General features: G+C 37.0%; 14 protein-coding genes, 2 long non-coding RNA genes, 2 other non-coding genes and 1 pseudogene across 25 annotated transcripts; 13 read left to right on the forward strand and 6 right to left on the reverse strand.

Moving 5' to 3' along the window:
* The first annotated feature begins 7,157 nt into the window (after positions 1-7,157).
* LOC116133451 lies at positions 7,158-10,229 on the forward strand (annotated as a pseudogene).
* A 1,041-nt stretch (positions 10,230-11,270) lies between these two features.
* On the forward strand, positions 11,271-11,354 carry TRNAM-CAU. The gene is given in 2 exon segments: positions 11,271-11,308; positions 11,319-11,354. It is a non-coding gene; the product is annotated as a tRNA-Met (tRNA).
* A 10,472-nt stretch (positions 11,355-21,826) lies between these two features.
* LOC116133420 (probable pectin methyltransferase QUA2) lies at positions 21,827-27,643 on the forward strand. 3 transcript variants are annotated; one of them, XM_031419122.1, is made up of 10 exons: positions 22,240-22,311; positions 22,743-22,899; positions 22,990-23,469; positions 23,552-23,684; positions 24,166-24,406; positions 24,883-25,108; positions 25,276-25,451; positions 25,608-25,911; positions 26,292-26,427; positions 26,862-27,642. In XM_031419122.1, the coding sequence occupies exons 1-10, from the start codon at positions 22,278-22,280 to the stop codon at positions 27,018-27,020; spliced, it is 2,046 nt and encodes a 681-aa protein (XP_031274982.1). In that variant the 5' UTR covers positions 22,240-22,277; the 3' UTR covers positions 27,021-27,642. The 3 variants fall into 3 exon arrangements, with proteins under 3 accessions (XP_031274981.1, XP_031274980.1, XP_031274982.1); XM_031419121.1 differs by lacking the exon at positions 22,240-22,311 and adding an exon at positions 21,827-22,127 and having other exon boundaries at positions 22,743-23,469; positions 26,862-27,643; XM_031419120.1 differs by having other exon boundaries at positions 22,237-22,311; positions 22,743-23,469; positions 26,862-27,643.
* A 907-nt stretch (positions 27,644-28,550) lies between these two features.
* Positions 28,551-28,642, forward strand: TRNAY-GUA. The gene is given in 2 exon segments: positions 28,551-28,587; positions 28,607-28,642. It is a non-coding gene; the product is annotated as a tRNA-Tyr (tRNA).
* A 39-nt stretch (positions 28,643-28,681) lies between these two features.
* Positions 28,682-31,183, forward strand: LOC116133409 (protein WHAT'S THIS FACTOR 1 homolog, chloroplastic). The gene is made up of 2 exons (XM_031419111.1): positions 28,682-30,651; positions 30,801-31,183. The coding sequence occupies exon 1, from the start codon at positions 28,823-28,825 to the stop codon at positions 30,014-30,016; it is 1,194 nt and encodes a 397-aa protein (XP_031274971.1). The 5' UTR covers positions 28,682-28,822; the 3' UTR covers positions 30,017-30,651; positions 30,801-31,183.
* A 789-nt stretch (positions 31,184-31,972) lies between these two features.
* Positions 31,973-34,684, reverse strand: LOC116133408. The gene is made up of 4 exons (XM_031419110.1): positions 34,526-34,684; positions 33,065-34,409; positions 32,828-32,974; positions 31,973-32,695 (listed from the first exon to the last, which is right to left on the reverse strand). Exons 1-4 carry the CDS (start codon positions 34,577-34,579, stop codon positions 32,175-32,177), a joined length of 2,067 nt encoding a protein of 688 aa, XP_031274970.1. The 5' UTR covers positions 34,580-34,684; the 3' UTR covers positions 31,973-32,174.
* A 2,891-nt stretch (positions 34,685-37,575) lies between these two features.
* Positions 37,576-49,047, forward strand: LOC116133452. Its single transcript, XM_031419156.1, has 7 exons — positions 37,576-39,258; positions 41,171-41,312; positions 41,390-43,261; positions 43,759-44,113; positions 45,599-45,897; positions 45,975-47,846; positions 48,344-49,047. The coding sequence occupies exons 1-7, from the start codon at positions 37,652-37,654 to the stop codon at positions 48,716-48,718; spliced, it is 6,522 nt and encodes a 2,173-aa protein (XP_031275016.1). The 5' UTR covers positions 37,576-37,651; the 3' UTR covers positions 48,719-49,047.
* Positions 49,048-49,735: 688 nt separating this feature from the next.
* Positions 49,736-52,423, forward strand: LOC116133431 (5'-adenylylsulfate reductase-like 4). Its single transcript, XM_031419136.1, has 4 exons — positions 49,736-50,235; positions 50,806-50,993; positions 51,083-51,207; positions 51,734-52,423. Exons 1-4 carry the CDS (start codon positions 50,044-50,046, stop codon positions 52,186-52,188), a joined length of 960 nt encoding a protein of 319 aa, XP_031274996.1. The 5' UTR covers positions 49,736-50,043; the 3' UTR covers positions 52,189-52,423.
* A 401-nt stretch (positions 52,424-52,824) lies between these two features.
* LOC116133432 lies at positions 52,825-54,123 on the reverse strand. Its single transcript, XR_004128551.1, has 3 exons — positions 54,028-54,123; positions 53,373-53,446; positions 52,825-53,281 (listed from the first exon to the last, which is right to left on the reverse strand). It is a non-coding gene; the product is annotated as an uncharacterized LOC116133432 (long non-coding RNA).
* Positions 54,124-54,170: 47 nt separating this feature from the next.
* Positions 54,171-57,604, reverse strand: LOC116133453. Its single transcript, XM_031419157.1, is given in 6 exon segments — positions 54,171-54,177; positions 54,249-54,354; positions 54,683-54,853; positions 55,604-55,744; positions 55,747-55,849; positions 57,515-57,604. Coding segments are annotated over 6 exon segments (618 nt in total).
* Positions 57,605-58,616: 1,012 nt separating this feature from the next.
* On the forward strand, positions 58,617-61,269 carry LOC116133417 (14-3-3 protein 7). The gene is made up of 6 exons (XM_031419118.1): positions 58,617-58,955; positions 59,331-59,418; positions 59,515-59,624; positions 59,838-59,986; positions 60,545-60,579; positions 61,034-61,269. The coding sequence occupies exons 1-6, from the start codon at positions 58,651-58,653 to the stop codon at positions 61,046-61,048; spliced, it is 702 nt and encodes a 233-aa protein (XP_031274978.1). The 5' UTR covers positions 58,617-58,650; the 3' UTR covers positions 61,049-61,269.
* A 3,977-nt stretch (positions 61,270-65,246) lies between these two features.
* LOC116133416 (uncharacterized hydrolase YugF) lies at positions 65,247-67,079 on the forward strand. 4 transcript variants are annotated; one of them, XM_031419115.1, is made up of 4 exons: positions 65,247-66,013; positions 66,179-66,271; positions 66,353-66,405; positions 66,503-67,079. In XM_031419115.1, exons 1-4 carry the CDS (start codon positions 65,384-65,386, stop codon positions 66,660-66,662), a joined length of 936 nt encoding a protein of 311 aa, XP_031274975.1. In that variant the 5' UTR covers positions 65,247-65,383; the 3' UTR covers positions 66,663-67,079. The 4 variants fall into 4 exon arrangements, with proteins under 4 accessions (XP_031274975.1, XP_031274977.1, XP_031274976.1 ...); XM_031419117.1 differs by having other exon boundaries at positions 66,618-67,079; XM_031419116.1 differs by having other exon boundaries at positions 66,353-66,420; positions 66,618-67,078.
* Positions 67,080-68,658: 1,579 nt separating this feature from the next.
* Positions 68,659-73,464, reverse strand: LOC116133426 (probable protein phosphatase 2C 10). Of its 2 annotated transcripts, none has more exons than XM_031419129.1 (6): positions 73,143-73,464; positions 72,941-73,056; positions 72,014-72,253; positions 71,632-71,908; positions 69,091-69,245; positions 68,659-68,968 (listed from the first exon to the last, which is right to left on the reverse strand). In XM_031419129.1, the coding sequence occupies exons 2-6, from the start codon at positions 72,977-72,979 to the stop codon at positions 68,828-68,830; spliced, it is 852 nt and encodes a 283-aa protein (XP_031274989.1). In that variant the 5' UTR covers positions 72,980-73,056; positions 73,143-73,464; the 3' UTR covers positions 68,659-68,827. The 2 variants fall into 2 exon arrangements, with proteins under 2 accessions (XP_031274989.1, XP_031274990.1); XM_031419130.1 differs by having other exon boundaries at positions 72,014-72,250; positions 73,143-73,462.
* A 3,685-nt stretch (positions 73,465-77,149) lies between these two features.
* LOC116133425 (nodulin-26-like) lies at positions 77,150-78,471 on the forward strand. Its single transcript, XM_031419128.1, has 5 exons — positions 77,150-77,296; positions 77,397-77,615; positions 77,712-77,918; positions 78,067-78,128; positions 78,252-78,471. Exons 1-5 carry the CDS (start codon positions 77,150-77,152, stop codon positions 78,469-78,471), a joined length of 855 nt encoding a protein of 284 aa, XP_031274988.1.
* A 396-nt stretch (positions 78,472-78,867) lies between these two features.
* On the reverse strand, positions 78,868-84,255 carry LOC116133423 (cryptochrome-1). Of its 2 annotated transcripts, XM_031419126.1 has the most exons (5): positions 83,554-84,248; positions 82,779-82,997; positions 81,015-81,721; positions 79,488-80,296; positions 78,868-79,234 (listed from the first exon to the last, which is right to left on the reverse strand). In XM_031419126.1, the coding sequence occupies exons 1-5, from the start codon at positions 83,864-83,866 to the stop codon at positions 79,231-79,233; spliced, it is 2,052 nt and encodes a 683-aa protein (XP_031274986.1). In that variant the 5' UTR covers positions 83,867-84,248; the 3' UTR covers positions 78,868-79,230. The 2 variants fall into 2 exon arrangements, with proteins under 2 accessions (XP_031274986.1, XP_031274987.1); XM_031419127.1 differs by lacking the exon at positions 78,868-79,234 and having other exon boundaries at positions 79,484-80,296; positions 83,554-84,255.
* An 8,184-nt stretch (positions 84,256-92,439) lies between these two features.
* Positions 92,440-92,986, forward strand: LOC116133418. The gene is made up of 4 exons (XR_004128545.1): positions 92,440-92,485; positions 92,558-92,649; positions 92,741-92,818; positions 92,908-92,986. It is a non-coding gene; the product is annotated as an uncharacterized LOC116133418 (long non-coding RNA).
* An 875-nt stretch (positions 92,987-93,861) lies between these two features.
* Positions 93,862-96,716, forward strand: LOC116133454 (uncharacterized mitochondrial protein AtMg00810-like). Its single transcript, XM_031419159.1, has 2 exons — positions 93,862-94,022; positions 95,600-96,716. Exons 1-2 carry the CDS (start codon positions 93,862-93,864, stop codon positions 96,714-96,716), a joined length of 1,278 nt encoding a protein of 425 aa, XP_031275019.1.
* A 4,506-nt stretch (positions 96,717-101,222) lies between these two features.
* LOC116133445 (transcription factor MYB93) lies at positions 101,223-102,753 on the reverse strand. The gene is made up of 3 exons (XM_031419152.1): positions 102,604-102,753; positions 102,375-102,504; positions 101,223-102,262 (listed from the first exon to the last, which is right to left on the reverse strand). The coding sequence occupies exons 1-3, from the start codon at positions 102,734-102,736 to the stop codon at positions 101,533-101,535; spliced, it is 993 nt and encodes a 330-aa protein (XP_031275012.1). The 5' UTR covers positions 102,737-102,753; the 3' UTR covers positions 101,223-101,532.
* A 7,026-nt stretch (positions 102,754-109,779) lies between these two features.
* LOC116133476 (signal peptidase complex-like protein DTM1) lies at positions 109,780-111,103 on the forward strand. Its single transcript, XM_031419181.1, has 2 exons — positions 109,780-110,240; positions 110,721-111,103. The coding sequence occupies exons 1-2, from the start codon at positions 109,984-109,986 to the stop codon at positions 110,806-110,808; spliced, it is 345 nt and encodes a 114-aa protein (XP_031275041.1). The 5' UTR covers positions 109,780-109,983; the 3' UTR covers positions 110,809-111,103.
* The last annotated feature ends 24,026 nt before the right edge of the window (positions 111,104-135,129 follow it).

Here is a 135,129-nt window from a genome sequence, read left to right on the forward strand (position 1 = left end):
ATATGGGTTTTTGTTTTTTAATATCTACGGGTGACAAAATTATCAATAAAATATTTAGTATTATTAAAATACAACTTGATAAGTTATATATATAATAATACATTATTTTAACAAAATATAACAAAATATTATATTAATAAATCATTTATAAAAAAATATATTAATCAAATATTCAACACAAATATCAAGGTCAAAATACTCTACCAAACACATATTCTACAAATCATATTCTCGTAATCATAACCCTATCCAACTATCCAATACTATCCCCAAAATCCTAACCAAAATAATAAACCAAACGCACCATGTTTTTTTGACTTAGTTTCTGATTTTCTATTAGTTTATGTGAAAATAAGCATTTGAATTTCTATTAGGTTAGTGGTTTTGTTTTTTGACTTAGTTTTTCATTTCTGATTTTCTTTTAGTTTATGTGAATATATGTAGTTTTGCCTTTGTTCGTGTATATTTTCAAGCATTTTTGACTTTGTTCGTGTATGTTTTCAAGCATTTTTGACTTTGTTTCTTTTTGTTTATGTGAATATTCTTCGGGTAGTGTACTGTTAATTGAAAAGTTCTTTTTTCATGTTTATCAAGTAATCCGTGTGTATAGTCGGCATATGGGTATCTTATGGTATGTGTACTTTCCAACTGCTCTTGCTTGGATCATCTCTTACAATGTTACTTTCCTGCCCTTTCTCTGACTTTTCGGCTGACTTGCAGCATACCTACCTGTATTCGTGTTCCATTAATTTGAGGAAACAAGTACATGTTTGAGTGCTAAAATCTTTATTTGGTTTTTAACTTAACATTAATTTTGCTTCATGTAGTTATATTTTGTAGCGATTTCTTCTTATTTTTCGTTTCAATGACATGCCCTTACTAGCTGCACAAAACATTACATTATCCCTTCTAGAATTTTACAACTAAAGAAAACAAACCTGACCATGAAGCCTCCATGGTTGTGAGGAATTCAAATTCAATCATTTGATTTGGGTTATTTTGTTTAATAAGAACAAAAAAAAAAAAAAAAAAAAAGCACCAAGTTGTTGGTGCAAGTGCAGCTATGGTCTTTGTTCAAAAATGCATATGGAGTGATGTTTTCAAGTGTCTACAATAATGCTGGAAGAAACTGTTAATCTAATACAAATTCTCATTTTTCATCTTTTGAAGTGTCAATAATGTATGTGTTGTGTTTCATGTGTTTTACAAATGATATATATATAAAAAAATTAGCGTTGATAGTAGTAATAAGTGTTCTAGAGAGTTTCCTGCAGGTAAAATATACATCTGGAAATCGGATTAACAATTTTGGGTGGCATTGATGAATGGGTTGTGACCATTTCTTTGTGGATACAATGTGAAAGGTTTCAAATAATAATGGATCACTCCAAATGTGTATAGACCCCCCGAAAGCAGAATACGATGACGAGGAAAGAATCAAATTTCCATGGCTTCATATGGATAAATAGAAGTGGTGCCAAGAATTTAGAAGAATAATTAGTTGACAAGTGATGACACAAGAAAATAAGTTGGCGAGTGCAGAAGAGATATATTACTCTATGAGTGACCATAGAAGTAGATAAGAATAGTTAGCCCGAATATATGCCAGAAGGATAGTCAGGATATCTGATATACCCAAGGAAATAGTACGTTGAGCCCCAGAAAGACAGAAGAGTTATGCAGACTTAAAAGAAGAAATGTGGAATTCCAAGTGGGTAACAGAGTTTTTGTTAAGAATTGCCCTCATAAATATGCCTTAAGATTCAGCATAGATAAGAAAATCATTCTAAGAAATTTAAGCCCAATTGAGATATCGCAAAGAACGGACAAGGGAACCTGTAGATTTATTGTAGTACAGCTATGATACTTGATCTATCCCATGTCGTGTAGCTTGGCAAGTTAGTGAGTGATCATTCGTATGTATCGACGACAATGAAGAGGAAATTAGAAGAGAATCTAGTGTATACAGAACAACCAGTTCAAATACTGGACAAAAAGATAATAAAATTCTGAGATCAGAATATTCCACTAGTGAGAGTCCTCTGAAGGAATCACAAAGTAGAGAAGGCTATGCGATGGGTAAAGCAAGAGATGAAAGTGCTAGAATTTCGGGAATGAAATTCTTATAAGGGGGAGAGAAATGTAATACCCACATTCAGAAATATGGTAGAGATTATTTTATAGTCATAGTGAATATATTTAACTAGTTTTATAGAGGAATTCCATAAAAGTTTCAATAAGGGCAAAATGGTCATTTCACACAGAATCATGTGTTCAAGTGAAAATTGAGTATGATAAATATAATGTGTTAAGTGTGCTAGCCGTGAGAATAGAGTGATAGAAAGATTATGAAAAATACATGTGATGTGATGCCAAGATAAATACGTATTCGTAAAGCAATAGAAATAAATTAAAGAATAAGGGTAAAATGGTATTTTTACTCAAAACTAGATGAAAAAGTGGGGAGTGAAAATAACCAAGAATATGTGTTAAATCCATTGAAAGTGGGGGTATATTGGTAAATGCATATATGGCATAATTGGAATTATCATAAAAGTGCAAGGGCAAAATGGGAATGTAATAAATATAAGGCTTCAATTGACAAAACCCTAACCATTCTCACCCTTGAGCATGCCACCTCTCATCCATTTTCTCTCAAGCTTCTTCATCAAATTTTAAAGAGAAATCATAGGGTTTAGCTTAAATTTTTGTAGATTTTCAATCCTAAAGCATCCAAAGGTCCAAGAGGAAAAGAATTTTAGTAAAGGAAGGTTGAATCATTAGTGTTATACAAATTCAAGGTAAGTAAACTCAATCTAAGCTTTAATTTGAGTAGTATATGTGTAAGTTGATTCTTGAGTGTTTGTGTATGATGTATGATAAGAAGTATTGGCTGTTTAGATGCTTGTTTGATGGAGAATAATGTGTAAAAGTTCAGCCAAGATGAGTAGTTATATAGATGTGATGTTTTGGTTGAACTTTGGATGAAATTTTGAAGTGTTGATGTTGGAATTTGGAAGTGTTGAATCCGGCCAGAATTGAAGTTAAGTTTGGTGAGTTTTTGCTCCAATTTTGGTGGATTTGGAGAGATGTGGAAGTGTGGCCAACCAAATATTTGCATGTGCATATGAATTGTTTGATGAAAATTCAAAGGGAAATGCATGCATGAGTTTGTTAAGTCTTGTTGAAGAAATTGTTTGAGAGAGGAAAGAATTGGAGTTGAAAGGTTATGTTAGGCTTAACCAAGTGTAAGTTTTAGTATTCAAGAATGTATTTAGTTATGCCAAAATTTAGAATAACACTTGGTTATGTTAGTTCAATGAAAGGAATGTCCTTTAGTGCATGGTTCAAGTTGCTTAAACTTTTAGCATTAGTTTGAATGACATATTGTATTTAGTCATTGAATTATGAGTTTTGAAACTTATGACTTTAGAAAAATGATGGCAAGAATTGTATATTAAATTGTTGCAATAGTGTAGTATTGATGATAGTAAAAGATGGGTGATTATATTATAATATTACAATATGCCACCATAAGAGGTGTTTGGATCATATAATGTTTTATTATAGGGGTATATTATATTAACGGAAAGAAAGATCACTTTGAAGATTACTGGAAATGTTTAAAAAATATGTTTGGTTGGTTCGAATAAATTGGTGAATAATATGTTTGGTTAGGAGGATAAATGGATGAGTATATTATACAGATTACTAAATTGGCCTCATTTTTAAATATTAATAAAATAGTATTTTTTTTTATTATTATTTTTGAATCATTTTTTTTAACCCCCTATATTCGAAATTTTGCTAAAATAACCCAGCCATATAAAACTTTAATTTATAGCAAAATCACCCTCACCCACCCCAAGCCACTGTCAGCAACTAGCCACCACCGCCAGCCGCCGTTGGCAGTCGATAGAACGGCGCACGAATCGCCGTATATGGTCGACCGTGCGCGGGCAAAGTAAAAAATGGCCCCATGGATCACAAATTCATGGCTAGAAAACGACCAGATATATGACCATTTCACGGCCAAAGATGTGGTCGTTTCAATGTGACGGTGAAACGGCCACAAATTGGTTGTGAAAAGGCCAGATATTTGGCCATGCCATTTCATGAGCAGATCTATTGCCGCTTCATGGCCACAACTTTGGCTGTGAAACAGCCATAGAAACACCAGATTTGGCCGTTTTCGGCACACAACCAGCTAGATCCCGCTGGTCGTGCACCATTACGGTGACTGACATCGACGGTCGACAGTGGTAAGTCACGGCTGGCAGTGGTCTTGGATGGTTGGGGGTATTTTGTTAACTTTTAAACTTTTTTGTTGCTAGGGTGTTTTAGCTAATTTCTCAAATGTAGGGGGGCTGGGGTAATTTTTATTTGATAGACATTTGAGGGCAATTGTGTCTGAAATGGTTTTTAATTAAAGGAAAAATGGGAAGAAAAATTATATTATCCCGATAATGTTTTAATAACAGCCCCTAGTAAGGTAATAAGATTACTCTCCACATTACCAACAGTAACCATTATTTGCAATAAAAGATTACTATAATATTTTATTACTTGCAACCCAAACACAGTAATCTTGCAAAATAAATGAATATTACCTCCGTTATCTTATTTACCCCTGATCCAAATGGCCTCAAATTGTCAAGCTTGTATGCTTGAAATTAGAAAGGTCATTCAAAGAATGGCTTGGCCAAATGAGTATATTGTTGTTTCTTGTTTTGAGATTAGTTATAAATAATATGTAATAAGTGATTTTATTGTATAAAGAATAGAAAAGTTTTCCCAAGTATAAACATCAAAGAAATAAAAGTTTAGTTTATGTATTAAATACATGACCATTTTAGAAATTGATTGGTATGAGTATAGTTTTCATGCCTTATTATATATTACAAGCCATAGAATTTGCTAGAAAATCTTGAGAATATTTTGTATTGGCCAAAAGTTTAGTTAATAATGTTAGAAAGAAATTAGAATTTAGCCAAGATATATATGTTGTGTCATATGTTAGATTGAATTTACAATGATTAATATGGCAATATAGATTAATGTATAGAATGTAGCCAAAATGAAAGAAAAAAGAATGGCATGTATAACAATTGAAGTTAATGGTCATATAAGAGAATGCAAATTTATGGCATTAAGATTTGTATTTAGAAAGTTGTACAAGACATGTTTATTACATTAGAAAAATATTAGAGAGTTGTTTAATGACATGGTTATGTGACATATAAGTTTGAGAAAATCTAGTAGCATAATTAGGCAAGTTAGTAGACTTAATACATAAGTTGTGGCATAACTTTTTATAGAAGAAATTAGATTGTCCAAAATGTAGAATTCATTCCCTAGTTGAATTGTGCCGTTTTAATATCTCATTAATAGAATTATAGAAAAGTAGAATTTGTGAGACATAATGTAATTGTGTATGTGTACATTTTACATAGCATGATAATTGAAGAATTACATAATTATGTAGAACTTATAGAATCGCGTATGTACACACGATGCATATAATTTAGAAATAAAGAATAAAATAGAAAATATTTAAGTTAAGCGTGTTGCTAGAATAGAACTTTGGGCTTTCTAGAAAAGTATAGGAATAAAAGCCTTGGAATTAATAGAATACATGCCAGAGTCAGACAAGTATTTTGAGATCGTGCATAGACATCATATAAATGCATGACATAGCATAGCATATATTTCAGAAATTTTAAAATTATTGGAAAATGTCTAGCTAGTTATTTTACAGATTTACAGAACATGTTTTCAAAGGGCTTTTGCGATCGGGAACCTGTGAGCATTCGCTGCGTTAGCTAGTGGCGACAGAGATGCATAAGTTTCCCACATGCACGCTGCCATCAATGAGAAGCCTCAGAATAGAAAACAGAATTGTACAGTCCGCTAGAAGTGCATATGAATGAGGACTGTACCCAGAAAGAATTTCAGAATACGTCACACGACCAGGGTTCCAAATCCATGTCTCAGCCTAGTCCGATTGGCACACCAGAACAGAAAACAAAAAGAATTTCATAAAGAAAGAAAAATAGAATAAGAACAGAAAACAAAAAGAATTTCAGAAAGAAAGAAAAATAGAATAAGAAACAGAAAACAAAAAGAATAAAATAGAATAAGAAACAGAAAACAAAAAGAATTTAAGAAAGAAAGAAAAATAGAATAAGAAACAGAAAGAATTTCAATAAGAAAGAAAAATAGAATAAGAAATAAAAAACATATAGAATTTTAGAAAGAAAGAGAGAGAATTCCAGAAGGAATTAGAAAAAAAATTTTAGAAAGAATACAAACATGATCATTTGCATATGCATCAGACATTTTATGTGCATTGCATCTCATGCATTTATGCATAGATTAAATAGTTTATTTTATTATTGTGTGTCTGACTAGCCAAGAAAAGAAAATAGAAGCCCATAAAAATAGAAAAGAAAAGAAAATAGAAGCCTATGAAAATAGAGAAGAAAAGAAAATAGAAACCTACGAGAATTTAAAAAAAAAAAAAAAAGGAGGAAACAGAGATATACAAGAAAATAATAGAAATTAGATACATGCTAGAAAATAACAAAAATTATAAACATGACAAATAGCACGAAAACTTAGCGATTTGTTGAGTAGAGAAAGAAACAAAAAGTTAAAATCTAGCAGAGAAGATAAATAAAATGATCAAAATAGCACAACCTTAGAAGGATTTAGAAAAATTTGAGAAGAATAGGAGACTGCTAAGTAGTATGCCTGAGAATAAAGAGAGAAAGCAAGCAGAAATTTAGTAGCAGTAAAGCAAAAATGGGGATAGTAGAGTAAGAGCATAGCTAGATTTGATTTACCTACTGAGCATTTATAGCTCACCCCGTTGCTTTCTTTATTTTTGCAGGTATTAGATTGTAGTGGTCGGGAGACATCAAACTGGCGAGAGGATTGCACACACTGTCTCAGTGAAGAAATTTAATGTAGATTTATATATGTGAGAAATAGTCATTTTGTAATAGTATGTTATAACTGGATTAAGGATAAAAATTTTAGACGAACATCCTTTTTAAGCTAGCAATTCTCTGGATTCTCTCTATATGATACTCAGTGAATACTTACATAACGAGACATTACATTTTTTGTATTTTCTCAATTTGCCATTTTTGTCAATGAAAAGCCCATCTCGGTATATATTGATAGAACCGAGGAGCTGCGAGAGTGATTTCGGATGCAGGGCAAACAGCAGCTCTAGTGCTGTTTCTATTCAGAAGTACAACCGAGATGGCTTTTTCCTTGACAAAAATGGCAAATTGAGAAGCTTTAATGTGGGTGGTGGGGTTGGCTCCCTTACTGTCAAATCTTCCCACCGGTAGCAGATTGAATGTTGCATCAGTAGTGATAGAAAATTATGCAAAACAGGCATGAAATGAAAGTGGCCTGTGCAGCTAGTGGTCCGAACATTCAGCAAAAAGTTTCATGCTATGCTTTTCGTGGTGGGTTTTCCACTAATTTGAGTAAGCCAAAACATTATCCTTAACTCTTAATTAGCAATGTATTTATGGTGCTTCTTCCATTGTAAAAGTAAAAACACATCACGTGACCTTGTATGGATGTTTGTTTCCCGGGAAAATCCTATGAGGGAGTCCATGCCTCAGCCCAGTGGGCATGAAGTGCTCTTCCTTTTAGGGATCCCTGGGCCAGCCCATCTTCATTTGTCTTCTCCGTCTCTAATCATAAGTTGCATTTTCTGTCTGTTTGTAATTTACGTGAACAGAAACAGAAAATACTTGAGTAAAAATATGGGCAGACACTCATTCACTCACCGTTTCTACTTAATTTATGGGGGCTACATGAAATACATATATCATCAGCACTTGTCATTGATGATGCAGTGGTACCCTCATTCTCATATTCATGGGTGCCCATAATTTCTAGACTGGGCAAGACCGGTGGGTGGGCTGGGTTGGGGTCGGGCAAAACGGGTACGGGTCTCACAGATACGAGCCCAAAACGAGTCGAGTTATAAGGATCTAAAATATTGGACCCGTATCTTACCCTATGCGAGTAAGAATAGATCCGCAGCACCCATTTTAATTTTTGCAGCTTATTAACTTTCATTAATTCTATCTTTCAATACTTATGTGTAAATATTAATAATAATACTATACTTAAAAAAAAATTATAATAATTTTCATACAATTGAGATGGTAAAAAATGAAATAAAAAGTCAAATTCATTATATTCATTCTTTTATTTATTTTCTACTATATCACTTTGTAAGTTTGTATAAATATTTTGATAAGATTTATTTATAAGTATAACATTGTTAAATTGGCACAAAATTTATTATCATTTACCTTTATTAACAGAAATTCGATTTTTTTTTTTTTTTTTACTTTTTTGTCTGTAAAGTCCATTGATTTTTCAACTGTGGTATTTATTTGACTTTTCGTTATCCCTCGGGAGGCGGCATAGATGAGACACTGTTTGACCTTCCTTCTGGACTTGGCTATAAAACTGCCTCAAGCTAAATCTCTCACAACATAAACATATTATCCTTTATTAGTGAGTATTTGAGAGCAAATGGGTTCCTGGCAACAACTGAAAAGCCGCATGCAGTTTGCATACCTTACCCGGCTCAAGGCCACATAAATCCCATGCTAAAACTAGCCAAAATTCTTCACCACAAAGGCTTTCATATCACCTTCGTTAACACTGAGCTCAATCATCAACGCCTTCTTAAATCTAGAGGCCCCGACTCTCTCACTGGCCTCCCATCTTTTCGATTCGAAACCATTCCCGATGGCCTCCCTCCCACAGATGTCGACGCCACTCAAGACATACCATCTCTATGTGACTCCACTAGCAAATATTGCTTACCTCATTTTAAAAACCTTCTTGGTAGGCTAAACGATCCCTCCTCTGATGTTCCACCGGTGAGTTGCATAGTTTCTGATGGAGCTATGAGCTTCACTCTTGATGTAGCCGAAGAGTTAGGCATTCCTGAAGTCCTTTTATGGACTACTAGTGCATGTGGTTTCATGGCGTATGTTCACTTTCGGCAACTCATTGAGAAGGGTTATACACCTCTCAAAGGTATATTAATTATAGTATCCTATATACTTTTCAACTTGGTATACATAGTCAAGAATGAATAATAAAATAAGATAAAACATAAAATTGCTTGTAATAATTCTAAAGCATTAACGAACTAGTTTGATCGTGCATCTTTTTTCAAATGTCAAATATAAATGATAAATGTTTCTTTGATTCGCAGATGAGAGCTACTTGACAAATGGGTACTTAGAAACGATTATAGATTGGATACCAGGCATGAAAGATATCCGGTCGAGAGATATCCCCACCTTTATCAGAACTACTGATCTTCATACTCTTATGATAGATTTTATTCTGTCGGAGACTGAAAGAGCTAAAAAGGCGTCTGCGATTATTTTGAACACGTTTCACGACTTGGAGAAGGATGTTTTAGATGCGTTTGCTTCAATGTTGCCACCTGTATAGTCCATCGGTCCCCTGCATCTTCAGATCAATCAGATCCTAGATAACGACACGAAGCAGATTGGATCAAATTTAATGGAAAGAAGAAACTGAATGTCTTTAGTGGCTAGACTCAAAAGAACCAAATTCAGTTGTTTACGTGAACTTTGGTAGCATTGCAGTCATGACGGCCGATCAACTAATTGAGTTTGCGTGGGGACTTGCGAATAGCAAGCAAACATTTTTGTGGGTCGTTAGGCCCGATCTTGTTGCTGGTGACACAGCAATTCTACCACCAGAGTTTTTGACAGAGACCAAAGAAAGGAGTATTTTAGCAAATTGGTGTCCTCAGGAACAAGTTTTAAGCCACACATCATTTGGTGGATTCTTGACCCATAGCGGGTGGAATCCTACGCTTGAAAGTATCGGTGGTGGAGTTCCCATGGTTTGCTGGCCCTTTTTCGCTGAACAACAAACAAATTGCCGATACAGTTGCAAAGAGTGGGGCATAGGCATGGAGATAGATAACGACGTGAAAAGAGATGAAGTTGAAATCCTTGTTCGAGAGTTGATGGAGGGAGAGAAAGGGAAAGAGATGAAAAAGAAAGCCACTGAATGGAAGAAGATGGCGAAACATGCCATTACTGCTCCTGCAGGATCATCTTACAGGAATCTGGACGAGGTTATCAACAAAGTGCTTCTGACTCCATGAAGTTAGACTTATTAAATGCGTCATGGATTGCCAACTTTAAATTTCTGCCTTCTTGTGATTCAAATCTCTGTATGTTTGGATTTAGTAATTAATATTTCTTATAATTAAATATTAATTACTAAATCCAAACATACAGAGATCGACGTTAAATAATAAAATTTATAATTAAATCCTGAAGATGGATAGCGTAAGATGAAATAAATAATTAATTATAGGGAAAGCAAGCCAAGCAGAAGTCTGAATTTGAGGTGTCTTGGATCCAGTTTCCGAATATAGAAATTAAATGTATTAATTGGAACCAACTATCCTTGTCATGACGCTTGCCCAGTTGCCACGTTAGGCTATTAACAATATTATTTTTCTATTAAAATATTGGAGTTTTCTGGATTCATTCAATGTGTCCTGGTTGAGTTCATTGACCAAATTAATAGTAATACAATATTAAATTAATTAGATTACATTTACATATCCATGCATCATGCATGATGGAGAGAAGGCTCCAAGTGAAGTGATTATAATTAGACATAATTCCAGTTCAAAAAAATATGTCTTTGATTGGAAAAAATAAAAGGCTCCAACCAACCAATGGGCCCATTTAATACAACCACAAAATCCATAGGCATTTGCTAAATCCTCGTGGGTTATTACCAGGAAAAAAGCCCAAATGGCGGAATCCACACTCATTTAATTGAACAATACAGAAATATTAATCAAGAATTCGACAACAAAACAAGTGGTAACCTTAGAGTCTACTCTGTATATAGCCTCACTTGATACTCTTTACTAACCCTATTCATGATTTCAAATTCAAGGGGTAGATTAAAATTCAATACTGTTTCATCAGAATGAAATCTAATCCCATCTAAATGAAGTCAGCCAAATTTATTTTATATGAATAAGTTAGTTTCAAACACTTATCTAGATATTTTATTTGTTTAATGGATATTTAAAAGCCTCCAAATTATCTCCATAAACATTACGGATTCATTTTTATTTTAAATTGAAATATCTTAATCAGTTGAATCCTGTTTTAGATTTTTTATTTAATTAAATTCTTAATATGTCAGCAAATGGGGTGGTGGCGCAGTTGGCTAGCGCGTAGGTCTCATAGCTTAGAGTGATCCTGAGGTCGAGAGTTCGAGCCTCTCTCACCCCACTCACCTTTTTGAATTAGTAGTTATGTTTTTTGACTTGGTTTTTCATTTCTGATTTTCTATTTGTTTATGTTAAAATATATGCAGTTTTGATTTTGTTCGTGTATATTTTCAAGCATTTTTTACTTTGTTCGTGTATGTTTTCAAGCATTTTTTACTTTGTTTCTTTTTGTTTATGTGAATATTCTTCGGGTAGTGTACTGTTAATTGAAAAGTTCTTTTTTCATGTTTATCAAATAATCCGTGTGTATAGTGGGTATATGGTTATCTTATGGTATGTGTACTTTCCAACTGTGTAAACTTCAATTTTCATAGTTACTGTTGCTTTATTTATACTGCTATGGTCTTTGTTCAAAAATGCATATGAAGTGATGTTTTCAAGTGTCTACAATAATGCAGGAAGAAATTTTTAATCTAGTACAAATTCTCATTTTTCATTTTTTGAAGTGTCAATAATGTATGTGTTATGTTTCATGTGTTTTACAAAGGATATATATAAAAAAATTAGCCTTGATAGTAGTAATAAGTGTTTTAGAGAGTTTCCTGCAGGTAAAATATACATCTGGAAATCGGAGTAACAATTTTGGGTAGCAGACATGAATGGGTTATGACCATTTCTTTGTGGATACAATGTGAAAGGTTTCAAGAAAGCTAGGATGACCCATTTTCTTTTCTTTTAGGTTCACATTTTTCTTAGTAGTTTTGTTACTTAAGGTTAAGAAGACCTGTAGTTGGGAGGTTTCCATTCCTTGTATGGAGTTTTTCACATGTTTTTAAAAGATTTCTATCGGATCATGAATTCTGTGGACCTTATTCTTCCTCTTATAATATTCTCCTGTCATCCCTAATTGATGATGTTAGAAGTCATATGTAGATGTTACAGTACTTTAATTTTTTGAATGGTACTATTGTTTTTTATTCTCTCAGTCATGTTCAATGCTTATTCTCTCAACAAGGCAGTAATATTCTCATTAATTACTCAAGAGCCTGTGGATATAAAGAGATGATGGAACATGCCCATGTGGCCAGGCTGAATTCAATTAAAGAGTATGGCTACATGTGAAAATTCATCTTCATACTGTTAGCAATTGCTGCATAACAATTCAAATTAAACAAAGTGATTCCAAATTTTAACTGGATTTATTAAAAAGATAATGTTTAGCTAAGAAGATAGGAATATGGGTACAGGCCATGGTAAGCTGTAATTGGACCGCGAAAAGACAAACATATTACTGCTAGATGGGGTGGTTGAATGGAGCTATCAGTCGTAAAAAGTCCAAAGATGTTTCTGAAACTGACTTGTTTAGGTATTGAAACTGTTTGAATTTTTAATTTGTTATCATTATCATTTAATTAGAATCCAATAATGGACAGTCGTTTTCTCTTATTGAACATCATTTGGTTACTTATTTGTGTCTTATATTTGAATTGGTCACTCTGGGTTCCAATGGGAAGAATCTATAATGGAGCCTCTTGCCTTCACATTGGCCTTATTGACTCCTGATTTTGACAAAATTGCCAAACACCAACTGATTAATGAGTGTGATGAGTGTAAGTTTAAGCATTTGATAAGAATTGAGAAGTTGAGTTAATGGATTTAATAATGCTCATAATTGAGTATCAGCAGATTTAACAAGGAAGAAAAGTTTGATCTGAATAGTGTTCCCAGTACACTTGTTCCTTTCATGCTTTAAAATAGTACTTTCGACTTGGACTCATCTTGTGCCCATGTAGAATTGATAAATCTGGCATTCTATGATTTTCACATCTTCATTTATGAGATTTTGGCTATTAGTTATCCACGACTGTCATCGCTCTTAATACTTCTTCCGTCATGAGTTTGATGTGATATATACATGATGCCAAATTCCCACCATTCCACTTGATGCCAAAATTTCAAGACCTTTTTATCCGGTTAAATTCATGTTCATGATGTTACTTGCTGTTGCTTCCATTGAGATGATCGGAATCCTTCAGTAAAATTATGTTAGTAATGGTAGTAACATTTTCTGATTCAGATCATTTCTATGATGCTGCTTTAATATGCAAATTGCTATGTTTAGTTGCGCATAAGAAGCAAGATGATGTGGATAGGTCACATGCACACTACATAATTGTCATAATATGAGAATGAAGAGGCATGGACTCTCTGCCTTGCCGCCTTTGCTTAAGTCACCAAAGATAGAATGAATGAAGCACCCACATTTAAACACATCACATGCAATATCAAACTGGAGGGACCTTACCTTTGATGACATTTTATTCTTGTGTAGTTGGAATTGTTTCAATCTTTTGCGTTGTAATGTGAAGTTGATCATCAAGAGTCTCTTAATCAATACTTGTCTTGATGAGACATGGTGGTGGGGTTGGCTCCCTTACTGTCAAATCTTCCCACCTGGTAGCAGATTGAATGTTGCATCAATAGTGATAGAAAATTATGCAAAACAGGTATGAAATGAAAGTGGCCTGTGCAGCTAGTGGTCCGACCATTCAGCAATAAGTTTCATGCTATGCTTTTCGTGGTGGGTTTTCCACTAATTTGAGTAAGCCAAAACATTATCCTTAGCTCTTCATTAGCAATGTAATTATGATGCTTCTTCCATTGCAAAAACACATCACGTGACCTTGTGTGGATGTTTGTTTCCCGGGAAAATCCTATAAGGGAGTCCATGCCTTAGCCCAGTGGGCATGAAGGATCCCTGGGCCAGCCCATCTTCATTTGTCTTCTCCGTCTCTAATCATAAGTTGCATTTTCTGTCTGTCTGTAATTTACATGAACAGAAACAGAAAATACTTGAATAAAAATATGGGCAGACACACTCAGTCACTCACCGTTTCTACTTAATTTATGGGGGCTACATAAAATACATCTATCATCAGCACTTGTCATTGATGATGCAATGGTACCCTCATTCTCATATTCATGGGTGCCCATAATTTCTAGACTGGGCAAGACCGGTGGGTGGGCTGGGTTGGGGTCGGGCAAAACGGGTACGGGTCTCACGAGAATGATCCCAAAACAAGTCAAGTTATACAGGTCCAAAATATTAGACCCGAATCCTACCCTATGCGGGTACGGACAGACCTGCAGTGTTTATTTTTTCTCTCTTCAATTTTCAATTTTTGTAATTACACTCCCAAAATTCTCGTGTTTTTCAATTTTTATAGTTAACCACCACAATTTTATACATTATTTTTTACGTGTTGTCATGTTTTGGCAACACCCAACACATCATTTGATAGGACAGGTCCTTGTTGTATATATAATATTGAAATATTATATTAATTATAATTTTTTTTATGTAATTATAATAGCTTTCAAATTCTTTTATTATGTACAATTGGGTTATGGTAATTTTTGTTAACTAAAAAGGAGTGTTTAAAATAAGTAATAGTGAACCACATGTAACAGTAAACAAGCGAACATTATTTCCAATCAATTCAGCTTTATCTGCACCTTCCTTCAACAATACAATACAATATACTAAATACATATACAACTTTATCTCAAACTATGACACATCCTTATTTTGCCCTCCATTTCCATTTTTAATAAATAAAAATATCTTCTAGTGGGTCATTGACTCATTGGCAAAGTCATGTCTCAACAAGCGTGTTCAATTTAGACTGAATTATACCAATAGTCCAATACTTGTACTAGAGCAAAACGAAAAACTAAAGAAGTAAAACAAATAGAACAACCCTAGAGCAAGCTGAAGAACAGAACTAGAGCAAGCTGACGAACAAGCTCTGCTTTCTACTAAGATCCTTTGAAACCATAAAACAAATAGAATTTTAGAAGGCAAAGCAAAAAAGCAACCCCAAAAATCACAAAGAGGGAAACAAAACGAGTCAACTAGTAATCAAGCATCAAAACACCCCAAAAATCATCAAAGTAAACCAACCTCCATAAAGTGAAACAAGAGTAATCAGCAAAAGACCAAAGAGTGAAACAAGAATAATAAGCAAAAGACCGAAGAGGGAAACATTTCTCGGGTAGTGTGAGAGAGGAGATGTCAACGGCAAAGGTGACGATGTGAGAGAGGAGAGTTGCGTTTGTGTGGGAGGGAGGACGGTCAGCGACGGTGTGATGATGTGAGAGAGGAGAGTTGCGCCTGTGTTAGAGCCTCGGAGGGAGGAGAGTCGAGATGAGTGTGAGTCTTTTAGGATTAGGGATTTCAATTTTCAAACTTTAATTCAATTTCTTTTTAATATATAAATAATAAACGGGCACCCGCGGGTTTCCCTGTCTAATCCGTATGAAATACGAGTCGGGTATGAATACAAAACACTAGACTTATACCTTATATTTTTTACCCGAGTATGGGTCGACCTGCGGGTCTGAACCCGTTTTGCCATGTCTAATAATTTCCCAACATTCATCTCTATTTTAAAAATCAATAAACTTTATTTTTATTTTGTAATATTGAATAGTCTTACTATTAATAGGACTTAAATGAACATATGTCATTGTCATAATGAGGCACTTTCTAACACCAGGCTGTTCCCAACCAATTTATAGCAAACTACAAACTCCGGCTGCCCTCTTTTGGTCCAAGTACTTTTTCTTCTTATAGCTATTAGCTAGTACCGTCACGGAACAACTCTTTAAAACACTTTTCATTCATTCCCATTTACATTTTGAATTTATGACCAGAGCAAAAATTTACTGTGGGGGCCTATTCCTTTCCAAACAGTTAGGTAAATCCATCTTAAACAGGAGATAATCACTATTATTTAACTAACACATTATAATTAATGAAGGTAAACATGGCATTACGTGTCACAAGATCCGCGTTGAATTGATGATTAAAATTTTAAACCTTAAACAGGCTAGCAGTTAGTTTCTGTTTGTGTGGTTTAAGTACTCTTTTTTTAATAAATTAAAATGAAATAAAGAGAATTATTATTAGCTCACGCAGTTAGAGTTTCTACTTTAGAAAAAGGATCCGAATCTATACAGCCAATGCTTAATTGTAAAGGATTTGACTTAGTGTCGGTGGACCAATGACTAATGTAACGAATAATTTGAAAGAGACGAAGGACCACCATGGGCCTGCCTCTACACGATTATTTTGCCGACAATTTGATTCTAGTTTACGCCACAATCATGCGCAAATTGCGTCCTTAATAGATATTATTATATCTATAAACTATTAAGCTTGTAGTTGGGATTAAAATTATAATACGCTGTTCATTAATGCTCGGGTCAAAAAGTTGGCAAAACACAGACCTAAAGTAACATTTTTTTTTTGTCGGGTTGTGAGCTGTGCAGCCCGTCTTGTAGATCCGTGTATTAATATTCCTTCAATTAATTTTACTTAATTAGAGGATACATTAGAGTCAACGGACGGATCAAGATCCACTTAGTGTTTGGTAAATGTGGAAAGAGAAGTGCGTCAACATTATTATTATTGTTACTTACTACATCCAGCTTGGATTAAAATAAAATCGTGAATTAGGTATGTTAATTAAACTTGTGACAGCGCCATTTCTTATTATAATAATGATAAAGCATAATTTTTTAATTAAATGTTATTAAAAATGCCTTTGAAGAAAATTTTACTAATGTACGGATAATTTTCATCTAAGTGGATGGGCCATTTCAGGTCTTATCTTGAAGTGAAAATAAAGATACAGTGATAAACCAGAAAAGGGTATGATGATTATTAAATTACATTTATTTCTATTTAAAAATTGGTAAACAAATAATTAAACTTCTGTTTTTAGTGATGCATACGCATTAATGGTACGTAATAGAGTCCATGAAAAAGCAACCCCACAGCCCACACCACAGGAGCAGCTTCTATATTAGAGAAGTCACTACGTATCATACAAAAGGGATAATGGATTTATAGATAAAAAGTAGGCAGAGCAAATTGTAGGGTAGGGAGATAAAGTGTTTGTTTGCCGAGTGGGTCATTTTCACCTTTCAAATACAAAATGAAATACTCACCATTCGTCTGCATTCCATCTCTCACATCACCATACGTCTTTGATGATTTCTTTTGTTCATAAACAAGTGTTCTAATCTCATCGTTTTATATAAAATATTTTTAATTAAATTTAAAATTGGGATTTGTTGGGATAATTATCAAGTTAGAAAAGGAATACGAGGACTCACGTAAGTCTACAAAATGACAAAAGATTGACTTGGAATGGAACCTTCTTCGTTGTGATCCCCAATTTGAAATAAATAAATAAAATTCACAACCTTCTAACCAAGTTTTCAGTCTTGGTGCCTACTGCCTTATAAAACAATATGGTGGGATAGCATTAGGTATTGAATCATCAATTACATCATTTTCAAACTTTTAATTTTCAATTGAATAAAATTACATCCTTCAAATGGCATCTACTTTATTGGTAAAATATGAATTTTGAAAGTTTGATTAATTGGCGGAGGAAAATCCATCATAATATCCGAGCACACTGTACTTCCCTGCCACGTGTTAATAGTGAAAAATCTTACTCACACTTCAAAGTGGTCCCGTGACAATGGACACGGTCCCACACAATACTAACCCAATCTCGTGAAAACACTGCCAATATATTTCAAATCCCGCGTTTACGCCACCACCGCATGCAAACAAACAAATCACGAGCCACCTTAAAACCCAATCTGATCCTCTGCTTTCAGTCTTAATCCTACACGTTGCACCTGCACTGACACGTCGCCATCTTTCATCACCGACACAGGAGCGCGGCTAGATGGGCCCATGTTCTAGGCTTAGTATTTCATAAACTTCGGTATACACAAATTAACAATCGCTCCCATCCCATGCGAATATGTATCATTCTCGAGCAGATCTCGTACTAATATTATAATTAGAGTTAACGACATGTGCCCACCCAAAAGATGGCTTATTGACAAATTCATACTCACCCTATGTTTAAATACCCTTTCAGCACCCAGAACACAATTTCTTTTAGTAATTTTCATTGTAAAGAAGGGTAAAATGGTCACAAGTTTATTATTAGTGAGGGCAGTATAGTCAACAAACATTTGGCTAAAATAAAAATTTTAAAATAACCCTCTACATTTCAAATTGTTATGCCTCAAAAATCAAGCCTATGTCAGCACAATTAATGTCTCTTTGTACCAGCTGCCAAGCCCATATCTCCAAAGATATTCTCACAAACTTTATCTCATTTCAAAAAGATGAATGGACGAAAGCCTTCCATGTGTCAAGACAACTTGCAAAACACTTATTACATTGAGTGCAAATGTTAATAAATGGGCACTCCTCTTCCCGAAGGAGGAGGCTGGGCTGAGATTGGAGCTTCATTTCTTTCTCTGTAAAAACACTGTATTTCTTCATCTTTATATACTTTACGGGCAAAATCATAGAAATAGTCAGAGATCAATAAAATAACAGTGGATGTAGGAGTCGCTTGTTGCATCCGAACCACTATAAAAACTTCCTCTTGCCAATCTTTCATTTATATTTTCTGCAAAATATATAATCTCAGCTCCATATTCAAATCTCATGGATCCATCACGTGTGATTCCTAAGTCCGCTTAGCGTTTCTCACGTGCGAGTCGTTGGCATCCAAAATCAAGCGTCAACAGTTTGGTGGCCCATGCAGGTCCGATTCTCAAACCTGCATCCAAGTTCCTTGATGACGTGCTCAGATCTCAAACCTGCGTCAGAATTCTCCAATCATGTGGCCAGATCGCCGATCGCACACGTTAGAATTCTCCAAACGCGTGGCTAGATCGCACACGTTAGAATTCTCCGATCACATGCATCAGAATTCTCCAAACGCGTGGCCAGATCGCAGATCGCATGCATCAGAGTTCTCCGATCGCAGATCGCACGCCTATGTCATTTTGATCCTCGGCTTCTGATCGCTGATCTTTAGCTTCAAATCACGTGTTCAGATCGCTGATCACACACTGAGATCGCTGATCTCTTGTGCTCTTAGGTAGAGCTTGTTACGTGCTCAAGTCGAGACCAAGTCGTGCTAGTTACGTGCTCAGATCGAGTCCAGGTCATGCTCGTTGTGTGCTTAGGTCGAGCCCAGGTCGTGCTCAGGTCGAGCCCAGATTGAGCTCGTTATGATCTCAGATTGAGTTCGTTATGATCTCAGATTGAGCTCGTTTTGCTCAGATTGAGCTCGTTTTGCTTGCTCCTACGTCTAAAGTCCAGCAAAAGGATTGTCTAAAGTCCAGCAGCTTCTACCAGATTTCAGTTCGAGCTCTTCAGTTCGAGACTGCAGCCATTCAGATCAAAGACTTTAGTTCTGAAGCGCGATTACGCACTTCAAAAACTGGGGGGCTTCTGTTATGCCTCAAAAGTCAAGCCTATGTCAGCACAATTAATGTCTCCTTGTACCAGCTGCCAAGCCCATATCTCCAAAGATATTCTCACAAATTTTATCTCATTTCAAAGAGATGAATGGACGAGAGCCTTCCATGTGTCAAAGCAACTTGCAAAACACTCATTACATTGAGTGCAAATGTGAATAAATAGGCACTCCTCTTCCCGAAGGAGGAGGCTGGGCTAAGATTAGAGCTTCATTTCTTTCTCTGTAAAAACACTGTATTTTTTCATCTTTATATGCTTTACGGGCAAAATCATAGAAATAGTCAGAGATCAATAAAATAACAGTGGATGTAGGAGTCGCTTGTTGCATCCGAACCACTATAAAAACTCCCTCTTGCCAATCTTTCATTTATATTTTCTGCAAAATATATAATCTCAGCTCCATATTCAAATCTCATGGATCAATCACGTGTGATTCCTAAGTCCGCTTAGCACTTCTCACGTGCGAGTCTTTGGCGTCCAAAATCAAGCGTCAACACAAATTTCTCACAAGCACCCCTGACCTTCCTCTATATCCCCTAGCCTCGTTCGTCTCCATTTTGGTCGGATCTAAGCATTTTCTCTGCGATTTTTCCCTCCTTCACAGCTGTCGGAACAATCAAGATCTAATCGGTTTCGGGTGCTGTTGGACATCACCACCACCACCACTAGCTTCCCCGATTCATCTCCAACAAAACCCATCCATCCCCCAGCCTCGTCCGCCTCCATTTTGGTCGGATTTGAGCGATTTTCCCTCTCTTGTGGCTGTTGGAAAAATCAAGATATATTGGGGTTTAAATGTAATTTATTAATGTATTTGTGTATCCAAATCTAAATGAAACTAGGAGTTTTTTAGTAAATCATTTTGTTTCCCATCAAAATCAATAAAAAACCTAATATTTGGGTAGTAAAATAGTATTTTAAAATTTTGAGGGTAAGAAAGGGTCAATGTGCCATTTTTTTGGGTAGGAACACGTCGTGAACTCATTATAATTATATTATCGTCTCTATTTTCCCGTCAATCCATGAACTAAATAATGTGTTATTGATTTCTGAAAAAAATATATTTAAAAAAATCTCAAAAGCACAGCTTTGGGGTTGCTTTTTTGTACGGTGAGTTGATGGAGTAATTTGATGAACCAAAGAAAATGTGGCACATAGTATGAGGAATGAGTATTCAGGACATCATGAGGATGAGCGTAAAGGAGCACAGCACAAGTAATGCTCCAAATGGAATAAGATTCTTCTCCTGCTTTTTCGACCCAATCTCTCAAAAGGGGTCCACATAATTTTATTAATCCCTTTAAAAATAAATAAAACAATTTGTATCCTTGTAATTTACCTGGCGTGGAAATGATTACCCTCAGGGCCTCAGTAATTAAGGGTTGAAAATCTGTCTAAGATTATGCCTTTTTCAACCTCAAAAGCAAATATTAAAAAAAGCACTGCTGCAACTTTCAACTGCTTATGTGTCGATTTTTTTAAGCATAATTTCACTTGTAATATAATTTTAGCTCAAAAACAAAAACAAAAGGGAATTTGATTGGGTCGAAAACGACATCGGGTGATTGAGGTCCGTTTACAGATGAAGTTAAAATATTTGATTGCCGTGTAAAAAAGGAGAAAAGGGTTGTCGCTTAGATTTGTAAGTGGGGAGAATAAATAATTGGAGCCAGGCAGGATCATCATAAATCATATGGTAGTAAGTTTTAAATGCTAAAGTAAAGAAGTGAGCAAATTACTAAATTGCAGTAACATTAAGATGCATGTATTTTTTATGTCGATGCAAGTCAAATGTGATCTTAATAATTAATAATTAATAAAAGTAAACAATCCTCTCCCTCTCTCGCCTCAGTCTACAAAATTATTCCATTACACATGACGGTGCAAGCCTTTGCCGAGTAAATTCTCATCGTCCCTTGGGACGGGAGTTTAAAAAAAATAAAAAATAAGTCTTTTTTATTTCAAGATAGAGTGAACAGCTTGTTACTGACTGAGGAAGAAATTACGGTTGAGTTGCGGTGAAAGTCTTTTATTATCGAGAATAAGATACAGTAGTCGTAGAATCCTAGAATTATAGCGTTGATGGCTGGTTACATTTTATTGTTGGCTTATTTAATATCTGAAGATCATTATTTCATAGATATTAAAATATATATATTTTATATAAAAAGGGTATAGTATTCAGTTTTAACGAGTTCTGTCGTGATTGGATCGATACAAAATCTCTTTTCTATTTTCTTCCACTCTCAGTATCGAAGACGAGGGGAGTTGGAGAGGGAGAGGTAATCGGAGCTAAGACTTGAAGTAAACACAACATCGTTAAGTATTGTTATGATGACAGCAACACGGAGAAAGAACAAAGATGTTTAAGTAGCGTGACCAAACCATTTCATGAAATTCTGCTGATTTTCTGCGCTTTTGTTTCTCGCTATATTTATTATCTTCCTTTGTACAATATAGGAGGTAGTGTTTTTGTTCTGTATTTGCTACTTCCTGTTTTCCCCTTTTGCTAGATTTGTTTAGTCCAATGGTTTCTTTATTTTATTTTATTTTCTTGCTTTCGTTGGATTTTGGTTCTACGTTACCTTCTGGATGGCGGTGGACTGATCTGAAATGAGTCGTTCTGGATTTGGTTTAGATTTTAGTTGTAAGTGCTAATTTTGAAAGTTAATTTCGCTGGAGATGAACTGACAGTGATTTCGATAATTCTTTGTTTTTGTTTTCCAGTGTACTTGCGTTACTTGCTCCTGTTTCTCCAAATCTAAATCTCATCCTTCTATTCTTTGTCTGGGTTAGCTCTTAATTTTTTTAAAAGTCAGTATTTAAAATTCTTTATTGATGGGCTCCATTGGTGGTTTTTAATGGATCTATTATTATAGGATTGATCTTGTAAGACTACAATCTTTTTGAGTGAATAACATTTCTGCGTTTTGGGTCAATGAAAAACATTTCTGGGTTAGCTCGTTTGGTTCAAAAAACTGTTCTGGAGATCTCTGCTTCATTGGATTTAATTTTACTTTTTATTTGTATAGTTTTCTTTCGTTGTTCTAGACTTTAATCGTTATTCTGGGATTTCAGGTTATAGGAAAATGTCGAGGCCTACTCATAGAGGTTCACCCGGTATCCGGATCTCCGGGAATAGCCATGGTTTATGGGACTCAGAAATTAAAGATAGAACAGAAAAAGATGATTTGGAAAAAAGTCACTCTTCTGATCAAAGCTATTTAGCCCCGAGGTTTCCTTTTCGGTTTCTTTTCAATGATAACAATAATTCTCCTTCCAAATATGGTGTTAGTGAAAATGGTTTTGCTTCTGATCCTTTCAGCACTGGAACTCCGAGAAGTCGGCACAACTTTATGATGCTATTTTTGAAGTTGAGTTTAGTTGTGATTGTAATTTGTGCTCTTACTGGATCGTTTTGGTGGGCAATTTCAATTTCAACCTCATCAAGAAGTCAGTTATCTCATAACTTCAGGAAGCTTCAAGAACAACTTGTATCAGATTTATGGGATATTGGGGAGATATCTGTTGGTTCTCCAAGGTCAAAAGAATTGGAATTTTGTTCCCAGGATGCTGAAAATTATGTTCCTTGCTTCAATCTATCGCAAAATCTTGCCTTGGGTTTTGCTGATGGTAATGAGTTGGATCGACACTGTGAAGGTCGGTCAAGGCAAAATTGTTTAGTTCTTCCACCTGTGAATTATAGGATTCCACTTAGGTGGCCAACTGGAAGAGATGTTATCTGGGTTGCAAATGTTAAAATTACTGCCCAGGAGGTACTTTCCTCTGGAAGCATGACCAAGAGGTGAGCAGAGATTCTTCTACTAGGGAACTCTCTCTTTGCACTCTAAATTTTGGTTTCTGTTGTTAATGCCATGTGGTTGCAGGATGATGATGTTGGATGAAGAGCAGATTTCCTTTCGCTCAGCCTCGCTAATGTTTGATGGCGTTGAAGACTACTCGCATCAAATAGCAGAAATGATTGGGCTGAGAAATGAATCTAACTTCATTCAAGCTGGGGTACGTGAATGACTACTCAAAAATGAAACCCACTATGACAAGTAGATATTTTCGTCCTGTTTTGATGATGATACACCCATATTTATTTTTCTAATTTTTCCAGTTATATTTTACTTATTTAGCTTAGCTTAGTTGATAGGATGCTTGGTGCAATAAGTTATTTGAATAAATTCATTCCTCTTGTTTTATTGACTTGAAAATCTTACTCTGGTAATATACCATTTAAGGTTCCAGTTCCATTAATTCTGTAGAACAGAACACGGTCTCTTCACTCTTGATCCCGATAAATAATTTGCTCTGTTGCTTTGATGTCCACTAAATAATTTGCTATAGATTCCAGATATTTCCAGTCATATATAAAATTTATGTCAAAAGTAGTGTACCATTGCATTAATATCTTGCATCTGGTATACTTGTAACATGTGGACACTAATTACTCTCTCTTTTATAATGAGTAAGTATTAAAAGTTCAAATCTGCAGGTTAGAACCATCTTGGACATAGGGTGTGGTTATGGCAGCTTTGGAGCACATCTCTCTTCCAAACAGCTCCTAACCATGTGCATTGCAAATTATGAGGCCTCAGGCAGTCAAGTTCAACTAACTCTTGAGAGAGGACTTCCTGCAATGATTGGTGCTTTTACTTCAAAACAGTTGCCATATCCGTCACTTTCCTTTGACATGTTGCATTGTGCTCGTTGTGGCATTGATTGGGACCAAAAAGGTAAATGTCAAATATTTGTGGGAAATAATACCTGATATAATCTTCGACTTCATGTCAAATACGTACATCACATCATATTTTATTTTTTTGCATAGCAAAACTCATACATCAAAGCAGCAACACCCTGTGTGAATCCTGTTTTGAATTTTTTTGTGTAACTTAAAATTGGACGGTGGACCTAAAATGTTATTTATGATCCTGTCCTTTTACATTATTTTACTGCTGAATTTACTGTAGAAGGATGAAGAGCTTAACCTTCTATCACCATTAAGCAAAAGGAGAGTTGAAGTGATAAAAATTATGTGATCTAACATATCACTTCTGGCCTTAACCACAAAGTGAAACAAAGAAATTATTCATATTTTCATATAATCTGCTGAAGGAGATTAATCTTTAGTTGATACTTTACTCTTTAAGCCTGCTTGTTTAGATACTAGAATTGAGTTAACATTATTTACTCGTGCTATGTGGAACAGATGGTATTCTCTTACTTGAAGTTGACAGAGTTTTGAAGCCAGGTGGATACTTTGTCTGGACTTCACCACTTACCAATCCTCAGCGTTTCCTCCGTAACAAGGAGAATCAAAGAAGATGGAACTTTGTTCGTGATTTTGCAGAAAAAATCTGTTGGGAGCAGTTGTCACAGCAAGATGAAACTGTTGTATGGAAAAAAACTAGTAAAGCGAGTTGTTATAGTTCTCGGTGAGGCAACAATCATGACTTTTTATTGACTTTCCCACATTACACGACCTTTGAAATAAAATTTTGCTGACTCAAGTATATATATGTATATCAAATGCATGTTGTTCCTTTAGTACCTAAGAATATTAGGTGGTCCTAATTTTGGTACCAATTGGTTGTATGTCTAGGAAGCCTGGTTCTGGCCCTTCTATCTGCAGCAAAGTCCATGATGTTGAATCTCCCTATTATCTACCTCTCCAAGCCTGTATAAGTGGAACACGCAGCCACCGATGGATACCTATTGAAAAGAGGAGCACTTGGCCCTCTAGGGCTAACTTAAACAAGAAAGAACTTGCCATACACGGTAATTCTTATGCTCTTGGATAGAATTTCTGAGTGTCTTTCAGATGGTTAAATGGCATGATAGAGAAAAATGTTCTGTGGTATGAAAAAAGTTGGCTAACTATATTTATTTTCTGCGTCATTTAACTCCAGTTTTTCTTTTTAACTATTTTATCAGGTGTAGATCAAGAAGAATTCACCGAGGATACTGAAGATTGGAAATCAGCAGTCCGTAACTATTGGTCTCTTTTGTCCCCATTAATATTTTCGGATCATCCTAAGAGACCTGGTGATGAAGATCCTTCTCCACCTTATAACATGGTCAGAAATGTGCTGGACATGAATGCTCATTTTGGTGGCTTTAATTCTGCATTACTGGAAAAAGGGAAATCAGTGTGGGTCATGAATGTAGTCCCAACTATTGCAACCAACTATCTCCCAATGATTCTTGACAGAGGTTTTGTTGGTGTATTGCATAATTGGTAAATCAACTTTCTTGAGTGCCTTAATATTTCCTTTTAGTGAACCTTAGTGTATCCCAGTTGTGCTATACTTTATTCTGAACCTGTAATCGAAGACTTATCCTATCTCGTGCATTCTTACTTGTTGTTGCTGTTTCTCTATTATAAATTATGGTAAGCAATGATAAGGTGTCAAACTTACTGAACTGGAGAATCTACATAGGGAATTGATCTACAATACTGTTTTGTATGAATTGAAGGGATGAGCATTCACTCCTAAAAAAAAAACCATAAAAATAAACACGTAGTATTTTCAAATTGGAGAATATTTGAATTTTGAAAGAATCAATGCATGCTGAACTTTGAGATCCATGTTCACTTATGATTTTTAATTCTGTCAGGTGTGAAGCATTCCCAACATACCCAAGAAATTATGACTTGGTGCATGCAGCTGGACTTCTATCCCTTGAAGCAGATCAGCATAGGTGCTCCATGCTTGATATATTCACTGAGATAGATCGTATACTTCGTCCAGAGGTACCCAAATCAAACAGTCTCTATTCTATTGATATTTGGTTATCATCCATTTTTCACCCTGTTCTTGAAATAAAAAAAAATTTAAAAAAAAAAAAATTGTTATGGTATAGGTGACAAGCATATACCATATAATGGAATATCTTGCAAGACCATATATATATATATATGTATGTTTCTGTGTATTTAACAGATATATTTTAAGGAAATATTTGCTGCTTAGGTTTATGTTATCAAATTCCAATGTCTGTTTTATTATTTCTTATGTTGGAATGCTTGGTACGTTTAAAGGTCTTGTATCCTCTAAATTATTTAGGACAGTTTTGTTTTGAACCAAAATAGTCATCTTTCATAGCAATAATACAAGTCTACTGTGTTTAGATGGTTTTTGTCCGTACCAATCATGTTTCCTTCGCTGATAATGATATTTCCCGCAGGGTTGGGTGATAATTCGTGACGAAACTCATCTTATTGAGGCAGCAAGAACTCTAACAACTAAGTTGAGGTGGGATGCACGAGTCATAGAAATTGAGAGTAGCAGTGACGAGAGACTTCTTATCTGCCAGAAACCATTCTTTAAGAAACAAGCAAGCTAATTCTGAGTTCTTTAAGGGAAGCTCAAGAAGTTCGATCATGGTATTTATATTCATTTAGTAGACATTATTGAATTACTATAAAGCTCCACCGTACAAAGGGGAGACCAAAAATTTTGAAAGGAAAGGAAGAAATCAGAACACAGAGAGCCAAACAAAAGTGAATCATGGTGGAACCAACCACAACTCCTATGGAGCCGTAAGGCATACATAGGACCATGTAATTACTCAAATTCAGGCGCAGTGAAAGTCAGAGAAGAAGTATACAATTAGATTCAAATTTAATCTTTCATGTCATGTCTCATTATAATTATACAACTACATGATTAAGATTGTGAAAATGATTAGAGAATAAGGATTTATTTGCTGTAGTATATAAAAAATCAGGTCAGTCCATTCATATGAAGAAAATTTTTCTTCATTTTCTGTCATATTCTTGCTTTTGCAAGGCATTTTTTCAATGAACGTGTCTTTTATTGAAGTGTTCATCCCAAAGTTCGGCTTTAGATTTTATTCATAGGTCTTTTGTAACATGTACTTGAAATTTCATCCAGCTTTTATTGTTTGAAGCTGGCAATCTGACTTTAATGGTGACAAATATTTGCACACGTGATTATTGTGATCAACGTCATTGTCTACTTCTGGAAATGAATGTGTTCTCTTGTGGAAATAACGTCTCACCTACCATATGGTATAATTACCTGTAAAGACTAAAGAGTTGTAGAGAGATGGATTTACTCTCTAACGCCTACCTTCCTGAAGGAGAAGGATGATTGATTGGGGCTCCACCTGTTTCAATATGTAAAGCTATCATTGACCTGATAATATTGAATCTTGCTTACTCAAATGGTCAGTCGTTATTGTATCAAATGAAGGATTAATCATGGTGAGTTTCTGATAGAAACCCTAAGCTTCTCCTGCAAAAGATCACTCATAAACAATCACCCAGATCATTATGAAACTCCAATAGTCGATAACCCAGAAATTTCAGTTACACCAGAACAGTTTAATTATTTCAAAACAATTGAAGAACACAAGCAATACTGAATAATCTCAATATATATATTGAATAGCAACTCTGTGACATTACTACTCTAATAACAGTTCATCTACAACTACAATTCAGCATAACAAAAGATAAACGTAAATCAACCCATTTAAGATGAATTTGCTAAAAATAAAGGAACCTGTTGGACTTCGAGGGCCAACACCTCCCCCAACCCCTTACCTTTTTTGCAATTTACAAATGATCCTGACAGATTCTTCCCATTCTCTTTTATTCTTCGTACTCTCTTACTATAACCGAATTCAACTTCCCATCACTTATCACTCTCTCATAAACCTAATACCACCCCACACTTCACTCATACAGCCTGACAATTAGTCTCTCATCCTCTTTTTTACACCTTTATTTTTCCTCCCATACACTAACGTGTCGTTGGTCACGTCAGTTTCATGTTTTATTCTCACAACTTCACGCCAATTCATATAAACCGTGAACAATTTAAAACATTTCAACCATGGTTTCATCAACCGACCTTAGCTCAGTTGGTAGAGCGGAGGACTGTAGTAGGATAAACCTGAAAGCTATCCTTAGGTCGCTGGTTCGAATCCGGCAGGTCGGATTTTTTCGGCATTTTTTCATCTTCCGTCTACTAGTCAAAGTCAGTAAATCTAACGATTATCGCCTTTGCATCATATTTTGGCGCCCAACGCCTGATTTCCGTTGATTTTCTTCACCTACACTGTATATTATCCCCGACACAGAAACTCCCACTCAACTGAATAATCGAAACTTGATATTCATGGCTTGGCGGCTCTTTATGAAGAAAACCCTAACCCTAATCGTAACGCCTTCCTTTCCAAACCCTAATTCATTTAAAATCTCCCCCTTCTCCACCTCGTTTCTCGTCACCAAACTCCCCAAAAAGCTCCGAAAGAAACGAAAAAAGCCCGATTCTCCCCGAACCAGGCCTGTCCAGCCCGACTCGGTCCGAATCCCTCACTTCGAATCTGTCCTGAATCGCGATTCTGTCTTCAGGTTCCTCATCAAAAGCAAAGAATTCCTCTCCAAACAGCCAGAATGCATCCTCCGCCTTGACGATGCCGGCAAGCTCCACCGTGAGTTGGGCTTCCCGCGCGGCCGTAAAGTTATCAAGTCAATTCAACGGCATCCACTAATCTTTGAAGTTTATCGCCATACGGACAACAAAATGTGGCTTGGATTCACCGAATTCGCGGAGCAGTTGCTGGAAGATGAGAGGTCGATCATGGACTCTATGGAAATGGACAGGGTTAATAAGGTTCGAAAATTGTTGATGATTTCGAAAGAAAAGAGGATTCCTCTGAGTAAAATTTATCATAACAGGTTGTTATTTGGAATTCCTGAAGATTTCAGGGACCGGGTTGCCAAATACCCTGACTATTTTCGAACGGTTGTTGAAAATGATGGCAAAAGGTTTCTTGAATTGGTTACTTGGGATCCGATCTTAGCTGTGAGTGAATTACAGAGACAGTTTATTGTTAATGAGGATAAGGTTATGAAAGCATTTAAATTTCCTGTCAAGTACGGGAAAGATTTGGGTTTGGATGAAAATGATATGAGAAAGCTTAACTTGTTGAACACTTTTCCATTGGTGTCGCCGTATAGCGATGGGTGGAAGTTGGACATTTGGAGTTTGGAGGCGGAGAAGTATAGGGTAGGGATTGTGCATGAGTTTTTAAGTTTGACATTAGAGAAAAGGGCAAGTATACATCATATTGTGGAGTTCAAGGAGGAGTTTAGCTTGACTAGGCGAACATATGAGATGCTTAAGAAGCAGCCTCGGACATTTTATTTAGCAGGTACAGAGATGAATTGGGCGGTGTTTTTGAAGGATGCTTATGATGAGAATGGGGGTTTGATCGATAAGGATCCACAGTTGATTTTTAATGAGAAGCTGTTTAAGTTTGCACAAATGCAGGAAGGGGAAGTGGTTTCTGGTGCAGGTGAGAAATAATGTGGACATTGGAATTTTCAGAGGTGAAAAGAAGGAGATTTAGGTGAATAAAGATCAGTCTTCTGTTGTCACAAGTAATTTCAACAGAGCAATTCTGGGGCTTTGCTAACTCCTATTTAGTTTGTTCAGAAATGGCCCTTGATATTAAAACCAAAATGAGTTCAAGTTAGAAGTAATCTTGCCGCTCCTATACTGTGATCATCCGTATTTATCTGCCTTTTTACTAGTGCAGTGTGATAGCAGAAGTCACTTGCGGTTGTTGCTGATTTTTTTATTGTTATGTGCAGTCAGATCATGTATGGAAAGAAGTTATCTAAGCATTAACGAAGTTATGGGAATTTTTTTAAGATCTTTGTATTTGGATTTGTCTCGTTTTGCTGGCAATCATTGAATGTTCAACTACTTTTGGGTTCACTCACATCCAACATGAGGGCACATTCGGTAGATCCATGACTTAAGGACATGGTATTTGACTCTGTTCAAGGTTTCGACTGTACTTTAAGGCGAGAACTGTCTATTGAATTCAGAACAGAATATAGAATTCTTCGCAAATAGTGATAAGATTTTGGCCTGTATGAAATTAAAGTTCGTTGTTCTAGTGCTATATAGAAAACCGTGAAATCTTCAAATCCTCGGTAATTTTTGTTGTGACGTTAATTGATCATTATTACTACTTTCAAGTTTTGTAATGCAAGTTCTTAATATTTTTTAGCAGCATCATAAAGAAAGTTCAAATTCTGCACTTCTGCTTTCCCTTTATTATGTAATTTCACTTTTGCCTTAGACAATGCAGAATTACCTGGTTTCTTCAGATGCAAAACTGCATATTTGTGATTTTTACTTCTTGTCCCAAACATATGATGGCTACCACCCACTGAATGGCCCCAGTTTGAACCGGTCGTTATCTACATACTGTAGAAGATTAAGTTGCCACTGAATTTATACATATGGTCCTCCAATGAATCTGAACCTCTGGCCTCCATTGTTTCCGGACCAGTTTCATCTTAATAATATGACAGGGTAGCTCTCACTGTCATATTATTAAAGACCGGTTTCAATAGGGATTTTTAAAGACCACTGAGCACTGATACGTGGCAGGAATTGTATCCATCAGTCAGTTTGTGTTGTGTTAGGCATAACTTTTGCTTATCATTTGTCTTGGGTGGGTGTTGTAATCATGAATTTGATTTGGCGGGACAACTCAAGTATGGAGAACTTCAGATCCCCACTTTGTGGTGAGTTGGCCTTTCATAATGTGCTAAAATAGTTGGGAGTTGGAAGTTGCTTTTATTAAGTTGGGCCTGCAAATGCAATAGAGATAAAAAAGCATGTAAATCCTGCAATAAGGTTTGCTAGTAAGAAATACTTTTGTGTTGAAGTTCAAAAATGAAAAATCACTAGTACTGTTGAGCCAATGGAAATATTTTATCAATTTATACAAGATGTTGAGCTCCCAGCAATTGCTATGTCTCTCGAGTCTCGTCCTTTACTGTCCATATATCATAATCACGCTGTTTGTATTTAAAAGAAAAAGCCTTTTCTTGCAAATTTCGTTTATAACTACTGTCTATTCACTCAAAGAGCTGAGTTAAAACTTTAAATCGTTGCCAAGCTTCAACAATTAGAAAAGGGTGTTACATTGCGAACCGTGATGCACATATTATAAGTGTTCTTCATCGGTAAGGATCTAATCGATGTTACATTTTCAGTTGTTCACCAAAATTGTCTCCCCACTCCCCTTTTCCTACTCGGTAATTATTTGAGCATAGGTTTTACAGAATGCCCTCTGATCATGCAACAGTCTGAACCAGGAAACACTTTAGATTGAACATATGATTAGCATTATCCGCCACAACATATCTAATTTAGTTCAATACATGATATTCCCAGAGAATTAGAGCAAATTAAAACTGAAGCCGGTATAGCTTAAATGAACCACACCACAAGGAAGACTGATTGAATAACCAAAACCACTCCAACAAGAAAGCATATTACGTTTGTGATACAAATAGTCTTGAGGTAAATATGAAAGCAAGTAATCCCACCCCGAAGAAAAACTCAATTTTTTTTTTTTTGGGAAATCACAAGGCAGTTTTACCCAAGAAGGAAGAATGGGAAATCAAGAACAATTAAAAAACATGTGTATATGACAATGTCTCTACCGGGATGATGAAGCATGTGCAGATGATAGTGTCTTCAAGGGTAAGTGGCTTTGAGATTGGCTCTTTAACTTTCTCCCATTTTTCGGCCCAACTGTTACACTGCTCCTTTGACCACTGGAGGACGTTCCACTTCGGCCTGTTCTTTTCCCTGTTTTTCTTCTAGAGCTCTGACTGTTGTTCCCAAGGACAGCTTTGGCAACACTATCTTTGAGCACCTCTCGTGCTCTCTGTGGTTTGATGGGCTGCTTGTTCAGATACACTAGCTTTGGAAGGAGACTACAAACTGCCTTGCGCAACTGGTCATCACTGATGTTACTCTGTATTGGATTACCCAACAGGTTCAAAGCTAGCAATGACTGGTAGTTAGCCACAAGCTGACCAAGAGCTTTTGTTGTTGTTATCTTGTTGAAGCTCATGTCTAAGACAGTCAGCTTCAAGAGCCTATGCAACCCCTCAATATCACTGATCTTGTTTCCCGCAAGATAGAGTTCCTTGATTAGTGTACAGCTTGACAAACCTGATACCATCAGAATCCAGAAATACAACTTATTATAGGAGACTGTCTTGTTGTTGGGGAAATTTAATTAAAAGAGAGAGATCAAAAAGATTAATTGAAAGCCAGAAGAAAAAGGTTTGCTGAGATAATTACCATGTCCAATCCGAGAAATGCGGTTATAACTTAGATCAAGTACTCGCAGTCGGGTCAATTCTCTGAGCCCTTCAATGGTGCTGATCTTGTTTCTTGACAAGTTGAGTGCGTGAAGGCCCTTTGGCAGTGATCCTGCAGTTATATGGACTGCAAGTAATGGAACAACAACCAACTCAGTTAGAACAAAAACATATCTCCTGAAACTAGATCTTATATTATCAAAATGCCAAGACATACCTATAAAATTGTTTGACAAGTTGACAGTCCGAAGACCAGAGAAACGTGATATTGTGGGGATGGCTTTCAAGCCTATACCGGCAATGTGAGCCACAGTTGAAGAAGAATTCAAAGACTGGATTACACTATTGGCATGCGAAACCTCTGCTGAGAGATTGATATCTGTACGACAAGTCAGGTGGGCAGTGCTTCGAGCCTGTGACTTACCAGTATCAGGGGAAGGTGGGAAGACAATACCCTCATCACTAATCTCATTATCATCAACTGGAAGAGGGGTTTGCGTTTCAAGATCTTTCACCCACTCATCTACTCTTTTGAAGGAAGGTGATTCTGCTGGAAAAGCAACCCATTGGTTATGCGGCCACAAGGCAGAAATTCCTTTATCAAAACCATCCCAGCTGCGGTTGTGATTATTGTAAAAGCCACTCCAACTTTTGTTCAAGGGTTCTCCGGTAAATGATCCAGGGGATTCCATCTTGCCAGAATTCATAGCTCTATTTGGTTCAAGTGTATCTGAAGAGTACCCACCCTGCTGCTTTAGAGCAGCAACAATAGGAACTGGTTGTGGTTTTGAAATCCATGGTTTGTGCAGATTCCTATGGCTCCACAGGAACAATTTCCACCACAACCTTCTACTCCTGGAAGGAAGAATTTGGCTTGAAGAATGTTTCTTTAACATCACTTTGTCAGCACTCAAATGGCTCTTCATTGAATAAGGACTCCCAGGATCAAAATTCTGCCTCAACTTAGAAGCTAGATCCTGCAATTCATCATAAGACTCAGATTTTGAAGGAGGCAATTGATCTGCCATCTTTCTCAGCACTACCCTTGTTTCCAGATTAGAGCACGAGCGCTTAAGCTTTGGTGAAGCCCAGAACTCAGTCCTCCCAATCCCTGGATCACTAACATGTCCACTCTGGATCATATCAACACCCTTTTCATGACCTTTCTCAGGTTTGTTTTCAAATTGCCCAGTCACAGCTGTGTCAATTGAATCAAAGCAACCGGACTTTCGGTTCCTAGGATCAACCTCTTCTTCGCCTGAATTAGTTACGTGTGCTTGGAGATCAAAGTCAGAGAATTCCCTCTTGATAGATAAGTTTTCTTCATGCTCATCTTCCCCTTCATATGCTATCTCTGCCGGTTCATTCCCAACAGGACTCTCATGACTCATCACCTTGACATTGCAAAAGGAATTATCTTGCATGTCATAAGGTACCGCGACACTAAAGGATGTCAATTTCAGCTCATCAGTTTCAAAAGGTTTCACCGGGTGTTCAAGGTTGATTTGCAGGGCAGCAATCTCTTTTGCAAATTCAGCAGCTCTTGATGTCTTCACGTCCCCCTACAAACAAATAATGATTAGGTGAGCTAGTTAGCAACTCACAAGGTACATAAATTACATAAATTACAAAAATGTAAAATAAGAATCATTCGTGCAAAAATCAACTTGATGCTTACCTTATTCTTTTTCTTCTTCCCAATTCGTACAAAGAAGCAATTGAGTTTCGCCATATCAAGAAATCAGCAACTTGAATTCCTCAAGATACAGTACAGCTGAACTGTCTTCCTTATTCTTTTTGGCTTTTCAAAATTTACCTACCGATGCTCACATCTCAATATACTACAGATTGAGTTCTAACAGCTAAAGAGTCTTGAATAATAGGTTCACATTGGACAATAATTGGATCAAAAGTTAGCCATAATCAACGGGAAGGCACCAAACCAATGAGCTTGGACAATATAAAAAGAGCTGAGGACCGGGAAACAGAGAACTCTCTCCTCCTCCGCCGGCTAGCCAATGTATCACTAGAGTGTCGGCCAGAGTTGTATACGCAATAGCCTCTCTCTGAAGCTTCACCAAACGAATCGTTACTCAGACAAAACCACTACTTCCGTTATTTATAAGTTACAAACTAGACCAAGTTAAGAAAACTCCAGAACCCAGTTTAACTAAACCACGATTTTTAAAGCTAGATTATCAATCGTGTAAAACGGAAACCACATATTACGTTAGTGTCAGATAGCCATTAAAGCAAGTCAGCATATTTAGAGGTTATTCGATAAAACAAGGAAACCCCACATGAAGAAAGATTGAAATTGACATCTGAAACGAGTTGAATCATTAAATTAAACATAATCGTACCTATGGAAGGTGAAACCAGGCAGATTGTGAAATGGCGTTACAGTATTATTGAGTATGAACAGAAATGGAGTGAGAATTAAAGTTGATAAACAAGAGAGACGAAGAAACAGAAGGAAAGGGGGTGTGGTGGAGGAGGTTAGGTGAGTGAGAGGGTGGAATGAGCTTAAGAGGTAGAAACAGGTAGGGTTAATTCAGACAAATACATAATACGCGCATGAAACACGGTATTGATGTGAGCAACTTGTTATAATATCAATTAATTATTGCTGTTAAAAATCTGTCATAATATCCAATATATTAACTATATTACTATTTATTTACACAGCATTATATATTTTCAACTAATTTTAGTAAATCATTGTGATTATATTAACAATCAAATTTAAAAGTTTTTTCTTTAATTAGATGATTTCATATTGTTACCTTTAATCTTCCAGTATAACCCTAATTAATATCCACATGATTATTGGTAATTAAAACTGTAATATTTCAAAATATAATGTCACTATTAAACATAAAAAAAAAAAAGACTGAAAACAATATAATATAAATTTCGACTAAGTTGTAATAAAAAACTGAAGGGTGCATTGTCAGTGTGAGGTGGTGATCCCGGTGGAGAATGGAGAAGGCAGGTATAAGGACACGTATTTCTAGAAAGAGTGGTTACCAATCATCCAGAATAGAGCAGATCGTACAAATTTTGCCTACCGCTTATCATCGGATTCTTCTGGGCTTTTATTCTCTCTCATTGTATGAGCCTAATCATCATCTGTCAACCATTAAACAAACTATTATTAAAAATTCCTTCTTTCTAATTCAATTGATGATGTGGCAATAAGGGATTGGTCAGTATTTTGCAGTCATAATTTAATTGAATAAGATAATAAAACGCCGAATCTCTTGCCGTACGCTCTTCCGTGCATATCATCACACGGAGAAGTTGACACCTTTCTCGTCGTCTTCTCTTCACTGAAGTCACCACTTACGTTACGTGTTCTTTTTCCCTTCTCCTCGCATTTGTTAAGAAACATGAGGTCTAACTCTATGAATCCTTTTGGAGAAAATTTTACCTTCAATTACGTGAGTTTGGGATCTACCAGCAGCGGCCAAAAGGAAATCGATCTAGAATCTGGAATTGCTTTTCTCCTACCGACCCCAGGCGTCTGAATTCTAACAAGGGAATCTAACCAAATCATATCCCATATGCACTATCGCTGTGTAAAACGAAATTGATTTTCATGACGATGTCAATCACATGGACATCCTATATATAATACTGTAAGATGATGTGTGGCTATTTTCATTACTTGATTATAAGGCTAGTGCAGCAAGCATTACAAATCCCCAAATCAAAACTTGTTATTGGTTGGATTGAAAAGCTTTAATTATTTGTGAGTGGAAACATGTGAATATTTGATATCAATCAAAATTAATATAATAATGCATTTGCTGAATGGAAGCCAATCTTATCTTTACCTTATAGCGGAGCCCAGTGAAATTAAAAATTGTTGGCACATGAAAGAGATATAATTCAAGTTTGGTTGTTATATTATCACATCATATGGACCATTAGCTTCAGGGTCAGGGGCAATCACTTGAATCACATGTTCATCCATTCTCAATTATCTGCTCATAAAGTCGACTCTTTAGGAAATGAAAAGCTGTTTTTCTTTAAAACGTCAGGACAATATGATAAGGCATAAGGAGACATCGTGTCTAATACACAACAAATAACCATAACAAAAATCTGCCAAAAATATCTTAAAAATAATAAAAGTAGCAAACTTCCCGCTTTGGAGATTTGTTTCAAGTCCAGTTATAGGTATGGGTATGTTCTTTATTGAACATTGTACAGGCACTATGCTTTTAACTCAACTTTGTATATCTCTAATTTGGGTAATTACGTTTATCATTTTACTGTAAAGTGGGCATACGTTTTCGGTGTAAGTTCAGTAGAAGATATGCACTTACTGTGAAGTAGGCATACGTGCGTTTGGTTCAATACTATTGAACCAAGTTCATAAAAGCCCAAACGTTTGTCAATAGCTGAGGATACGGTCCAATCTCATTTGACGTGAACCTTAATGGGCCGTGGAATTGGGCCTGGTATAAGATGTAAGCTTTGTTCTGATTCACAACTTTACAGTTTATTTATTTTTTTAACTATAATAATTTAATTTAAGTACATATAAGTATAACAACATGAAAATTTAAAATTTCAGACACATCTAATAAAAAGAGACTCGAAGAAGATGTTTTCAATAGAAAGAGACACGTGTCAACAGCATACCTTAATCTCATGGCTACAGCACACGAACTCCCCGGTCACAACACCAAATCGATTATCGATACTCCTAAGTCCTAACCCTTCTATTTTCTTGGCACTATCTCTCCTCAATCTGTAACTGCCACTAACAATTTCGCCCAAATCTCTCTTTGTCATGGCCACAACCACCGTGGATCGCCACCATCTCCACCTCAATTCCCTCCCTCTAATCGATATCCGCCTCCTCTCTCAATCCGAACTCCTTTCTCTTTCTCACTGCTCTTCCCGCACCACCACCGCCACTCAAAACGACGATGAAGACGAGGTTTCAACTCCCAAAATTGACCGCTCCGTCTTTAACGAATCTGCCGGCAGCCGCAAACAGACCTTCTCACGGTTCCGTCTGGCCCCTCGCAATTCCTCTCAAATTCTTACTCAATTTCCTTCCGTAGCTCCGTCCGAAACCCTCGATGATGATAATTCTGAAATTATTTCACTCCTGAAGTCTCTCTTCAAAATTCAATCTCACTCCTCATATACGGTCGGTAACAACGGGCAGTTGATTCCTGTGCAGGTTCACTATGAAGACTACTTGAATGCTACTTGGGATTCGAATGAAAACAAGGGTTTGCATGATGTTCCCGTAGACGTGGTTAGTTTTAGTGTAAAGAAGAGAAAGAGAGGGCGGCCGAGGAAGGATGAGAATCGTGCTAGTGATAGTTGTTGGCTGATTGAGAGTGGAGTTAAGTTCAATGAAAACAAGGTGAGCATTCCTGTCAACGTTGTTGCTTGTGAGAGTACAAAGCGAAGACCAGGGCGGCCAAGGAAGGATGAGGATAGGAGTAGACATGAATTTAGCGTTATTGAGAGTGAGAGTAAGGTGAATGAAAGCAAGGGTGAGACTAATGAAGCTAAGGTGACTATCACTGGTGTTGAGAGCTTACAAAACATTCCTGTAAATGCTTTTGCTTATGAGAGTGGAAAGAGAAGACCAGGGCGGCCAAGGAAGGATGAGAATAGCAATAGACATGAATATGGGGTTATTGAGAGTGAGAGCAGGGTGAATGAAAGCAAGGGTGAGAATAATGAGGCTAAGGTGACTGTCGCTGGTGTCGAGAACTTACAAAACATTCCTGTCAATGTTTTTTCTTGTGAGAGTGGAAAGAGAAGACCAGGGCGACCGAGGAAGGATGAGAATAGGACTAGAACTGAATATAGAGTTATTGAGGCTGAGAGTATGGTGAAGGAGAACAAGGGTGAGAATAACGAGATTAAGGTGACTTTGGGCAATGTTGAGAGCTCAATAAACATTCCTGTTAACGTAGCTTCTTGTGAGACTACAAATAGAAAACGAGGGCGGCCTAGGAAGGATGAGTGTAGGAATCAAAATCAATATCAGGCAGTTGGGAGTGAGAATAAGGTGGTTCAAAGTGTGAGTAAGAATAAGGAGGAGATCACCGTTATTGAGAATAAGGAGGACAAGAAGGAAACAAAAATGGTGATGGAGAATAGGGATGGTGTGGTTGTGGATTTTGTTACATTGGGGACTGTGAAGGATCCATTTGCAGAGGAGTTGAGGAGGAGGACGGCAGGGATTCAGAAGCAGGAAGATTTGTTAGGGTATTTGAGTGGGTTAAAGGGAGATTGGGTCAGTAGGAGGCAGAAAAGGAAGATTGTCGATGCAAGTGACTATGGGGATGCATTGCCAAGGGGGTGGAAGCTTATGCTTTGTATCAAGAAGAAAGTGGGGCATGTGTGGTTAGCTTGCCGACGATATATAAGGTTTTTCCATTATATTTTTTTGCAATAATGTGTTCTATTTTTTATTAATTAAATGCTGCATTCTAGAATTGTATATTTCACTGTTTATGTTTACTTTTCATGTATGGAATTAAATTTGAAAAAAGAAAAATCTGAGAAGTGTTTGTTAAAGCAACTGAAATTCCAATGTCTTATTTGATGGGAAAGAAAAAAGCTATTTGTAGATAACAAACTCTATTCTTTTGTGATGTATATCATACTAAAAAGAAGAAGGAAAAGTTGTTGACATGTATAGTTTTTTTCTAAGTAGATAAGATGTAAGAATACACACTAGGGAAAAAAGGGAGAGAAATATTCGAAATGTGCAGTCTGTACCACAAAAGGGAAAATAATTATGTTTTTAGGCATAAAAAGTTTTCTTGTTTTTCAAATGATGCTTGAATGTAAGGCATGGGTTGTACTAATCAGTTTTATTAAGTTATTGTGCCACATGATATGATTTCAAGGTAAGTGCCACCTCCATCTGACAATGACAAGTTCCAGGCACTATCATTATAACTCCAGAAGTCCAGGAAGTGCAATTTTATTGTAATTTATTTGTTCGGTTTACTCCTTTCTTTTATAGTAAAAAAGATAAAAATGGAAATAGATGGTTTATGTGCCTAGAAAAGGAAGCACAGGTATTTGTATTGACAAGTCACTGGTATATAAACTGACTCCACCTTTTTTGGACTTGCTCTGTGTCTTCAAAAAATATTATAAATCTTGTTTCTTATGATCCTGGTAAGTCAAACCTAATTACCTTAGATATCAAATGCTATCTTGGCAAGACTCTGCAATCTACATCATTTTATCCAAAATCTACTGTAAAGTGTTGTCTCTGTCTGAGTCAAGCCCTAATTACTACAGAAGTGCTGACCTTATAAGATTCCACATCACTTTCTTTAATACATTATGCATCACAACAATTTCTGTACGAGAGTTTGGTATTTGAAATTATTGTTATTAGTACATATCCTAGTCCTTAGACCTTTTAGTGAGTTTCTCATCATTAAAGAGTGTGAAAAGATGAGGTTTTATCATTGACGATGAAACCTTTGGGTGAGAATGTTGTCATTATAAATAATGCTGAGAGACTAGGCATAAATGTTCTGAGCTGTTTCTAACAGCTGTTTGGAACAATGTGCTATCATCTAAAAAGAGTTATTACCATAGCAATCTTCATATGCATAAGAGTTTTTGATATATAATTTTTTTTCCTTTCAAGATTCTGTTCTCTCTGTCTGTCTGTCTGTCTCTCTCTCTTTTAACTTTCAGAAAATGGAGTGTTACAAAGCTGTACAAAGTTCATGAGTAATTTCTTCAGTATGTCAATTATCCTACATTTTGAAATGCAAAAATATATGGTTTTATTAAGTGAGGTTATTGTATTAAGGCATGCCTGTTATGACTTCTAGAAGCCCAATAATTATTTAGGCTATTCCAATAATTCTTTTGAGTTCTTTAAAGTTTTAAATGTGAAAGACACTATGTTATTGTATAACATCTTTTTTGGTAAATTATTACCACAAAGCACTTACGGATTTACGCAACCAAATAACTAGCAACTTTTTGTTTAAAGCTCTTTTTTCATAAGCTTTACTTAAAGAAGTTTTACCAAATGGACCTTTAATTGGAAAAGTTATTATCTGAGTGCTATACAGTTATTTATTATGGTCTAAAATATTATTCTCAGGATATGGTATACCTTTCGCAGCATTTATTCCATGACTTAAGTTGGGATTGTGTTTTTGCTTTTTCAACACTGCTTTATTTATTCAATGTTGAGTGGAGGTTGCAACGTAAAATACTTAACTTTATGGATATTTTCTATTGTCATATTATCAGTTGTGTGGTTCTTACTCACTCTCTTCTCTCATTTGTTACCATCCAGCCCTAATGGGCAGCAGTTTGCATCTTGCAAGGAAGTTTCTTCATATTTGCTCTCCTTTTTTGGACTGAAAGATGCAAGTCAGTCAAATGCTGGTCATACTGGTGATGGTGTCCAGTTGGACGACAAACTGACTTCTGGAAATGTAAGTGAGCGATTCTTATACTTGTTATATGAATTTCAAGTTTATGTTGTAGTTTCTATTTATTATTTATGCTACAGGCTGCAGTTTGTATGCACAAGGATGACAAGAATGGAGCTGACCTTGTGTTGTGTTCGCCGCATCCCTGTACTCCTCAATCTACTGAGTATGAGAAACAAGCCACCTTACTGGAGACAAAGAGTCCTGGGGAAGTCAGAAGACAGGAAACACTAAAATGCCATAAATGCTCCATGGTTTTTCATGAGCAGGATGATTTATTGCACCACCTGTTATCTTCTCACCAGATGACGACGAAGAGGTCTAGATGTAGTACATCAATAAGTGAGGGGGTAATCATTAAAGATGGAAAATATGAATGCCAGCTATGCCACAAAGCATTTGAAGAAAGACATAGTTACAATGGCCATCTCGGGGGCCACATGAAAAACTATGTGAAGCGACTTGGTGGAGTATTAATGACACAGAAAAATAACGAACCTGTAGCTGTTGGAGTTTCTTCTGAATTCTTGGAGAGACAAGAAACAGTTGGAGCTGACTGGGGTTCTTTTGCTGAAAAATCTTCCAAGTGCAGAGGCAACAATGAAACAAGTTCTGCTTTACCTCATAGTAAACCAAAAGCTGATGGTACCCTTGAACCTCATTCTGACAGATACGTTCATAATGATCAGTTCATGATATCCAACAGAAATGTTCAAACTTTAATTGAGAAAAATTGCAATAAACAGCAAACAGCTTTTGGCTTAACTAATGATAAAATGGATAAGGTGAAAGTAGCTACTGATATGAGGGCTGCTAAACCTGATGTTTGTTTGGGTGCTGGTACAGACTTGTCTACTGATCATAGAAAAAAATCATGTGTATTTCCTGGTGAAAGGGATGTTCCCAAGAGCAACATTGGTAGTATTAATCATTATGGTTGGCAGGGTCGAAGTCCTCAGAATTGGTCCCTTGCTCTTGCTGGAAGTAACCAACCACATTTTGTTGACTACAGTGCTAAAGATGTTCCCATCAACTTGATGGAGGAGCAGAGAAAAGAGGTAGGTTCTGAAAGTAGTTTTTTGCCTTTGAATGTTAAGGATAAAATAGGTAGTTGTGAAAATCTTGAGGAAAGGCATTTTACTATCACCATGGAAGGTGGGCAAATGTATAGGAATAAACATGCAAGAAATGAAGCAATATCTAGATCCAATTATCAGGGCATTGGGTTGGAGAATGCTGTGACTAATGTCAAAGAGCAAGGAAGTTTTAAAGACCGTTCACCTGTTCCCATGGAGCAAAGATGTGGTTCTCAAAGTAATATGAATGGTGTTTCTACATCCATGTTAACAGAAGCCCAGCAGGAAAGAGGTCCTGCAAGTGGTTTACCCACTGCTGCTTCAGGAAACAAGCCTACATATGTTGTCAACAATTATTTGAATAGTGTTTCGACTACCATGTTAAATCAGCCCAAATTTGATGATGTCAGTAGATCTGAGAATTTTGGACTATCGTTTGGGTTTGGCAACAAACACACTATTAGTAAACCCCGGCAGGAAGAGGATTCTGAAGTTGGTTTGCTTAATTTATTTGGAAGTGGAAAATTCTTTGGGTTTGATAACAGTTTGACTAAGGCTTCTGCCGGGACAACGGAGTTCCCCAAACTTGACGAAGTCAGGAACACCAATGAACAAGTACATGGTGTTGAAAATAATTATAGGGTTTATACAGACACTGTTCAGCAGGATTCGAGGTTAGAGAATTCAGAAAATGCTAGAAACAATGAATTCATGCCTGCTTTTAGTAATCATGCTCGATCTGGTGTGGATGCCATGGCGGAGTTTTTGTGGAGAACTGATGAAGAAAACATCCTGCTGAGTGGGTTGGGGGATACATCATCTCGATTGTTGCAATCATCAAGCTGTTTTCCTGCATTTGGTACAATGTCAGATAAGGTATGCTGCATCTGCATTCTTTTAAGTTGTAGTGTGTTCACGTGAAAAAGAATGGCACTCTGTGGTGCATTGTGTAGCTATTTTCACTTTAGAAAGTTATTCAAACCGTTCTGATGGGGACTATTGTTTAACAACAATGAACGTCATAGATAACAACGGTTATGCCTTTGTGTTTTTATCTCATTTGTTTTCTTAGACAACTATAACATGGTTTCATCTTCTTTTATGGTAGCTAGTATTGTCTTATGTATGCATTTCCAATATTGCTAGATATATGGCTATTCTAATTATTTGTAGAAAATATTCACTGTTTTCTTAGAGGGAACTAGAAGTCCTTGTTGGTGATGGATTTTGCGAATAAACTCCTTTTAGGTTACCATAATTGCTATGACCCCACCTTAACAGCAAAAAAAAGACATTGCAGTTTTGTGCATCGAATTCATGTTACAACTGAATGTTGAAATTAGTTAACTGAACTTTATTTTGTTGACGGACAGGGTGAAACTGAACTCTTCAGCATTGGTGAGAAGTATGACAGTATATCAGGATTTGAAGGGCTGAGATCAGGTAGTATGGAACATATGGAATATGATTTTCTGACTACTCAAACAAGCTCTCAGCCGCAGGTCCCAAAGGTTTTGTCATATGATGCAGAGATTTCCCGAGGGTTTGATTCCTCTGTTTGGCTTGAGAAGGAAGCATTGCCTTTGTTGCCTAAGATAGGTAGCAGGTATCAGGTTGCTACTGTTTGTGCATGGTGCAGAAATGAGTTTCATCATGAGCCTGTTGAGACAGGAGCAGAAACAGGAGCAGTGGGTTTCATGTGTCCAACCTGCAAGGCCAAATTCTCTGGTTACCATAATTCACTGTAGAATGGTTTATCTACAATAACTCAGGATCTAGTGATGGATTGCTTCATATTTACTCGGTTTCTAATCATTGATTATCTCAGATATGAGGTAGATTTGCTATTATGAACAAAGACCATTTTGGCTAGAAAGCAGTCAAGTTTCTCAGGCTGGCATAAACATTATGTTCCAAATGACAGCTGGGATCCTATAGCATTTCGTATTTTTCAGATGAGATTGCTCTCTCTGCTAATTGTTTTAACGTGGCCAGATTAATGGAAATGCCTCCCATCATAGTATGAGACAAAATAACTAATGTTTAACTATAAATGAAGTTCTTTGATTTTGATTTCTTTTTTCCTCTTTGGATTGTGAATTACTGTCAGATGGACTTTTTTTCCCTCTTTATTACTGTCCTCAAAAAACTTAGTAGATTTTAAACCACAGTTTGTTTGATATATTTTGTAAGCCATCTCGTTCTAGTTTTCTTCCTTGTAGTCTGAGAAAAAAGACCAGTTAAATCTCTTGTAACTTCTGTATAGAAGTTCTTTTATGGCGTTATTTTATTAAGTTGTGTAACGTTTTGTTTTAAAACCCCAATAAACGAATTGGACAGTGTCATGAAAAAAATAGAAGATCCAAAAGCGGGGTACCTTTATTTTTCATCTTATTTATTTTTAAGCTCATTATAGTTTGTGGAAGTAACAAGAGAACTATCGTAACGAACAAAGCCTTAAAAGTTTAATTAGTCTCTGCTTACCCACAGGCCACAACCACAAACACCAATTAATTTTAATTGATACAGCTGAAGCTTGACCTTTCATCTTTTTCACTTCCAGTCCCTGCCCTTGCCAAATACAGATGGGGGGGGGGCCCCCCCCCCCCTTTGGAACAATGTGCTATCATCTAAAAAGAGTTATTACCATAGCAATCTTCATATGCATAAGAGTTTTTGATATATAATTTTTTTTCCTTTCAAGATTCTGTTCTCTCTGTCTGTCTGTCTGTCTCTCTCTCTTTTAACTTTCAGAAAATGGAGTGTTACAAAGCTGTACAAAGTTCATGAGTAATTTCTTCAGTATGTCAATTATCCTACATTTTGAAATGCAAAAATATATGGTTTTATTAAGTGAGGTTATTGTATTAAGGCATGCCTGTTATGACTTCTAGAAGCCCAATAATTATTTAGGCTATTCCAATAATTCTTTTGAGTTCTTTAAAGTTTTAAATGTGAAAGACACTATGTTATTGTATAACATCTTTTTTGGTAAATTATTACCACAAAGCACTTACGGATTTACGCAACCAAATAACTAGCAACTTTTTGTTTAAAGCTCTTTTTTCATAAGCTTTACTTAAAGAAGTTTTACCAAATGGACCTTTAATTGGAAAAGTTATTATCTGAGTGCTATACAGTTATTTATTATGGTCTAAAATATTATTCTCAGGATATGGTATACCTTTCGCAGCATTTATTCCATGACTTAAGTTGGGATTGTGTTTTTGCTTTTTCAACACTGCTTTATTTATTCAATGTTGAGTGGAGGTTGCAACGTAAAATACTTAACTTTATGGATATTTTCTATTGTCATATTATCAGTTGTGTGGTTCTTACTCACTCTCTTCTCTCATTTGTTACCATCCAGCCCTAATGGGCAGCAGTTTGCATCTTGCAAGGAAGTTTCTTCATATTTGCTCTCCTTTTTTGGACTGAAAGATGCAAGTCAGTCAAATGCTGGTCATACTGGTGATGGTGTCCAGTTGGACGACAAACTGACTTCTGGAAATGTAAGTGAGCGATTCTTATACTTGTTATATGAATTTCAAGTTTATGTTGTAGTTTCTATTTATTATTTATGCTACAGGCTGCAGTTTGTATGCACAAGGATGACAAGAATGGAGCTGACCTTGTGTTGTGTTCGCCGCATCCCTGTACTCCTCAATCTACTGAGTATGAGAAACAAGCCACCTTACTGGAGACAAAGAGTCCTGGGGAAGTCAGAAGACAGGAAACACTAAAATGCCATAAATGCTCCATGGTTTTTCATGAGCAGGATGATTTATTGCACCACCTGTTATCTTCTCACCAGATGACGACGAAGAGGTCTAGATGTAGTACATCAATAAGTGAGGGGGTAATCATTAAAGATGGAAAATATGAATGCCAGCTATGCCACAAAGCATTTGAAGAAAGACATAGTTACAATGGCCATCTCGGGGGCCACATGAAAAACTATGTGAAGCGACTTGGTGGAGTATTAATGACACAGAAAAATAACGAACCTGTAGCTGTTGGAGTTTCTTCTGAATTCTTGGAGAGACAAGAAACAGTTGGAGCTGACTGGGGTTCTTTTGCTGAAAAATCTTCCAAGTGCAGAGGCAACAATGAAACAAGTTCTGCTTTACCTCATAGTAAACCAAAAGCTGATGGTACCCTTGAACCTCATTCTGACAGATACGTTCATAATGATCAGTTCATGATATCCAACAGAAATGTTCAAACTTTAATTGAGAAAAATTGCAATAAACAGGAAACAGCTTTTGGCTTAACTGATGATAAAATGGATAAGGTGAAAGTAGCTACTGATATGAGGGCTGCTAAACCTGATGTTTGTTTGGGTGCTGGTACTGATTTGTCTACTGATCATAGAAATAAATCATGTGTATTTTCTGGTGAAAGGGATGTTCCCAAGAGCAACATTGGTGGTATTAATAATTATGGTTGGCAGGGTCGAAGTCCTCAGAATTGGTCCCTTGCTCTTGCTGGAAGTAACCAACCACATTTTGTTGACTACAGTGCGAAAGATGTTCCCATCAACTTGATGGAGGAGCAGAGAAAAGAGGTAGGTTCTGAAAGTAGTTTTTTGCCTTTGAATGTTAAGGATAAAATAGGTAGTTGTGAAAATCTTGAGGAAAGGCATTTTACTATCACCATGGAAGGTGGGCAAATGTATAGGAATAAACATGCAAGAAATGAAGCAATATCTAGATCCAATTATCAGGGCATTGGGTTGGAGAATGCTGTGACTAATGTCAAAGAGCAAGGAAGTTTTAAAGACCGTTCACCTGTTCCCATGGAGCAAAGATGTGGTTCTCAAAGTAATATGAATGGGGTTTCTACATCCATGTTAACAGAAGCCCAGCAGGAAAGAGGTCCTGCAAGTGGTTTACCCACTGCTGCTTCAGGAAACAAGCCTACATATGTTGTCAACAATTATTTGAATAGTGTTTCGACTACCATGTTAAATCAGCCCAAATTTGATGATGTCAGTAGATCTGAGAATTTTGGACTATCGTTTGGGTTTGGCAACAAACACACTATTAGTAAACCCCGGCAGGAAGAGGATTCTGAAGTTGGTTTGCTTAATTTATTTGGAAGTGGAAAATTCTTTGGGTTTGATAACAGTTTGACTAAGGCTTCTGCCGGGACAACGGAGTTCCCCAAACTTGACGAAGTCAGGAACACCAATGAACAAGTACATGGTGTTGAAAATAATTATAGGGTTTATACAGACACTGTTCAGCAGGATTCGAGGTTAGAGAATTCAGAAAATGCTAGAAACAATGAATTCATGCCTGCTTTTAGTAATCATGCTCGATCTGGTGTGGATGCCATGGCGGAGTTTTTGTGGAGAACTGATGAAGAAAACATCCTGCTGAGTGGGTTGGGGGATACATCATCTCGATTGTTGCAATCATCAAGCTGTTTTCCTGCATTTGGTACAATGTCAGATAAGGTATGCTGCATCTGCATTCTTTTAAGTTGTAGTGTGTTCACGTGAAAAAGAATGGCACTCTGTGGTGCATTGTGTAGCTATTTTCACTTTAGAAAGTTATTCAAACCGTTCTGATGGGGACTATTTTTTAACAACAATGAACATCATAGATAACAACGGTTATGCCTTTGTGTTTTTATCTCATTTGTTTTCTTAGACAACTATAACATGGTTTCATCCTCTTTTATGGTAGCTAGCATTGTCTTATGTATGCATTTCCAATATTGCTAGATATATGACTATTCTAATTATTTGTAGAAAATATTCACTGTTTTCTTAGAGGGAACTAGAAGTCCTTGTTGGTGATGGATTTTGCGAATAAACTCCTTTTAGGTTACCATAATTGCTATGACCCCACCTTAACAGCAAAAAAAAGACATTGCAGTTTTGTGCATCGAATTCATGTTACAACTGAATGTTGAAATTAGTTAACTGAACTTTATTTTGTTGACGGACAGGGTGAAACTGAACTCTTCAGCATTGGTGAGAAGTATGACAGTATATCAGGATTTGAAGGGCTGAGATCAGGGAGTATGGAACATATGGAATATGATTTTCTGACTACTCAAACAAGCTCTCAGTCGCAGGTCCCAAAGGTTTTGTCATATGATGCAGAGATTTCCCCAGGGTTTGATTCATCTGTTTGGCTTGAGAAGGAAGCATTGCCTTTGTTGCCTAAGATAGGTAGCAGGTATCAGGTTGCTACTGTTTGTGCATGGTGCAGAAATGAGTTTCATCATGAGCCTGTTGAGACAGGAGCAGAAACAGGAGCAGTGGGTTTCATGTGTCCAACCTGCAAGGCCAAATTCTCTGGTTACCATAATTCACTGTAGAATGGTTTATCTACAATAACTCAGGATCTAGTGATGGATTGCTTCATATTTACTCGGTTTCTAATCATTGATTATCTCAGATATGAGGTAGATTTGCTATTATGAACAAAGACCATTTTGGCTAGAAAGCAGTCAAGTTTCTCAGACTGGCATAAACATTATGTTCCAAATGACAGCTGGGATCCTATAGCATTTCGTATTTTTCAGATGAGATTGCTCTCTCTGCTAATTGTTTTAACGTGGCCAGATTAATGGAAATGCCTCCCATCATAGTATGAGACAAAATAACTAATGTTTAACTACAAATGAAGTTCTTTGATTTTGATTTCTTTTTTCCTCTTTGGATTGTGAATTACTGTTAGATGGACTTTTTTTCCCTCTTTATTACTGTCCTCAAAAAACTTAGTAGATTTTAAACCACAGTTTGTTTGATATATTTTGTAAGCCATCTCGTTCTAGTTTTCTTCCTTGTAGTCTGAGAAAAAAGACCAGTTAAATCTCTTGTAACTTCTGTATAGAAGTTCTTTTATGGCGTTATTTTATTAAGTTGTGTAACGTTTTGTTTTAAAACCCCAATAAACGAATTGGACAGTGTCATGAAAAAAATAGAAGATCCAAAAGCGGGGTACCTTTATTTTTCATCTTATTTATTTTTAAGCTCATTATAGTTTGTGGAAGTAACAAGAGAACTATCGTAACGAACAAAGCCTTAAAAGTTTAATTAGTCTCTGCTTACCCACAGGCCACAACCACAAACACCAATTAATTTTAATTGATACAGCTGAAGCTTGACCTTTCATCTTTTTCACTTCCAGTCCCTGCCCTTGCCAAATACAGATTTAACTTAGGAATAGAATGATCTTTTTCGGTAGTAAATTAGCAGTATTTCTCAAAAAAGAAAATTGGAAAAAAAAAAAAAGAAAAAAAAAAAAGTCAACAGACCACGTGTACCGTCCAGATGATTTTTTTTATTTTTAAGACTTGGGAGTTTTTGAAGTTGTAACTTGTAAGCAGTGACAGATAGCATCCCACCAAACCCAAAAACGACATCGTTGACAGGCCACCCTTGCGCACTGCGCACCCCTTTTCGTTATCTTCACCTTCCTCTCCCCTCCTTTCTCTCATAGTCTCTCATATCAGGTGCGAAAGCCGTTTCTTCGTTAAACAGTTGGACTTGCTTTCAAACATTTAATTCAATCATAATTTCTTTTTCCTAAAATGCGCTGCTTTCCCACTTTTGTCCTCTTATTATTCTTCAATTTTTGATTTTTTTTTTTCGAAATAGAAAATTTTCGTACTACTTTCTCATTTTCTGTTGGGTCTTGATGGGGATGAGAGTCTGGGAGGCTGGGATCTTGATTTTGTTTCTTTTTGCGAGACTTACGTCGGCCGTGGAGACAGTTAGGTATCCGTTATGTCCAACGGAATCCATTACGGATTCGATCTTAGGGTTTCGGAATTTTAACTGTCCGGTTAATACCGCGTTTCAATCTCACGATGTCGTCGCTGTTATCGAGGTACGTACATAATTTCATGTTAATCGAATTGATCCAAATATGAGTGCCAAAATTGTGATGTTTGAAATGTCAACTCGAAAATTATTTTGTGTTTTTATCATGACCAGAATCTGTCTGTAAATCAAACAAGGGGAATTGATTATGTCGTGTGAGAGCCTTTGAAATTTATAGTTTTTAAAGATGCAGGCTTTGTTGGTCTAATTATCTAAATTAACTTTTCTGCTTTTTAGAGAAAATTTTTCCATTTTCTACTAAGCAACCAAACTAAGTTTTCACATGTCACAAGAAGTGATGTATTTTGATTGGACTCCCAGCTAATTTATTACTATTTCCAGAATTTTGATAGGGCCTAGTTAAGGATTTACGTATTGGCAAAGTAATTGAGTGAAGTTTGGGGAAAGCTTCCTTTAATTTATAATTAGGGTGAATGCAGTTTTTAGCTTGTCGGCCTCAGGATTGATAAGATTAATATTTTTCTTCTATTTATAGTTTTGACGCTTTGATTTGATTGTTGTTTTAAGCACATAATTATTTTAATGAAATGTTCATATTGTTTTTGTTTTACTGAAGGGCGATGAGGTTTCATTGCAAAGGGCTCTGAATATGGTTCACAAGAACAGTTATGACTTTGTAGCTGTTCTTTTCTATGCATCTTGGTGTCCTTTTTCTCGTAGTTTTAGACCGAGTTTCTCTATCCTTTCTTCTTTATATCCTTCCATTCCCCATTTTGCAATTGAAGAATCAGCCATCAGACCAAGGTATGTAAAGGAATATTGTTCTGTGTAGATTTTCCCTTTTAGTATGTTTCCATTGGCGGTTGGGGTAACATTTTGGTTGATTTTTCCAGTATACTTTCCAAGTATGGGGTTCATGGGTTTCCCACCCTTTTTCTTCTAAATTCGTCAATGCGTGTTCGTTATCATGGCTCCAGGACTCTCGGTTCACTTGTTGCGTTTTACAGTGATGTCGCAGGTACATCCTTTTGTTATTAGTGTTATTTTTTAGGGGATCCTATAATCTGTAAAGTTCTTTTTTATGATTGCTGATTAGTTGTGAAGAGATTTCCTCATTCGCAAATGAATGTCTTACTCATTTTTTACTCAAAGTGAACTACCTGTCAACTATGTATATACAAATGGATATGCCTTATTTTGTTTTAAATGCTGTCTCAACTTTCAATTTTTATTCTGTTTATAGTCCCATAATTTAGTATTCTCTCTTGAGTGAGTGTGTACCCCACTTTACACAAAGACAATGTGCACACATGTATAGCAGTGGAGAGAAAAACTTTAAAGGGCCTTTTTGTCTGTTTTGTAGAGTGTAAATGTTAATATCTTCTTGTATCATTTTACTTCCACAAAATGCATCCTTAACTTAATTACTGCCAGCATATGCTCTTCTATCTTAAAGAATGTTTGTTGCTTTCTCCATTTTATATACGATTTTATTGAAGAGAGTTTCTCTTATGGTATCTAATGAACTTCACATATATGTATAGGCATTAAGTCTGCGTCATTTGATAAAATATCCCTGGACAAAGTTGGGCACTTATCAAATCACGAGAAGCACGATAATGTGGACGATGAAAGCTGCCCATTCTCATGGGCAAGATCACCGGAGAATTTGCTTCGGCAGGAGACATGTTTGGCCCTGGCCACCGCATTTGTTCTTTTGAGATTGCTTTACTTATTCTTTCCAACTCTGCTTGTATTTGCTCAATTTAGTTGGATAAGGCTGATCCGAAATGTTAAATTGGGGAGCTTGTTTGAGCATCCTCGGGCCTATTTGAATCGGGCAATACAGATATTCAATTCCCTAAAGGAGCCTTGCAAGAGAAGTAATTTGCAGGAAGGAGCATTGAATGCCAGGGCATGGGCTTCCAAGTCCCTTGCCACAGTTTCAATCGGTGATGCAAGCACCAGCCGGGGTGCATGTGGGAGTGAATGCCACTGACCTTTCACTAGCCATGTGGGATAGATATTTGGGTATCCTAATGGAAGGTTTGGCTGCCTCATCTGTTATGCTAGAATTTTTTCTTTTTTGGCTTCAAGATCATTTGGTAATTGGATTAGGGTCTAATGTTGTATGACAAAAGTGAAATATGACTTTGTATCTTGACATCATCGTAGTCCATCTATCAATTTGTCTATATGATTTAGAATTCAATTTATTTGACATTTTTGGTCAATTGTTATTTGGCATTCCAAAAGCATAATTAACACTGCAGTTTGTGAATAGATTACAATAAATTTACTCTCTATCATATGTGCACGAGCTATTTGTTTTTATGTCCAAGTTGAGTGACTAGAAACTTTTTCCGATGTTGGAGAATAAAGTTTGGGTCTTTTCATTTGATAATTGCACATTATATCAGATCAATTGTTCAATGCTGCAATGATTACCTGTGACTTGTTTTTGTATCTGTCTCACAATTGCTATTGACAAGGTTTTTCAATTCACTTCCTGGCACGCAGTCTGGCTATTTACAAACACAGTATAAAAAGCAATCTTTGAGATATACAGATTGTAACCACGCTGTTCATGTCATTTACAGTTGGCAAGAAAAGAAATGCATTTTCTTCGTCATCTTTAAAATGAATATATATTGCAGTCGTAAGGCTTTTTGTCTATTGCAAATTTTGGTTCATCATAATCCAAATCAATAAATTTGGAAAATAACGTTCTGACGTAGTTAAATTCCCTAACTGTGACCTAGTTTAAAGAGTCGTGGTCATCCTAATTTTCTCTGGAACCACAGATTCATCTGGCCAATGCATTTGGTATCGAAATCCATTCACCTCTAAAAGCATCACAGTAGTACAGAATATCACATTGTCCATTAAAACATTCTTTACTGAACTATCTAAATACAATTAATAAACTACCAAGTCCAATGCGGCAATCTTTCATAATATTCAAGCTTTGAAGTGGGGCTGGCAATTCAGCTGCCGCCTCCCCCAGTCGGCTCAGAACTGTCATCAACCACAAACTCCTATATACTATTTACCAGCCTTTTCAAGAGTCCAAAAACTTCAAAATCCCCGGTCTGCAAAATGAAGAGTAAACATCTTAATCTGAACTTCCCTCAGAAATAAAATCAAACATCATTTAACAACCATTGAACTTTCAAAACATACCTCCATTAAGAAAAATTGGCAGTAGGACACTAGTCGGCATCATCAAGGACAACATTGTTGTTTACATTTACAATCTGTAAAATAGAAACTTCCTTCATATAAGTCACGCAAAAATTAATCTCATTATCATATATTGAAAATAAAATTTTGGTCATCGTCAAGTTGCTTTTTCTCTGTGACATTACCAAGGGGCTTCTGGGGCAATCATAAAAGATGACCTCAAATCCAACCTAATATTGTATCATGAAGATTATGTAACTTTGTATCTCAATGCATCTTTGAGAAAGCAATCCAACATTAATGTTCAAGTGAATGAAATGTTTAGGGTTGTTATAGTGGTTCTATGAAATATCCAAGAATGTCCCCCACCAATTTCTTTTACCATGAGAAAACTATTGATTTAATAATGCAAGCTGAAAAATGTTTTTGGTGTTATGATGCAAAAAGGTAAGTGCAGCCCTAAACCTAGGCATTTGAAATTACACAGCCACATCCTTCATAAGTTCATCTATCAAGATTTATATTGATAAAAAGGAAGTTGTCACCAAATAGAGTAACATCTTGAAAGAAACTGAGAACTGAATATGTAGATTATGATAATAGAAGCCATAAGCATGACACAAAAAAGCTACTGAAATTCTCATCTCTAGCCTACCTGTGATATGTATTCTTTTATTTTCTCTCTAACTGGTCCATCTAGAGCTCTCACGCAAGCTCGTAAAACATGGTATTACCTTCAGGGCCATTAACCTTGTCCTTCTGTAATATCTACAAAAATAAGGGAGTATGGATAACTGCTTAGACTCTGTACAGAGCGAAATTATTGCAGATAAAGACACTGCAAATACATGGTCAATCCCATCAGGCAATGCTAACCTTTGCTGGACCAGTGTCTCCAATGCTTGCTTGATATTTCCAAACACCGGATGGTTTACATCATTTTCACACAATCCCATGCGCTTTAAATGGCGCCAAAGATTTTCTGCATAACAAGAATAATATGAATTATCTTACAGAAGTACAAAAGCATTACACGACACAGGCTCACAATTTCTGCTATAAGTAAAAAATCTCCTCTCCTGGTGACAATAACCTGTGATATGTTGCTCCTTGATTGATAACTTTGCCAAAATAGTGTGAAGGGAAGAACTCCAACTAAACGAATGGTTAACAACTACATGAAGCCATACGGATCTTAACCAGGGATTGTCTCAACAAAAGGTTACTTTTACCATTCATCTTGACCCTTGGCCTTCACTACACTTTACCAATGAAATTATGGTTACTGAAAAACTATACCAAAAAATTACCTTCTGGGATTTTGCCTCCAGCAAGATGCACAATACTAACTATAACAAACGTAAAACCAGTTAGATGTGCTGTATTTACATCTTCAACATATTTCTTTACAACTCTGGCGGTAGCTGACTTACAAGAATATAGATTTTGGGTCGCAACACCTGGACAGTACATCATCAGAGCTACAGTTATAACCAAAATTAAAGAATAAACCAATAGAAGATAGATGCCAGAGAACTGCAGATAGCCTCATAAATATAAACTATAACATCCAGATAACTTGATTCTAACTTTTCCTAATTGGAATATATGAAAAGAACTCTCATCAGGGAGAGTGTACCCAAGATAGAACTTTCCCTTTTACCTTACCCGCTAATTTTAACAAAAAAATAAAGAAAAAGGAACGAAAGACCATTTATGCACGTATATTGCAAGGATTACATTTGGAAATGGCAGCCAAGTGTCTTCATTGAATGCCATATACCCACCAGCCACAAGGTGGCGATGAGGCCAGCTCGGCTTGTTTAAAGTAAAACTGCAGGCTGCTAGTGTAACGAGTGGAGAGAATCAGCCTTTTATCACCACGTTTGCAGCAACTAACTGGTGGAACCAATGATCCACTAACTCACTACCCAATCAATGAATTACCCAGCACTCTGTCTCTTTGAAGGATGAAAGTAATTACTGATCAGTAATAGGTCTAGCATCACTCATAAATGAAATTTCAAAGACAAGATATATCATATAAAAAGAAAAATACCCAACCATACAGTAATATATCCCAGAATCAAAGTAGAATAAGTAATCTTCAATTTAAAAGAAAAGAAAAAGAAAAGAATTTAACAAATTCTTGAAAATCCAACAGAACGTAATCTACTTCGAGCAGCAGGGTGTATGTATGATAATGATATTAAAAGGCAATAAATTCTCACTGTTTTGAGAAGGTCGACCGAGATTTGCTGAGGCAGGACGGGACCTTTGAAGCTCTCTCAATTCATAGCCAAAAACGCTTGAGAGCTTCTCGCTGGCCGCATTAATCACAAAAGCAGGAAGATTACGCTGAGAATAGTTTTCGTAACCAAGTGAACAAGTTCCTCTCTCTTAATCGGACATCCCGAGTTCTGATGAGTTTTGAAAATGACATAGCGTACCACTTCCGCCACGAGCTTCTCTATTTCCTACACCATGGTTTTTAATTCGTATCATAACAATGTACACTAACAAACTTCTCTTAATTTTTGTTTGGTATTAAAAATTAAAAAAAAAAAAAATTCATGGTCTGTAATCACCTCTTTTGATATATCAACTGAGAGAAATCTTCGCCGCCGTTGGCCATCCTTTGCCGAAATTAAAAAAACCAATTGATCGGCTTGTCACAGTTGCAATGGGAGTGAGGAGGAGTTGATTGCTGGTGTGTTATAGTTTCTTAGAACTAACTTTACAAACCCTAATCAATATTCTGTTTGGGTACAGAGAATTTTGAAGAAAAAGGAGGGAAGATGTGATAATATGCCCTCGGAAAATTCTGCCCTCAGCAAATAAATCACAGACAAAACCATTACATTTCGTTTTCGCTTTTCTAGTATGATTTCATCACATATCTGACTTGTGTATGTTATTACAGCTCACTATGTGAAATGTTTTGTATTAAAAACTTCACTCCAGTCTCATCTCAACCCTTGCGCGTTTGTTAACATAGACAACTAAAATCAAAGATCTCAATCACATTACACACCAATTAATTGCTATTTGGAGTCGTTTCCGTACGAGTCCGTCGCAGGACGAAACCAGTAGATATTAGGCCATGAATGACGTACATGTAAGCTTACTCTCCAGGGTGCCGCATGGACCGTTCTCCTGCATTGAACTTTAGGCCGTGACACTTACTATTATTATTATTTTCTTCATGTTATTTAAATTATTAAAAAAAAAGTGATGCTGCCCATATTTTATCTCTTTAACCTTGATTAATATTAATTTTTTATTAATCATTTTATCTCTTATATATTTACAAACTTAATTTCCTTTTTCATCATGAGCTCTAATTTTATTTTCAAATATGAAGACGAAATTAAATAATTGAACTAGTGGTTCAAGATCATGTAAGTACAATAAAATGAAATTTAGGCTTGTGTAAGTTTAAGTTGCTTTGTTAATTTTTCTTTATTTTTTTCTATTCTTCCTCTAAAATTCATAACACAGTTTGATACTTTCAAAATTAATTATTATTTTGTACAATATTGAAGTGTGAATGGATTTTATCTATGAACATTACATTCAAACAGAAGCATAAATAATTTAAAAATATAAATAAATGGTGATAACATCATTCAAACAATATATATATATATAAAAAAACTAATTAAATAAAAAAAATCGATATTATTTCCGTGATTCAATAGGTAAACCACTTTCTATAAAAGATAACTAATGTATTTTGATAATTTCTTGTGTAAAATGTGAATCTGTTTTGTATATAATAAATAGTTGTTATATAAGACTATGATTAAAATTACACCATATAATAAAGTTAAAAGAGAAATCAATGATAAGCATAATAACTTAGCATTGTATATTCTTCAACTAATGTTCTTTTAAGCACCAATAATAAAAAATATGGACAACATCATATTAATAATTTAATATAGACAAATTATGTTTATAATCCAAATAAAATATGTTAAAAAGTAAAAAAATAAAAAAAATAATTGATAAATGATAATAATAAGATTAAAACGAAGAAGAAGTAATTCGTAACAAAATCGAATAGAAGTTGATTAGTAACATAATTGTACAGAAAGTACCATGGAACCGGACAAAAGCTTCTAATGCAGTGGAACTACTGTATGATCCGTATCGCTAGCAGTTCTTATCAAAACAACCGTCAGTTTGTCTGCCTTTCCGTCAGCATTACCACCAGTTGACCAATCCATCCAACGGTCACATATTTCTCAAACCCATATAAACACGGCTCAGATATCACCTTCAATTAAAGCACCAAAAAGTCTTCCCGGACCCCAAAACTCATTTTTAAACGTCCATCTCTCTGTGTTACCCTCAAAAACACCAATCTAACGGTCCATCCCAATCTTCACCATATCTACAACAGCAGTTACTACGCAAAAGCAAACAAAAATCACCAGAGCTTAGAGAGAAGAGAGAGAGAGAGAGAGAGATGGAGAAGGGAGAGAGAACCTTGTTTACTTGCTAGACTAGCTGAGCAAGCCGAGGTATGATGGGGTGGTTTCAATTTTTAATAAGTTTAAATTATCTCTTGAGCATGATATTTTATTATTATTTTATTTTTTAAAGTTTCTGATCCGTGGATATATGTGGTAATTATTTATTAATTAGTCAATTAATTTTTATCCATCAATTGATCTGTTTCACAGTGCCAGTATTAGTATTTTTCAGTTTTTTAGCTGTATTTTTTATTTTTTTTATTTTAAGCTCCTTTGTTATTCGCTGCTTAGAGTGACCAAAATGAGAGCTCCTGGTCTTCAATTTGGTTGCTGATTCAAAATATCTATCATTTATCTTAACTTTAAAGTAAGATTGAACTAGTTCACTTGCTTAACACTGTGAATTTTAAATTGGTAGTTCCATTTATAACTGTATTTATTTTTGTGCTGTTTTGGTGTGTAATGTGATTGAGATCTTTGATTCAGTGTACCAAATAGCCATTTTAAGCTTGATTTGAGTTGATCTATGTTAACAAACGCCAAGGGCCTGAGCGAAGTTTTTAATACAAAACATTTCACATAGTGAGCTGTAAAAACATATAAGTTAGATTATGTGATGAAATCATTCTAGTAAAGCAAAAGTGAAATGTAATGATTTTGTCGGTGATTTATTTGCAATCTGATTAATGAGGCAGAATTTTTCCGAGTGCATATTGATGGCTAAAGATTAGTAGTTTTGATTTTGGTGTATTTGAGTTTTTTGTGAGTTTATCTCATTCGACATTCATACTTTAGAGATGGTCGAAGCCATGAAGAAAGTCGCCAGGTTAGATGTGGAACTGACTGTGGAGGAGAGGAATCTGGTATCTGTGGGATATAAGAATGTGATTGGGGCTAGGAGGGCCTCGTGGCGGATTTTGTCTTCCATCGAACAGAAGGAGGAGGCCAAGGGGAATGAACAAAATGTGAAGAGGATTAAGGAGTACAGGCAGAGGGTTGAAGATGAGCTTGCAAAGATATGCAACGACATATTGTCAGTCATTGACAAGCACCTCGTTCCGTCATCTACCACTGGAGAATCAACTGTTTTTTACTATAAGATGTGAGTATTGTAACATTGCCTTCATTTCCATATAGTTTGAGTGTTGCTTTTAAAAGAAATACCTGATGCTGATACGGAAGAGCAAAATAATCCATTTATAGACACTGAAACTTTCGAGAATAAATTTCAATTAACTTGACTTTAAATGAAATTGGATGACCATTCTTTGAAAGTTATTTTTTATCAATATAGTGCTTAAATAATGGGGATTTTAATTTTCTACCATGCTTGGATTCTCATTTGGTTGTATCTAATTGAGTTTTCTTGTCTTACTCTTATTTATATTGGTGTACGATACTTGAGAATTTTCTTTTTTGTGTTTTTTTATGCAGTATGGTGCCTTTTAGATCCTTATTTTTACTTTTTATGTGACAGGAAAGGAGATTATTACCGTTACTTAGCTGAGTTCACATCTAGTGAGGACCGTAAGGAAGCTGCAGATCAGTCACTTAAGGCTTATGAGGTATGTTCAATTCTTCTCCTCCCCCTCTCCATCTTTTCATTTAATTATTTTGTTATAGAATATAAAAGTGGAGTGTTGTTTTTGTTTTTTACATAGGCTGCTACATCTACAGCAAGTTCAGAATTGCCCCCTACTCATCCAATCAGACTTGGCCTGGCTCTGAACTTTTCTGTTTTCTACTATGAGATTTTGAATTCACCCGAGAGGTTAACATGCGTCTCTCTCTCCCTCTAGACACACCAATCCTAGTTGAGGAGTTTGTTTATAAGGATGAATATGCTAAGTTTCTTTTTCATTTTGATTATGCTTTCAAATATGGTGACCCTTGCTTACATATTCTTAGACAAACCTAAGCATTATAGATGTCATTCTTGCTGTGGCTGCTGCTAATTTATGTCAACTATGTTCATGTTTTATAGGGCTTGCCACCTGGCTAAACAAGCATTTGATGAGGCTATTGCAGAACTTGATAGCCTCAATGAAGAATCCTACAAGGACAGCACACTTATTATGCAGCTTCTCAGGGACAATCTCACTTTATGGACCTCAGATCTGCCTGATGATGGAGGTAAATAGTTTGATCTCTTTCTTTTTCCCTCCTCCGCTCACTATCCTCTCTCGGTCTTGAGTAAACAAGCCTTGTGTCAACTTCAAAATCATATTTTTTCTGGTTTTTGAGTGCATTTTTTTACTTTTAGTTTACTGCTTTAATTTATAAAGATCTTTGATTGCAGTCTTCTGTAGAAGAATCAAGTATAAAGGAAAGGAAAAACATGAGCAGATAAAAATATAAATTTTTGGTGGAATTAAATTTGCATTACAAACTAATTTTGTGCTAGAATTTTTTTTTTAATTGATCACTTGCAGTGCAGATGGTCTTGACTTGATCTTGCCATCTGTCACCAGTATATCTTGTTGGTTCCTTTTCCTATTTGTGATTTTAGATTTCAGAATTTTTTTCCCCTCAGTTTACTTTAAGAAGCTTTTCACAGTTTCTTATTTATTTTCTTTTTCAATTTCTTTTGCCTCAAAATTATATATAGATTGCGGAAGTTTTTTTAGAGTTCTTCCTCAGTAATGACTTGTGTATATAAAAACCAATGATGCATTCTTTTGATTTTGTTAGGGGAGCAAGCTAAGGGGGATGAAGTTCAAGCAGAGGTGAGAAGATTAAACCTGAAGTATATTTCATAGAGTAATTGATAAGCTAGACTTATCACGTGGTTGGCATTGAGTTATGAAAAGTTGAAAATATCCATCCTGTACATGGAAGAAAAAGACAATTATTTTTGCTACTACTTTCTTGGGGTTATTGCCTTTGTGTTATATTGTGTGTCAAGAGCTAATGTCATTGATAAGTTAAAGAAAATGCCAACTGTGTTTATCATGAACCTTCAATTTTAACTGCGTATTATTTAATAATATTTATACCGGGTACTTTTAGCAAATATATTGGCGATAAATTTTAAAGATAAACTTCCATATTGTGAGGTACTTATCAAAAAAGATAACTTTCAGATTGAGTTTGACAGTTATCTAGATGGCTTGGGTTGGGTAATTTTGTGTTTGTAAATTTTATTCGCTGACAAACTACTATTGGATATGAAATTTGCAGAGTATGCAGAGTTAGTCGGAATGGAAAGAGCAGGAGCTTCAGGAGGGGAAATGGAGCTGGAGTGACCAGACATCCTTTTCTAGTAGTAGTGGTACTGGTATAGGGATTTTAAGACCATTTGCTTGTAACTATCTGTTGTGTTCAAAGATGTTTTAAGACTACTGTAATTTGTTATTTTCTTTTCAAACATAATTGAAGTTGCTACTTCCATGCTATTCAAATTTTAGCTTCCTAAATTTGTGGGCATTTGCTTCCTTCATACTACTATTCGTATGGCACATGCTAGAATTCCAGCTATTAATCTCGGTAGATTCTTGAATTTACCAATAGTAGATTTCTAAAGCTGATATCTGTTCTCTTTTTATAAATCTATTAACGGTGAAAACAATTATAAATTAACGTTAAACTTGTTCTGGAAGTCATTAAAGCGCAGGAAGCCTCAAATCAAAATTATGCCCGTTGAACTCATTAACACTGGAACCCTCACACAGTTCAAGTTCGACATTCAAACACATGAAGAAACAAAAAGCTAAATAAATACAGGAGTTATCATTCCTTATAACAGAAATTACTTGCATATTATCCACTGTAGACCATATGTAGTACAGTTCTCTATTCTAATTAACATAAGTTGAACTTCAGAAGTTTATAATGACCTTGCTGCTTTTTCTCTTAAAGAATGTGTTGCAGATAGCTAAAGCAACATCCTTTGCGCATCCCATCAATGTTACTTTCACCTCGTTCTGTTTATGGTTGGACGGATGGCAAGGGCGAAAGCCTCTTATAGACATGTCTAACTCTTTGCAGAAATTTTGATATTGTTCTTCTTCACTTCTTCCGTTAATCAACAAATATGAAGGCACGTCATGGATTGACGTTCGGCTCCACTCCTCAAATATGATACCACATTCACGATGGTCTAATCCCGCCATCGCAAGAGCTTCAATGGACATTGTTGGATGTTGAATACCCGAAAGAGGCACCTAGCAATTTCTCAAGCACTATACTAAGTGTAAGTGGTACAACACTTTAGGTCAATAATAAAACCTACAATTAAAAGGAGTATAAATACTAAACGTACTAAGTGTTTGTTATGTATACAATTAAACCTAATTTTAAGCTCACAAGGTATTATAATGTGACTGTGACTGAAAAACGAATTGGATTTTAAGATAACGTGGAATTTTAAAATTTAACTCAAGAGGTCAACTCTAATTCAAAAACCAAAGCCTAATTCCAAGTTTAACAGGACTCTATTTCAACTTTCAAATTTTTAGTTCTCTTACTTATCACTATTCCATAAACAGCTGTTCTATCTCACCTCTTCTAACTTGAAACCAAAAAGAAATGTCGGTCTCGCTTGAAGCTTTGGCAATGGCCGGTGCTGATTATCTAGAGTGCAACATTGATTTTGAAGAATGGGAGCGGATGATGATGGAGCCTCCATTGCATTTACTGGCAGAAAACTTTGTCACGGGAGACAATATTTGCAACCGATGCAAATTGTGCTACATCCATTCAAAAATATATAGAGAAAATTTTGATGATGATGATGACGACGATAGAATCCCCAGAAGAAGTAAAATAAAAGTTGGTTGTTATGGGAGAGTTGTTGGAAAAGATGTATTTAAAGGAGGGTTAAGGTGGATAGAAATGGCGGTGACAAGAGTATCACGAATGTTTATTAAAGCATTCAAGCCTAAGCCTCGCACAAACAAAAGGTAAAAGTATTACGCAACATAAACTAACATCAATTTGCTAATGCTAATGATGTGCAGTGCAGGAAGTTGAATAGAGAACTTCGCGTTAGTGTCTGTCTTTTGCTTTTCTAATAATGTTTCGTGATAATTCACTGTACATACTATTATGTTTTGTTCTTCAGTCATTAATTTGTGTTGTGTAATGTAAACGTTTGTATGTTTTTCTCTTTTTCTCTTTCTGTGTTCACTATGTTTGAGAACCTATCAATTTTTTTTTAGCTATAGTTCAATGTTTCACAGAATGATGATTTGAAGATATAAGTTTATTTGGAATTAATAAATTACGAAGGGTTGGATTAAGGAATGTACTTATGATTATTGTCCATTAAGGATAGAGTCCAAATTACATAAATTCAACATTATTCATTGATGGTAGTTAATATACATGAATATTAGTGCAGAATCAAATCAGTGCGTTTTTTTGTTATTTTCTATCCAAAATGCAAATTTGTTTTGCTATTATGAAAATCTAATTTTATTTTATTCAACTATTTTTAAACTTTGATAATTTATAAAATAATAAAAATACCCCTACCTACTCATATTTACCAGATTTCGACCACCACCATAGAAAGATGACCGAAATCTATCATAATGGTGCACTATCGACTAGATCTGGTTAGTAATGCACCGATCTATCATTTTTCGATCAGATTTACGACAAAAGATTTGGCTGTTGATGGCCAGATCTTTGGCTGTAGATGGCCAAAGATGTGGCCGTCGTTGACGATCAAATTTGGCCAGAAAATGCTATATCGGTCAGGTCGTGCACCATTACAACAACTTCCGGCCACCCTTCGGCGGTGGTGACCGACTGCCGACATTTAATGGGCAGGTGGAGATATTTTTGTTAATTTTCAATGTTTTATCGGGGTGTTTGACTAAATTAACAAACTTAGAGAGTGTTTTTGTTAATTTTCAAATCTTACCTCGTAATAACCACCCAACTCAACTTTTTCAAAAATCTACCAAAATAATAAAACAAATATTGCTTGTATCATATCAGGGGTTTGGGTTAGGATAGTTATCTAAAGCTAATAATTCGGGATATATATTCTCTATCCTATAGATACAATGTTTATAATACAATCTTACAAACTTTCTTTCACAATTCTAATGTGATAACTCATAATTAGATGGAGGGATCCATAGTGAACAAATATAACCCATTGATAAGTTAATCAATTACAAATTATCACGTTAAAATTATGATATTAAGTTATAAGTGCAATATTGCATAGTTTATATATCTTCATCTTGTTACTGGAAGAGGAAGTCATTACAAGAAACTTAATATAATTAACATCACATATTTACTACTATCTATCAATCAATTGGGATTTTTTTCCTAAAATCATAAACGACAAAGCACTATCATTGAATGGTTAAAAAAGTGGAGATCTAATCAAAAGAATAAACTGCCAGCAGCATGATAAATAAGACTGGAGGCCTATTACCACATATATTTTTCATGCCTTTTTGCTAAATCAAACCATCCGTTCCAATCTACCATATTCTCACCTACCAATCCGAAAACGGCTAAATTTATCTGCCCTGTCCATTCTACTCTCTTACCCAATACACACAAATACATACATATATGTATGTATGTTTTCCTATTAGCTATTGTGATGATCAAGCTTTGCTTGATTTTGGCTTGCAAATATAATAAATACGATGCAAAATCTTTGTCCAACATTAGTTTGAGCAGTGTTGGGTAAAATAGTTGGCATTAGCTATTCGTTCTGAGTTGATTATTGGTAGTCTATTAGTAGCGGGACCAATGTGTTTTGGGTGGAGCTATTGTCTAGCCAGCCTGCCCATTGCTGTCCATCCCTATGGGTTATGGACCTGATCTCACCGGCGGACTCCTCGATAATTCCTTCTACCTAATCCTGGAAACCTCCATCAATAACCAGAATAATTGTGCAAATACAAACCACTCATCTAAACTTGCAGAGCTTAAATTACGTCAAACAAATTGAAACAATCATTCATCATCGTCACCATGTCAGGACCCCACACTCCCTTTCATCAATTAAATTTTTTTTATCGTTCATACCGTCACTTGTGGTTGTCTATATACTTGTATTACCCTTCTATGTATCTCTTTATTATTTGATGTTTTCTTTTTTTCTTCTTGGTTTAAATTCTGCAGTGCTTAACATGTCCTTCAACGGAAGCACTTACTAGAGCTTCTACTTCATTGTCTTCCTGATTGGTTCTCTTACATCCTGCTGTCAGCTTACAAACCCTGCAATGCAGTGCTTAACATGTGCTTCAATGGAAGCACTTACTAGAGCTTCTACTTCATTGTCTTCCTGATTGGTTCTCTTACATCCTGCTGTCAGCTTACAAACCCTGCAATTATTATTATCTTCGTCACTTTTTGTCCACAAACTCACACACCATATCCAGATCCACCCACTATTAACCGCACGAGTCTGTACTAGTACAACTACAAGCATAACCACATGAACAGAACAAAGCCATCACATCACTCACTGCTAACTCACCAAAAACATGTCTAATACCTTCGTTTAACTAACTTTAACCCACAATATTATCCACTCACCAGAAAATTCTGAAAATGACCAAGTGCTTTAGCTTCACTGAAGCCAAGAACTGGTGCTTGAGGTCAACTTTCACCAGGTCCGGCCTTCGATCCACACTCACTGACCTCAGTGACGGCACTGTCATGCACTGTTGGGTCCCCAATACCCGGAATGACTCAAAACCGGATCTTCTCTTGATCCATGGACTGGGTGCCAACGCATTATGGCAGTGGGCTGACGTCATCCCTCAATTGATCCACTACTTCAATGTGTATGTCCCAGACTTGGTGTTTTTTGGTGAGTCCTACACCAGTCGGCCTGAACGTACGGACTCGTTCCAAGCTGAGTGTATTATGAAAGTGATGGAGGCGAACACGGTGAAGAAACTGAGTCTGGTGGGGCTTAGTTATGGTGGGTTTGTTGGATACAGTATGGCTGTACAGTTTAAGGAAAATATAGAGAGGGTGGTGATATGTAGCTCTGGGGTGTGTTTAGAAGAGAAAGACTTGAGAGAGGGGATGTTTAAGGTCTCAGATTTGGAGGAGGCTTCAAGTATTTTAGTCCCACAATCGCGTGAAAAGCTTAAAAAGTTGCTGGGCTTTAGTCTTTATAAGCCGCCACCAACGTGGTTGATACCTTCTTGCCTGCTTGACGATTTCATTGATGTAAGACCTCTGAAATGTTGGAATGGTAAACTTCCATTTCACTATGTTTTAATATGTCATAGTTATTATTTACCTGATGCGAAGATACATTTTTGGCCAAGATCAGTGCATCATTGATTGTGTATACTTCTCATATGTTCATGGCATATTTGGTCAAATGGGCAGGCAATGTGTAGAGAGTATGTAGAAGAGAAGAGGGACTTGATCCGAGCCATACCCAAAGACCGAAAAATCTCCAATATTTCCAAGATTACTCAGGTAGATTCTCCCTCATCTGATTCACTGGCATTAAGTTTTTCTAGTTAGTAGTCTAAGCTAATACTTTCACTTGTAATGCAGCCCACTTTGATTCTCTGGGGAGAATGTGATCAAATATTTCCATTAGAACTGGGGTACAGACTAAAAAGGTTATTTATCTCTTAAAATATTACCAGAATGCATTCGTTTCAGTTATGCACTTTCACTGAACTTAATACTGTTGAAATGCAGGCATTTGGGTGACAATGCTGAGCTAGTAGTAATCCCGAATGCTGGGCATGCCTTAAATATTGAGAAGCCCAAAGAGTACTACAGGCACTTAAAGTCTTTCTTGGTTGATTTGCAGCCTACTTCAATATCCCTTCCTTCTCAGCACCAAAAGCACAAATGATCTACTTCAAACTCAGCTATTGAGACAATGGCGAATACTTTTTGTGTGTTTGCACGTCTCAAGCTTAATCTAAGGGGCAGGGGAAGTCAAAACCAGCAATTAGACACGTCAATGATGCTTCTACTGACTGCTGCAATTTTTTAAGCCAAACATTTGGTTCTCCACACCATGAATTGTAAGTTAGGACCACCAAGGCACTAATTTTCACTTCATTGTCACTGATCCTATCCTCCCAACAGATCCAACAAATGAATTTAAGCCATTTCTTGTTACACTTACGTGCAAGTTATGTGAGCATGTTATTTCTAAGGTTCAAATCAAATCAATATTCTGTAAGACTGGGCAACTGTCCACAGTGCCCAAAAGATGAAGACCTGCTTGCCAGTCGTGATATATCAAATACAAAGTTTTCATGAACTAATACCCACAAAAATCTTCGGGCTATATATTACGTCAGCATATTAATCTCAATTCTCAAAGCAATGCGATGTTGTTTAACAGGTTTTGCATATAAAAATTGTGAAGCGCTGCAACAGAAACAGTGCACGTAGTTAAGCATATAATTAGAAAAGAACAAAAAATAAAAATGTTCCAAAGAAAGGGGAACCAGAGAAGCAAAAGTGCAAATAATCTGGTTAAAATGATCCCTTAAACCCTCTGGATTTAATATATGCCTCCAGAACAAAGCCATCAAGAAATAGATCAACAGATCTCAGCCCTTGCAGCCGAAAGGAGAGGCAATAATAATACTTAAAACAGAGTTAGCTCTCTAAATCTAATACAGAGCATGCGATAAACAGAGATGGAAAGCTACCGACGATAAACCAAGCTCTTGTGCTTGTAAACAACTGGTGGTATATATAGATAAAAACTAGTCCTAAACCCTAAAACCTAATTGCAAGTTGGGCTGGGCCTGAGCCTGGGCCTGAACAAGAGAACAGTTAAATAAAAACTAGAGGTTTTAATTTCTTAAATTTAAACACAATTTACTTTCTAAAATTATAAATTGGGAAATAGTTTATCTATATGTAGCAAAATTCTTTTGAATATTTTAATGTAAACTTACCCCTTATTTATATTGGTGGACCATCTGTAAACTTATGAGTTTGTTAAGAAGAAATTCATTAGCTCCACCATTTTTTGGTTCTAAAAGTTTATATCAAGTCCACCCTTTTATTGCTAGACCAGTTTAAAGCCAATTCAACAATGAAGCATGAAAAACAAGCCGAAAAGGAACCGTCTTCCTAATAGATTCAAACTAGGGATGAGATTGTAAAGATAAATAGACAGTTGGGATGTTTCATACGTAAACCAGATACAGCTAATCTGCTTCATCATAATGAATTGAGTCAGACTTTTCGAAACATTCAAGTCTAGCTCTCGACAATGGGGTTAGTTTTCAAATACTAATTTCAATTTTGATGGCTCAAGAAGTCAGAGTTTCGCTCATCAGACCTTGGTTAGCTGTTGTCTTTTCAAGGTCAAATTATCAATCATAATAGACTAGAAGAGCTTTGAATGAATCGTTTCATAAATAAGATGTGAAAGTGAAAGGCATCATGCAGTTCTACGAAACAAAGCCTACAACATGTTGTACAAATCTTATTTGCTAAATTGTTAAATCAGTCAAAATTAGGCTTTATCGTAATTAGAATCACCGGTCCGAAATGAGAATGTCTCCGCAGCCTCCCAAAAATATGTGAATCTGAAGGAACTGATCAATCTTCAGACTTCAAACAGAAAATAAAAAGAGGGCAGTCCATCCCTAAATGGGGTTAAAATGACTACACCATCAAAAGTTGCTCCAATTACAATCAAAACCACATTCTTCCACCTACTCACAGACGCATGAATTCAAAGATAATATACATCGGATTCCTAATTCACTTTCACAAAGAAATCAAACAATATCAAACACCAGAACCTAATCAATAAAATGACTTTACAGAGGGGAACCCTTTTCGTTTTTTTTTCTTTTCTGTTTTTTTTTCCTCATTCCTCTGGCAAATTCCACCTTCTGCAGATATCTAAGGATTACCCCAAGCGGTTATGGGTATTTTTTTTTTTTTTCTTCTGGTTGGTCTACTCACAGACTGGCATCCTCTGTCAAGAAACTCTTATTTCAGGTATATACTGCATCTGGCAGGAATATGGTTTTAAAGATTTTATCCCCTAAATCTAACGACGACGCAAGATATGTCATCTTTACTGTCTCTTTTCAATGCTTCAGCTGTTAATTGTTTGGCTGCCTTCTGGGGGTCTCTGATCTTTCTAGCAATATCAACAGCCTCTTGATTACTCATCACCTGGATTATCATGTAACAACAGGAAAAGTAATGTGGAATTGTTACTTACAAGGCAAGCATCATCTACACTATAGTTGCATTGATGGAAGAAAAGAAAAGAAAGTTGACATAAAATGGTTTACCTTCCAAAGACCATCGCTTGCAAGGATAAGAATGTCAGTATGGACGTCTATAGTGATGTCTTGTATGTCAGGATCTGATCGTAAATGTGATTTAAGGCTCTTGTCCCCAAAGGCACGAGAAACTGCAAGCTGCCCATTAACTCTAGGGACATCTCCTGATAATGAGATGACAATAACAGTAGATTTAATACTTAGTTTTAGCTCAATTGTGTACCTTATTTGATCAATTCAAAAACACCAAGAAAAGAATTCAGTTTCCCAAATTCAACACAGACAGAGAAGCAATTCTAGCTACAGAGCTCCCTTAAATTTTGAGTTGTACTTATCAAGCAGTAAATTGCCTAGGCATAACATGTGCACTTAATCACCAAATAACAAAAAACAGAAATCCTGAAATATCACAAAAAGGATTGATATATTCTGAAGTTTCATGTAAAGTTTAGGTTATGTACAGATATCATACAGAACTTGAGGAACGCGATGTCAAAAATCAAACATCATATAGATTGGGTCACAATAAATATTTAGTATTTTACCAAATTATGATCACAATCGCTCTAGTAAAAGGAAACATCAAATTCCTATTTCCTAATAAAAAAATGGAAATTCTGACAAGCAAGATTCTCAATAAATCCAAAAACACAGCCTGGAAAAAAAAAAATTAAACGAGGACAAAGGCCCAGCAGAAATTACTTGATCTTTTGAGTACACTCTATCCATAAATAGTCTAAGTACCAACTCTACTTGTTAGATCATGGGACTGCTACAATTGCAACAAATTTTTGGCTTCATCATCCATGTAATAGACATAATCACAGACTTCCAAAACAAAGTCCAGAAGACAGCACTGACATGATTGGGTAGGGAAAGAAAGGTGCACATTACAACATTCAGATAACATTCTTGGTAGAAGAAAAATAATGCACCCATGATGTAGACAGAAAACCTATAATAGCTATCAGAAATAGGTACCTGTCAGGCCTGAAAAATTAAAGACAGTTGAAAAACTTAAAAGTGAAGCGGAAAAGCAATACATACATATTAATTCGGAAAAAAAAAAAAAAAAAAAAAAAAAATCAGTAAAGCAAGATCCTACAATTAATACTTGCTAGAATGCGGAGGAGGAAATGGATAACATTCGTTTCTACTATAAGCTATTCAAATGCCTTTTGAAAATATGCAAGGGTCAGTTATTAAATGGGGTTATGTTGAATATTTCATCAGCAACTTCTACCACACCTAGTAATCTTAAATGTTCACCAAGTTATTCCTTGATATACTGCACTGGCTAAACTTGGGACCTTTATATAGATAGGTCATAGGTCTAAAAAAGAAAAAGAGGCAGAAGAAGCATTGATTTTCATCCAATCTCTCAAAATGTCATTTACACTCTTTAATACTTTAGTTATTAAAGCCCAAACATTATCAAATGAATAAAATCCACATGTGAACGTTTCTCATACTTATACGTGACCAGAAAAAAATTGTTATATGTATGAACACATTTACTCTTAAAGTCAGTAACTTCAGCAGCTTGAAGTTAAAGACGGAACACATAAATCTATTTTTGATAAGCTGATATTATGCTCATTAAAACCGCAGATTACTGCTAGAAATTTCAACCTGTTAGAGGAGGTTAGATGTCTTTCGTGAGCTCTCCTGCTGAAAGGCAGATCCAGTGATAGCTTCCTATCAGGAAAACTTTATAGCACAGTAATGTCCTCAAAACTTTCAGACAATGAGGATCAAATGTGAATTTTTCCCTCATATTTATTTAAATTTCCACACTATACAGAGTCGTGACTTATAAATTAAACAAGCCAGTTTCTTTCTTAGGCTGTTCTACTAAAATTCATAAAGCAACAACTTTCCTTCAGTCTCTTAACACTCCAGGAGACTTTCAAGGATTTGAGTTCTCAAACTCCAAAATTTACGCCAACATAAGCAGAAAAGAGTCGGAAATTGAAGGTAAAACAGCAGCAAAATAATGCTCAATGTAGGGAGTTGCAAATCAATAAAGTTATATCTCAAGACACAGAAGTTATCACTCCATAACCCAAAATATTAACCAAAAAGCCCAAAAGTTTCACACTAGCCATTCTGTGAAACACAGTGCATATATTATCTTTTCTTCTTTGGAATTTAATGTTGAAGTATTTATCAAGTGAATGGACTGCCACAAATCTCTTATCAACTAATCCAATCTCTGAATGCCACATCAAATCTTGGTAAGCAGATAACTCATTGAAGGTAAGAAAGACTTTCAGGAAGACATAAATGGGAATATAAAAAATTCGGAATTATTCTCCGTCCAGATAGACTTGACCAATACAAAAAGTTTCATAAACTGGAAACGGAGTCACTAAAAAGAGGCTATAAGCAAACAGACGATTAACGATAAATGACCAATCAATTCTATTTGTTAAAGAACATCAGTTTTGTATATATTAGATCATAAGTATAATTTATTTTATTTTCTTCTACAAAGATGAACAGATTATCAAACAATGAACTTTCTAAAAGATGGCTGCAGTTCAAAACCTGGCATGTTTGAGACAAAGCCACCCTTATTCTCAATGCTGCCTCGTTCAGTGTTGGGCTCATGGTCTATAGTCATCTGTACTGCCTGGCCACCACTTGATAGAACAGCTCGAGAATCTCCAACGTTGGCTACCCATAACCTTTGACCATTTATCAAAATTGCAGTTACAGCAGTGGATCCACCTCGCCCCAAGTCAGAACTGTGTGAAAGAATTGCTTGGTCTGTCTTCTCATAGGCTTTAGAGATAGATCTGCGGGGGTCAGCCCAAAACTCTTCCTAGAATTTTCATTAGTGAAGACTTAGAATAAACCATTCCAAAATTAAGGTACAACTAAAATTAAACTTTGTAGTTATTCTTTATAATTAAAAGCAAGATCCCACCTCCTTTAGGATATTGGAAAACAGATGCTTCTGTAGGTAGGAAGGTACACTTTCACCCAAATGGCCATCATAAATTGCAAACAGCCCCAATTCGTGTCCTTGACTCTGCATGAACTTTGCAACATGATAATCCTCCATTGGATGATTAGCTTTTCCTTTTACTAAACTGAAACCAAACTTGATTAAACCCTCATGGCTTCTTCCCTTACCCGTAGACGACGAGCGTCCTCCCACAAGCTGCTATACAGAAAACATACGAATAAGAAGATCTAACAGAGTTTAGAGGCATATATACAAACAGAAGACAGCAGCAATAGTTGGATTTTACTTAAAGGCAGGACTTTGCTGCCACTATTCTGGGAGTACTGGAGAAAGGTTGGGCAGAAAAAAAATAGAAGATTGTGGACACCTCTCCGAAAGATTGTTCACTTAACTCACTACTATCAGATGGATTTTGCTGGTTGGAAACGTGCTGTAGGTTCACCTAAATTAACTCAGGGATTCTGTTAAATTAACATAATGATTATAACACAGATACTTCATGCGCTGAACATCAAAAAGCTGAAAGTCATTAAATCATCATAACATCAAATAAAGGTTCACCCTTTCCTATCCAACACCGTCCACACTTCATATGAATGATCGAATTCCCTCGACAAACAAAAGAGGTAATTATTTAATCTCAATTAAATCCAATAACGGAAATTGTAGCCAACCCGAAGTTTTCAGAACCCTACTAAATTCAGCAACAGACGCACAATATCCCTCCAAAAAAAGTCACAAAAACAGCCCCACAATCAATTAAACACCGTTTTCGTCACACTATTTTTTACGCAAGCTAATAAAACATAACATATGAATAAAATTAAAAAAGTACACGAAATATAAGTAATTAATTAAAAAAAATGTACGAGGAAACATATTCACCTTGGAGTAGGAAGAATTGAAACAGCATAATCTATCCATAAAATAAAAATTCAGCGCACGTTCAACTCGTTCAACTAAAATTTCAACATCCAAACCCAGCTCCCAAAATTCACAATCTGCAACATCAAAACCAGAACCAGATCATTAAGTTAAACCCCCAAAACCCCATAAGCAAGCCGAAAACTTGGTATGGGAAAATTACCTCGTTGATCAAATAAAAGTTCAAAATGAAATTTAACTTATTCTTCTTCTATCAGTTGCTTGGTGGGGTTTTGGCGTTCGTTCTTCTTCTTTTTATTGTGTTGATTTGTTTGTGCAAGCAATTGAATAAAGAAATGATGATAAAGATGGAAGAAAGGAAAGGAGTGAGGAGGAGAACATTTAAAACCTTTTCTAAAAGAGAGAAAATATATTTATATATTCATAAAGAGAAAACGATTGTGTGTTGTTGAGAGAGAGAGAGAGAGAGAAGGAATAGAGAGATTTGAGTTGCTATGATGATTTGTATAACCGTTTTCTGAGTCTTCCCAGTAAGAACAATTTTATACTAAAACAAAAAAGGGCTGCCACAATAGTAGACTCTCATTCTTCTTTCATGTTGACTTTGCTGTGTTTTACTTTCTAAAATTAAGTCTCTTCCTTTTTCTTTGCTTCCTACTATTTACATTACTTTTATCACTTTCTTTTCTGCAATTTCTAGCTAATGAAACCAGATTTAAATTCAAACATCTTCAATTTAAACAGTACAAAACAATGCATTTGATTTCCCACTGTAATTTGTTTATTAACCAACTGGGTTGAAACAGGTTAAAATTGTTGTCCATGGTCCACCTAACCTTGGCTTGAAAATTTTGAGTTAGAAAATTAAAAGTTGCATAAAGGGATATTTTTGAAGGGGACCATATCTTGCTTATGAAAAGGGGAAACTTGCTTTGCCAACCGCAAATATATGACAGAATAACTTCATTAGAGAATGACCTGCAGTATATATGTTCTCTTTTGCTTCCATAATTTATTTGACCATTACCCAACAACCAAATACAAAATTCAGGAAGCAAATATAAAATGTCTCTTCGATTTATTTATAATTTGATACGTCATGTCTAATTTGACTACGACCCAACAAACTTCATTGACTCTTCGACTCAGCCTTCGTTTTTGCATAGTTAGACGGCAATCAGAATGCTTTCAATATGTGAATTGTGATTGCAGTATTATAATGACAAGTTCTGATTTCTTAAAGCTCTTTTTAGGGGGTTTGATTTTATAATTTTAATTCATTTCTCTTATAATTTGCCGTATTCACCACTTGACTTTCAGATTGTATACTGTTCTAGTAAAAAAGGGAGGGAGGAAAAATGTAATGAAATCTCATTTCTCTTATTTAAATCGAAAGAAGAATTTATTTATTTATTATATTTTTCCTTTAAAACTAAGCAAATAGATAACCCAACAAATCAAAACAATTTCTTAATCTTTCATACTTGACTTCCTTTTAATTCTCTCATACAAAGGACAATCACTGAAGCAAAGGAATCGCTCTTCCTAGGGTTCCAACTACCAATATTTTATCTCAATTTGAAGTCAAAGAATTTATTCATTTGGGTGGGCATATGATATAACAACTCTAAGCATTTGCAATTCATGTCGACAGAAGAAGATATAGAAAAGTTTTACCATGTTATAAGTTTGCTAATGCACATGTCATATTGTTGAAGGAACACCAGTGGTTGACGCAATTTGAATTGGTCCAATATTGAGAATGGTATTGGTAGGATGATCCTAGCCGTTTTTGTTTTAGAAAGTTGAGCACGCATCTTACGACTAGTCATTATTTTACTGAAGTGTATAACAAGACAAAGATTTTTTATGATCTGCATTTATATATTATCACCATCCAATCACACGCTTAACCAAATTTCCCCTTGGTAACTTTCAACTACATTTCCAGATTTCAAGAAACCTTTCTTTCTGATTCTGATTGAAACCAGTCCACCATTGTTTTACATAATATTTAACTCTGTTTGGCTTGTAGTTGAGCAGGTATAAATTTGAAATGAAAAGTAATAATTTTTAATGTTTGCTCCGCTAACAGTCACAGGCTAACCATTCAATAATGCTTCTCCACTTGAATTGGTCTTTTTTGCATAAAAATGACAACCGTTTGCTATTATCTCTTTATCTTTAAAGTCAAAAAAACATAAAAATGGGCTCCCCTTCCCACATGGGTTGTTCTGTATCTGTAAGTTTGCTTCTTTGAGGTGCTACCTCTTGCATGAACTGCTTTTACATTTAAACGTGTCATTTGCACTCACTTTTATGACTACTGACCTTTAATTTAAGTTTGTTCTGTTTCTGCCTGTTCTAATATTCATTTTTAAACCCAGAAGAAGACAAAAGTTAATGTTGCACTATTCATACATTGATTCACTTGTTGATGTTAGATTAAATTTTTTTATTTTTTTCAGGTTTTCTGTCATTCTATAATGGTCAATGAGTAATTCCGATCTCATCATGTTGTGAGAATGAATGGTTAGTGGCACACATCATCTGATTCATTTATTAGATTATCTTGTATTTTACCGGCAAAAGTAACACAGGAATCCTTTTCCTATAGTGTTCATCAAATCATTTGAGCGATTAATTGAGTGTAATGTTAATCTCTTTAATTTGCAGGAATAAAATAAAGTGTTGACTTTCAAAGTGGTCCCGAATCGAATCCAATGCTTTTTCCCTATAATAAAAATTGCAGTAACTTTGATGCTTTTGTGGATACAAGAAAACACTATATAGCCAATAACTCCATGAATTATGATCTTAGGCTTTATGCCCTATAATAAGAGACCCTAGGTACGATTTCTAGTCTTAGAATTCCACGATTCCTCATTCTCATGCTTCTCAGTAAGGCACCAAAGATATCACTATAAGATTTTCATATTTTAGATAAAAGATATCAAATTAGCCATTGTCTCCTTTCCCCCACTAAAAACTACTTTGTTTTGCATCAAGTGTTAATGTGATCTTACATAGAGTCAAGAAAATTAATGGTTTTTTGACAAATAGGACAATACTTTCTGAGAAAGCAGAAGCATATTGTATGTATATATATATAATATATTTTCAGTAAAAATAAAGTTATAAAACTTTTAAAAGGTTTAAACAAGTTGGTACGTGAAGAATCCTGATTTCTCGGAAAATGTAGGGAGAGTGAGCACTTTTTTGTGAGTCAAAGGCTTAAAAAGATTATTCTTGATGACAATTTAGAGCATTACACAAGTACTTAAAAATTTTAAAACAATGCTGATCACAGGACTTCAAATTAATTAATGCAATCTCTTACAAGACTTTAATGATTATTCTCTCTTAAAGAAATTAGCACTAACTAGGCTACAACTTGAATAACTCAAGATTACTCACAAACCTGAAATTGATCAAAATTAATTTGGTACTTTGTGTTTTCTTGATTTTATATGTTGGATGGATCTTGCAGAAAATACTGAGTTTCAACATACATCAAATGTCCATCCTTCAATGCTAAATGTGTACAATTTCTTGTATTGACTATATTCCCTTCAGCTTAAGACTTTTGGTAGATTGGTTCATATCTCTTGTCGTTCATGCAGGCCTGCATTCGAGTGTGTACCAAAACAATCTAAAATGTTGTTCTGTGAACTCTAATAGAAATCAGCTTCAGATTTTGGTAGACTGGTCATGAACTATCTGTTATAGGTGTCCTTATCCTTCATTTTCTACATAGACAAGGCCATAAACTATTTGTTATCCCAAGCAATGGACCGAATGATTTGATTTTAGTTCTTAATCGCCTATTTGCTGATCAAGAATGTGATATAAGAATTTCATAAGCTATTTTATATAAGATTTTTGTGATTTAGTTAACAACTATTACTTAGAAAACAACAAATGAAGACTAGGTTAAGCATGAAGCCGCTTTATACCATCAGATAATGCCGAATGCTTCCAGATTTGCAAGCTTGATAGAATCAGTCCGGCCTTCGATATATTATACTAATTTTGACAATTACAGGCGCAATAAAGTTAGACATTTGATTTCAGTGACAAGGTTATAGAATATCCCTGTGACAGATGGCGGTAGCTGAAATGCTTATGAAGTAAATAATTAAATACATATAAGAATACTTGTAAGGTAGCCAGTCAGTAGCCATTGCAGTTTAGTTTCTAACTGCAGCAATGACTAGCACACCTTCAATTACTGCAGAGGTCTCCCCCAAACATTCATTGCCAATTAAACACTCAAGCATGGAAGAGGATAAAGCTACTCCCTTTCGTGAACGGCTTCTTGGTGGTGGTAACACTTACCCATCTCATTTCCAAAAGGTAACCTCAGATTCTCAGTACATTAACGTAACATGCAACCAGCATTAAAAGTAGCTCTAACCAAGAATTATAATATTGTTGTTCCTCTATTCTACTACAGGTTGTTGCAGAGTTAATGGGCACATATATTCTTATATTTGCCGGTTGCGGGTCTGCTTTAGTTAACAAAATTCAAAGCCTTACCATTGTAGGAATAGCATTGGTCTGGGGTCTAGTATTGATGGCCATGATATATACACTTGGGCATGTGTCCGGTGCCCATTTTAATCCTGCTGTTACCATTGCCTTTGCTGCTTCTCGGAAACTTTCATGGAAACAAGTGAGCCATTATTTAGATATCAATCTTGACTTATAAATATTATTCATGTGAAAAGAAATTGTTTTCATTGAAAATTGTTTGGGGATTACTATATAGGTGCCTTTGTATGTATTGTCTCAAGTTCTGGGAGCAACACTTGCCAGTCTGACCCTGAGAGTGTTGTTTACTGACCAAGACAACATTCACGCAACAACGACTCAATACACAGACGCAACCTCTGACCTTGAAGCTATCACGTGGGAATTCATAATCACTTTCATTTTGATGTTCACCATTTGTGGCGTTGCTACTGATCATCGAGCTGTATGTTAATATAATGCATATCATTTGCTGTTACTGGCCATATTCAGGCTTTGCTGTTACTGGCCATATTCAGGCTTTGCTGTTTTGAGTTTTTATATTCTTTAGAAAGATGACATGTATTGACACTCGACTATGAATGACTCAACAGAGTAGAGACTTTGCTGGAGTCGCAATAGGTGTGACGTTGTTGTTTAATGTCATGATTGCTGGGTAATTTTACTCTTTTCCTGTAGCGTTGGATTTACTACCTTAATGCATGATTAGTGCACTGACCCTCGGTTCTGTGCACCCCAACAGACCTCATAAGGGTGGTTGACATGTTGAATTTTGCAGGCCGATCACTGGGGCTTCCATGAATCCTGCAAGGAGTTTAGGTCCTGCCGTGGCTTCTGGTGTTTATAAAAATCTTTGGGTGTACATTGTCGCCCCCATTATTGGAGCAATGGCTGCAGCCTTGGTATATAGTTTACTCACAGTACCTACGCCTGCAAAAGAAAAGCCACTGGAGACTAAAAGCATGTACAATCAACTTTATCTACATGGTGATCCATAGATATACTAGCTCATCACGACCCTCCTCTGGACAATAACTACTCATGCCGGAGGCTGCCAATCTAAAGATGTCAAGTTGCCTTTCTGTTCAAATTATCTGGGGAAGTTATCCCATGGTTTTCCACCAGAGACCTTGTTACTCACATGTAATTGAGATTTAATTTTCTTTCTCTTATTGAAAAGATTGACAATAAAACTAATCAGAAAATAGAAGTCCATATACCATGTGGCAGCAATTTCCAAATAAAAACCGGTTTGTAAACTTTTGAAACCTTTTGTACTGCAGTAAAATTTTACTTCTTTAAACTACGGGAAGAAAATGAAGATGGCATAATCATAAACTACATTAAAATACCAGCCTAATTAACTGAAAAAGCACAAACTACGGGAAGAAAAAGAAGATGGCATAATCATAAACTACATTAAAATACCAGCCTAATTAACTGAAAAAGCACAAACCTGGGTTTATTAGAGGACTACACATCCCTACCACGACTCTTCTCTCCCTTATGAGAACAATAAATACTATACAGCAGAGCTACGTATATGGTACAAGAAGGAAAAGGATGGCAAATCAGATGCCTGTACTAATTTGGAGTTTCATGCACACAGGACGGAACTGCCTAACAATTTAGTGAGAAGAAAAGTGGGTAGATAAGATGAATGTATGATACTGATTTATCATCTCTTTGGCCCACAGGATTGGGCATCATTTCATACTCCACCTTCCTAGATTCCAGTGCAAGTCATGTATAATGTTTTACCTGTTAAGAGAAGAAAGATTCAAGGTCAAGAATAATAAAATCCATCACCCAATGGAGATAAACATGATTGTGTGCACTCTGAATGGCAATTGTTCCACTTAATAATGTGGCATACTGGAATGCCGTAAGGAATTCTGTATTAGTAACATAATACAGCTTCAGATCAGGCATTTTCAATCCCAAGAAAAAGAAAAGCTGTTAATTGAAGTTGCTAATTATTATAGACTTGCCAAATGCTTCAAAGAGTTCTTACCCAGTTTGAGAAAGCCGCCTGCAATTCATTATTTGGTGAGACTGTGGATGCCTCTGCAAGTACGACGAACTTGTTCCAATGCCATTTTCATCACCTACTAACTGCTCCGAGTAACTAGAAGTTGAAGGAGACCAAACGGGAACCACCCCTCCATCCCTCTCTCTTCTACTGGTACTAGAAGATTCAGCCGTGGAGTCTTCAGCATTTCCCAGACCTCCTGTAATATTAAATTGTGGCAAAGGGTGGTTGTTGCGAACTGTAGGTAGAACCCCTTGATTCAATGTATCTCTTCTAGGTTCTTGATTTACATTTACATTCACATTTCTTGGAACTTCTGCTCTGCTATTTTCTGCTGAATTTCGAAGATCTGAGGAAGACTCTTCCTCTTCAACTCTCACCAAAGAAGTAGTCATGCTTGGGACCATCTGATCCTCATAACACCGAATTGTGGTAGGAGGATTATTCCTAGCAGGTTCATGGTTTTCCTCCATTTGTATATCTTCAGGAAATGCAATTGGGGCAGCTTCAGATGAGTCTCCAAGACCTTCCTCAGTTCCATTCTCAATTGCAGCTCTTGAAGCTGCTTCTTGCTGCCACATATCAGTAAGTGCTTCTTGCAACCTAGCTTTTGCTGCATCTATACTCACAATGGGGAGAGGATAATTGGATCCAAGCTCAATGCCAGCAGCTTGGAGTACAGACTCCGGTGCATTCCAAGGGTGGTGTATCCATTCAGTTGGCAGTCGAGCAAGTTCAGGAAGCCACCTTCGTACATATTCTCCATTCGGGTCAAACTTGTAACCCTCAAACTGTTGAATAGTAACGAGTGAGAACATTTTTATCACATAAGTTAAGTAGCTGATAATGCATGAATTAAATTTTGAATATAAATAACTCCATTCCAGAATTTTGCCTACTTTTTTCCTATGCTTCTAAGAACCAAAGACATGCTTTAAGAAGGGTAGAAGGACAGAGGGAAAAATAGATTCCCAGATGCCTCAGCAAACTTATGACACAAAAATATGTTTAGAAAACTCAGCAACACTAGCTCCAGAGCTGCTTCTATATATAGTTTTAGATTCATCTGGTTATGACCAAGAATAGGAACAGGTGCTGACCTTCAATTGTCAGAAAACTGCAGAGAACCAGGGATGTTTAAGAAAAAAGGCAATGCAAAAATTAACAGAAGTTGTCTATGTTAAAAATAGTCAGAATCTATGAGGGGAAAATACAACTCGAACAAAAAAAAAAAAATAACTTGAGTAATATAAGCTTCAGAAAGAAGGATTAAATTTGCTGCCAAAAATCCTTAAGATCAGGCATTGGGATGTCTACTATATTCTGTATCTAAGCACTAAAAAGGCCAAAAAAGAAAGAAAAAGGTGTGGAATATGAGTTTATTCATGTAATTGTCTATCCGGTCAAACTCACAGACATCAGGGAGATATATGCTCATGTTATTACATGTTTGATAGTCCAATTAACAGAACAAAGCTGGACTAGATTTATTAAAATTATCATTAACACCTGTGGATTGTCTATCCGGTCAATTTCACGGCCATCAGGAAGAGTGCCAGATATGTACTGCCAACCAAGAGCATCACTCTCTAAATCTGCATCCAAAAGGGTATCCCAGAAATACTTCATTCCCCATCTCCATGGAAGCTGAAGAACCTTTACAAAGAAACTAGAAACTACAACTCGTATCCGATCATGAAGCCAGCCAGTGGCCCACAACTCTCTCATGCCAGCATCCACCAGTGGATAGCCAGTTCTACCTTGTCTCCATGCCTTAAAATAGCCTTCATCAACAACCCAAGGAAAGAACTTAAGGTGCCCAAGGAGAGGCCTTTCATGACTGTAAGGATGGTTAAAACTCATATATCTTGAATATTCCCGAAGACCAATTGACTTGAGAAACAAGTTCACACTCTCATCACCAGCCTTGTTCCCTTCATTGGCCCAGGAAACCTGCTTGATGCGGACAAGATGGAAGACTTTTCTCACACTCACCTCCCCAAAATGCAGGTGCGGTGAAAGAAGTGAGGTTGTGGCACTATCAGCCTTTCTCCGATTCTTAGAGTATTCAATTAAAGGCCCATTAATAAATGTGGTGAGAGCCTTATCAGCATTGCTCCACCCAGGCGACCATGCTCGTGCAAGAAGAGCATTGCTCCCTTTCTCTGATTCATCTTCAAACACTAATGTATCTGAAGGGCACCTACATATATCACCTGAATGAGAGCAAACAATGTTGGTAGCAATATTAGCCACACTGGAGGTTGAATCAGAGAATATATAAGAGGGGTGAACTCAAAAATGTACAAACAGATATCAAACATAGTATCCATAAGACAAGGTTAAGAAACGAGAAGAAATAAAAAAACTAAACCCTACAAAAGCTTCACAATAAATTAGCTCCCAGTGGGCATCATTGCTAATCTTAGCAAAAGAAGTTAGGTTGCCATTGTATCCTTCCCACATGCACGCAGCAAAGGAATGTTTCAAGCACCTGGTCATTGAAAATGTATGTGCTATCAGCCTATCATATATGGAACAACATAAATCCATATAGGATTGGCAAACGGCATATCTGCTTTTCCTTGAGATAAGGGGAGAGAGCTCAAGTTTAATAATAACACAAGCTCTAACCTATATATATGTTAAGCAGAGAGTGAAGTTTCACACAAGTATAAATTGAGCCAACAGATCAAATCTCCATTACATAATTCTTAGTAATATATTAATGAGCTTAATCAGATACTCAAAGAAACAAGGTGCATGCCTAAATGTGTTCTAATGACAGAAACAGTGTCGTGACTGAAAATACTTAAATGTTTCTGAATGTAATACATGTTTGTTGCTGGGGGAGTGAGTATCTATGGGACCCCAACAAAAAGAAAAAAGGTATTTAACTAATAAAATAGTTTATAGCTCAAGCTTTAAGGTTTTCTATAGAATCAATTGGAAAAGTCTCCTTTTATTAGGTCTCTTAACATGATATTGGACAAAACTTCATGGCCCCACATGGTTAGCACTATCAATTGTAATATTATAAATTCTGTATGCACAAGTTTTCTTGATGTTCTCATAACATGTCACTGTATGCAAATGTTCCTGACAATTTTTCAAGTATTTTCCACATTGGAGTTCTAGTGCAGATATGAAATCTCATTTCTGTTGAAGCTCAAGATATTGAGTTAAAAAATATCAAATACCTTTATAATCTCGGAAAGAGATTTTAATGCACCAAAGACAAAATGGATCACTGGGGTCACACTCCATACAAACCTGAAATTATCCTCTTAGGTGGGAGAAGTGGAGAATCAGGGTCGTAAGGCATACTAAGGCATCTCTCCCAGAATGCAGCAAATGTCATGAAAGGGCGGCCTTGTGCATCATTTATCTCCCATGGTTCATAGAGCAGATCCGCATTAAACGTGCGCACAGCTATGCCTTGTGCAGTTAAGAGCTCCTTTGCACGGTGATCCCTTACCAGCGACAAGGGGTCTGAAAAACAGTAAATTAACACAAATGTCGGATGCAAATTGTTGTTATTGCTACTCTAAACTGATGACAAAGAATTTACAAGCAGATGGAAAGAAATTGCGCAAATAACAACATATTTAACTAAGCAAATTCCCTCAATATTCAATCAACTATCAAAAAGTACCTACTCAAATTTAACCGTACAAATACTAACAGATCACTACTGAAATTAAACAATTATTCAATAGAATTATCTAGATGATTATCTATCAGACAACCTGAAGAGAACAAAATGAGTATACAGGAACTGCAAAATTACGGATGGCCCATTTCAAAAGAAATTATCCTTAATTGAAAGCAGTTCAGAAAATCCAACATCATTGACATCAGTGAGAGAATAAACTATTACATAATCATCCAATTCAAAACACTAACTCAGATAAATATATAAAAAATATATCAAAGTGGGTACGCACGATCTAGCATAGGCATGCAAAAGCAGAATAAAAAAACAATAAATACAGAAAGACAAGAAAAGGTAAAAAAGTTGAGGCACAGAGAAGAAGATAAAACAGACCATATAAATGGTTGAAGAAGAGCTGAGTAGCACCAGTTGCTTTAACAACCTCAAGAAGAGAAGAAACACTGTCAGTGGATCTCTTGGTGATGAGACAAGTACCAAGGCTCCTCAAAGAAGAATCAAGATGAGCCAAACTGTGCTTGAGCCACCACCTAGACACCCTCCCTGGATAATAAGGACCCTCTTCCTCAGGAGCCCATAGAAAAACTGCAACAACAGCACCAGCCCTCACACCGGCTGCGAGTGCTGGATTATCTTCAACTCTTAGATCTCTCCTAAACCAAACTATACTACAACCACCACCTGACATCTCCACCAATAAAAAATCTCAACTCACCACCAACTTTATTATCTCCCCGTTAGATATCTACCATTTCTTTCTTTTTTCTGTCCTGGAACCAAAAAAACCAGGCAACTTGTGTAACTAATTTTATGGTTTTTTAATGGGAAGAAGGAGATTTTCAACCATAAGCAAGAATCTCTTTAACTTCTCACTTTCTTAATCATTTACTTATGTTTATTTAATAAATGTATTTATTTATTTTTAGTCTTTATGGTTCAGGTGCAACCAGAAGGCCAAGCCCTTAGAGAGAGAAGTGAGTGAATAGAATTGGTTAATGGATTGGGGATGCAACAAATTGATAGGCAATTTGCAGCCACAACTTTTATTTTCTTGAATTTTTATTTTCCATTATCCTGTACAAGAAAACAAAACACTACCCACCTCTCTAGTTTCTTCTCTAATCCTCTTTCTTTGACAGGGTGGAAAAATATTATATATATTTTATTTTGATTTTCAGTAAGTTTTCAAGAATTTCTTACATCACTGAAAAGACAAATTAGTGATAGCAAAACATGGTTTTTGTGCTTGAATAGGAAGGGCATGCTGGGGTTTTAACATTATGGGTCTTGATTTATTGTTTGTTTTTTTGTTTGAATCTGATTCTCGAGTATTTCTCTTTAGCTAGTTGAGGGGTTATCTCAAGTTGGGATTGCATTGGAAGATTGGATATTGGAGGGGGACAGGGAGCCATGGGAGAGATAGGCATTGCTGACTACTTGGGATTTGGCTCTTTTCTCTTCAAGTGGACCTTTAGCTTCAACATTTGGGGCTCTTCTCTTCATAAAGCTCAGATTCCATTTATGCATCACTGTTAAAAGTGATTTATGATGTCTTGTTTTTTCTCTCTCTCTCTCTCTCTCTTTCTCTTTGTAAAATAAACATGCTTTTCTGGTTGGATTATACCAAGTATGTGTATTATCGTAATTTATTATTCTTCTTATGTGCATTTAAGAGAAAAAGGAGCTTACTTTTTGTAATCAGAGACAAACCTGCCTTCACTTCATATTTTAAAACAGATTTTCCTATTGTTAAATTAAACCACCTTTTGGATGAGTAGCGGTTGAATAGAGATTCTTGAGTAATACCTAAGAGATTCTGAGTTTGATTCACCTCGGTTATTAATAGAGTTGACCACTGAAGATTTATCCAACCATATTAACTTTAAGGCTCTAAAGATTAGTTAAAATGCGCGTAAACTGATCTGAACACTCCGGTAAAAAAAAAAAAAAAGACGGTAAAATTTAAGTTAAAAAATGACTTAATTAGGGGACTATGTATGTAGTGTTTAAGTATGACTTTTTCTGTAAATCTTTTCCATCAATGACTTCAGTTTTAGCCAAAAATAGAAGAAAAAACGGTGGGTGGATATTGGGTAAAGTCAAGTTTTTAAAATTTGCCTGAAAACTGGAAAACATTGAGTAGACAAGGAAGAATGGGTAAGATACTGCACATGCCATGTGGGTGTTTTTTTCTTATTTGTTTGTACTTAACTTCTATTGCCAACGGACCACTACTGTATATCAATCACACCAACATTCAATTCAATCATCTCTCTTTCTATCAACTCCACCCTCTAATGGAACCCCATCAAAACCCGCTTTCCCAATTCATCCTCTTCCTATGCTTAAACACTTGTGTTTACTTCCTGAACCAACATGTTGATAAATGGGTTTTTAAAACTGTAATTGGGTAAAGTGTGGCCGCAGAAGAAGACTTTTTGAGTTGAAAATGGCATAAATGCAGTAGTTACTTTGGGTGATTTTCTTTGGGACTAATCATTTGGTGGTATGGGCCACCTACATAAACAAAGACAAATTTCATTTATTAAATGTTTCCCATCTGTTGACTTTCACTTGTTTAATCACATTTAATTAAGATATTAAACTTTATGCTTTTCGTTTTATCTTATCCCATACAGGTATTAAGAAATTCAAGACTGTTGATACATTTATCTGACTTGTGACTGAAAAATATTAGTTTAATCACGATTCACGAACGGTATCTGGATTTCAGGCCAGTATATACAGAATCTTTTCGGTTCGTCCAGCCCAAGCCTAGCCCATGAATTATTCAAGGGAGAAAAGCAAGAGTACCACCTCAACAATACCACAAACAAATAAAAAATTAACACCTGTAAAATTACATAAAATCATAAAATAAATTGGCTGATAAAAGTAGAAATGAATGGAATTGTATATGGCTCATTTGAAGTTATAAGATGCCAGAGAAACCCTATATCGGCAGGATGGGAGTTCAAAGATGCTAGAGTTGTTTCATCCACTCACTGGATTGGATTTCACGGTGACAAAATCCGGCAAGATTAACTGAATTTTTAGTGTTTCTTTCCTAAGATTATGCAATGTTTACAAGATTTAGCTGTGGGGTTTTATGCACTTAATGATCTAACTACGGTGGTGTGGACTCCGTTAAATAATGTGATTAGCAATAATGATGGTTGGTGAACAAACGTCTATTTTATTCTACAAATTACTAATTTTTTTAAAAGGCAGAACGATTTACACCCACCCAAAGTTTGTTGTAGAGACAATTTGATACCCAAAAGGTTTGGAAATGACAAACAGCTACATTCCGTCCAGATCTGTTAGTAAATTTCATCTACCATAACAAAAAAGACTAAAACGCCCTTATTATTTTCTTCTTTCTCCTTCCCTTTTCTTCTCCATCGCTTTATCTCCTTCTCCAAGATTTTAGATGATGTTCATGATGGCAAGTAATGTGAGAAGAAATCAGATGAGGGTAGTGAAACAAAAGATTACAGAGGCTGAAGAAAATGTGAAGAAACTGAAAGAGGCGTATGAAATGACAGAAACTGAAAGAGCCGTATGAAATGATAGAAACTGAAAGGAGACAGAAAGAGGGTCGTGAATGCATAGGATCTAGACCAATGCAAGCAGGGATTGATCAGAAAGTAGAAGATGAGAAGATCAAAGCAACTCAAGAGGCTCTTGAGCATTGTAAGAACAATCTTGAGGCAGTTATTAATATATTTAAGCAAGAAAAAACTGGGATTCTAAGTGATACCTTGGGACCATCTTGTCATGAAGAAAACGATGTATCTCTGGAGATACCTACACATGGAGAGAATGGGGAGGTAATGGAAGTAACTCGAGCTTCTTCTGAGTTAGAGATGGAAATAGAATTAAATTCAATTGAAGTGGCGAATGAACTAGCGACAAAAGAGGTTTTTGAAGTTGAAATAGTTGGTTTGCCTCAAGTGGTCCTTGAGCACAAAGAGACTAAGAAGTAAGTCAACCATACAACTGATGATATTGCTTCCAATTACAATAGGGTAAATTTAGGAAACACTNTTGGATGAGTAGCGGTTGAATAGAGATTCTTGAGTAATACCTAAGAGATTCTGAGTTTGATTCACCTCGGTTATTAATAGAGTTGACCACTGAAGATTTATCCAACCATATTAACTTTAAGGCTCTAAAGATTAGTTAAAATGCGCGTAAACTGATCTGAACACTCCGGTAAAAAAAAAAAAAAAAGACGGTAAAATTTAAGTTAAAAAATGACTTAATTAGGGGACTATGTATGTAGTGTTTAAGTATGACTTTTTCTGTAAATCTTGTCCATCAATGACTTCAGTTTTAGCCAAAAATAGAAGAAAAAACGGTGGGTGGATATTGGGTAAAGTCAAGTTTTTAAAATTTGCCTGAAAACTGGAAAACATTGAGTAGACAAGGAAGAATGGGTAAGATACTGCACATGCCATGTGGGTGTTTTTTTCTTATTTGTTTGTACTTAACTTCTATTGCCAACGGACCACTACTGTATATCAATCACACCAACATTCAATTCAATCATCTCTCTTTCTATCAACTCCACCCTCTAATGGAACCCCATCAAAACCCGCTTTCCCAATTCATCCTCTTCCTATGCTTAAACACTTGTGTTTACTTCCTGAACCAACATGTTGATAAATGGGTTTTTAAAACTGTAATTGGGTAAAGTGTGGCCGCAGAAGAAGACTTTTTGAGTTGAAAATGGCATAAATGCAGTAGTTACTTTGGGTGATTTTCTTTGGGACTAATCATTTGGTGGTATGGGCCACCTACATAAACAAAGACAAATTTCATTTATTAAATGTTTCCCATCTGTTGACTTTCACTTGTTTAATCACATTTAATTAAGATATTAAACTTTATGCTTTTCGTTTTATCTTATCCCATACAGGTATTAAGAAATTCAAGACTGTTGATACATTTATCTGACTTGTGACTGAAAAATATTAGTTTAATCACGATTCACGAACGGTATCTGGATTTCAGGCCAGTATATACAGAATCTTTTCGGTTCGTCCAGCCCAAGCCTAGCCCATGAATTATTCAAAGGAGAAAAGCAAGAGTACCACCTCAACAATACCACAAACAAATAAAAAATTAACACCTGTAAATATTACATAAAATCATAAAATAAATTGGCTGATAAAAGTAGAAATGAATGGAATTGTATATGGCTCATTTGAAGTTATAAGATGCCAGAGAAACCCTATATCGGCAGGATGGGAGTTCAAAGATGCTAGAGTTGTTTGATCCACTCACTGGATTGAATTTCACGGTGACAAAATCCGGCAAGATTAACTGAATTTTTAATGTTTCTTTCCTAAGATTATGCAGTGTTTACAAGATTTACCTATGGGGTTTTATGCACTTAATGATCTAACTACGGTGGTGCAGACTTCGTTAAATAATGTGATCTGCAATACTGATGGTCGATGAACAAACATCTGTTTTATTCCACAGATTGCTAATTTTTTTAAAAGCAAAACGACTTACACCCACCCAAAGTTTGCTATAGAGATAATTTCGCACCCAAATGGTTTGGAAATGACAGCCACTTTCCGTCCAGATCTGTTAGTAAATTCCATCTACCATAACAGAAAAGACTAAAACGCCCTTATTATTTTCTTCTTTCTCCTTCCCTTTTCTTCTCCATCACTTTATCTCCTTCTCCAAGATTTTAGATGATGTTCATGATGGCAAATAATGTGAGAAGAAATCAGATGAGGGTAGTGAAACAAAAGATCACAGAGGCTGAAGAAAATGTGAAGAAACTGAAAGAGGCGTATGAAATGACAAGAGGAGACAGAAAGAGGGTCGTGAATGCAAAGCATCTAGACAAATGCAAGTAGGGATTGATCAAAAAGCAGAAGATGAGAAGATCAAAGCAACTCAAGAGGCTCTTGAGCACTGTAAGAACAATCTTGAGGCAGTTATTAATGTATTTAAGCAAGAAAAAATTGGGATTCTAAGTGTTACCCTGAGACTATCTTGTCATGAAGAAAACGATGTAACTCTGGAGATACCCACACATGGAGAGAATGGGGAGGTAATGGAAGTAACTCAAGCTTCTTCTGAGTGCAAAGAGATGGAAATAGAATTAAATTCAATTGAAGTGGTGAATGAACTGGCGACAAAAGAGGTTTTTGAAGTTGAAATAGTTGGTTTGGCTCAAGTGGTCCTTGAGCACAAAGAGACTAAAAAGTAAGTCAACCATACAACTGAGGCTATTGCTTCCAATTACAATAGGGTAAATTTAGGAAACACTGATATGGGTGTACCACAAAAGCAAAATGATCCACATGGAGAGGCATTCGAGACTGTCTGTAATGGTGGAAAACATTTTGAAGAATTGGCTTGTGAATCAGAAAAAATCTTTAAGGATGTTGAGGAAGTTGACGCTGCAATTGAACAGGAAGAAGACAAGAGTAACTTTGAATTTTCCAGTGAGAGTTGGGCTAACAGTGGGAAGAATATGGAGGGAACTAGGCTGATAACATTCACCATTCGATCAATAATATTCCTGATATGGAAACAGTTGATATGGAGAGAAGCATGACAGATATGGATACCAAGAGTGTGGCAGGTTGACTTATCTCCATCTCGTTGACAACCATAGGACTTATTCTAGTGCAGATTTTACTCCTTGTAATTTGCTAAGTCTTACCTTGTATAGAATACACATTTGTCTATTACCATGTTTAACTAGCCTATACAATTTCTGTATACAGTTCTTGATATAAATACAATACTACTCCCACGGTTGAAGGTGTGGTGAGATTTCTCAATCATCGACTTGTGTTAGTTTTCTTCTTGGTATCAGAGCAATAATACTGTGAGGAAGGCTATTTTTTTTCCGCAAACATGTCCTTAGTATCATTGAACGTTGGCAATTTTGTCACACTCAGACTCAAGTTTGAAAATTATCCTCTTTGGCGTGAGCAAGTCCTTGCTCTAGCAGAAAGTCAAGAGCTGGTAGCCTATCTTACGGGCGAAGTCACTATCCCTGAAGCTATACTTCCACCTCCAGAAGGTTCAAACTATCAAGTTGTTCCTAACCCCGACTTTATGAAATGGAAAATTGTTGATCGACTACTTAGAGGCTAGATCATTGGCACCTTATCTGAAAAGGCTCTTGGGATTGTCACTGGACTGGACACCTTGGCACAAGTATGTAGGGCTCTCAAAGAAGCCTATGCTCAAGCTTCTCAAGAGCGACAGTTTCAACTTACACAGCAACTCAATCACACGAAGAAAGACCCTGATATGCCCTTGAATGACTACCTACGTAAATTCAAAGGTGTGTGTGATAATCTATCTGTTATTGGTTTTCCTGTTGATGACAAAACCAAAGTATTCTCTCTGTTAAATGGCTTGGGAGCAAGGTATGAACCTTTTACCACCTCTATGCTCAAACCTCCTATGCCAAGTTATCCAGAAGTAGTGCCTTTATTGCAAAGCTATGAAACACGAATTAGCTTGCACTCCCCTGACTCAATAGCCTACACTGCCTTTTATGGTCAGAAAAATAACTCAAAGTTCACCAACAAGGGAGCTCGGCAATCAGGTAATTTCTCATCAAAAGGGAAAGGTTTTTCTCTTGCTAATCAAGCAACTGTGAAGCCAACTAATCAAGGTTCTCTAAATGTGTCAACCAATTCTATCCGTGAGTCTAATTGTGATATTCTATGCCAAATCTGTGACAAATAAGGCCACACTGCAATTCGTTGTTGGCATAGGTTTAATCACTCAATTCAGCCTGACAACTTGCCAAAAGCATTTGTAGCTTTCAACATTGACTTATAATCCAACAATGATGAATGGATTTCCGATACAGGAGCTTCTGCTCACATGACTTCTCATGAAGGTATTTTACACAACTTAAAACCTTATGTTGGTTCAGATCATGTATTAATTGGAAATGGAGATTTTCTAAGAATTACACATATTGGAAATGCTACCATTAGGACAAGATCTTCAAAGATCACTTTAAAAAATGTTCTTTTGGTCCCTGATTTAGAGAAAAACTTGTTATCTATTGGACAATTGACTACTAATTATCCAGTAAACTGTGAGTTTTCTAATGAGCATTTTGTGATCAAGGATCGAGTGACACAAAGGGTTCTAATGAAAGGACTCAAGCAGGATAATCTCTACACCATTCGATCTTCTCCAGCTGCTTTCTTTTCAACAAGGTTTTGAGCAGTAACAAGGGACCTATGGCATCAAAGGCTCGGGCATCCACAAGTAGTTGTTGTTGCCAAACTCCAAAGTAATGGTTTTATTAAAGTATTGTCCAATAAGTTAGAGAATAAAGTTTGTGAGAGTTGTCAGCTAGGGAAGATGTCTAAGCTTCCTTTTCCTGCTTCAGTGTCTAGTACATTTGCTCCTTTTGATAAGCTTCATATTGATTTGTGGGGGCCTGCTCCTATTCCTTCCATGAATAAATTTCTTTATTATGCTGCCATTGGGGATGATTTTACCAAATTCATTTGGCTTATTCCCTTAACGTAGAAATCAGATTTCTTTACTCAATTCTTACTATTTGAAAAGTATGTCTTGAGGCAATTTGAGAAAACCATAAAAGTGGTACAAACAGATGGAGGGGGAGAATTTATGAACCATGCATTTGTTAGTCATTTGCAAAATTCTAGTATTTTACATCAGGTATTAGGGCTATGCAAAAAAACCCGTTAACCGAACCGAACCGAATCCGAAAAATCGGATACCTGAAAATTCGGGTGGGTTTCGGGTAGTTATAATGTGATACCCGAATTTCCGGTTCGGGTATCGGTTATTTGCTTTAAGGTAACCGAGTACCTGGTAACCGGTTTTATTAAAAAATAAAAAAACAAAAAAAAACACAGATTTTGATTTTCAAAGGCAAAAGCCCCAAATCCCTTATGCCCAAAAAGTTTAGCCCGTCACTATGTCAAGTACTCAAGTCCCGGCTCCCGCACACAGGCGCACAGTCGCACTCAAACTCGTCTCTCTCACTCTCAAATTCTCCAGTCTGCATCTGCACCGCACAGCCGCACTCAGCCACTCATCTCTCTCACTCTCAACAGTCGCACTGCCACTCATCTCTGTCACTCTTAAATTCTCCAGTCTGCAATCTGCATCTGCATCGCACAACCGCACTCAGCTACTCATCTCTCTCACTCTCAATAACCGCACTGCCACTCATCTCTCTCATAGCACAGCCGCACTCATCTCTCTCACTCTCAACAGTATTGGATGGTCTCTTTGGAACTTTGACCGGTTCTTCAGTCTCCGTGTAAGTGTTCTCCCTTTCCTTCAAAATTTTTGCTTTTAATGCAGATGAAATTAATTTTGAGAAAAACAACAGAGAAAATGTGGGGCTGCTTGGAAGCACTCGTGTTGGAAGCCGCAGGGTCATTCAAATCTCAGCTGGCTTTATGATATTCTTCTCAATATTGGGTTTGTGACCGATTATTGCAAATTCTGTTTAAGAATCTAACTCTTTGATGTTCTTTTTTTTTATAGTCAAGTTGAATTCTTTTTCCTACAGGGAAATTTGGAGCTTTGTTTGCATCAATCCCCTTCCCAATATTTGCTGTTGTGTACTGTGTTTTGTTTGGTCTTGTTGGTGGGTTTGCTTGGTTTCTTTTTCATTTTACTATTTAGTTGTCTTTTTTTTCTTTCTGTATCTGACGGTTACTTTCTTCTTGTTTAAAGCATCTGTGGGGCTGTCATTTTTGCAATTCACAAACATGAACTCAATGAGGAACCTCTTCATTGTTGGTGTTGCCCTCTTCTAATCAACAGCCGCACTCATCTCTCTCACCCTCAAATTCTCCAGTCTGCTAATCTGCTGTGTAATTTTAATGAAATTCGGGTAACAAAATCGGATACCCGGTTTGTGACCCAAATTTTCGGGTACCCGCAAACCGGGTATTCTAAAATCGGTTCGGTTTGCGGGTACATTTTTAAAGGTACCCGAATATTCGGGTACCCGGTTTTTGGTCAAAATCGGAGCGGGTACCCGGTTTTGCACAGCCCTATCAGGTATCATGTCCATACACACCTGAGCAGAATGGATTTGTTGAGAGGAGACATCGAAATATTAGAGTGTTGGGTCTTACAATGATGCTGCATGCAAATGTTCCTAAGTACTTTTGGGTAAAAGCATTTACCACAACTGTTTTCTTAATCAACAGACTCCTTACTATCACCTCAAAATGGGAGTCTCCATATTATATGCTTTATCACAAAACACCAGATTATAGATCTCTTCGTGTCTTTGATTCAAGATGTTATCCATATGTTTGGGACCAAAAGACAAGTAAATTCGACACAAAGTCCCTACCTTGTGTATTCTTGGGCTATAGTGATCGACATAAAGGATATAGGTGTTATTATCCACCTACAAGAAGAACATTTATTTCAAGACATGTAGCATTTGATGAGGACTCTCTTCACTTCAAAACTCAAGTCTCCAATAACAAGTCTGCCTCAGATTTTTTGGTGACTACTTTCAAAGAATGAGACTTTTCAAAATCTCCTATGTGTTCCCATTCTCTTCCATCAGCAAATACAGAACATCCAACTCCTAATGCACCTTTGAATAAACAACTAATTCTATCTTATTTAGTTTCTGATGCATAACTTCAGTCCAATACTGTCCCCGCTATGCTGCCTGAATTCTCATCTCTACTGGATCAATCAGAAGGTCAAACAGTGGCTAACCAACCCATGCCAATTCATGCAGAGTCTTCGAACTCTATACTGCCTGCACCTTCACACACCATGCAGAATTGTGCAAAATCAGGTATTCATAAGCCTAATCCTAAGTATGCTTTAATTCATCATTATGGTGGCATACCAAAGCCATCAAGAACAATTCAATCAGCTGTTAAGCATCCTGGCTAGAAGCAAGCTATGGAAGAAGAATTGGAAGCATTGAGGCAAAATGAGACCTGGTCTCTTGTTCCAAGAAATTCCACAATGAATGTGGTTGGATCACGTTCAGGGGCGGACCCAGGCCCCTTGAGGGTAGGCCCAGGCATGCCCTCAACTTTAAAAAAAAAGTTTGAAAAGTTTTTTTAAAAGGTAAAAAAAAGAAGTAAAAGTTAGGTTTTGTCTTTTTATATTCTAAGTTTTTCTTCCCCAATTCCCAACTTCCCTTTTACATGCGGATCTGGATTTGGAGTGATTGTAATCCATATTTTTATAAATCTTTGTGTATTTTATTTTTGTTAGAGTTGTGATTGGGCTCTAAATTTGTTTAGAATATTTTTGGTGGATTTGTGGTTGTTGTAAACGATAATCCTATTTTTCTCTATGATTTTGCATTGAATTTTGATAGGATTTAGGATACTTCTCATACAATTTGGGCCATAATTGCTACCTAATTCTATTAATTTGTCTTTGCAGACCTAAACGATGATTTTGAGCATAAATGACAGTTTTGAGCGTAAATTGTGTAACTTGAGTTTGGAAACTCAGAATGACCTGATTTTAGAAGTTTCGGAAAGCTAAGAAGCAGAGCTACAACTTTCATGTTTGAGTTTTTCCTAATTCTGACTGGACAAGGGTGAAAACTTGGCTTGAAGTCGTGAACAGTATGTTGGAAACTGAAGAAAAATGTCTTTGGACGTGCTTCAGTATTTCTACCATAACTTGAGCTGTAGACCTCGGATTGTGCTGATTCTTGAACAAGTAGAAATATAATTTAAAGGGATACAATTCATATGTTTAACACTTTTCCATATTCAAACTCTTTCATGCTCAAGTTTGGCCCGAAATATTCTCGCTGTGGTAAGGAAAAAGCTTCCCCGCGGCGAAACTGCGTCAGATGTGAAAAATAAAACGATGCGTTTTGGCTTGCTAGGGCTTGGCCCTTAAGTGAAAGAGGTATACAATTTTCTTGTGTTTTCTTGTGAATTGGATGTTATTTTCTTATGTTTTCACTAGTTGATTGGCAAACATTGGCGGTGTGAGGGGGCCCCCTTATGCAAAAATCCTGGGTCCGCCACTGATCACGTTGGGTACTAACACCCAAAATCAATCCTGATGGATCATTGCAACGCCTAAAGGCAAGGCTAGTAGCTAAAGGTTTTCATCAAGTGGATGGCATAGACTTCATAGAGACTTACTCTCCTGTAGTGAAACCAGCTACTATTCGAATAATTATTTCACTAGCCGTTGTTCGAAACTGGAGTATTCGATAGCTAGATGTGAAAAATGCATTCCTTCATGGACTCTTGTCAGAAAAGATATTCATGGCATAGCCTCCTGGCTTTGTGAACCATGACAAATTCGATCATGTGTGCTTACTTCACAAGGCTATTTATGGATTAAAGCAAGCACCAAGAGCTTGGTTTGATAGATTTAGCTCCTTTCTACTTGAATATGGTTTTTTCTGCAGTACAGCGGATCCAAGTCTCTTTATCAATCATTTAGCTCATGGCACTTTGGTGCTACTTTTATATGTGGATGATATCATTCTCACGGGTTCTTCAGATAAGTTAATTAATCAGTTCATAGTTGTGTTGCACACTGAATTTGCAATAAAGGACCTTGGTGCACTTCATTATTTTTTGGGGATTGAAGTTAGTCATGTTTCAAATGGCCTTGTACTACACCAATCTAAGTATGCTATTGATCTGCTTAATCATGCCTTGATGAGAGATTGCAAACCAGTTCATACTCCAATGACTCAAAAGTTCAAAACAATCACGGATTCAACAACCCTTTGTGATACTCACAACTATCGATCACTAGTTGGTGCATTACAGTATTTAACACTAACACGTCCTGATATTTCATTTAGTGTTAATTATGTTTCTCAGTTCACGCATGCTCCAACACAAGACCATTTCACAATGGTAAGAAGGATTCTGAGATATGTCAAAGGGACTGTACACCATGGTTTGCATTTTCAAAACTCAAGTACATTGGATCTTTATGCCTTCTCGGATGTTGATTTGGTTGGCTGTCCACATACACGACGTTCCACAACTGGTTTCTGTACTTACCTTGGCAGTAACATCATTTCTTGGAGTGCAAAGAAACAACCCACAGTCTCTCGTTCAAGCTCAGAAGCTGAATACAGGGCCATGGCCCAAACTGCTGCAGAAATCACTTGGCTTACTTTTATTCTCCGTGATCTTCAAGTTCCATTGATGACACCTCCAGTTTTATTTTGTGATAATCTAAGTTCCTTGTTTATGACCGTAAATCCTATGTTTCATGCTAGAAGTAAACACATTGAGTTAGATTATCATTATATCAGGGAGCGAGTCTCTCTTGGGTTGTTAACCACTCGACATATCTCTACTTCAGCTCAGATTGCAGATGTTTTCACCAAGCCACAAACCAGATATGACCTGGACAAGCTCAAGCACAAACTATGCCTTGTTACCACACCTAGTTTGAGGGCGGATGATAACATTCACCATTTGATCAATAATATTCCAGATATGGAAACAGTTGATATGGAGAGAAGCATGACAGATATGGATGCCGAGAGTATGGCAGGTTGACTTATCTCCATCTTATTGACAGCCATAGGACTTATTCTAATGCAGATTTTACTCCTTGTAATTTGCTAAGTCTTACCTTGTATAGAATACACAGTTGTCTATTACCATGTTTAACTAGCCTATACAATTTCTGTATATAGTTCTTAATATAAATACAATACTACTCCCACGGTTGAAGGTGTGGTGAGATTTCTCAATCATCAACTTGTGTTAGTTTTCTTCTAGTATCTTTCAAGTGGAAAAGGAAACGACAGAGATATATATGATATCAAGACAAGCCAGAACACAAAAAGAAATGAAGAGACCTATTATAAAACCACAGAAGTTGAAGGTTATATGCGAAAAGAAGGGGAAATAAAGAAGGAAAATGTGAGAAAGGTAGATAAAATAAAAGAGAGGGAAAGGGAAAAGGAGACGGAAAATGAGAGAATAGTTGTTGAAAGAGCAGTCTGCAAAGCTCATGAACGGGTCTTTACTGAAGCTTGAGAAAGGGTAAAAAGAGCCGTTGTTGAGAAAGCAATTGCAGAAGCATGTCGAAGGGCAATGGCTGAAGCCCAAGGAAGGTTGGAGAAGGAGATGTGTATAAACCGGTGGAGAAGAAAAGGGAAGAGGCAAAGAGAAGGAGAAAGAAGAAAATAATAAGGGCGTTGTGGTCTTTTCCGTTGCTATAGACGAAATTCACTAACAGATCTGGACAGCAAATGGTTCTTATTATTTCCAAACCTTTTGAGTACTAAATTGTCTTTACAACAAACTTTGGGTGGGCGTAAGTCGTTTTTCCTTTTTTTAAACTTTAAATAGTAAATTTCAATAAACATATGTTATTGTTTTTATTGATTTGTGGTACAACTTCAACTATTCTAGCTTTCATTGATTTGTGATGCAACTTCAACTATTCTAGCTTTTCTTGTTTCAAAGAGGATCAAAAGGAATATAACAATAACCCCTTCTAAGTTCTAAATGCAAAGTAGTAGGTGAACTTTAAATCAATGTTTTAATAATCAAACTAGGGTGACACCTGGCAAAGTGGCTAGGTCTCAAGTTAACCGGTTGAATCGAGTTGACCGACCGATCAAACCAATGATGTCAGCATGTCCAGATGTTTGAAATCCAACAAACACATCCTTGAAAAATTACACATCAATCCTTACAAGTTTGAAATCAAGCAAACACACCCCAAATGTAAATCGGCGGTACACCAATCAAATCTCACTCCTCCTTTGCACCATTACCCAGCAAATTTGCCTAAGGTCTTGCTGAAATCGAACCATTTTGTGGCAAAAAACAACACCGCAGGTGTCTAAGATTTGTTTCCTGTGTCAACAACACTCCCCATCATCACGAAAACACTCTCCTCAATCCACTGACCAAAATCCATCTCACCCCTTGTTCACCCCGCCAATCGCCGGCAATAGCTAGTTGTTGTAGCTGCACGACTTTTGCCTTTTTTGGCCATTTCACTCACTGAAAATCACCTTCGTTGCCACCTTTCAACTCACTGGCACATTCTCTCAAAATCCCCAATAGTCTCGCCACTATCTACTCACCGATCACCGCCCTTCTCTTTAGGATTTGAAATTGAAACTGGTGAACAGTTGAAATTGGTGACCTAGATTGGTGAAGGCCTTAAGTCTCGATTAGACCAGTCAGGTCGGGCTGAGTTTCAAAACAGTGCTTTAAATATATTAAATGAATCTAATATTTTAAAGAGTAAAACTTTTTTATTTTTTATTTTTAGTTTTTAATGATATCAATTATTTTTGTATGTATTTGTTCATAGAATACACAGTAATACTTTTAAAAAAAATTATTGTTTGTTTAACTTCTTAGAATAATATTCTATTTTGAATATGATTTAATCAAATAAGATAGAATTATAAGAATGTATTTGATACATTTTTGGAAAACATTGTATGAAAATATTTAGATTATTTTTTAACCCCCTGCATTTGTTAATTTAGCTAAACACGCCCAAAATAAAAGTTTATAAATTAACAAAAACACCATCACCCACCCAATAATTGTCGGGAGTGGGCCACCACCATCGGACGGTGGCCGGAAGTCATCGGAATGTCGCACGATCGGCTGGATCTAGTGGGTCGTGCATCAATCTAGTCTTTTCCGGCCAAATCTACAAGGATCTGGCCGTCATCAATGACCAAATCTTTGGCTGTAGATCTAGCTATTTCCAACTAGATCCGTGGTGGATATGGTTGGAAAATGCTAGATCTGTGCACGACCGGCCATATCCAGTTAGTTGTGTGCCATTCCGACGACTTCCGCCCACCGTCCGATGATGGTGGCCGACTGTCGGCAATTATTGGACGGGTGGAGGTGTTTTTATTAATTTATAATTTTTTATTGAGAAAAATAATTGTTAAATGTTTTGAGTTGAACAGAATATGATTGGATTTTAAATTGAATAGTCAATATTAAAACAAATATGCATTTCACTTAGATTAGATTGGATAGTAGAAGAGGAAAAGTGTGCCAAACAGGAGGCATAATTTTTCAAATGTTTGTATTAAAAATTTAAGCATGCTCAAATTAATAAAATTAATAGAAATAAAAATAAAAAACTAAATTAACCCTTACGCATTTCTGTACTCTGTACGTTATTTAGATTCTCCATTGGACAACTACCAGTTTCATATAATTATTTAATCGTAACATAATCAGAAATTTGATTATCGTATGATTACAGTAACCAAGTTCGTAGCATAAAATAAAACAAGACATCCTTTTCTTGATGTTGCCACTCGAAGGCATTATTAGGATTTGCTGCAGACTGGATAAAGCCTAATGAATACTTAAACATATGCTTTAATTTAACAAAAATATTATATAACATAGACGCAATGACATAAGAAATGGGGTAGGATTTGGTAGTGAAAATTGCTATTATCTTTTATATAGGATTTGGGAAGAGGGAAAGAAACCTAACCCGATTGTGTGTTTTTATATATTGCTTTGACAAGCACGACCAACTTGACTTTATAAAATCAAACAATTTCTTAAATATCAACCTGAGTACACCTTACTCAAAATTATGCAGATAAAATTATCATCTCCAATGGGTCATTGACATGTGTAAGATAATTTACTTTAGCTTGACTGTAAAGTTTTGGTTAATTAATGGGTTAATTTTAGAAAAATACAACGTCAATACCTTAAAAGAAAAGAAATCAAAGTCTAACCACTCATTGAAATCAGTCCCACTTGCACTTGCAACTTCAATTTTTCTATAATCTAAGTTGTTTTATACAACTTATAATTTGCTTAAACATATCGCTCTCACATTAAGTGTCATTATTGTTCTTGTTAATTTTTTGTTGTATTAATATTATTATATATCACTGTCTCTTACTCACTCTCACTCTCACTTTTTCTTACATGTATTATTAAGTAGTAGAAGTCTTGCCCACCTCCACCACAAGAGAAATTTAATATCTTTTTATAAACTCCCTCACTCAATCATATATACTTCTATATATCTTCTAAGTATGATTTGAACACGTGGCCATACATGAATTAACAAAGTTTAACCTTCTAGCCAAGAAACTCAGACCAGCCCTAGCAGTTAAAACCTAGAAGTAGTGCTTATTATATACTTGCATATATTTTTTAATATTTATGGTAGCTAGTATGTACAGTTTAAATCTGTACTCCAGGCTGATTGCTGTATTGTTGAATGGTCTTTATACCAGTCGTATTCTAGAATTTTCCTTTTTTAATTTGTTAACCGCGGTTGACACCATCAGTTCAGAAAATAAAATAGTTTTATACCTTCAGCTTGTGTAAGGAACTCCAGACCGAAACTCAACTTTTGATTTTTTGGTTTCTCTTCTATTTAAAAGAAGACACTCATAACTCATAATACATCGAAAACCATGCATAAATGCGGTATCAACTATCGAGTTTTTATTTAATTTCCCTATCAAATTAAGACTGGTGAGAAATACTTAAGTTTTCAGTAAGAGGAGCGCAGCCTTCAATTAGCATGGATATGTTTATGTCCCTATAGCATAATTATCCCACAACGTTTTTTTTTTTTTTGTTAATTGAAGAAAGAGTGCAATTAATGTTGTTTTCTAGTGTATATATGTCTTTCATTTCTCCCAGTTCACTAATACAAGCAGCAAAAAATAATTATATTGATGCATGATATTCATTTTTGTCTATAAGGCCATGCATCAATAGCTGAGATATATATGTTTTCCTTTATACGCACAAATTCTGGCTGTTGCCTATTTCCCATACTTAATTTAACGATGACGAATGATGGAATAAAGGAAATATTAATTGTAAATGTTGCTTCGAACCATAAGTTCTTCATATTCTGTATACATTATTCTCTCTACTCTCATGCATTTAATAATCCCAATTTTTAATTTATAAAACTCGATACCTCTTTTCGGGAGGTAATATAGCCATAAGCAACCAATGTAAATGATTCACAGCAAACAGAAAACAAACTACTAACAAAAAATAATAGAAAAAGCAGCATAAATATGACAAATTTAGTTATATTTCTCTATTTCTTGAATGCAAACACAACACCGTCATATATTGGGGGTGAATAAAAAAACTCAAAAAATCACGGATAATTACTCTTACAATGTTTGTTATGTACGTGGTAGGCATGTCTATGTATATCTTCCAAGTCCTGTATCCTGCATAAAATTACTCATCTGTATATGATAGTAAGAGAGCTTATACATTTAAATACCTATAAGATTATGAAATACGACTACACAGAGACAGAAAACTTATATAAGACGCGTGATGCAACTTCAAACTTCTTAAACTGTAATGACTAAGAAATCTCTTGCATAATAGAGTCTTCAAAATAAAGTTCAGGCCAATATGAAGAAGATCCCCCACCATAGCTGGAAGTGCTGCTTGCATCTCCTGGATTGCTAAGCGATGTCTCAGTTACAGATGGATAAGGATGTGGAGAAGGAAACCATGTAGAGTGATCGGGTGGTTTAATACTTTCGTTGACCATTGTTAAGCTATTAGAGCATTGGCCTATCTCACTATTATTCAACGATGTTTGAAAATTGAAAGGGACTTGTGGGTCTGGTAAGTGAGATAATAGATCTGGATAGTGGAGTGGTTGAGAGGTTCCCAGCTGAGAAAATGAGGCCGGATTATCTGTTTGTGGTGAATTTAAAACTGGGGTTTCTTTGATAGGAGGAATCGAATTCAATAAATTAAGAGCCTCCATGTCCGTAATGCCATTTTGGCCATAAGTGTTGGTTGTGACTAAAGCTGTAGATTGGAGAAGATGCTGTAAATATTGAAACTTAGCCACCTGATCAGCTTCTGCTTGTAATCTCAAAGCTTGTTCATCTATTTGATGGCGCTCTATGAGGTTCGCCAGTGCTATCAGTTGAGGCAAGCTGGAAAATAGGTCAGTTCTTGGCTGGTGGGTCATTGGATCGATTCCCATCTGAATCAACTTCTTCTTCAAATGAGTGTTCCAGAAATTTTTTATTTCATTATCAGTCCGGCCTGGTAGGTGTGTTGCAATTGCGGACCATCTGATGAACCGAAAAAAAAAAACAAGAAAGATATATTAGAAAGTTGTAATAATCGAAATCACATAAAGGTTTAGACAGTAATATATATAGAAGGAAATGTTTGAAAAATTACTTGTTCCCGAGGATGGAATGTAGATGAAGAATTGTTTGCTCTTCCTCCGGAGAAAATTTCCCTCTCTTGATATCAGGCCTCAGGTAATTGGTCCATCTTAACCTACAGCTCTTGCCGCATCTGTTAAGACCTGTAAAGAGTAACCAAGAAATTAAGTGAGGAAATCAACAGCCTTCAAAGGATTAAAGGGAAGGTATAGAGAGTATTTCCGGAACTAATTAAGACAGACCTGCAAGCTTGGGGAGAGCTCTCCAGCTTCCATGGCCATGCTTTTCAATATGTTGCACAAGTTTTTGGTCTTCTTCAGGAGTCCAGGGGCCTTTTTTGAGGCCATTTTCATCACAACAAGGAGACCTTCCCATATTTACTTCCAGTTTCTTTAAGCTGAATTAGGTTGCTTCCATGCTTCGCCACCAAAACTATTTATATACAATCTTTGGCGACTCTTCACTTAATTCCTGCCCCACATCCTTGAAATAAAAAATATTTTAAACTTAACTGCATGTTTGGCAGACCAAGACTGGACACTTCATCGCATTGCAGCTAATTGAAATTAACAGAGATACCATCTTCTTTTCCGAAATGACAAACATATCCTCCTACGTTTAACTTCCACACGAAATTACCAAACTATTGATTTAAAAAAAAAAAATTAAAAAAATAAGTTTTCCAAAGTATATAGTTAAGAAAATAATTATACAACATAATAAGTACATAGTTAAAAATAAACNTTTGGCGACTCTTCACTTAATTCCTGCCCCACATCCTTGAAATAAAAAATATTTTAAACTTAACTGCATGTTTGGCAGACCAAGACTGGACACTTAATCGCATTGCAGCTAATTGAAATTAACAGAGATACCATCTTCTTTTCCGAAATGACAAACATATCCTCCTACGTTTAACTTCCACACGAAATTACCAAACTATTGATTTAAAAAAAAAAAATTAAAAAAATAAGTTTTCCAAAGTATATAGTTAAGAAAATAATTATACAACATAATAAGTACATAGTTAAAAATAAACCATTGAATAACATACTCTCGCAATAAGTTTATAGGAACGAATTTTTTATAATATTTTACTCATATTCTCACTTTTGTGCGATAAAACAACTTAATTATCTCTACAATAGATTAAATTTAACTGTTTAATAAACTTATTAAATTAAAGCTAATAATTTTTTTTTTTAATCATTAGAGGTATCTAACCAACTTATATGTACTTCAACTAATTATTTGGAATGTTAAAACTGTCGATTGAGTAAATTATAATAACTACCCTTATTAGTGCCTTAGAAAATTCAGATCCGAGAGTTTATCAAAATTTCTTTTATTTTTTTACCATCAAATGGTTGAATAATGAAATTTCAGTAGCCAATAACACTTTAATTTCACCCCAGGACAATTTTGGGACACACACGGTAATTAAGGAAGACAAAAGTCTGTACCGTCATTGTAGATTTAGTATAAATTAACTTACCGCATCAACTCTGAGGATTAATTGGAAATCACTAAATCAGATTACGTAATACGAGGCAGGTCATTGTTAGTCAAAGAACTCATTCCATGCACGCAAGAAGAGGATCTTTCGTCACCGTTTGCATGGCTTCAAACCACTGACGTTTGGTCTTTGGATTTTATAAGAACTTTGGAATCTACGTACCAGGAATTATATTTTGCAACTTTTACCTTTATAAACAAATAATGGTGGCAGTATTTAGTTAATTGTTTCAGTTAATGATTCTTTTTCCCAATTGATTGGATATCGATATCATCAACTAGAGCTAATAAGAAACTTTGAATGGCAATAATAATCAGAGTTAATTCATTCCATGTTTATGTGAGCACGGTGTCCATAGTTCGATTGAGAGAACCATGTATTTATAACCAGATGAATTCCTTAAATGGAAGAAACTAGAAGATCGATCATTAATCTGTATACTCATAAAATTATATGATTGCTAGCCAAAGAAGGTGTGAAAAACACATCAAAGGGTAATAAAATTGCAATTTTTAATATTAATTTTCATTTGAATGCAGATATATTCATATCACTTATTTTTTTGGGAAAAAAAAACACACACACGAGGGAGAATTCATAACCTATAACTATCTCTAGATTATCAAGTCGTTTGATAGAGACTTTTGAATGTATTATTCAAGAAGTCTTAAGTTTAAACCTCTCATCGGATACTAGTAGGGATAATCATTAGGCTTTTACCAGATCGATAATTTCTGGATCCTAAAAAATGAGTTAACGTGCGCATAAGCTGATCCGAACACTCCCGTTATTATGAAGAAAAAAAAAAAAAAAATACGTGACCTATGAAAAGCCCAAATTGCTAGGATTCCACGGATATAATATCTACATTACTGCAAAAAATAAAATAGAAAATAATGTAAGAACAAACATACGTGTCCAAACCAGCAACAAATTTATGTGTATTTATTTAGACTGGGTACTTGAAGTTTAAAAATAACTGTAGTTAATCACATGTGTTCTGCAATGCAATTAAATGATCAATTAAAAAAATAAGCTAAATAAATTTAGAGCAATAATTGATAAAATACGCAAATTAAAGAATTCAATAAGAGGAATCGGATAAAAAAAAAAAAAAAAAAAAGGATTACAGATGGATATAAATAATTATTATCATTAAAAGGAGACAAAATTGACCTAGAGTCCGGGTTATAGTGCTTAGTTGAGAGGAAGTTGGTGTAGCAAACAGCAAAAAATGGACCAATTATATTGTAACTCATAAGACTTTCTTCACACGTTTAAGAATACTTCAATTGCAATCGTTACGTAATTTCTTGTCCTCATTTTTCTTGTTCTATTACAAAATTTTCTTTCTCTGGGTATCCTTCTGTTCTTAAATCAACCAGTAAAGTAGAAGGTTATCCTGTAGCACAAGACAGCGTTTTTCCAACAACTGTAATTTATGAAATTAATTAAGAACACTGAATTTTATATTGGCATTCTGTCCATTTGTGTTACAAAAAAGTTATACGTGGACAAAAAATTGTTATTAATTAGGTAAAAGTAATTTCCTTTAAAATGGTTTACTCGGTTGAGTGCTTGAGATATATTCTCTTTGCATGGACAGTACTGATTGATGGATTAATTCCCAGTTGTCTATATTAAGACACCATAAATGACATTTGAGAAAGCAATCTCAGCCATTAATTAATCCCGAGGTGTCACCGACTTAATGTGAATGCCGTAAACTCTTGACTCTTATTTGTTGAAGAGTAATGGTGTTTACTTATTTCATAAGCTAAACGGATATCTTTCAAACCTACTTAATTCTTACTTATTTATTTGTCAACTTAATTTAGTGTCAAAATCAATTGCCAACAGCCAGAGGAATGAGAGAGACCATTTTCCTTCTTATTTTATTCATTGCTTTCTATTAATCATATGCTGCAAAACCGCATATTATTTCCTATCTCGTTCCTCACAATATTAGTTAGTAAACGGTTCAAACACAGATGGAGAAAGAGAGAGAGAGTTCAACCGAGGTTCCTTGTTGAGTAGACCAAATATGGTTTTGAAAAAAATGGTGAAGTGATGTCACCTAAAGTTCAGATCATTTCATTTTAATATATATGAACCAAATTTTGTTTCAAGGTTCAGCTAAACTAACTGATTTGCTTGTTTTAATGGGTTACTAACCAATACATCTAAAACCTGACTTCCTGAACATATACTTACTTACTGACCTCAATTGCCACGTAAATATTAATTAATCCTTTTGTTAGATATAGATGTCTCTCTATCTGCATGACATGCAACACATTTTACCCAAAAGATTTGCTCCTGTCAGCTGCCGACCTAAAAGAAATTAATTTTCTCACTACTGTTTGGATTCAACTCAGTAGTAGTTATTTTTCTTTGTTGATCTGTATTTCGTCTTTTACTAAGACAGACATTAGGATATACGACCTTTATGTTGAAGGTTGAGTGATTCACCAAGCAATTGAAAATGGCTTGTGAATGTATGTTGTCGCACAGACAGAGTAATGAAAATGTGGAGACAGTTAGAAAGTGTTTCAGAAGCTGATAACTTGTTTGATTAAGTCTCTCATGGATAACCTAATTAAGACTATGAAGATAAAAGAAATCTCAAGAAAACCTAGTTGACTTTTTTACTTTCGCCTACTTAGGCTCATTGAGGTCTCATCTAATTGATCTTGCTCTTCCAGAAGTGTAGGACCCAATTAGACCTAATCCATCTCTTAATCATGAAACCAGAGGGATTCATATATATTCTACGTCTATGAAAATATGAATATAGTTAAGTACGTATACAAATTGTCGAAATCTTTGTCATTTAAGTTCAAATAATTATAAATTGAGCAAAGTTTAGCTTTGAATTTTCTTCAATTCTTGTAGCTAAAATTTTAGAAGGCATGAAGAAATTAACTCTAATTATCAGGTCAGACTCAGGCAAGCGGATTAAATATTTAAACTCAAACTGACGGACATAGGAGCTGATGTGGGAAATAGAGCCCAGAAGATAACCAAATAAATAATTATGCACATCTAAGACACATGAATCATATCTGAAACAGTAATAAAAAACAGAAGAATAACCAACGTCCATGCATTTTAAACATTGTCAATGCAAAATATCATTAATTATGAGCAGACTAGGAGAGGAAAAAAAACTAAAACAAAATGATAATCTTAAGGCTGTCTTTTCTCTTTTCCTTCACATCGATCTCTGCATTTTCATGAGTTTTTTTATTTGCTCAGTCGGGTTTTACGACATTGCTAAAAACTTTAAATAAAAATAAATAAATAAATTGATGAAACAAGCAACTCTGAGATTGATATCTTGACTTATACTTATCAAATAATTGATTTAATTAGTAAAAATTTCCCTGGGGCTTTTTTCTTCGTCTATTTGAAAGTATTTAATGTCAGTTTACTCAACTAATATGTCCCATCAAATAGGGATTTAAAATGTTTATTGAAAATGCCATTCATGGTGCAGATCATGTGATCAAGTAGACAAATATTATTTATACATAAGTAGAGTCATTAAAATTTGTATTATATTGATAAGTCGAATGCCACTAGCTATACTCTGAAATCCATATCCATACGGCTCGTCGGCTCCACATTTGGTTCCGTTTCCCTTGGCATTGACATCACTGGCATATTTCAGGCTAAACGGGAGAGAATGAAAATGATAGTTAATTAACAATTCCCTAGCAAATACATGTACATAATAATTAGATATTTAACTCCTACAAAATATATATATATATATATACAGGACAAATTAAAGAGATATAAACATATATTCATCTATTCGTTAGTCAAATTTGATTGTATATGATATATATATATATATATACAGGACAAATTAAAGAGATATAAACATATATTCATCTATTCGTTAGTCAAATTTGATTGTATATGATTTCTAGCAGGAAACAAGAATTGAGATGATCACCAAACATGCTACCAAACTTCAATAAAAATAAGTGAGCACACCACAAAATGAAATTTTATATAATCAGCATGCATATTGAATATGAATTTGTAGGAGATAGTTGTTTGATATTAATAATAACTTAATACTGGCCTCATTTTTGGGGTCTGTTGAAAGTATTATACAAAATTTGAGTTTGTGACAAACGAATATATAGTTCATATCCTTCCAGAATTCAACTATACAGTCATCTCAACTCAACACAATATATGAAAATTACATGCTTATATTCAACTTTCGATCTCTATGTCTATATATCAAAGTGTTTATGTCCTACTAATAACTAAAATTATTCACATAATATGAGTTGTTTGTTATATTAGCTCATGTGGAAGCTGTAATTCAATTTTTATAAAATATAATTCAATCATTAAACAGTTCCCTATTATTTTCAAAATGATAAAACACATATTTATTCTATAACATCACCTTTCTCCGTCAAATTATTAAAGCCCTATCACTTACTCATTATGTCATTTTATGGACCAGGTTACATCTAGACAAGTACTGGCATTTTATATAAGTAGGTAAGAGTAGTTTTAGATAATTGTTTGATTTGCAATGCGCAATTATACACATAGTCGTCATAAATAGCCCTAAAAACTATACAAAAGCAACTATTGACTCTTATTGGATATTTGAGTAATAACACCATTTCAAGACAGGGTTGAGGCCCAAATTATTATCCCATTATTCAGTCTTACTTCTATTGTCCAATCTGTACCACCTTAAAACCAGTCCATGAGTTTGTCTTTGCGAACGAAAGAGCACTACTAAATGTACCGTAATATCTTCTAAGAACACCTAAAATAAAGTAAATTATTAATTAACTTAAAAAAAAAAAAAAAAAATTTGGTTAGAGAAAAAGTAACATCAACTATGACCCCTGCCAGCCCCAACGCAGCAGCTGATTAATTTGACATTTACAAAAAAATATACCTCAACAAGTTCCCATTGTGTTTGATTTATTATTTTGAGGAGGATTTTTTAAAAAGTTGAGTTGGATTGTTATTACGAGATAGAATTTAAAAATCAATAAAAATATCTCATGGGTTTGTTCATTTAGCTAAACACCTCCTATAATAAAAAGTTTAAAAATTGATAAAAACATCCTTACCCACCTATATTTGCCAAATTCTGACTACCACTGTCGGAAGGTGACTAAAATCTGACGTAATGACGCACGACTGGCTAAATCTAGTCAGTTGTGAGCCGATATGGCCTTTTTCAATCAGATCTGGTCGTCAACGACGGCCAAAGATCTGGCCGTCGTTGACAACCAGATCTAGTCAAAAATCTAGCTGTCATCTTTGGTTGTAGATTTGACCTTTTTTGGAAAAGACTAGATCGACGCACTATCGATCAGATCTAGTTAGTAGTGCGTCATTACGCCAGATTCTGACTACCTTCCAATGGTGATGATCGGAATCTGGTAAATGTAGGTGGGTGGAGGTGTTTTTATCAATTTCTAAATTTTTTTTTTTTGTTGGAGGTGTTTAGTTAAATTAATAAATTTAAAGATTTAAAAATAGTTGAATGGAATGAAATTTAGATTTTCAAAATAAGAAAATAAATATGCATTTTTGGTAGGCATCTTAATTTACTTCTGTCCTGTCCAGCAACGTAAATTATGTTTGGCAGAATCAGTTGCAAACTTACAAGTCTCATTTGCGTGTCCTAACCTAACCGAAAATGACTTGCCTTTCCAAGTTTTAAATTAACATGATCATCGAATCCATCCTCGCCCTACCGCTGCCCATTCTCACTGATCAAATGGCTGTCATCACTTCAAGTGGATTCCACCCAGTACATACTTGGGGCCCGCCTTCAAATGAAAACACTACACGTTCTACAGTACGTACCTTGAATGTTAAGGAGCAATTAAAGAGGCCGTTGAGCTTGATGGTCGCATTTAAAGCCAAGTACTTCCCTAACAACTTCACCTTTTTTCCATAAACTCTGTAGAAGGGCCATCTCTACCATTACAATTTTATCCTAATTCCTCTCTTGTTTTGACATTGTGATGTTTACTCGTGTTCATATTGTTGTTTTGAAATGATTGAGTCGAAGCATTAATAACCAGAAAATTAAGATATATAACTGATGGCACATGTGGGAAATGATGGTGCTCTAAGATCGTCACTGATTTGGTTGGCGGTGGTTATGGTGATAGTTGGGGTATGTACACAGAGTTTGACGAAGATAATGGTTACTTATGTTGTGGGTATTCTTGGAATTGCTGGAATCTTATTGCCCGACTGGGATTTCTTTGACCGTGATTTTTCTAGATGGTGCTACCCGATTACTGCTGAAGAGAGGGCCTCCGCTGTTGCTCAAAGACAAGTTTCTCTCTTGAGGAGGTCTGGTTCTTTTCTTTTTAGATTTATTTTATTTTTGTGTCAGAGTACGAAGTTTTTTACGTGATGTTTTGTTTAATTACTGAGAAGATGTAGCCATGTAAGCAGAGGAAGTGTAGTCAAATTGTTGGTTGTTACTGTTTGTATTTATATTACATTTAATTTTCCAGAGAAAATGAAGCCAAAGATTTAATAGCCCTTAATGTGGTCAGATGAAAGCTGTTTCATTTGTTCACTAAATGGTACTTTTATCTTTGTTCTGATCTTACAATTTTTCAAATTATTGCTTGACGACTTCTCCTTTCCTTCGTCAATTGGATTATTGTGTAGGCCTAGATAGAGAGCACTCTTGTGGTTCTCCATTAACGATAATATTTTCTTGTCAATGATAAAAAAAAAAAAAAATTAAGCTGATTTGAACATTTTATATATATATAGTTATTTTATAGTTATTTGGCTCCAAAATCGCCTTGAATTTTGCAGGTATAGGATCTATCCTGTCAGACTGGTGGTTTACACCATTATTTATGGGTTTGCATTACACAAGTGGTGGATGTTCGTATCAAATTGAAAGACTTCTGCACTCTGTTGTTGATTTGTGCAATTGTGAACTTGAAGATATGTGTAAAAATTATGTCAAATGTTCATATAAAAAACAATTTATTTTTCTCCGGATGATTATGTATGTCAGCCAAATAAGGACCCGCAAAAATGGGTTCAATTAGAAAGCAGCTTACAATAAGATGTTAGATGCTTCATTTGGCTGCAACCTGTGATGGCAGAAAGCCAGAGACTGATTTTAAGGATTTCATTTGTATTTATATTATGCCATCTAATAGTATTCTTCATTTGTTTGATGCCAAAGTGTTTACCTCGTTGCCTGATTTATGATTGAAAAACCTTTCCTCTTTCCTTTTTTTTTTTTTTTTTTTTGGTAATCGGAGTATCCAAATCAATTTGCGCGTATCTGAATTAATCTTCGAAGTCTATTGTGTTAAACAATCCAAAGAAATAATAAAAAGAGGAGGCTAAGGTTTCATTGATACTGCACAATGCAATTGAATACAAAAAAAAGAGTATGATTTAACCTAAATACAAATATATATATATATAGATAGGCTAAAAAAAGAAAATAATGAAAAGACAGATCTACCCTTAATAAACAATAAAAAAAAATAACCCATATTTCTTAACATCTCCCCTCAAACTCACGATGCGACGGCTACAAGCATCGAGAGTTTGCCAACTAGAAAACGAAAACGGGAAATAGAATCCGACTTGGTAAAAAAATCTGCAATCTGCAAAGAAGAAGAAACAAAGGGCAAGGTAATGGTGCCATGCTTGAGGTGATGACAAGTAAGGTGAAAATCGATCTCAATGTGCTTAGTTTGTTCATGAAAAACTGAGTTGTGAGCAATCTGAATAGAACTCTGGTTGTCACAATACATAGGAGTGGGATGAGAAAGAGAAACTCCCATATCTGCAAGTAACCAACGTAACCAAACAATCTTTTTGGTAGTAGATGTCATAGCACGATATTCTGCTTCGGTTGAAGATTAAGAAACAATGGATTGTTTCTTGCTCTTCCAAGAAATAAGAGAATCACCCAAAAAGAAACAGAAACCAGTAACAGACTTGCGATCCGTGGGATCATTATCATGATCAGCATCAGAGTATGCACGCAGCTCCAAGGAAGAGGTGGATGGAAGTAAAAGACTCTGAAAGACTGTACCCCGAAGATACTGCAAAATACGAAGAATAGCTGCCCAATGATCTGTAGTAGGAGAAGCAACAAACTGACTAGCAACATGAACAACATATGCAATATCTGGACGAGTAATAGTGAGATATACCAAACTCCCAACAACCCTAGTTAGTAAAAATGCGTATTATATGCGAATTATACGGACAGCCGTATAATTCGCGTATAAAACGCACGTATCTGAATTTTGTAAAATCTACTGTATAATTCGCGTATAATAAGGTGTACCGTATAATTCGCGAATTATTTGCAAATTTTTGAAAGAAAAAAAAAAACATAATCTCACACCCCCAAAACGACGTCGTTTTGGTGGGTTTATACAAAAAATTAAAACAGATCTGGTTCACTGGTTCAATCGTTCTTCTTCAATTTTTCAGCAGTTTAGCAGCAGTTCTTCTTCCTCAGTTCAGTTCTTCTTCTTCCTCAGTTCTTCTTCAGTTTTTCTTCCTCACAAATTTCCACAAGCAATCAACTCTCACAATCAATCAACTCCCACAATCAACACACAACAATCAACTCCAGCAAATAATCAATTTCCACAACCTTCGTCTCTTTTGTATAGACATAAGTTTATACTTTATACAAAAGAGACTAAGGTTTAACTTTTAAGAAGGAAGTGAAGAGAAGGTGGAGAAAAGAAAGAGAAAGAAGAGAAGAAAATTACAGAAGAAAGAGAGAAGAAAATTTTGAAAAGAACGAGAAAATGAAAGAGAAGAGAAAGGAGGGAGAAAATTTAATAAAATATATACGTTTAAGTTTTAACTTTTACATGGTACATTTGTAATTTTTGTAAACTGACTGCAGGGTGTATTTGTAATTTTTGTAAACAATTGATTTTGTTATGATTGTGTTTGAGTCTGGAGACTATAATTTGAATGTCAGTTATATTTATATATTGTGTATTTGTGTTATCAGTTAATTGAATACTTTGCATTTGAAATGTTATATTGATTTTAACCAGGTAGTCCATAAAAGTGTTAAAACTAAGATTAATATTGCAGTATTTTTCAAAACGTATTATTGACAATGCATCGTATTAAACCCGTATATACCCATACCGTATTTTTCCCGTATCCGAATTTTATGGCCGAATTTTTATAAACTTATTTTTCACCGTTTGTCGTATTATACCCGTAAAATTCTCGTACCGTTTTTTTGCCGTACCCGTATTTACTAACTAGGCCAACAACAGTACGGTATAAAGTAGGATCTGACATTATAGGGGTGTGCAAATCCGGATATCCGATCCGAATAGGGCTTTTCTTGATCCGATCCAAATTTTTGGATCAGGCTATATCCTGATCCGAATCCGATCCGAATCCGATCCGAATTATGCGGATATCCGGATTTAAGGATATCCGATTATTCGGATCAGATAATCGGATATCCGAAATTGATTCGAATTTTAAAATTTTCTTATTAAAATCAAATAATTCTAGAAATAAAATTGAAATTATAATTCCCTTACAATTACATGATAAAAGTATCTAAAAAAATTAACATGAAGCACAAAACATTTAACTTATGTTGTCCAAACACTGTCACAGCCTAAATGACTATGCTATCTTCAATTCTTCATTGCCAATTCCTACTCGCTTCACATATGGTTTCTTGTTACCAAATTGACCATTGTATCTGCACTCTCTGGTTGACAATGACTGTGATTTTGAGCCACTAACACCAGCAGATTTGGACCAACATGCCATCAAACTGCGCAGCAGGAAGAACATGAAAATATGAAATTGTTGGGCGTAAGGCTCCACTTGATGTGTCAAATTATTAAAACAACTGGCTGAATTGACGAACTACCTAAATTGCTATGCTTATCTTCATATCAAATGACTTTGTCTCCCTTAACTACTCGTCATCATCCTTTTGTACAAAACAAAACAAAACAAAACAAATAAACCATTTCAATAAACAACTTTTAAGATTAACAACAAAATCAATATACTGAAAATGAAAATATGCTCAATAAACCGATTAAAGCAACATGCATTTGGAATGCTCCCTAACTTTGACTTCCAATCATATACTAAACTTGATCACACCACAAGCAAGCAATACCATGACTCCAACCAGAAATACTCTATACTAAAACAATCAGAAAAAGCATTATTTAACTTTATATCCATCCAGAGTTAATATGTCATTGACATCACTTGAAGCAAGTGCTAGAAAGATCAGCCCAACATGCTTAGAGAACATAGAAGACAGAACAGCAACATGAGGCTACAATATCAAAATGCTCCCTAACTTTGACTTCCAATCATATGGATAATAATGTAATACTCCCTAAGTTCTCCTTCACAAGCTTTCAGCACCAGTCTACATCCTGTAGAGCAAATCATAATGTAATTAGCTCTCTGACTACAAAGTAAAAAGAAGCTTCCACAATTAAATCAGATGAGCAGAACTACAGTGTAAACCACGGAGGAAACATGTTGGTATATGCAACCAAAAGTCATTTCCAGCAAACAATGATATTAATGTTATACTTTGATTGGTTCTGGAAAATTACATAAAGGAGAGAATTTAGAAGCACCTGCAGTTCAAGAGATTCAAGTAAATCAATGGCAAGAGCTACAAAAGGGCCTCAGTGGTGTTGATGTAACCCATAGGTAAATTTAGAAGCACCAAAGATGCAGGGATATAGCTTTCTACTTATATACTTTAAGGAAAAAAATTGGATCCCATATTATTATTGCCATTAACAGAATTATTTGAATTGCCAGATATCAGTCAATTTACTGGTTATATGACCAATTCATATTGCAATCCATGAAAGAGAACATATTAACTAGATCATTAAGTGGATATTTTTTTATTCATTTTTGGTTTTTAGCCCCTTCATTGGACAGCTTGACACTGAATATAGTTCTTGAAATTTTTTTTTTTTTTTAGTGCTCGAAAAAGTAGTTAAGGAAACAAAAATTTTGGGCATATAGATAGCTAATTTCAGAGTACAGGAACCACTGGGAAGAAGTAAGAACCATAACAAATACAACTTTTAGAAGAAGATTCACTGCTCAAGCATCTAAACAATTTCCCCCACTCAACTTGCAAAAAATTAAAACACTTCTATTTTTCCAATCAAACAAACCAGCCCCACCAATTGGCTAGATTTTCCCACTTCAACAATCAATATATTACATAATAGAACATCAAATAACTAGAAGGCAATCAACAACAGTCATGATGTGAACAAAATTCAGCAACTCTAAATTCTAAAGAAATTAACTTACGATCGATTTGGGGCTTCAATCGTCAGAGAGACTGAGATCTGACAGAATTGAGTGAGAGAGACTAGCCGCTGTACGTGTTCGAGTGAGAAAGACCGAGAGAGTTGAGCGAGAGAGACTGAGATCTGAGTCTGAGAGAGTTTGAGTGGCTGACTGACTGTGTGTCTGTCTGTATCTGTGCGTGTTAGAGCAAAAGAGATCGAGAGAGTTGAGCGAGAGAGAGTGAGAGACTAAGCTGAGATCTGGTCTGAGAGTTTGAGTGACTATGTGTGAGACTGTGAGGTCTGTGCGACTGTGCGTGACTGCGTGTTCCAGCGAGAGAGATTGAGAGTGAGAGAGACAGAGAGTGTGTGAGGTCAGTGTGCGTGACTGTGTGTTGCCGTGTTCCAACGAGAGAGACTGAGAGTGAGAGAGACAGAGAGTGTGTGAGGTATGTGCGACTGTGCGTGACTGCGTGTTCCAAGCTTCCAGCGAGAGACACTGAGACGAGTGAGAGAGACAGAGAGTTGAGTAATTGAGTTAATTGTGTTAGACTTAGGGTTATTGTTACACTCAAAACGACGTAGTTTAGTAAAATCCAGATCGGATTCAGGTATCCGATTTTTTAACATTCCCGATCCGGTATCCGATCTGAATATTCAGATTTTTTAAAATAACGATTCGTATCCGAGCCGAATTTTTGGATATCCGATTTTTTCGGATCGGATCAGGATCGGATATCGGATTTTTTTGCACAGCCCTATCTGACAAAGGTAAACCATCAGAAGAAGAATACTTTGTGTTAACCTCAATCGGAGTATCTACAGTCTTATTATCAGTAAGTCTAGCCTGCTCAAGTATATCTGTAACATATTTCGACCGAGAGAGAAGATAACATCTAGGTAAGTAGGCTACCTCAATACCCAAGAAATATCATAGAGAACCCAAATCCTTCATTTCAAACTGTTGAGCTAACTTTGTCTTCAAAACTGAAATACCATCAATATCATCACCAGTAATAATCATGTCATCAACATATAAAGACAGAATGATACGACCTGCATCAGTGCACTTAACAAAAAGAGTAGAATCATGACTACTAGAAGCAAATCCAAGGGAAGAGATCACAATAGAAAATTTCTCAAACCAAGCACGAGGTGCTTGTTTAAGACCATATAACGCGTTCTTCAGCTTGCAAACATACCCAGAATCATGTGAAACACCAGGAGGGGGCGCCATATAAACTTCTTCTTGAAGATCTCCATTCAAGAAGGCATTTTTAACATCAAGTTGAGAGATATGCCACTGACGAACCGAAGCTACTGCAATAAGAGTACGAATAGTAGTCATTTTTGCAACAGGAGCAAATGTCTCCTCATAATCCATACCATACTGTTGAGAGTACCCTTTTGCAACCAACCTAGCTTTGTATCGCTCAATAGATCCATCAGAATTAGTCTTGATCTTATACACCCAACGACAACCAACAACAGTCTTACCAGGAGGTAGAGGAACCAAATCCCAAGTACCTGTCTTATGCAAAGCAGAAAGTTCCTCATCCATAGCTTGCTGCCAAAGAGGATCAAGAATTGCCTCTTTATAAGAAAAGGGCTCAAAGTGATAATGAATAAAAGCTAAAAAAGAAGCAAAAGATGAAGAATAACAAGAATAAGCAAAATCTGGTAACTTTGTGGACTTACAAATGCGTATGGATTGACGTAGAGGTGGATCCACAATCTTAAACGGAGCTTGAGGGACCATAGGAGAAGATGGAGCTTCAGGTGTGCTGGAGAGTAAAATGTCAATACCTACAGAATGATCAATACTACGAACCTGAGATGACAAACTATCAGAATCCTCAAAAAAAGGATCTATACGAATTAGATCAGGTCTAGTCAAGGTATGAGTAGTGGATGGAATAGAAAAGAAAGGAATATGCTCAAGAAAAACAACATGACGAGACACATAAAGTTTCTGAGTTATTAGATCAAAACAACGATACCCCTTTTTACCTTCACCATAATCAAGAAAGACACAAATAGCGGATCAAGAAGACAACTTGTTGCGTTCTACATGAGGACGGAGAAAGAAACAAGTACAACCAAAAACTTTAAAGGAAGAATAATCAGGGGCATACCCATGCAACTTTTCGAAATGAGAAAAACCTGAAATATGAGAAGATGGAATTGTATTAATCAAACCTACAGCAGTAAGAACAACTTCACCCTAAAACACACTAGGAACAGAGGCAGACAATAAGAGAGAATGAGCAGTTTCAACAATGTGCCTATGTTTTCTTTCAGCAACACCATTTTGCTTAGGAGTATCTGTACACGAGGTTTGGTGAACAGTTTCATCTAATCCAAGCAATTCACAAAATTTATTAGAAGTGTATTCCCCACCCAAATCACACCTAAAACATTTGATAACAGCAGAATATTGAGTCTTTACAAGAGCTCGAAAGGCTGTATATATCTCAAAGAATTCAGAACGATGTTTCATTAAATAAACCCAACAATAATTAGTATTATCATCAATTAAAGAAACATAATATCGAGACCCTCCTTTTGTGGCAACAGGAGAAGGTCCCCATACATCAGAATGAATCAAATCAAATGGAGAAGAAGAAACAGAAACACTTCAATTAAAAGGTAAAGCCGAAAATTTTGCCAGTTTACATCAACTACAATCAGAAATATCACAAATTTGTAAATTTCCTAAAACCCCTGTGGATGCCAAAAATCTCAAACGAGAAGACAAAACATGACCCAAACGAGAATGCCATAAATAAAAACTAGAAGAAGAAGAACTCAAACGAAAAGAAGACAAATCAACACTACTAGCGGCAGCATCAACACTAGTAGCAGCAGCAATTGGCATTTTAACTCATCCAAAATATATAGTCCCCCCTTCTTACAACCTGTCCCAATCATCTTCCGAGACTATAGATCCTGCACATAACAAGAAGAAGAAAAGGTGACTAAATTACCAAAATCACATAACTGACCAATAGAAGCAAGATTTAATGTAAGTTTTGGAATATGATAGACATTAGAGAGAGACAAGTGAGGTGTGACAACAGAACCAACACCTGCTAAAGGCATAGGAGTGCCATAAGTAGTCATGACAGGAATAGAAGATGAAGGATACATAGAAGCAAAAGATGAAGAATCTGGAGACATATGATTTGAAGCACCAGAATCCAAAACCCATACAGAATGTGACATACCTGAAGAACTATGAGGGAACTGACCTACGGAAGAAGAAGTAGACATAGCTTGTGGCTGTAAAGAGAGAAACTTCTGAAATTGCTCAGCCAGAGTACTAGGATCGGTGAAAGGACCTGATGAAACTATTGCTACAGTATTAGATTGTGGTGGTTTGTAACCCTGAGGTGGTCTATGAGTATTAGACTGTGACTAGTTGCCAGGCTTCCAAGCTTGAGATTGTTGCTGCGATTGATTCTGCTACCTCAACTTAGGACACTGAGCCTTCCAATGACCTTTTTGCTTACAGAAACTATACTCGTCGAAGGCAACCCCTATGTAAGGCTTATTCTGATTATTAAAGATTGGATTCAAAGGTACTGCTAACACAAAAGGATTAGAAGTAGAAATAATTCCTTTTTCAGAATGAGACTTAAGACGTATTTCTTCAGCCAATAACTCACTGACAACTGAGTCAACAGAGGGAAGTGGAGAACGATGCAAAATTGAACCTCTAAGTCCTTCAAAATCACTACGAAGTGCCATTAAAAATTGTATCAACCGTTGCTGCTCTCTATGAGCAATATAGGCACCAGATGCCTTTAATTTTGCAGATTCTGTAAGAGCCAATTGATCCCAATGATCTGTCATAGCAGAATAAAACTCATGAACACTCATATTCTTTTGCTGAAGAGCTCGTATGTCATTCTCCAACTGCTTTGCAAAATTTGACTGAGTAAATAACCTTTGCAGATGATCCCATACCTCCTCTGTTGTCTCATACTTCGCTAACTGTGTACCTATGGAATGCCCAACAGAATTGTTAATCCAAGTAATAATTTTTGCATTGTTTGCTTCCCAGGCATCTATCAAAGCGTCATAACCCTCATCAGTATTCTTAGGTTTCACAGAAGTTCCACTAACATATCCCCACATCTTTTTACCATTAAGAAAATTTCTCATCACATAACTCCAATATGAATAATTCTTGTCATCTAACCTCACACTCATAGGCTGAAGCGAATCGTCTCTTTCAGTAGCCATATTCAAAAACAAAGAAGACCAGAATGCAAAAGAAAGGAAAAGGAAATACCAGATTGCAGAAACTGAACGAATACCCCGAACCCCGACAAGGGTGCGCTGCCCCCTGTAGACAAGGACGGACCCAGGCCCCTTGACGGTAGGCCCAGGCCTACCCTTAGATTTAAAAAAAAAAAAAATTGCAAAGTTTTTTTTGGAAGATTAAAAAAATAAATAAAAGGTTAAAAACTGAAAAAGTTAGGTTTCGTCTTTTCCTTATTCAACTTTTTCTTTCCTAACTCCCTTTTTACATGCAGCTGAAGCTTAACCTAGAAATTAAAAAAATCCCCATTCTCAACTTCTCTCATCTGTGTCTCCTGAAGCCCCTGAACTCTGAAGGTTAGTAATTAGTATGTCCTTATTTAATGACATACTACCTGCTTTTGAAGAATCTTATTGATGCCTTTAGAGTATTGGGTTTGGCGTTTGGGTGAAAAATTTTAGCAGTGGTGGACCCAGTTTTAGTGAGACAAATAATAAACTACTGCTTTTGAAGAATCTTATTGATGCCTTTAGAGTATTGGGTAAAAAATTTTAGCAGTGGCAGACCCAGTTTTAGTGAGACAAATAATAAACTATTGCTTTTGAAAAAAATCTTATTGATGCCTTTAGAGTATTGGGCTTGGCGTTTGGGTGAAAAATTTTAGCAGTGGCAAACCCAGTTTCAGACTTTTAGTGAGACAAATAATAAGTTAAAGAATTTTTTTCTATTATCTTTGACTTTGTTTTCCTGGCTCTTGTTTCAAACATGTCTTATGTAATCAAATATTTGAATGTATTATATATGGTGATGTGTTAAATAGGTGTGTTAAGTTAAAATATGTCTTATGTATCATGTATCATGAATTTAAATATATCATGGTTTGTTCATGTATCTTATTCAAGAGAAAATTAAGTTGCTAAATTAATTAGTTTTTTTTTTTTTTAATAGGAATCTCTTTGTCTCTTATTTTTGGGATCCCACTTTGGTACTAATTCATTATATGTTTATTGGATTTGGAATCCAAAGCATTAACAAATAAGATTATGATATCCAATTATTTTAAGAGACTGAAGAAAAGTCCAGCAAAAAATGTTGATGGAGACTCTACTGATATTGAGGTTAATCAAACCCCATTAAAAGAAGAAACCCCATAACAGCGACAACAACACCAAGAAAAAGAAGCACAATGTTCAATCGGGGTGTTTAATTTAGATGAGTTTGAAACTGACCCCAAGTAACTCTTTTGCTGCATTTAATAAAGACAGATTACTTGAGTTTGCAAAGTTCTATCCTGCCGATTTTCCTCAACACGATATTTGGTTGCTCGATAATCAACTTGAAAATTGTTATGAGGATGTTAGCACCAATGCCAATTTCACTCATGTTAATGGGATTGCCGATCTTGCAAAAAAAAAAATGGTTGAGTTTAAGAAGGATGTTGCTTACGACAAAGTTTTCTTGCTTATTAAATTAGCACTAGTTTTGCCTGTGGCTACTGCAACAGTTGAAAGGGTGTTCTCTGCAATGAATCTTGTTAAGAATACTTTGCGTAATCGAATGGGAGACGAGTGGATGAACAATTACTTAGTAGTTTACATTGAAAAGGAAGTTTTTGCTACAATTCAAAATGAAGATATCATTGAACATTTTCAGAACGTAATGAAGCGGAAAATCGTGTTAAACTGAAGATCTTCAGGTATACTATTTGTGGACGTAAAAATCTACTTGTACGGAAGGGGGGTCTGATCTCGTGAGGTTGAGGCCACTAGCGATCCACTACACCTGCACACGTAGAGAAACAAACGCGTGAAACGAACGGAAAACACCGGGGTGGTGTTTGCCGTAGGCATTCCGACACTCAAGTCAGCAAGGCTGAAAGAGGCTAGTATAGTGAGGGCTAGGGAGTAGAGATGTTACCGGAAGTCTAGTCGGAGACTGTGACTATGGCAGTGATGTGAAGCTCTCAAGTAGGAGCTTCAGGTGTGAAGGTGTAATGTAATGTGTCCCTTGTGAGAGGGCTGGCCTCTGTTTATATAGTGACTATCCGGTCTCCCAATCCTGGTGGGAGTAGGAGTCCTAGTGTGAATCTGATGCAAACCCTAGAAGAATTAGGGTCGTGGTAAGCTGTCTTACCAGTGTTCGGATAGGAAGGTGATCCTGATTAGGAAAGTAACTTCGAGTAGGAAAGTGTTCTGAACAGGAAGGTGACCTCGAATAGGAGATTGTTCAGGAATAGGAAAATATTCTGAGGGGGTCGTGGACTCTGGACTCGTCCATGGACCTAGAGAATGGACTGGGATTAGGAGGCTCATGCTCAGGTGGTTTGGGCCGGCTATATCTTGTATCAAATAGGCCTAATCCGGATTGGGTCGTATCGGGATTGGGCTTGGCTTCTCCTTCACTGTCAGGCCCGTTTTTCTATTTGGGCCAAGGATGATTTTTGGCCCTAACAGTTTGCCCCCCACTCTCTGAGTTAAGAGTTTCTGAAGTCAAAGAGTAGGAAGTGATTGAGGGGCACTCGGTCTTCCTTCCTGGACTACCGGTTGTTGGTGTAGATGATCTGATCGTTGCAGGTGATCCTTGGTCAGGGTAGTTCGGTATCCATTATCGAACTGGAGTATAACATCATTTGAGTGGTGTGCCCGATCGGTGTGAAGGGCCGAAGGGACAGACAACGAGGCTTCGAGGGCTCACGAGCTCATTCGGTACATCCTGTCGACTGAGAGATGACGTGTCTGTTGCCGCGGTGTCCGCTCGGTAGGCTAGGTCGAATGAATAAGGGCATTAAACTTAATGTGTTTGCTCGGTCGGGGTGCTCGGGCGATCTAATGGAAATGTACAAGTCTTCACCATTGGTTGTCCGTTCGTTCGCTCTGGAAAGATGAATGGGCGAGGCCTCCACCTTTTTCACCTACAGAGAGATCGGGTCAGGCCATTCCAAGCTGGTCGACTAGTCGGGAGGCTCGCACCGGCTTGTCAATCATGGGGCCTATTGGGTCCATTCTGGCAGTCGCGTGCTGGCTCGGTCGGGAAGGCAGGACGATGAAGAATGGCTTCCATTGCAGTTTCCAAGGTTGCCTGGATCCCTGCCACGTGTACGGTGACGATTCGCTTCTAGTTTTCGAGGCAGGAAAACGAAAAGACGCATTGACTCCCGTCCAATCGCAGGCCGCCACATGTCTCGGTCTGCCAGACTTTCCTTTTAAAAATGAATAGGCAGACTGTTTATCTCCCATTCGCATTTTTCACCGTTTTTCCTGCAAAAATCTTGCTTTTCTTTTCCTTTCACCTTCGTTTGGTTTTTCTTCAGCTGTAGTAGTTCTTCTCGGCAGGCTTCGGTTTTTCTTCACAGTAAACATCTTTTTGCATTGTCTGTTCGTTTCTTTTACTTTTGTTTGTGGTAGTTTTGCTAAGTTTTTGGAGAACAGGGTGGAGTTTGTGTAATTTCAATTGTTTTTTGAGGCGTTTAGAAGTGTTAGTGTTTTGATTTTCTAGAATAGGCTTGGATTTTTGGTTTCCGGTGAGTTTCCGGCATTTTTCTCTGATTTTCTGGTGTTTTCTGGAAAAAGGGAAGACGAAGTCAAGTTAGGTACAATTTGGTTCGGTCGGTCTGCCTGACTGAATAGTGTGATAGCTTGGGGAGTTGTGGGGGAGATAGGTCATTTGGTCCATCTGACCGAGTGGTAAGAGAGCGTACAGAGTGGAGTGAAAAGGTGGTCGGTGGTCCAGACCGAGTGGGTGATTTTGAGTTGGTGAATCGGTGAGCAAGGGCGAATAGGCTTAGTGTTGAATTTGAAGGCGAGTCGGTCACTTGGGGCGAGCAAAGGAAGACTTGAATCTAAGACCGGGTCGGTCGGCGGGGAGGGTCGACCAGGGTTTAGGAGTGAACTTGTTTCCAGGTAGGTCGACCGATACTGAGGGGTGAGTGATAACTGTGTTTGTGGGCTTGTTCGGTTGGTAGCTTAGGCCGAGTGGTCGCTTGACACTTAGAATTTTTGGGAGTCAATTGCAAGGCTTGAGTCGGTCGGTCGGTCGGGTTGGGCGATCAAGCCAACATGTCAGATTCTGAATCAGCTAGTTCGAGCGGGATTGTGGCAAACCCAGGGGATGAGTACGAGCATGCCCCTACCATGGTGATGATGCTTGAGGGGGGCATTTCGATGGGCGTACTGACTGGAGTTAGTGTAGCTACCCCAGGGACAAGTGAGGTTGGCCCGAGTGGCTCGGGCAAGCATGGGAGAAGTAGGGAAGACTCTGAAGGGGTCGGTAGTCCATCCTCGTCCAGTAGTAGCTCTGAGGAAGAGCCGAGTAAACAGGGCAATGAGATTTTGACCAGAGATTATCCGCCCGTGCTGAAGGATAGTGATGTGTGGCGCATCTGGACCTTGTATCACATTCCGAATTCGGTTAATATCCGAACACCGCAGTTGTACGAACGGGTCGACTGGGAGGCACAAGGCTGGATTAGTGTTTACGAGAAGTAGTATCATGATGGGTTGAGGCTACCCGTCCCTCGCCTCGTCTGGGAGGTGTTGAACCACTTCATGATTGTCCCATCTCAGCTTATGCCAAATGCTTAGAGATTGCTGATGGCTTTAGAGGACCTTTGTGTTAGGAACAAAGTGAGGTTCGGGCTGCACGAGCTGCTGTATTCATACTTCCTAAAGGAGAATGATAAGGAGAAGGGTCAGTATCTGTTGAACTTGAGGCATGATCGGTCTCACCTGGTGACCGACCTGCAGTCCAATGATAAGAACTTGAAGGACTGATACTTCCCCCTAAGGGGTCAGGCTATTTTTGGAGAGAGAGGTCAGGGCGAGATCCCGATCGGCTGGCGAGCTACTGGTGAGAACTTAGTTGTTTCTTTTGTACTTTTGATTACTAAATCTTGATTTTGTTTTTCGTTTGCAGAGCTTGAGTTCAATCTGGCTGGGCAGAGTGGAGACGGCTTGGACGTTGCGGCCCAGAAAGTGTTAGCCATCCCGTTGGAGCAGAGGGACTAGCGAGTAGTGCCAGCAGAGTCCAACCTAAGGACCAGCATTCTTTGAGCCGGAGTAGAGGCGATCCAGAGAGGTACTCCCTTCCTATCGCTGAAGCATACTTGGGATATGCTTCTGAGTCGATACTGCAATCATATCATTTTTGGTGAATCCGAGCTGAACCCACTAACCATTGGAGAGTTTGCACTTGCAGAATCACTGATGAAGAAGTTGACCATCCCGAGTACGAGTGAATCCATCACCTAGCGTCGAGAGAAGAGGAGGAGGGAGTCCTTGGCCAGGGAGGATAGGAGAGCAGAGGATGTATTAGCGACATCGCCGAGTCAGCAGCCTGCAGCTGGAGTTGGGTCATCCCAGACCGCAGTCATGGATGAGGAGGTTGGGACGATTACATTCACGATTCCGGCTACTGCGTCAATTCACTCTGATGCGACTACCATGAGTAAGCTGACTGACTCTTTTTTGTTCCTGGCGGACGAGGCGCATCTAAACCAGATGGGTGCAGTTGCTGCAGCTAATTGGGGGGTAGCCCGAGCCATTCAGGTATGGTAGTAGTATTCGATGATTTTTTTCTTGAATTTCGTTCTGATGGCAATGTTTTGTTGTGCAGGTACTCACTAGCAGTCTTCATCTGAGGAAGTCTGTCGTGGAACAGGAGAAACAAATATATGATGTATCTAAGGCCAACACCAGCTTACGCCAAAGAGAGGCAGCAGCCCGGAAGGCCGACCAAGAGTTTCAGCAGCGTTTGAGGGATAGCGAGCGTGAGTTGGAGCAATTGATGCATGAGTTGGCCGAGAAGACCGCAGAGATCGAGTCTCTTAGGGAGCAGTGTATTTCTATCGCTGATGACGCTATCATCAAGGCCCGTGGTGAACTCATGCTTGAGTTCAAGGAAGGGAAGACCTCTCACTAGGATCCAGACGAAGACATCCAACTCATAATGGAGTTGTTGGAAGAGGGAAACAGTCATCTGGGAGGGGGGGGCAGGTTGAGGAACAGATGCCTGACCTTGCTAGTCAGCCGGGGCCATCAGATGCTGGGGATGCAAGCGACCAGGCTGCTAGGACGGGTGCTGGCAGTGTGGACATGATGACCGAGTCAGAGATGGAGGAGGCGACTCGTACTGAGGATATTTAGCTTAGTTTTTCCTTGTATTTTGGGGCCTGCGATGCCCTTTTTCTTGGCGTGTGCCATTTTTTTTTTTTTTTGTATTCTGAACTGAGTCGTTTAAGGTTATCTGTATTATACTCGGTTGTTCTAACTTCTGATGCTTTCTTCATGGATGAGTGAGTTGTTCATTGTTTCTTTGATTGTAGATGCATCAAGTTGTGTTTGTTACTTTAGTATGGCCCAGTGGCTAAGGCATGTAGGCCTTATGTTGGGCTAGGTTGGTGTTTTGCTTATTGCCAGTGTAAGAACCGTTCACTCGATCTGGCTGACTGAGTACAAAGTCTCTTGGATTGGATGAAGTCTCTGAAGGTGTGAATTCTTGGGTCGGACAGGTCCGACTTGAAGGTGTGAATCGTAGATCGGGCTAAGCCGATTTGATGGCGTCACTTCGTGGATCGAGCGGGGCCGACCGAAGATGATTTCGTGAACCGAGCAGAGTCGATTTGAAGGTGTTTTCGTGGACCGAGCGAGGTCGATTTGAAGGTGTTTTCGTGAACCGAGCGAGGTCGATTTGAAGGTGTTTTCGTGAACCGAGCGAGGTCGATTTGAAGGTATTTTCGTGAACTGAGCGAGGTCGATTCGAAGGTGTTTTCGTGAACTAAGCGAGGTCGATTCGAAGGTGTTTTCGTGAATTGAGCGGGGTCGATTCGAAGGTGTTTTCGGCAATTGGGCAAGGCCAATTCAAAGGTGCAAAATCATGGATCAGACAAGGCCGATCTGACTGTGCGAAATCATGAATCGGGCAGGGCCGATTTGAAGGTGCGAAATCATGGATCGGACAGGGCCGATCTGACGGTGTAAAATCATGAATCGGGCAGGGCCGATTTGAAGGTGTAATCGTGAATCGAGCAGGGTCGATTCGAAGGTAATATTTCGTGGATGGGGCATGGCCAATCTGAATGTGTTACCAATAATTGATCGACCGGAGTCGATTTAGAGATGAAATTTTTTTGAATAATACTTATTAATATTTGGCCATGAGGCCGACTGTCTAAGAGGAGGTTGATAGACCCACTCATCCCTTTTAAAATAAACAAGAAAAGCAGAAAAAAGATAAGTTCACCTAGAAGTAGTAGCGTTTGAGGTGAACGACATTCCAACTATTACTGATGTCTTTGCCCTCGGGGGTCTAGAGTTTATAGGTACCCTTCCTTGGTTCTTTGGTTATCTTGTAAGGGCTTTCCTAGGTGGGGCCAAGTTTACCAGAATTGATCTCCTTAGTGTTTTGGTAGACCCTGCGGAGGACCCAGAATACTATCTTGAAAATCTGGATCGACACATTACAGTTGTAATGTCGGGCGGCCTATTGCTGATAGACTGCATTACGAATGCTCGCCCGTTCGCGTAGCTCATTGATGGTGTCTAGGTTCTGGCAAAGGTTCTGGTCGTTTGATTCCTAGTCCGCCCATTGGAGCCTGGTGGACGGGACTGATACTTCAGCTGGGATGACTGCTTCAGAACCGTATGTGAGGGAGAAGGGGGTCTCGCCCGTTGACGAGCGAGCCGTGGTTCAGTATGACCAGAGGACTCCGGGTAGCTCATCTGCCCATGCACCCTTAGCTTTTTGTAACCGCTTCTTTAGTGTTTGAATGATGGTCTTGTTTAACGACTCGACTGGCCGTTAGACTGGGGATTGCTGGGGGTTGAGAAGCTCAATTTTATTCCCCATATGTCACAGAAATCCCTGAAGCCTGAACTGATAAACTTGGATCCATTGTCGGTGATGATCTCCTTCGGTATGCCGAACCTGCAGATAACATTCTTCCAGATGAAGGCTTTTACCTCTCAGTCTCTAACTTGTGCGAAGGCTTCGGCTTCAATCCACTTGGTAAAGTAGTCTGTCACAGCTAACATGAAAAGTCGTTGTCCGGGTGTAGTTGGTAGTTTTCCCATGATGTCCATTCCCCAGTTCATAAAGAGCTAGGGTGTGAGGATGGAATGGAGTCGCTTTGGTGGGAGGTGTGAGACATGAGCAAACCTCTGACAACTATCGCACTTCTTCACATAAGCGGTCAAATTGGTGCATATGGTCAGCCAATAATATCCAACAGTGATCACCCGATGTGCAAGGCTGCGTCCCCTAGTATAGTTTCCACATTTGCCTTCATGTAGCTCGGCAAGGACACGTTGGGCCTTCTCTGGGCTTGGTAGGGGCCCGAGAATGATTTTCTAAGGAGTTGGCCCTCATGTATGGTGAATCTGGCGGCTCTTGCTTTTAGTCGTCGTGCCTCGTTCTTGTTAGCTAGGAGTTTGTCGTGTTCCAAGTATCTCACTATCGGAATCATCCAGCAGTCGGCTAGTTCAACATCCATGGCTTCCTTAGACGGCTTGTTTGGTTGTTGTCCCTTCCAGTTGGCGGGCCACTACATGAATAATAGAGGGATGGATGACTGGGAAGAGCATTTGAGGGCTGAGCCGAGATTGGCAAGGGCATCAACGTGGGAGTTCTTCGCTCTGGGGATTTGGACGATGGAGAACTCATCGAATTGGGCATACAGTTCCTTGACCATGCTCAAGTAGGATGTCATCTTTGAGTCGTGTGCTTGATATGTGCCTTGCAGTTGATTGACCACGAGCTGAGAATCAGACTTCATCTCTAGTTTCTTTGCTCCAATTTCTTTGGCTAAGGAAAGTCCAGCTATGAGGGCCTCATATTTGGCTTCGTTGTTCGTGCACTTGAACCCACACTGTATTGCCCGCTGGATGATGTCTCCTTCTGGCGTAACCAGTACCACTCCAAGTCCGCTTCCATTTACGTTACTCAAGCCGTCCACTAAGAGAGTCCACTTTGAGGGTGATCCGCCGTTCATGCATAACAATTCACTTTTTGCTTGGGTGGTGGTATTCAGGGTGAAATCAGCAATGAAGTCAACGAAGGCCTGGGACTTGACGGCGGTACGAGGCTGGTATGATATGTCGAACTCACTGAGCTCTACTATCCACTGCAGGAGTCAACCTGATAACTCTGGTTTGTGCAGTATCTTCTTGAGTGGGAAGGAGGTGAGTACAACTATTGAGTGGCACTAAAAGTATGACCTGAGCTTCCTAGATGCATGGATAAGGGCAAGGGCTAATTTCTCCAGCTGACTGTACCGTGTTTTCGCGTCAAAGAGTGACTTGCTTACATAATAGACTAGCAACTGCTTTGTTTCTTCTTCCCGAACTAGTACTGCTAAGATGGCTATCTCTGAGACCGCTAGGTAAGAGTAGAGCTTCTCCTCGTCCACAGGTTTGGAGAGGAGCGGAGGGGAGGTCAGATACCTCTTTAGCTATTGCAAGGCTTCTTCGCAGGAGGTAGTCCACTCGAACTTCTTGGACTTCTTGAGAGCATGGAAGAAGAGATGACACTTGTCGGCTGACCTGGAAATGAAGTGGCTTAAGGAGGCTACCCGTCCTGCGAGGCGCTAGACGTCTTTGATGTAAGTTGGAGACGGTATACTAAGGATTGCTCTGATTTGGTCGGGGTTAGCTTCTATCCCTCGCTGAGTCACCATGTAGCCCAAGAACTTACTTTACCAGACCCTGAATGAGCACTTGGCTGGAATTAGCTTCATATTATACTTCCTGAAGACGACGAATGCCTGGCTGAGGTGGTCGAGGTGCTGTTCGGCCATCAGTGACTTGACGAGCATGTCGTCGGTGTATACCTCCATGGTGTCTCTGAGGTACTGGGCGAACATCTTGTTGACTAGCCGCTGGTAGGTGGCCCCGACGTTCTTCAGGCCGAATAGCATCACCTTATAGCAATAGGTTCCCCTTTCCATGATGAAGGCTATTTTCTCTTGGTCGTTCGGGTGCATCAAGATCTGGTTGTACCCTGAGAAAGCGTCCATGAAACTAAGGAGCTCGTGACCTGCGGTCGCATCGACCATCATGTCAATATGTGGGAGGGGGAAGGAATCCTTAGGGCAGGCTTTGTTTAAGTCTGTGAAGTCGATGCACACTTTCCATTTCTCGTTCTTTTTCTTTACAACAACCACATTCGTCAGCCATTCAGGGTAGTGGACCTCTTTGATCATACCATTGCTCAGGAGCTTCTCAACCTCTTCGTTGACAATTCAGTTACGCTCTGGTGCGAATTTCCTTCTCTTTTGTTTCACTGGTGGGTGATCTAGGTTTACCTTGAGCTGGTGGACCATTGCTTTCGGACTGACTCTGGTCATGTCGGTGTGGGACCAGGCGAAACAGTCTTGGTTTTGTTTGAGGAATTTTATCAACTTCTCTCTTGTCTCGGGCTTGAGGCGGGACCCTATGTGTGTCTTTCTCTCGGGGTCGTCCGAATGTATCTGTACTTCATCCAACTCTTCCATAGATGGTTGATCCGGCTCGGTCAGTGGGGTTGGATGAGACTGTAATTGCTATGAAGAATTACCCTTGCTTTGAAGGCATTCTTGTAGCAATCTCTGGAAGTTTTGGGGTCACCCTTGATCTCTCGTACCCCCTACTTGGTTGGAAACCTGATCGTTTGGTGGAAGGTAGATGGGATTGCCCGTATGTCGTGGATCCAAGGTCGGCCCAAGATGACGTTGTATGGTGAGGGGCAGTCGATTACCAGAAAAGCGGTCTGTTTGTTTACTCTGCCGGCATAGATAGGAAGGATGATCTCCCCAATAGTATACTTCTACTCAGAGCTGAAACCAACTAGCAGCGTCGGCCGCCTGTTGATGTTTGCCTCTTCTAGTCCCATAGTCTTCACTACTTCGAGGAATAGGATGTTTGCTGAAGAGCCTCCATCTACGAATACTCTTTTCACTAGGATGTTGGCGATCTGCAGCGAGACGACTAGAGCATCGTGATGAGGAGCGGCCAAGGTGACCGGCTCGTCATCTTCAAATTGAATTACCTGATGGGTGTGTGATCGTGAGACTGGATGGATGGACTGGACTTCATGGTGGTGGTTGTCTCTGGCATATTGCTTGGCTGATGAGTAACTTACCCCACTGATCTCTGATCCTCCGGAGATGAGCGAACAGAATCCTTTTGGTGTAGGTTCTCACGAAGGTGGTGATGGTTCTTTTGAACTTTTATGGCGAATGGTGTTCTTCCCCTTATCGGTTAGCAGATCCCGGAGATGTCCCCTCTTTAGAAGTGCAGCAACCTCTAGCCGCAAGGCGATGCAATCTGCGGTGTTGCGCCCATGATCGCCGTGGAACTTACACCATTTGGTCTTGTCTCTCCTTGCCTCAAGATTGAGTTTGCCTGGCCACTTAATAATGGATCTCATTCCCTTCATAATCGCGACGACTTAGGTTGGTTCGACATTAAAGCTGTATTCCGATATTTTGTACTGGTTCGATCCAAACTGTCTGCTCTCGGTTCTCATCGACTAGCGATCATACGGTTTCCTAACTTTGCTCGAATTGTGTGCTGGGGGTTGGTAGCGGTGTTTCGCTGGCATGTGCTCTGGCTTCCTGTCATTCTGCCTTGAATCGTATCTGGAGTGAATCATCTGGTTTATCTCATCCTCCTCCCATCTTATCTAGATCACTGCTCGGGCAAGGGCATCTTCCATTGTGGTGCAACCCAGCTTTGTAAGCTCTTTGTATAGTTCTCTGTCCGGGAGGAGACCCTTCCTGAAGGCATCCACGGCTGTCTCAAGGTTACATGCAGGGATGGAGATCTTCTCTTTGTTGAACCTGCTGACATACTCTCTTAGTGGCTCGCCCCTTTTCTGGTATACTCTGTATAGGTCGGCCGACAGCTTCTCTAGTTTCTTGCTGCTGGCGAACTGTTCCACAAAGGTGTCGGTGAGTTGGGCGAATGAGTCGATGGATCCGTTCAAGAGATTCGTGTACCATTGGAGTGTCGGGCCGGATAAGCTCGAACCAAAACTTTTGCACATGCAGGCTTCCCTCAGCGGTCGGGGTATTGAGACGGTGAACATCCGCTGCTTGTACAAGGCTATGTGATCGTTCGGGTTGGTTGTGCCATCGTACAGTTTCATGTTGGGGATGGTAAACTTTTAAGGCATGTCGGCTAGGGCGATCTCATCCACAAAGGGTGAATCCGCGTAACAGTGAGGCCTGCTCTTCTTGGTTGGGACCGACATTCCTGGGATGCGTCTCATCACTGCTTCCACATCGGCCAATCTCTTGGCTAGTACCTATTCCATAGGAGAATGGGACGCCACTAGGTCATCGCGCATGACCGGGTCGACCTTTGCAATTGTCTTCGGCACATTTTGTTGGACCGTCCTGCGCAATGTGATTTGGTGATTCATTGCTTCATGCACACCTTGGTAGCCTGGATCTTCGTTCATTCCTTCTGGTTGGATGACTCCCATGGTAACAGTTCTGGTGTTTCGCCCTATATGAATGGTCAGTGGAGTCGTCTGGTAGTCACTCGGTTCGTCAGGATGGATGGGCTCGAGTGCTGTGGTTTGTTGGGTTTGGCCGTTCAACCCGTGGGGGTGAGCCAAGCCGAATGGGGTTTGTGTTGGGAAGGTTAACTGGAGGTAAGGTAGGACGGTAAGAATGGGTTGGTCTTGCGGGTTCAGACTTTCTGTCACTAGACTGTCTTGATCTTAAGGCTGGGATGGGTCGGCGAAATGGTGTTCTGTTGGCGTATCTTTACCTCCATGTGTCAGGACAGAATCATCGACCACCGATGAGTTTAACGAATGCGGCCTTTTGACGGAGACCAAGGATCGGTGCTCTGGCGTATGGAGAGGTTGCATGGATGGAAAAAGGGCGCGGAACCGATTGGGGGGTGCTTGGCCAGACAGGAATTCTAGATCATAGAATTGACTCACCTTCTCCTTAAGAGACTGGTTTTCTGCCCTAATGGATGCGTTTTTGATCCAGATTGCATTGTTCTCGGCTTCTAGTGCAGCTACCTTGTCCGAGTTCTGTTGCATAAGAGCGGTCAGAGCCTCCAGTTTGGCCTCGAGGCCCGAATTAGCGTTGTCGGAGTTGTCAATCATGGAAAGTTCCTCTACATAGCAAGGTTCGTCAAGCCGAATGATTGCTAGAAGCCCCACGGTAGGCACCAAACTGTAGACGTAAAAATCTACCTGTTTGGAAGGGGGGTCTAATCCCGTGAGGTTGAGGCCACTAGCGATCCGCTGCACCTGCACATGTAGAGAAACAAACGCGTGAAGCGAACAGGAAACACTGGGGTGATGTTTGCCATAGGCACTCCGACGCTCAAGTCAGCAAGGCTGAAAGAGGCTAGTATAGTGAGGGCTAGGGAGTAGAGAGGTTACTGGAAGTCTAGCCGGAGACTATGATTACAGCAGTGATGTGAAGCTCTCAAGTAGGAGCTTCAGGTGTAATGTAATGTGTCCCTTGTGAGAGGGCTAGCCTCTGTTTATATAGTGACTGTCCGGTTTCCCAATCCTAGTGGGAGTAGGAGTCCTAGTGTGACTCTGATGTAAACCCTAGAAGAATTAGGGTCGTGGTAAGCTGTCTTACCAGTGTCCGGATAGGAAGGTGATCCTGATTAGGAAAGTAACTTCGAGTAGGAAAGTGTTCTGAACAGGAAGGTGACCTCGAATAGAAGATTGTTCAGGAATAGGAAAATATTCTGAGGGGGTCGTGGGCTCTGGACTCGTCCATGGACCTAGAGAATGGACTGGGATTAGGAGGCTCATGCCCAGGTGGTTTGGGCCGGCTGTATCTTGTATCAAATGAGCCTAATCCGGATTTGGTCGCATCGGGATTGGGCTTGGCTTCTCCTTCACTGTCAGGCCCGTTTTTCCATTTGGGCCAAAGACAATTTTTGGCCCTAACACTATTCTAACTTGCTTTCATCTTTAAATAATCAATATTCATATTATTTAGATCTTTAGGTATACCATTCTAACTTGATTTTTGGGTCAATATGCAGAGGATGTGTGGATCTTTAATATAGACGGTTGAGTTAGAATGTTAACGTCTGGATCTGGATTTGGAGTGATTGTAATCCATCTCTTTGTAAACCTTTGTTTATCTTACTTTTGTTAGAGTTGAAATTGAGCTCTAAATTTGTATAGAATATTTTTGGTTGATTTGTAGTTGTTGTAAACTCTTTTGATTATATTGGATTTAAGTGGGTCGTTAGATTCCCGTGGTTTTTTTATCCCTTCATATTGAAGAGGTTTTTCTACGTAAAAATTTTCTTGTGTTTCCTTGTGAATTATTTTCTTATGTTTTCACTACTTGATTGGCAAACAGTGGCGGACCGAGGAGGCCCCCCCGGGCAAAAATCCTGGGTCCACCACTGCCTATAGACCCCTAGCCAACTCACCGCGGAGTTGGATCTGCATAAGCTGTGTTTAAGATTAAGCCTCGTCCCATGAAACCTGGCTCTAATACCATGCTAAACAATCCAAAGAAATAATAAAAAGAGGAGGCTATGGTTTCATTGAGACTGCACAATGCAATTGAATACAAAAAAAAGTATGATTTAACCTAAATACAAAGATATATATAGGCTAAAAAGGGAAATACTGAAAAGATAGATCTACCCTTAATAAATAATAAAACAAAATAACCTATATTTCTTAACATATTAAACACCTTACAAGTTCAAATGACCATGTAAATCACATTATATTATAATAGGTAGTCTTAAGGTTTGAATCTAAAAACTTAAGAGAGAAAGTGAACCACCTTGACTGCAAGTCAATCCCTTAGGGTTAAAACCTTTCCTCTTTCTTTCTCTCACTTTTGCTTTTTCTTTTCCATTAATGGTACTGTAGATTATGCTGTAAACTCGGCCTACGAATCAATGTCGGGAGCTCAGAAAGAATCTAATGTTTAAATCCTACTGTCATAATTAAGCCCGTCCCAAAATGTAAATGAGATCATTTAATTAACGAATTGAATGAAAGTTAAAAAAATATATATGAGAGTTTTGTTGCGTACTTTTGCTTGAAAATAAGATCACATAGAGCTGAAAAGTGAATGGATTTGGAAGATTCCAGTTGCATTAGTAAATTTAGAGGATCCTGTTTGAGCATCGAAATTTCATATGGTACTTTTACGAGTTATTGTAGCACTCTTAACAAAGATTTTATGACCATTTGCAAGCAACATCATAGATATATAAGTCCAACAACAGTATCATCCAACAACAGCCAATTTAGGATGATTTTCTTTTCCTTTTTTATTCATGAGCGAGAATGCATTTAGTGGTGAAGTGAATGCCCATGATCCCTATTTCTTAATTTCTTGTCATTAAACCCACTTAGGGTTAATGCTATTAGTCTCCTTGAGCTATAATGAAATAACAAAAACTATTATGAGATTTCAAGAATAACCAAAATCCCTCCACTGTTAAATTTTTGGTGTTAAAATAAATAATAAGAGGGCAAAGTAATATTTATGAATTCTTAATAGTATAAATTTTAACGATTCACTGACAGTTTATTAATAGCAATAAGATTTGTTGTTATTTTAGAAATTTTAAAAAGGTTTTTGTTATTTTATCATACTAGGTAGAAGGTATATATCTTTTAACCCTTAAACTTAAAATACATACAGTAT

This window comes from Pistacia vera, unplaced genomic scaffold (genome assembly GCF_008641045.1).
Source record: "Pistacia vera cultivar Batoury unplaced genomic scaffold, PisVer_v2 Contig27, whole genome shotgun sequence".
NCBI classification, from domain to species: domain Eukaryota; kingdom Viridiplantae; phylum Streptophyta; class Magnoliopsida; order Sapindales; family Anacardiaceae; genus Pistacia; species Pistacia vera.

Excerpts from the sequence above, each read along its gene's own strand:
- LOC116133420 (XM_031419120.1), top strand. The coding sequence starts at position 22,278 with ATGAGTCGTTCTGGATTTGGTTTAGATTTTAGTT. Across the intron at positions 22,312-22,742 it reads ATTTGGTTTAGATTTTAGTT|GTTATAGGAAAATGTCGAGG; the intron begins GTAAGTGCTAAT and ends CTGGGATTTCAG. Across the intron at positions 23,685-24,165 it reads CTAACTTCATTCAAGCTGGG|GTTAGAACCATCTTGGACAT; the intron begins GTACGTGAATGA and ends TCAAATCTGCAG.
- LOC116133409 (XM_031419111.1), top strand. The coding sequence starts at position 28,823 with ATGGCTTGGCGGCTCTTTATGAAGAAAACCCTAACCCTAATCGTAACG.
- LOC116133408 (XM_031419110.1), bottom strand. The coding sequence starts at position 34,579 with ATGGCGAAACTCAATTGCTTCTTTGTACGAATTGGGAAGAAGAAAAAG. Across the intron at positions 34,410-34,525 it reads GGAAGAAGAAAAAGAATAAG|GGGGACGTGAAGACATCAAG; the intron begins GTAAGCATCAAG and ends ATTTGTTTGTAG. Across the intron at positions 32,696-32,827 it reads CATTTCTCGGATTGGACATG|GTTTGTCAAGCTGTACACTA; the intron begins GTAATTATCTCA and ends TGATGGTATCAG.
- LOC116133452 (XM_031419156.1), top strand. The coding sequence starts at position 37,652 with ATGGCCACAACCACCGTGGATCGCCACCATCTCCACCTCAATTCCCTC. Across the intron at positions 41,313-41,389 it reads ACAAACTGACTTCTGGAAAT|GCTGCAGTTTGTATGCACAA; the intron begins GTAAGTGAGCGA and ends TTTATGCTACAG. Across the intron at positions 43,262-43,758 it reads TTGGTACAATGTCAGATAAG|GGTGAAACTGAACTCTTCAG; the intron begins GTATGCTGCATC and ends GTTGACGGACAG.
- LOC116133431 (XM_031419136.1), top strand. The coding sequence starts at position 50,044 with ATGGGGATGAGAGTCTGGGAGGCTGGGATCTTGATTTTGTTTCTTTTT. Across the intron at positions 50,236-50,805 it reads ATGTCGTCGCTGTTATCGAG|GGCGATGAGGTTTCATTGCA; the intron begins GTACGTACATAA and ends GTTTTACTGAAG. Across the intron at positions 51,208-51,733 it reads GTTTTACAGTGATGTCGCAG|GCATTAAGTCTGCGTCATTT; the intron begins GTACATCCTTTT and ends ATATATGTATAG.
- LOC116133417 (XM_031419118.1), top strand. The coding sequence starts at position 58,651 with ATGGTCGAAGCCATGAAGAAAGTCGCCAGGTTAGATGTGGAACTGACT. Across the intron at positions 58,956-59,330 it reads ACTGTTTTTTACTATAAGAT|GAAAGGAGATTATTACCGTT; the intron begins GTGAGTATTGTA and ends TTTATGTGACAG. Across the intron at positions 59,419-59,514 it reads AGTCACTTAAGGCTTATGAG|GCTGCTACATCTACAGCAAG; the intron begins GTATGTTCAATT and ends TTTTTTACATAG.
- LOC116133416 (XM_031419114.1), top strand. The coding sequence starts at position 65,384 with ATGACCAAGTGCTTTAGCTTCACTGAAGCCAAGAACTGGTGCTTGAGG. Across the intron at positions 66,014-66,178 it reads TGCTTGACGATTTCATTGAT|GCAATGTGTAGAGAGTATGT; the intron begins GTAAGACCTCTG and ends TCAAATGGGCAG. Across the intron at positions 66,421-66,502 it reads CTGGGGTACAGACTAAAAAG|GCATTTGGGTGACAATGCTG; the intron begins GTTATTTATCTC and ends GTTGAAATGCAG.
- LOC116133426 (XM_031419129.1), bottom strand. The coding sequence starts at position 72,979 with ATGGATAGATTATGCTGTTTCAATTCTTCCTACTCCAAG. Across the intron at positions 71,909-72,013 it reads TTTCCAATATCCTAAAGGAG|GAAGAGTTTTGGGCTGACCC; the intron begins GTGGGATCTTGC and ends TGAAAATTCTAG. Across the intron at positions 69,246-71,631 it reads CTTTGTCTCAAACATGCCAG|GAGATGTCCCTAGAGTTAAT; the intron begins GTTTTGAACTGC and ends TCTCATTATCAG.
- LOC116133425 (XM_031419128.1), top strand. The coding sequence starts at position 77,150 with ATGACTAGCACACCTTCAATTACTGCAGAGGTCTCCCCCAAACATTCA. Across the intron at positions 77,297-77,396 it reads ACCCATCTCATTTCCAAAAG|GTTGTTGCAGAGTTAATGGG; the intron begins GTAACCTCAGAT and ends ATTCTACTACAG. Across the intron at positions 78,129-78,251 it reads TTTAATGTCATGATTGCTGG|GCCGATCACTGGGGCTTCCA; the intron begins GTAATTTTACTC and ends TGAATTTTGCAG.
- LOC116133423 (XM_031419126.1), bottom strand. The coding sequence starts at position 83,866 with ATGTCAGGTGGTGGTTGTAGTATAGTTTGGTTTAGGAGAGATCTAAGA. Across the intron at positions 82,998-83,553 it reads CTTCTTCAACCATTTATATG|ACCCCTTGTCGCTGGTAAGG; the intron begins GTCTGTTTTATC and ends ACTGTTTTTCAG. Across the intron at positions 80,297-81,014 it reads ACCGGATAGACAATCCACAG|TTTGAGGGTTACAAGTTTGA; the intron begins GTGTTAATGATA and ends ACTATTCAACAG.
- LOC116133454 (XM_031419159.1), top strand. The coding sequence starts at position 93,862 with ATGCTGCCTGAATTCTCATCTCTACTGGATCAATCAGAAGGTCAAACA. Across the intron at positions 94,023-95,599 it reads ATTCATAAGCCTAATCCTAA|TACAGCGGATCCAAGTCTCT; the intron begins GTATGCTTTAAT and ends TTTTTTCTGCAG.
- LOC116133445 (XM_031419152.1), bottom strand. The coding sequence starts at position 102,736 with ATGGGAAGGTCTCCTTGTTGTGATGAAAATGGCCTCAAAAAAGGCCCC. Across the intron at positions 102,505-102,603 it reads AGCTCTCCCCAAGCTTGCAG|GTCTTAACAGATGCGGCAAG; the intron begins GTCTGTCTTAAT and ends TACTCTTTACAG. Across the intron at positions 102,263-102,374 it reads CATTCCATCCTCGGGAACAA|ATGGTCCGCAATTGCAACAC; the intron begins GTAATTTTTCAA and ends TCGGTTCATCAG.
- LOC116133476 (XM_031419181.1), top strand. The coding sequence starts at position 109,984 with ATGGCACATGTGGGAAATGATGGTGCTCTAAGATCGTCACTGATTTGG. Across the intron at positions 110,241-110,720 it reads CAAGTTTCTCTCTTGAGGAG|GTATAGGATCTATCCTGTCA; the intron begins GTCTGGTTCTTT and ends TGAATTTTGCAG.